At 38.8% G+C, this 112,905-nt stretch overlaps 1 protein-coding gene and 1 non-coding gene across 3 annotated transcripts; one reads left to right on the forward strand and one right to left on the reverse strand.

The window, feature by feature from the left end:
- The first annotated feature begins 16,389 nt into the window (after window positions 1-16,389).
- On the forward strand, window positions 16,390-105,086 carry mmp17a (matrix metallopeptidase 17a). 2 transcript variants are annotated; one of them, XM_058416303.1, is made up of 11 exons: window positions 37,485-38,188; window positions 38,329-38,386; window positions 62,186-62,318; window positions 64,082-64,217; window positions 77,658-77,944; window positions 84,079-84,255; window positions 87,520-87,622; window positions 90,681-90,763; window positions 92,434-92,586; window positions 93,556-93,813; window positions 101,167-105,086. In XM_058416303.1, exons 1-11 carry the CDS (start codon window positions 38,124-38,126, stop codon window positions 101,490-101,492), a joined length of 1,779 nt encoding a protein of 592 aa, XP_058272286.1. In that variant the 5' UTR covers window positions 37,485-38,123; the 3' UTR covers window positions 101,493-105,086. The 2 variants fall into 2 exon arrangements, with proteins under 2 accessions (XP_058272285.1, XP_058272286.1); XM_058416302.1 differs by lacking the exons at window positions 37,485-38,188; window positions 38,329-38,386 and adding an exon at window positions 16,390-16,986.
- On the reverse strand, window positions 68,594-68,709 carry LOC131369647 (U5 spliceosomal RNA). The gene has a single exon (XR_009207293.1). It is a non-coding gene; the product is annotated as a U5 spliceosomal RNA (small nuclear RNA).
- Window positions 105,087-112,905: the final 7,819 nt, after the last annotated feature.

A 112,905-nucleotide genomic window follows, 5' to 3' on the forward strand; every position in this document is an offset into this window, starting at 1 on the left:
ATATTCTAATTCTCTGAGACACAGAATTTTGGGTTTTCCTTATCTGTAAGCCATAATCATCACAATTTCAAGAAATAAAGGCTTGAAATATTTCACTCTGTGTGTAATGAATCTATATAATATATGGGTTTCACTTTCTGAACTGAGCGACAAAAAATATTGACCTTTTTCATTATATTCTAAATTTTGAGATGTACCTGTACACATCTATGTGTATCCACTCATGCACATTTCAATCAAATGGTCTGTAAATGAAGACTGGTCAGAAAAAAAAATCTAACCTGCTTTAAAACCCATCTACACAACTGTAGCTGTACAACCACCCAACAGCAACACTGCTTTAACAAAGAGTTATATATATTTCCACAATTCATTTACACCGTTTTAATATGCATTTACACCATTGTCCAGGCTCCTCCCTCCTGTGTGCAATGCGTTGTGGGCAATATTACCCATTAGAGTGTGCATTGTTCTGCACTTTGAATTTCTAGTGGAAGTAGTAGACCGTCCAGGAATTTTTGGAATACTCTTTTCAGTATACTACGATTTGGGGCATACTAATTCTATTTCTGAATACTATTTAGGACACATAGTATGAGAATTTGGACACAGCATACGTTTTTGCGTGTTAACTAACATCATTACCAATGCGTTGGTGGTGTATAACATACAAAGCATATATTCGTCCATTTTGTCAGCAACTGATCAATTGAGCAATTGAGTTAAAAAAAATATGGAAAACCACTGAACTTTACAACACGTGACGCTACAAGAGTGAAAAAAAATCATCCTCTGATTAATGTAACTACTTTCTACTCAATGACCTTGACAGAAATGTAGTGGAGTAAAAGTAGAGTATTTGTCTTTCAAATGTAGTGAAGTTAAAGTAAAAAGTATCCAGAAAAAAATAATACTCAAGTAAAGTACAGATACTCAAAAAGTGTACTTAAGTACAGTACTCAAGTAAATGTACTTCTTTACTGTCCACCTCTGCCCACCTCACTATTACATCTAATCAGCATTGACTGAGGCAATGAGAAATACTATAGCAAGGGTGAAATGCTTATAAAGGAAAAACTAAATAGACTGAGCCCCCATTATCCAATCAAAGTGCAAAATACACAAAAGATCTGTAACTTTTGTGAGGTTTAAACAAAAGCTTTGGCTAAAAGCAGAAAGCACAATCTTTCTGTTTGCTGTGCTTGTTATTTTGAAGAGACACCTAATGATTATGTACTTGAAACACTTAAGAGAACAATCCCATTCATGAACAAATTGCCTCTCAGTGTGTATGTGTTAGAATTGTACATCTATGATGAGACTCAAGCATAAGCTACTGATAAGTCGATTTTTTTTTTTTGGTTTTTGTAGCCCTCCCATTCAACATTGTTTCCAAATAGCGTTTGTTTGAATGATAGATAGCATGCAATAAAATGCCAGTAGGAAGAGGGAATAATGGTGCAAATTATCCACTATCCAGTCTCACATTTGGTGCCAAAAATCCAGAGTGCTGACATAATTAGGCTTCTTTTTTAAGAATACCTCAGGCCCGGGCGCTGTACAGCTCTTAGGAGGTTATACGCTGGTAATTAGCCGAAAAACTAAAAAGCTATTAACCTCACAAGCTTTTTTAACTTCTTTTCCAATGATGAACCCTAATATTAGCCTGAGTTTAATTGGTGCACCCAATGGCCTCATTCCAAACTTGAGCTGGGATACTAGTAAATCTCTGGTCTTGACAGAATGCATCGTAAATAACAGGCTGTCAATATGAAACACGCTGCTGCGCCATTCGGACTTTATTTACTCCCACAAGCAGACGGCAAGCAGAAATCGGAGGACTAGACGCAACAGGCCACCCTTTGAATATTTGTTATTTTGTTATTTTGTTAGCTTGTCTTTAGATTGATCCACCGTTCCGACTGAGAAAAAAAAGGAAAGTTTGGATGTAGTAACAAAGATTTAACACGTCCGTGTCTTCATATATACATCCGTAAGAGATTGATTCTCCTCTATAAAGCCTTTGTGTGCAAATCGAATGCTCAGCTATAAATTTGTTTGTATTGTCTTTTTTTGCAGGCACCGCTTGTCCTGCAGTGCTTTTAAAGCCTGATAATGATGGTAGGATCCTGCAGGAGGAACTGAGGAAGGGTGGGGGCTTTGCCATTAATTCCCAAGACACATTCGATTCTACCAACCCTTGCAGTGTGGCTGTTTGTTATCTGGAAAGCCACTAACACCATTTTTTTGCTACACATCCCAAATAGCGCAGAACAGCGAACATAAGCAAGCCTACAAATAAAATAAACTCTCCATACATAAAATGGATGGAGACAGCGATGTGTGCATGAATAGACATTATTTCGGCCATGTTCATGAGGAATCACGGCGTCCACACGAGACGATTACATTTTAAGTGATAAATACAGATGGGTGTCACACCAAGCAAGCACAGCATCCTGTCTCTAAGACAGATCCATCGGAAATATCGGACTGGCAAATAGGAAAGGGCATCTTGTAGAACATCTGAATCTGTGTAGCATCACACCACTGTTTTTTAATATCCCAAGGCCACATAACCATCAAATAGATATAATAACAGAGGCAAATCATCAGTGCCATAAAAATTTAATCTGCCTCCACAAAGCACTGATGTTATCTCAGCTCTGTGCTGGCAACCTATCAGATTTCATTATGCAAACCCTTCTCAAAGCATCACGGCGGCCTGCGATTTCATCAGTCAACAAATCGTTTCATAGCCGTTTATAGATAGAAGCGAGGAGCTCATCCGTTACATACCCGTTTTCCTCATGCGATCATGGGAGTCATAGGTTCGAGAATTATTCATGAAACCACATGGCCTACATGTGAAAAAAACACAACATCGAAAAACATCAAATAAATAAATTGTCAACCGTGTGCTTTTCTTGCTGTTCTACCTCACCACTGAGTGTTTAGACTGATGGGATTCCGAGTCAGTGACCAAGTGAACCCCAATCATGATGTATTCATTGATAGAGAATTTTGCTAAGATTAAAGCCAAATGTTATTAATATTTTATAAAATAATAATAATTATTAAAATGACTTAAAAATAAATTAAATTAAACATTTATGCAAGCATGAAAATAAAAATAAATAAATAAATAAAAAAACATGAAACTGTGTGAAAAAATAATGTAAAAAATTAAATTAAGTTGTGAAGTTGTGTCGATTTTCTGTAAGGAGGACTGTCACCATTTTTAATGCAGCAGTGAAAATGTGGGATTTCTTGTAAATCCAGTGTCTGGTCTGGTGTTGACTTAAAGAATATTTTCATCAACCACAAGGAGAAAATTGCTTGTCACATTTTGTTGTCATGGAATTCATCATCCTTAATCTGCACCATGCAACAAATTCGCCTAAAGCCTAATTAGATTAATTACAGTATTAACCAACAGGAAATCAGTGCTAGTTTTTGTTAGCGGTTGAGTCTGTTCACACATTTTTTCTTCACACATTACTTTTCTTTTCCCTGTGCTTTTTTTTTTGAGTGTCACCTGAGGTGTGTTATTATAAAAGACTACTATAAAGCAAATGTGATTTAGTTCTGTACCGCCTTGAATACAACTCATTTTACATCCTGTTTTTGTATAGCACATGCGAGCAAATTGACTATGTGTATGTGCGTACAAGTGTGTGTAATTCCCGTCGTTCACTAAGGGCAGCATTTGAATAAACAGTGCAAGCTCTTGTCTGTGGAAGGAAATGGCTTGTATACTGTCACACTTTGGAGATTAAACTGGTTCAATCTGGCTTAACACTGTATGATTTCTGTCTGGATTTTGTCGCTGTAAATTATTATTTGGACATGAAGAACCCTTAGAACACGTCATTTAATTAAAGTCTTAAAGTTTAACTGCTGCTCTGATAGTCTTCTACTTCAGGATGATTGATTTCATGGCTGAACAACAACAAGAAAAACAAGATACATCCGTCAGTCACATATTCAGTTCTTATTCAGTCATTCTCGCTTGCCTAAAACTTCTACATCATTTAACACATTTATGTAAAAATACCGGGAAATAAATGGTAAAATTCTAGACATTGTACTCAGTCATTGTTTGAAGGGTTAACTCTCAGTGCCGGTCCCAAGCTCGGATTAAATGGGAAGGTTGCATCATGAAGGGCATCCGGCGTAAAACCTGTGCCAGATCAAAACATGTGGCCCAAATGATCCGCTGTGGCGACCCCAAACAGGGAACGGCCGAAAGAATAAGAACAACTACTCAGTCGTTGTTTGATCTTAAACCTTAATGTCTTCAGTCGACAGCAAAAACAAATAAATTGGCCATGCCGTTCCAATACTTTTGACGGGGACTGTATATATCTATTAAACACAGTTTAATATCAAACAACCAAAAAAAAATGCACTTTTTCCCTCCTGTTTTTAGTGCATGAGCCCGGATTATTCAGACTGAAGACATAAATGTAATGTAGTCATTTTCTTTAATCGTACATCTAGAGCAAGCATTATTCAGCCACGAGCTTGTGAAGTGTAACAAGTAATAGTCCTTAAAGACCCTGGCCTTATGCAGACTGAATGTTGTACAAGGGCTTGATATCAATTTAAAATGTCTTAGGTCAGATATTACCTGTGACTTATGTGCCTCGTCTCACAATAAACTCTAATGCTGTTCAGGTATTGATTGTGGAGTCATTCTCACTGGCAGCTCTATTGTGATGAATCCTGGGTGTGAGGCCACTCTGGTTTCATGCCTGCTCCTCTAACACTAGCTGCAGGGTGAATTATCAGAGACAGGCTAAGGGGCGACGTTGATGGAGAATGCAGGAGGTGTATACTGCAGTCATGAATCAGTGTGAGAGCAGACAAATCACCTTTCCAAACCCGGCTCTCCATGGATTCACATCTGATCCAGGCTGCATGTTAATATGTAGAACCTTTTTAATCACTGTTTGCAATATGCACAATTATCAGTTGGGAAGAAAAGGAGGGCTCCATGATTGAGGTAACTCTCTTATAAAATATATATATATATACTTTTAACTTTTTCAATTCATAATTTATGTTCAGTCTATAATTTGTGTGACGGGAATGTATGGTTTATAATAATGTGCCCCTCGTTGTTTCTATAGCAATGGTTACGCAAAGACTTGCATAGCAGACAATCTAGATAATCAAAGGATAAGAATAAACACATTTCAAAGCATGTTATTTAACAAAGAAAAAATGTATAATTCTTTATACCGTGAAGCTTTTTTTTTCGCAACAAGATTTTTGTTTACCGTTTATAGACGAGTCTCAAGTGACAGCGAGACTAGTGCTATGGACATTTTCCTGATTCTTCGTAACATGACAAGCTGTGCTTTTTTCATCTTATTAAAGTAAAGAGAGAGATTAAAAGAAGAAAAGAAAAGCTGTTTATAGTTCTTAAGATGATTCATGGGCATTACACAACATTAACTGAAACTGTAAAACAATTAAAAGCATAATGTTCAATCACCCATCCGTTCATTTTCTGTACTGTTTATACTACACAGAGTTGCAAGGAGCCTGGACCTTATACCAGAGGACACCCTGGACAGGGTCCTAATCCAATGCAGGGCACAATCGCACACACACTCACACACTATGGACAATTTAGATATGCCAATCAGCCTACAATTAAAGTCTGTGGATTGGGAAGGAACCGTGATTACTAGGAGGAAACTCTGAAGCATGGACAGAACTCCATGCAAGACGAGGGCAAAGACGTGGGAATTAAATCCAACCACCAACCCTGGAAGTGCAAGGCGAACTTACTGTCCTCTAAACCACACAATGTGTCGTTTTTGTTAAATAAAAATATAAAATAATTATAGAAAAGTTGCTGTGACACATTTCAGGATCTGTGCAGTTACTGAAAAGTAATAACTTCTGTTATTAAAGCATGGCATGTTGTAGTTTTATTCACAACTAAATAAACTTCTTTCGCTAGATACTATATAGCAGAATGAAATCCTTTCCTTGGTGTTTCCTGGGTTCTAGCAATAACAGCTAAATCTTATGGCTCCACATTTGACCAAAAGGAACTCTCCTGCCGCCTTCATCCTCCTCCTCATCCCTTCATTTGGGAATGGTTTGGGTGAACTAAAAGGAAGCCCGACAGCTTGGTAACAAAAGCCTGCTTTCAATCTGACAAAAAAAAAAACCCACAACAACAAACAAACTAGTGCTCGAGGGCAAGGCACTTTAAGGTAAAGGGTTTTTGTCTCCTGTGACTATGAATGGAGGACAAAAAAAACATACAGACAGAGGTATGCTTTTAAAGCTTATAGCAGCTGCAGCTATTCGTCTGGCCTAGCTTTCCTCTTTTAGCTCCTTTACATTGAAGTGTTTAATATTAGGGAGGCCTGGGTTGCCAGGTGTCAGCAAAACTTCAAGCCCACAGCCATACAAAACAACAGTTCTTTTATTCTTTTATATCCTTTATCTTGAGGAAATACATTTCTGATCTGTGTTATCTGTAATATAGTACTTTATTTACTGTATTTGTTTCTTTGTTTATTAATTGATTGATTCCTTTTGCCTGGTTTGGGCATTATCTAATCTATAATCACATTTTCCCCTAAATTGTAAAAAATTTATCTTACAGCAGAAACGAGTTTTTTTCTCGTCGATTTTTTGTTGTCTGCACTTAAGACTTTTTTCCTTTGTTTGATTAGATTTAATCCTGAACAAGACATCCCAAAGTGTTTCGTTCCTTATTTAATAAAGCAAGTCACTAAGAATTAATGCCCTGCATCTCCAGGGTTGAGGTTCACTTTCCACTTCTGCCCTGTGTGTGGATGTTTACATGGTTTTAATCGTGCTTAAGAGGTTTCCTCTGGGTGCTCTGGTTTCTTCCCCCAGTCCAAAGACATGCTCTGTAGTCGTAGTATGTGAATGGGTGTGTGATTGAACCTTGAGATTAGGGCTTTGTCCCCCACCTTGTGAATCCCCCGGGGATAATATCCAAGCCCATGATTTTGTGTAGGTCAAGCGGTGTAAAAAATGGCTGGATGAGCAACTCAATTCATTTTTTTTAAACCATTTTTAGTTACGTTTAATGTTCTGTAATGTCGCTGAGACTATTTCTTGTTATCACATATTATATTATAGTGCCTATAAGAATCATTCCTTCTCGTTTTGAATCATTTCCTCGCCAGGCTCACCTCACCAAAAAATAAATAAATAAAAACGCAGGTTTCCGGTTGCCAAGAAACTGGGAAAGAGCAAACTGCTCTGTCCTGAAGAATTTCCTCTGGCAGAAAAGTTTTACAAAACGCATACGCTGGGGACTCCATAGGCAGTGATTATGCATTCAATCTGATAAATTCAACTTTAAATGCAAAGTCCATCGCACCGTACCTGTGAAACGGCTTTTTAGTACACTCAGTAAAAATATGAAGTCGGTCAGATTTAAGAGAGCATATTACATAAAGTGTACATGAAAATATTTTCTCATTAGAATGTGATTCCATTGCTTATACTATACTAAATAAGTTTTTAATTACTAGATCGAATTACGTAGAGTGAGTGTAATCGATTCGCGGAAACCGACGCAGAAAACCGCTGACCCGGGTTCGCTCCTCAGTTCGGGTGAGCGCGCAGAGGCTTTGGATCATCCATGATCGAATCATCTTGGATGTATGAAAACAAATTGGTCCGGTGTAATTTAATTCAATCGCTCGGAACCGATGTATACGTTTGTCATGATAACATATTCTAATATGTATGTACATTTGAAATCCAGCCAGTGCTGGTGTTATGGAAAAAAAATGGATCGATACCTTTTGACCAGTCAGATTCTGGTAAGGAAAAACCGCATGATAAACAAAATTCTAGACCTCAGAGACGTTGCATTGAGATATAAAGTGTTTATTTTAAGATTAGAAGTACTATTTCAGATGGAACATAAGCTAGACGGTTTATTTCCAGACACATTTAGTCTCCACTGAGACACCGAGGCAGGTTTGATTTGTTGATTTTCACGTCATTGATTTGCTGTCGTGTAAATATGCGAGCCTCTGTTAGCCTCGGTTTAAATCCAAGCAGATTAGACAGTTTGCCCTTAGCACTTCTGTAATTGGGATTCATTTGTGAGCTTCACGTTTTTAGTTTTTGATCAGAACATTTGTGCTCTGTAATTCATGATCTTAGATAAGCTTGATGCAAGACAGGAGCTTTTGTTTTTTGACCGTTTTTCGGTTCATGCTTTTCGTGGCCTCATGTTGTTTTTAAAAGACAAAAGGACAAAACGGAGAAGAAGATTCACACTGGTGTTATTCCTTAAAACTATATAAAAACAAACTGACAGATTCTGGTCTTCTTGTTGTTTTTCTATGTGGATACTGGCAGTTATTGTAAATTCTGATGTTCTTGTTGATGTTCTTTGTAGATTTCAGTGTTCTTGTTGATGTTCTTTATTGATTGTGATCTTCTTGTTGATGTTCTTCATTAATTGTGATGGATTTGTTGATGTTCTTTATTGATTGTGATGGATTTGTTGATGTTCTTTGTAGATTCCAATGTTCTTGTTGATGTTCTTTGTAGATTTCAGTGTTCTTGTTGATGTTCTTTATTGATTGTGATCTTCTTGTTGATGTTCTTCATTAATTGTGATGGATTTGTTGATGTTCTTTATTGATTGTGATGGATTTGTTGATGTTCTTTATTGATTGTGATGGATTTGTTGATGTTCTTTGTAGATTCCAATGTTCTTGTTGATGTTCTTTATTAATTGTGACATTTTTGTTGATGTTCTTTGTAGAGTCTGATGTTCTTATTGATGTTCTTTCTGGATTGTAGCATCTCGTTGATGTTATTTGTAGAGTCTGACTTTCTTGTTGATGTTCTTTCTGGATTGTAGCATCTCGTTTATGTTATTTGTAGAGTCTGAGGTTCTTGTTGATGTTCTTTCTGGATTGTAGCATCTCGTTGATGTTATTTGTAGAGTCTGAGGTTCTTGTTGATGTTCTTTGTAGATTCCAATGCTCTTGTGAATGTTCTTTAATGATTGTGAAGTTCTTGTTGATGTTCTTTCTGGATTGTGGCGTCTTTGTTCTTTCTGGATTATGATGTCTTGTTGATGTTCTTTGTAGATTCCAATGCTCTTGTTAATGTTCTTTCTGGATTATGATGTCTTGTTGATGTTCTTTCTGCATTATGATGTCTTGTTGATGTTATTTGTAGAGTCTGATGTTCTTGTTGATGTTCTCTGTAGATTCCAATGCTCTTGTTAATGTTCTTTAATGATTGTGATGTTCTTGTTGATGTTCTTTATTAATACTGACATTTTTGTTGATGGTTCTTTGTAGATTCTGATGTTCTTGTTGATGCTCTTTGTTTAATTTTAATGTTCTCGGTCAGGTATCTTGTGGATTCTAATGCCCTTGTTGATGTTCTTTCTGGATTATAATGTCTTGTTGATGTTCTTTCTGGATTATAATGTCTTGTTGATGTTCTTTCTGGACTGTGGTGTCTTTGTTGATGTTCTTTCTGGGCTTTGATGTCTTGTTGATGTTCTTTTTGGATTATGGTGTCCATATTGATGTTCATTCTGGATTATGGTGTCCTTGTTGATGTTCATTCTGGATTATGGTGTCCTTGTTGATGTTCATTCTGGATTATGGTGTCCTTGTTGATGTTCATTCTGGATTATGGTGTCCTTGCTGATGTTCTTTTTGGAGTGTGGTGTCCTTGCTGTTGTTCTTTATCAATGGTGACATTTTTGTTGATGTTCTCTGTAGAGTCTGATGTTCTTGTTGATGTTCTTTGTTTGATTTGAATATTTTTGCTCATGTTACTTGTGGATTCTAATGTTCTTGTTCATGTTCTTTCGGAATTATAGTGTTCATGTTGATGTTCTTTGTGAATCGAGTTGTTTTTTTTTTTGTTCTGATATGCTGATTGATCGTGGATCTAACATTCTTGGTGATGCTCTTTGAAGATTTTTTTTGACATGTTGGTGTTCTATGTGGATTCTGACATTCTTGTTGGTGGTCTTTATAGGGTCTGTTATTCTTGATGTTCTTTGTAGATTCTAATGCCCTTGTTGGTGTTCTTTTTGGATTATGGTGTCCTTGTTAATGTTTCTTCTAGATTCTGATTTTCTTTGTAGATTCTGATACCCTTGTTGATGTTCTTCTGGAAATTCTGATGCTCTTGTTGTTCTTTCTGGATTATGCCATCCTTGTTGATGTTATTTCTGGATAATGATGTTCTTCTTGTTGATCTTTTCTGGATTGTGGCTTCCTTGTTGATGTTCTTTCTGGGTTATGATGTTCTTGTTGATGTTTTTTTTGTAAATTCTGATGCCCTTATTGTTCTTTCTGGACTATGGCATCCTTGTTATTTCTTGGTTATGATGTTCTTGTTGATGTTCTTTATATATTCTGATGTTCTTTGTGGATTCCGATGTTCTCCTTGTTTTTCAAAGATACTTGTATTCTTGTTGAATTTCTTAGTGGATAATGACGTCCCTGTTGATGGGCATTATTGTGATTTGATTGTTGACATTATTTGTACATTGGGATATTTTTGTTAAGAGAACTTTCATCAACTTCTTGGTGGGTCAGCAGAATTTGACCTGAAACCCATCTGGCTTTCAATTTGCTGACTAACATCTCCATAACTCCAGCGAAATCTAATGATCAATTAGTCAACACTACAGCAACACTGTTTATGATAACTACAGCATATTAAAATATGAAAGGGAAAGTTGACACATTGTTTGATGGCAAGTTTGATGTTTGATGTATTTTGGTAACAGATCCTTTCTTTAGAAGAGTATCCAGCTTTGTGATGTCTTTTGAAATGTCACAGTAATGAGCAGCAGAAAATAAACCAGCTCTGTGTATAAGAGGTATGCGAGGTCTTTTTAGTCGAAGGATTTTGCTTCTGGCAATATATGCATATTTAATTATGTGTCAGTTTATTCCCCATGAATGTTCACTTGTACAACCTCTTGGTCTTTTACAGCCAAAAAACACTTCCACTATAGTGTTAAAAGCCAAGCCTTTTAAAATAATTGTGCTGTGGGTTTTTTTTCCTGCCATAGAAATGTTCAAGTTAGATTTAACCTACATTTTCATCTCCATTTTTTATCAAGAGCTGTTGAGCTTGGTGAATGGAGAAACATTGAAGATTCCTGAATCCCTTTCCTGTTTATATATGCGTGTGTGTGTGTGTGTGTGTGTTACTAACAGTTTATATAAACACATTCGTTCTAAAATGTTGTTGTTTCTACAGTAATAGCCATTGAAGGTATCAGTAAATAGTACAACATATAATTATTATAAAGAATTACTGAAAATTAGTCCGAATATAAATGAGTCATATGATCTAAACCTGCTTTACAATTTACTTAAAAAAAATTAGCTTTATACATGTTTTTTTTTTTTTTTTAGTACTATTATAATGTAAGTAAACTGCTGAAGAGAACACCACCTTGATTATCTACAGCACATCAATAATGGGCTAGCTAACTAAGCCAAATCCTGTTGTGTTTTCAGCTGTTTGCTAGGTGTGTTAGCTTTCAATATTCTTGCTGCTATTTATGGTCAATTATATAGTAGCTACACAGCTAGCTCCCAAAGATTGTAGTGAATACACAGCTTTCATACTATTAAATATAAAAATTTATGTCTAGCTAGTCTAACTTTCTCAGCTAGCTTTTGGCTAACATGTATGTGCTTTCACGGCTAATTTGCTAATCATTATGACACTGTTTTATGAAGCATATTAAACTGAAGGTCCCTGATAAATTGGGATGCTGCATTTCTGAGACATTGCTGCAGCTGGCTTAGCATTTGGTATCTAAACTGTAGCGTTTCAGCAGGACACTGCTTTACTTTTATTCGGGTTTTGAAACTGAATTAATTAAAAATGTGCACATATTGTTTTTTAATTGTCTTACAGTCTTTTGTGCTTACATTTATCAAATGTTTTACTGTGTTATGAAAAAGTAAAGAATGTACTACATGTTCTTCAACAAGAGTACATGCATGTAGTTCATTACTTTCCACCAATGGTAACAACATATACATGGATTTCTATGGCAGATGCTCTAAATAAAGAGAAGAAAATGGGTTGTTGATATGGTGTGTTTTTTTTTTGTTGTGAGGATGTGTTTAATATTTTTAGAGCATCTCCAGAGTCAGCACTTTGTAACAGTTAGAGAAAAAGCTGTAACTACTTTTTTCTGGCAATGGAGACATTCCAAGACTGAGGACCTTTTTGGGTTTCTGGCAACAATACAAGCTGAATATTTTTGTCTTATTAACTACTGAAGAGAAGAAGAAAGAAGAAACACTGATTACAGCTGCTGTAGTGTAAATGATAATAGAAACTAATTAATTTTCCGGAATATTCATAGTAACTGTAAACATATCATAATCATATTTTGACATATAAATACTAAAATTGGTCAGGATTTGTACATTTTTGAGGTATAAGAAGAATAATAGAATTCCAGGGTTTGCTGATAGTGGATATTGTTGAGGTCATACAACGTGTGGGATATTTTTAGTCCTGAAAAAAACATACCATTATATTATTTTTTTTTCTATAACAGAAACTTCTACTGAATATATAAGGCTTAACCAGGTTTTTGAGATCATCATGCCTTCCTGTTTAGCATAGAGCAACCCAGGAAATTTGTTTCTTCACATTTTTCCTGTAACCTCATCTTAGCCAGGCAAAAAAAAATATATATATATATATATATCCTGTAATAATTTGACTGATAAGAGTTTTTTTTTAATGTGAGAAGTATATCTTTTCAAAGCTCAGACATATCATGGTAAATAATTGTTACTTTCAGAGCAAGCAACATCAGATATGTCATCTGCTACATTTCCATCACTACAAAGAGACATAAGATGAAAGTTGGCTCGCTCAGACATTGTATGTAAAAATGATGAAATTAATTCCCGTCAGCTAGGGCTTACTCTGCGAAGCCCGTCTCTAAACCATGTTTACTTCACTAGCGTCTGAATAGTATAGCGATACATCAGATCTGAGGTTTCTAATGGCACAGGAAATGGGCATAATCTGTTTGAATTAGAACCCAGAAAAGAAAATAATAGTGATGTGGCTGCACTTTTTTGAAGGATGCTCAATTCCGTCATGAGCGTGCATTGATTAGGCTCCACTTTTCAGAGGCGAAGCAGTGAAGTGTGCGATGCCAGCACTCCTTACTCATACCTCTCTCAAGTCAACTATGGCTGCTTCTTATGCGATCATTAATCTCTTTGCTCCTACATATCTTCAGCACTGTACATCCCGGGATGCCGATCTTCATTAGGACAGTTCGAAGTCATATCGCCTCTCTGTCAGCAGGGCGTAATTTGGCATCCTGTGATGTCAGGCGGTCATTTTTCTTTGTCTGCGGCAACTGTTCTGTTCCAGCTTTCTGTGTCCTCAAAGACAGGCGATAATTCTGTGTGTCTGTCATGGTATTCATTAGATAAACTGTCACTACTGAAAATTAGTGCAAAGTTATTAAATTCTAGCTCATGGAAGCTTATAAAGGATTTAATTAGAAATTAAGTTAATAGCGAATTTCACATGCTGGCTTTAGTATCTTTGGCCCCTGTGACAGCCTCATCATTTTGCTTTGAAAGGATATTTTTTTTCATCATTGTTCATCGCTTGATTGATTTCGCAGGATGAAAATGATGAGGATATTCTACCAAAAGTTTCCCTAAAATCAAGCCTATGACCGTGTAACTTTTGAGATGTAAAATTTAAGCTTATTAACTTTTCACTCACTGAGGAGGGTGAATCGAGGAGGGTTGTGTCACGGTTATATTGTTAACACAATGGGTTGGAGTAAAATGTAGCCTGGTGTTTTATGAGGAGCTAGATGCGTCTCAGTATATTATTATTATTATTATCTCTCCATTAATAATTCTTTATAAGGTTTAAAGATTTAAAGATCCTCCCTGCCATGCCGCCTCATAGCTGTCTGAGCTAGCTAGCTTCAATTCCATTTATTTGTATAGCACTTTTAACAATGGATATTGTCTCAAAGCAGCTTTAAAGAAGTGTAGAAACATAGAAAACAGTTACTGTTTTATCGCAAATGAGATGCCTGAGGTGGCAGTTGCAAGGAAAAACCCCCTGAGATGATATAAGGATGACACCTTGAGAGGAACCAGGCTCAGAAGGGAACCTCATCCTTATTTGGGTTAGCTATGTCTAGGGATAACTTAAGGAATTATCTATCTATCTATCTATCTATCTATCTATCTATCTATCTATCTATCTATCTATCTATCTATCTATCTATCTATCTATCTATCTATCTATCTATCTATCTATCTATCTATCTATCTATCTATCTATCTATCTATCTATCTATCTACACACTCTGTCCCTTCTGTCTGACCTCTCTCATCTGTCTGACCTCTCTCATCAAGTTGTTCCCACCCTCTGAACCCTGCCATCACTGAAGTTTTTTATTTTCATTTGTATATTCCCTGGACATCAACAGTTTCTGCAATACTCATACCAGCTCGTCTGTCACCGCACATTTTTTCCCCCATTCTGATGTCTGATGCTTCATTCTGAAGCTTTTGATCTGTATGATTTTATGCATTGTGCTGCTGTCAAATCATTGGCTGACTGGATATTTGCTTGAATGTGCACAGTTTTTCAGCAGCATTTCACAGAAAAGTCTGTAAGGATCATAGTCAATTTTATCAATGAATTATTTGTTCTATTCTGATGCGAGGCAAGTCATTTTAGCCATCATTCACCTCGGTTATACTGTGCACCGAAGCCAGAAATTTGATCCTAAATATGGTGGCCACAGCAGAAAAATTGGGTTACTAAAACACTAGGATATCTTGCTACTGAATAGGGACCTATTTTGCTTTAAACTGATTATAAGTCTAATTTATTAAAAATCTTCCCTTATGATTTCACCGTCCTGCATGTGTTTTATTGTATTGTCTCTTATTAGTCCCTTTCTGATACTCTACCTATGAGAAAAAATTTTCATGGAAAAGAAATGTCTACAAGCTGACCGTGTGTGTAATAAGTATGCAAATACACTTTTTATCAGTCATGGCAATGGTTCTGCACCTGACACACTTGTACAAGCAAAAACACCGCCTACCAGGTCAGTGTCACTGCTATCTTGAAAATGGTCCAGCACCCAAATAACTTCTTGTCAGCTGTGGTCTTTAACAGTGATAGATTGCATAAAGACACATGCACATAGCAACGAGTCGGCACTGTTAGTAATTGTATACTTTGTGTAGTGCAGACCTCTTGAGTTTCTCCTCCATCTCCAGCCCTGGGTTATAACCTACCCTGCAGTGACCTCAGCAGTTACAGCAATACCCTTGATTAGAGGAGACATCTGATTTTACCTTTCTCAGAGCAAATTTTGGGACACCTCACACACACACACACACTTTGTCTTACTAATCTTGTGAGGACTGCCCAATGACCATTCTTACAATTATGTCCTTACAAGGTGAAAACTGCCAAATATTTATATCCAAATGGGAACATTCCTCACCGACATATACAAACACATCCACACATACATTCTCACTCTCTCTCTCTCTCACACACACACACACACACTCTCTCTCTCTCTCTCTCTCTCTCTCTCTCTCTCTCACACACACACACACACTCTCTCTCTCTCTCTCACACACACACACACACACACTCTCTCTCTCTCTCTCACACACACACACACACACTCTCTCTCTCTCTCTCTCTCTCTCACATACACACACACACACACACACACACTCTCTCTCTCTCTCTCTCTCTCTCACACACACACTCTCTCTCTCTCTCTCTCTCACACACACACACACTCTCTCTCTCTCTCTCTCACACACACACACACACTCTCTCTCTCTCTCTCTCTCACACACACACACACACTCTCTCTCTCTCTCTCACACACACACACACTCTCTCTCTCTCTCTCTCTCTCTCTCTCTTAAGTATAGAATAACATTAATTACCTATAATAATACTAATGTATGTCCTCACAAGGATAATTAGAAAAAGTGTTTAAACGTCGGACACAATGTTTGTGAGGACATTATGAGTGACCTTGTGGGGACATTTGGCCGCTCTCCATGACGAAAATAGTTTTCTGTACATGTAACTGTAGCTTTAAAAAAATATATTAAAAGACACAATGTGTGTTTGTGGGAAGGGGGGGGGGGGGGGTTCGTCACACAAAACAGTAATCCGCGTGAGGACCAGCCAAATGTCCCCACAAGATCAACACTGTCAAATATACCCAGATAATAAACCATGCCCACATATATACGCGCACACACAGACCAGCGCGCGCGCGTACACACACACACACACACACACACACTCGCGCGGTGTATCTGATCCCTCTCAGCGCGCGCCACTCACTCTTTGCCGCGCGCAGGAGAAAGAGCTCGAGCGCAGCTGCGCCTCCGCCTCAGCTCAGTTTTAAACGGGATGCCTGCTGCTGCCTCTTCACTGCCGATTGCTCGCATTTACTAACCGGAAAAGTAGCTCATAAAGAAGAATACCATTGAGAATCCCTCGTGCGTATCCGGAGAGACTTGCAATGCACTCCTAAATGACCAGGACATACACAGAATCAAAAACATTCCCCTCCCTATCGGATATGAATTGTTTTGTGTTCTTTCTCTCTTCAGCTCTGCGTGATATGTGCTTCACGTGTTCACGCGCCACAGTCAGGTAGTTCAGTCCAGTCAGCTCGTGATGCACATTTAATCCGGTGTGTGTGTGTGTAAGCCTGTATGCCACGGCTCTGGATGTGTATGTGAACTGGTCTGGGTGGATATGTATTCTCTCAGTTCATTTTCCAAGTGGAGTGTTTGGATCGTGCATGATCTCGCGATGCTCCTCGTGCCTATCCTCTGGTTGGCGTCGCAAGCTCGCGCTGCTCCATCTCTCACAACCGAACAGATGGATATGGGGGTGGTAAGAGCTTTTATTTTATTATTTTATTTATTTTTTCTTTAGGTTTTTAATTGACTAATTGCTTTCTCAAGCAGGCTGCAGAGAGAAAGACGACTTGTAAAAAATAATAATAATAAAAAAAACCTGTTGGAAAGGTTGCCAGATTCTGTTTTATTTTCCACACCTGAAATGGATTAAAAATCGTGCAGATCAGCTGAGGTGCTTTTTGATGCTTGTTCGGTTTTTAAACGATAAAACAACATTCTTTTTTTTTAGTTACACTTTGTTGCTAGGTTTACGATAAAATTAACCCCCAATCTGGCAACCCGGCCTCCCTTAAACGGCTCAATGTCTTAATTCGATCATTTATTCACTTCCACAATTTCCTGTATCGACCTCGTGCATGCTCCCCGAAGACCACACTAGTTTACAAACACAGCCACATACTGTACACCCCCAAACGCATTTCAATTACTTTTCAGCCTCTAAAATGCATGCTCCCTGGACTATTTTTGTTTTGCATTTCATACTAGTGCTCGAATATACGTCAACCCACAACGCCTTATCTTAAAGGTTGTTTATGTAGTGCTTGTTTAGACAGCATTCGGTTCACAGATCAGATCACAACAACCTGAATAGTGGTGGTAATATTGCGTCCCCAGTCTTTTGTATTTAGCTGAGCAACCTCCGTACATCTCCATGCACGAGTCTTGCATAATATTTATCATTTGTAACACAATCACAATCAGCCTTTTCAATACCAGTATCATTGCACATGTTTGTGCTTTGTACGATTTCCCAGTTTTGTTTGTTTGTTTGTTTGCAAGGAATTTGCCATGGCTTTCAGTGGGTTTTAATGTCTCACCAATCATATCACAATCAACCGATCTCGGTTTGGTCTGTAATGAGGTCTCGATACAAAATCAATTCCTACATACTGGGTTTTTAAGAGCGAGTGAGAGAAAAAAGTTTGACTAAGTGTCTAATTACCATTTCCACCCAGGTAGAAAAAGGCAATTGAATGAAAGCCCCAGAGATGAAGAAGAAAAAAAAAAACCCTTAAGCATTTGTAAAACACTAAATCTAAACCCTTTTTTCTTGTATTTTGAATGCTTGATACATAAGAGTCAAGCTGTTTAATTTCATCTGTCAGCAAACACTGAGAAACTGCTTCCCTAATTAGTTCATTTCATTGTTTAAAAAGACTCTCTAGTGATCACCCCATGATCTACAGTGCAGGAAGATTTATTTATTTCATATCAAAGCAGAAAATCGTTTCAGTTCACGCCATAATAGACCATGCTCGAGTTTTTTTTTAATATACCCTTAACATTGTTCTTTTTCGTTCAGTGCACACCTTCGTTTGTATTGTGTTCAAAGTGTGCATCCAGCAAGATGCCAATGAGTCTCACTTGAATATGAAATCTTAGATTATGTAGTTAGATCTGTTAGTTTAGTCAGATGTAAGCTGCTATATGGGATTGATTGTGGACCATGGTACCTATATGCTATAGGTGCTTCTTCAGTGTAGAACACCTGGACTAATGAGAGCCACCACAAATAGTCTGACCTCTTTAGAGCCCTAAGGTACTTTTAGAAAAGTACAGCTTTGGACTCGTGCCTGCAATGCAGAAATTGTGATTCAAACCGCAGACTCTCTACCAGTTATCATAATCTCATTTACCAGAGACTGTCAAAGCCCTCGCCATTCTCACTCAGCACCCACAGGATCAGCTTGCTTTCCTCAGGAGTCCTTGAGGCAGCAGGACTTTTGACACATTGATTAAGGCCATTAGAAGGATTTTGCATCGTGGCACCTGGTGGTTGCAGGAGCTCATAAGGGCAAGAGGCTATTAATTGAGGGACAGATGGTTTGCTATCTGTTTTCCACACTGATTGGTGTTAAGTAGGGGGAATGGAAGCACATGGTGCACTGATTGGGCTTTTAAATCTGATCACCTGGTCGCAGGTGGGTAAGATAAGCCGTGAATAATGATTATCTCCATCTCATCTCCAGATTATCTCTATCTTGTGGGGTTTTTCAAGAGCAAGAAGGACAAATAGGTCTTTTATGGGTGATTCTTGACTTCATTTATATTCTCCCAATTCAGTTCAATTGTGTGAGCAAATTTGAGAATGTTGACAATAAAAGCAAATGCGTTTTCTTTACGGTGTGCAGCATCATCCTGTTCTCCATGAAAAAAAAACGCTTGGATTAACATCGTTCTATCATCTGATTGACTGTTCGAACCAGTGTAGATTGGATGTGATTAAATTACTGACAAAAGGGCATGTTCAATTTTGTCAACAGCCACCAGATGGAAAATCAACACTGTAATGATTTTAATTTCAACCAGTTGTTTGTAAAGAATTAGCAATGCATTCTACCTCACAGCTTCTCTGTCTCCATCTGTAACTGTCAGTGTGGGTTTTTCGCATGTTCTCATTGTCTTCCTGTGGTTTCCTTCAGGTTCTCAGATTTCCTCGATCCCAGTAAATAATCCTAATACTCTAAATTGCCCTGAGGTGTGAATGTACACCGATCAGTCATAACATTACCCGTGACAGGTGAAGTGAATAAGACTGATGATCTCCTCATCATGGCACCTGTTAGTGGGTGGGATATATTAGGCAGCAAGTGAACATTTTGTCCTCAGAGTTGATGTGTTAGAAACAGGAAAAATGGACAAGCGTAAGGATTTGAGGGAGTTTGACCAAGGGACAAATTGTGATGGCTAGACGACTGGAGCAGAGCATCTCCAAAACTGCAGCTCTTGTGGGGTGTTCCCGGTCTGCAGTGGTCAGTATCTATCAAAAGTGGTCCAAGGAAGGAACAGTGTTGAGCCGGCGACAGGGTCATGGGCGGCCAAGGTTCATTGATGCACGTGGGGAGTGAAGGCTGGCCCGTGTGATCCGATCCAACAGATGAGCTACTGGTGCTCAAATTGCTGAAGAAGTTAATACTGGTTCTGACAGAAAGGTGTCAGTGCATGACGGGTCAGGGCTGTTTTGGCAGCAAAAGGGGGACCAACACAATATTAGGCAGGCAGTCATAATGTTATGCCTGGTTGGTGTATATGTGCATGGTGCATCCGATACTTAAAACCCATTGCTCCTGGGATAGACTCTGTCTCCACTATTCAACTGGATATAAAACAATAAAACGCTTTACTAAAGATCAATGAATATCACCGCACTATATTCCTTCGTAATTTCGAAACCCCTCCAAACCATTTCATTTTGTTCATGCTACACTGGTAAAAATAAATAAATAAAACAAATCAAGTAATACATTTTAACTGCACAAACACATCACCAATGGTATTTTTAAAAACCCTCCTGTTAGTTCCTGTTGAAACCAATCATACACACCACACAACTGCTCATTTTGCCTCTGATGTGAAGGCTAAATAAAAAGAGTCTAGTTTTTTAGAAGTATTTTGGTGCCACAAGTGCATGAGCTGTTGACTGATATGACGTAGATCATGCACTGGATAAAGGACAGTCAGTCATTGCATAGAAATTGGAGAGATAATAATTGTTTAATAAGACAGTCGGACAAGTCAGTGTCCTGGCTGCTTGGAACAAAAGGGACGTAGTTGTCCAGCAGATAAGTTGCTTTAACAGCCAGAGGATGAGAAAAAGTGTTTATTTGATTTGAGTTGATTGTATATCTTTACAAGATGGATTTATTAGTGTGTACAGATAAATTCTCATGCTGTAAGAAAATGAAGACACTAACCGAAATCATGTACAATGCATGGAGAATACGCCACTGCTCAATATTCAAACCACTGGCTGAGTTTTATCAGTGGTGTAAACACAATGTGTTACATTAAGGACTTAGATATTAATGATATTGGTTTATTTTCCTTATGGTCCGTTCACACAGATCGGCGACTTCATAGTACAGAGACTTGCAGCGATAAAATCACTGTGTGCGTGAAAATGTAGCGTTAGTCTGTATTAATGCACCCCTTTGAGATGTGAATGCCGAGTGTGCACCGGGCTTTTCCTACTTCACATCAGTGCCCAACCTCACTAATGCCTTTGTGGCTAAATGGCTACAAATCTACAGCGATTTGTAGAAAAAATCCCCGTAGCCACACTCCAAAATCTAGTGGAAAGTGGGGAAGTAGAACTGGAGATTATTCTAAGTTCAAAGGAGAACTAAATCTAGAAGGGATCTGATGTACAAAAAGCACATACGGGTGTGAGGGTCAGGTCTGCGAACGTTTATAGTGCCTCAAGCTTACTATTGCATATGTGATATTCTAAAAAAAAAAATGAGAAAGCTGCCTTTTTTCCCTTGCAGGTCCGCTTTCTGATTTCTGTGGCTTTATTGGTACAATGCTGCAGCAGCATCTCCAAACATTAATAAATCATATGTAAGTAAGGAAGATGCTGGGGTTTGGGAAGCCATTGCACATTTACCATAATGAATTGAAAAGGTCAGTCAGAATTGTTGAGGTAATGAATAAAAGTCTTCAGTAAGTGTAATTTGTCACGGTCTGAACAGTTGCATGGTCTCCATGATCTTCCGGACTCTTGGCATGGCATAATGATCCCATGCTTCACGTGCCACTTTCAGAATCAAGCTTTACTGTAATTTCTTTAATGAGAGCACCATCTGGTCTCATCAGCAGCAGGGCAGTACAGAGCAAACCTTATCCTCCCAAAGAGGTTCTAACATCTCACAGTCTGCCAGCTACATGCACACACACACACACACACACATTCACACACACTGCAGCATGTTGTGAATATTAGCCTACTGGTCTCCTGTCATCTTCGTGCCAGAGGCTCAAAGATGGCTGTGTTTTTTGATGTGCAACTCTCAATCTCTCCCATGCTGTTCATACGAATGCTTTTCACTTGCCGGATTTCTCTTCTAATTACTCTGAGAGGCTATAGAACGAAGAAAGGGGGAGAGATGATTGATGGCTAGCAGGAAGTAGGTAAGACTTAAACCTTAGTGCTGAGGAAAGTAATCAAAGAAAAAGGAAAAGGGGACCAACGGAAGGTGGAACGAACGCAGAACAGAGGCAAAAGGCTACGCCATTTAGACAAGTAACAAACATGAAATCAATAAACCTCCTTTTCAGCCCAGGATAGACCTGTCTATTAAGGATAATGCAGCAGAAAGAAACACACCATCACATTTGGTCAAAAGAAGAGGTTTTCTTATCCTATTATATGTATCAGAAGAAATATCTCATATTTCTGGATTTTCAGTGAAAGGAAAAAGATATAACAATGTGGCTCGATAGGGTTAATCATCCTCATTTTCTTTGTCCTCCGGTGAATTGCAGACATTGAATCTTGTCCTACTTTGAGGATTTCGGTGACCTCTTGAGCACAGGCAAACATCTTGGGTGTTCAGATCGAGGACAAGTACATTATTTCCGGAACATTGTCTGCGGGGACGTGGCCGTAGAGAGGGAGAGAATAATTTACGCAGAGTTAGAGAGATGTGCAGTAAACAGAACAGAGCAGAACCGCACCTCCTGGAAGATGGAGAGAAGGTGGGTAATGAGCACATCATTCTACCAACTTCCCACGCTTTTCTAACCCTTACGGAGCCAAAGTAGGCCTTATTCATGATGCTCTGTGTGGCAGAAGAGCGCAAAAGCTGTGAGATGGATACAAACTTTTCATAGTGTTACAAAAAGGCTATTTCAGAGTCACAATATGTGGTTGTCAAGGAGAGCAACAGCAAGTTCCACTAATAGGATGTTGTCTCACCTATTAGACATGGATAAAAATGGATACCTTTGAATCAAATGGATTGATCTGGTTTATTTTCTGGTATGGTTTCACTTTGCTTAGATTTACACAAATCAGGAAACAAGCGACATTGAAAATCGGCCTTAAATACCTATGAACTATAACTTCTGAAGTTGCACTCGATCCTGAACCGATCCCAAGAACTCCCAGGACAAGATCACTCAGAATTAGATCCCAGACTATTGCATATATCTTTCATTAATTAAATGATACAAGTTGACTTAACTCTTATTACAAGAAGCCCAAAGTGGAATTTGTGCCTGTTTTTGTGTTTCCATGTTCAGCGTTGAATTTCTTTGTCATGTCATACTCCACAATGCCTCATAAGAAAGTAGACACTCAGGCCTTTTCATAAGTATTTCTATTTTTCCAAAGCCTACTAGGAGGCAATGAATTCATAGAAAAGTTCCAAAAAAAAACAAAAACGGATCTTCAAAGTGATATCAAACCCATTTCTGCTCTCTGAGATGCTTCATAAGCGTCTAAATATTGATAAGGTTATCCCGACTGAGGTTCTGACTCATTTTATATCAAGCTTACGGTGATAAAATAATTAATTTATTTAGTTTATACTGACTGAAAACGTCCGATAAGTCTGTTTATATTCCATCGTTGGAATGGAGCACCAGTGTATTAGTAAAAATGGTTGAATCCTTTCTTAGATGCTTTGCATAACATGGCACCAGGACTTTTGGAGAGAACACTCTAAGACTGGTGTGGACAAATCTGCAGCCCAAGTGCTCGAGATAAGAATATGCTTAAAGTTCTTGGAATTGGATTCCCAGCCATAGACAATATAAATCACAGAAATCAATATTAGCATGTAGGTGTTTTCAAAAACTCTTTCTAAGTTTCTTTTATCTTTTTTATGTCTTTCAGCCAAAATCTCTAGGATACTGTATATGGTACTTCAACTACTACTTTATTCCACCTCTGGCTCTTTTTGCATTTTATATTTCACTCAGAAATGCTGCATAACATCTATAATGCATAGCACGATTGGTTTGTTTACTGGATTTGGCCCAAATCTAGTCTGGCCTGCCCATGCCATACCTCTAGGTTTTGCTAGAGAGTCTGTTACATTTTGTGACTTTTTGTGATGCAACCAAGAACCGGGACGAGACGGTTTGACTGACATCAGCAAACATACTGGATGAGTATAAAGTTTAGTTGCAACTAATTTTCTTTAACCAAACCTTGTAATATTTTTTTAAAGGTTGGGTCTAGTTTTTAAGTCCAGTGACAAAATGCTGTTTCAAAAAGCCCAATGAATTACAGAAGTGAACAGAGCTTGAGCAGAGTTCAAAGCTTGCAGACAATGACACACTCTCTGTTAGCCGTAAGTGGGCATCTGAATCTTTGACTCGGGTCAAATCATACTCTGAGTGCAATTGTTCAGAAAAGCTTGATCATGTTTTCGTCAGCATTCTGTTTGTCACTGCACTGGTTTTATTCAAAAAGACTGAAAGGGGATTGTACCTAAAATGAGCTCCATTCCATAGGATCCCATACGTTTATACGTACTCAAAACAAATGTGAGCGTCTTTCTGCACAGCAAGGCTATAATCTTGAGCTAGTTGTATATATCTCACCACACCAAGGTTGGTATTATCCTAGAAACCCTCGGCCGCCCCAAACTAAGAAGCATTCCTTAATAAGCTAAATATATGAACGGAAGAAATGGCAGAGCATCAGATAACTCACAGCAGTAATGGATCAATTTGTGTGGTCTATAGAACGCATGACCTCTTCCCCACATTGAAGCTGCACGCAATGTGGCTGGTTTAGACTCAGCAGCTTGAGGAGGGTTCGAAAACCACAGCTTTTCCACTTTCCGTTTGCCAAAGAAAAAACCTCAAATCTGGTCCATGTGCAACCCTGCCTTGTCTTAGCCCTTCATCTTTGTTCAGTTTGAGATCCAAGGCACCATGGCACTCCTGTCCAAACATCCATACAGAGTTTGTAATTACTGTGGTTTTGGTGCTGGGCTGGATTGTAGCTCAAAATAACCCATGAGGCAGCTATAAAACGGCATGAAGTCAACCCAGAAAGCGACAACGCTCTGCTTTCAAATTGCTTGCAGAATTGTTTTAAGCAGTCGCAGAAATGTTTCGAGGAGATAGCACGTCTCACGATAGCTGCCATTCTTATCCTGAATGCCTGAGCCAGACGATTCTTTCGAAAAAAACCCCCACCATACTGCATTTCGGCAACCGACGTCGTATTCTCGGTAGCGCTTGTCTACTCCCGAAGTTCGTCTCTCATTTGCATTTGTCAGTTCCTAACAAGATGACCGAAACAAAAGAAAATCGCTTAGCCTGCAAGCGAGTTGTGCCAAGGAATCCATTCTGGCCTCTTAATGTGTAGCGAAGAATTAACTTCAAGCCTTTTGCATAATGCTAAATCGTTGCGGCTGTTTCTCTTTGCGTTCACGGTGACAGGGGAGAGAATGATAGATTGAGCCAATGTTATGTTCTTACGCATGATTATTAGATTCAATCATTCAGTCATGGCATTCATTTTGATTAAAAGCGCTCGGATGCGCATCATCCACATTGCAACAAACTAGCATAATGGGGAAATCTCTTCTTAGGACAAATTTGGCTTCTCACATACAAAGGGTCATGTGAAAATAATATTAGATACATAATATAAAACTATTCACTTTTCCTTGTATTTTTCTTTCTCCCAACATTGTAATTGTAATTACATTGGTAATAAGAGCATGTGTTAAACATTTGGTGGTCACCTTTTTTTAATCCGGAGACTGTTTTCCTTTTTTTTTCCTCTCTCTCTTTTTTAAAAAGGCAATTATCTTCTTCTGTGCCCTTGTTTAGTAGGACACACCTTGGTTAAAATGGATCCAGTAAAAGCGTTTATCTAGGGGAAGTCACCTTGACACGCAGTCGTTAAGAGAATGAACAAAGTATAAAATTCCTACATGTTCGACTTTCCACCTTACATCCTCCCTGGTCATGTTTAATTTTTTTTTTTGAAGTAAAACATCACATAAAGCAGCCTTATAGGCACAGTGTAAATATTATAGGGTTCTGAGGATTCATTTCCCTGAAGGGAGGGCGTATCGTTGGAAAAGCTCAGCTGGTAGAGAGAGTGAGAGAGAGAGAGAGAGAGAGCGATGCCGGTGTTAAACACGACCTTGTGATAAGAGGCAAGGAAAGTTGCTCTAAACTATCATTTTAGAGATAGAGATGTTATATAACTGGATGTTCACAGCTGAGCAATAAGATGATCCTCTCACCTCTTATCTACATTTCATGTTTGGCACCATGCTCTGGGTGATGACGGGTTGTGATGTTAGATGGAAAGGGCTGAAATGTGGTAGTATTGGGAATAGTATTTCGGTTGAGCAATGTTGTATATCATGAGGTCTCATCGTATCATCGATTGCATAATAAGAGTGATGTGAGGCAAACGGTTACACACTGACGAGCAGATAGCAGTTCCAAGAGTTTTTTTTTTTTTTTTTTTGAGGACAAAAATGCTTGATTTTGCTGCAGCTTTTGTCAAAATGTGTGAGTTTTTTGTGCTTTTTTTTTTTTTGCAGAAAGCTACATGATTTGGCAAAATTGCAAGCACAGGATTCTTCTTTTAAACTCCTACCAATGAAGACACATACGTATTTATGATAGCTACACAAGTGTATGACACACAAGAATCAAGGAGGACTCAGTGAATGGGTGTTGTGATGATGCCATATGACACGTCATGGCCCAAATCTGTGGAAAATCTTTGGTAATTTAATAAAAATGGTTCTCTCCATTCAATATTGTGTGATTCAGCATTCATTTCCGCGATCCCAAATTCCTAAAACAGCTGATTTTCTGCTTTCTTATATAGTTCTCAAGTCCCAAAGTGCTCTGTTTGGTAGATCTACCATACTGTAACCATTTCATTCCACCCTAAAAAAAAAGAACACTATGGTTATGATTCGGTCGTCTCTCTTTCTGCCAGAGTGTGCTCAGTTTTTCTGCTTTATTTTTTCCTCCTGCAAAGACATTTGGGGGAAAGAGTGATAAATAATCCACCTCGTTCCCGTTCATTACACCTGCGACTGTGTTTCGCATGCGTATTCTAAATGACGGGCAATGTGAAGCAGGATGAAAAATACAGGAATCTGTAGTCTGCAGTAATTCAATAGAGATTAGAGTAATCCAGTTAGAGGCTAATGGCTTAATCTGGAGTATTTCAAAGAATTTAGTTGGGGTCCACATCTTTTTCTGTAGTAATTCAAAGAATCCACTTAGAGGCTCATGTATTAAATAGCCGAATGTCTTAATCTGGATTCATTCAAAGAATCTACTTAGAGACTAATGTATTAAATAGTCTAATATCTAAATCTGAATTAATTCAAAGAATCCAGTTATAGTGTAATCTCTTAATCAGAAGTAATTCAGAGAATCCAGTTAGAGACTAATGTCTTAAATAGGCTGAAGTCTTAATCTGAATTAATTCAAAGAATCCAGTAAAAGACTAATGTCTTCATCAGAAGTAATTCAAAGAATCCAGTTATAGTCTAATGTCTTAATTTGGAGCAATTAAAAAAATCCAGTTAGAGACTAGTGTTTTAAATAGTCTAATGTCTTAATCTGAATTAATTCAAAGAATCCAGTTATAGTGTAATCTCTTAATCAGAAGTAATTCAGAGAATCCAGTTAGAGACGGATGTCTTAAATAGGCTGAAGTCTTAATCTGAATTAATTCAAAGAATCCAGTTATAGTGTAATCTCTTAATCAGAAGTAATTCAGAGAATCCAGTTAGAGACGAATGTCTTAAATAGGCTGAAGTCTTAATCTGAATTAATTCAAAGAATCCAGTTATAGTGTAATCTCTTAATCAGAAGTAATTCAGAGAATCCAGTTAGAGACGAATGTCTTAAATAGGCTGAAGTCTTAATCTGAATTAATTCAAAGAATCCAGTTATAGTGTAATCTCTTAATTTGGAGCAATTCAAAGAATCTAGTTAGAGACTAATGTATTAAATATTGTAAGGTCTTTACCTGGAGTAATTCAAAGAATCCAGTTAAAGACCAATGTCTTAAATAGGCTAATGTCTTAATCTGAATTAATTCAAAGAATCCAGTTATAGTGTAATCTCTTAATTTGGAGCAATTCAAAGAATCTAGTTAGAGACTAATGTATTAATTATTGTAAGGTCTTTACCTGGAGTAATTCAAAGAATCCAGTTAAAGACCAATGTCTTAAATAGGCTAATGTCTTAATCTGAATTAATTTAAAGAATCCAGTAAAAGACTAATGTCTTAATCAGTATTGATTCAAAGAATCCAGTTAAAGTGTAAAGTCTTAATCTGAATTAATGCAACGAATCCAGTTAGAGATTAATGTCTTAATCTGAATTCATTCAAAGAATCCAGTCATAGTGCAATGCGTTAATCTGAAGTCATTCAAGGAATCCAGTTACAGACTAGTGTTTTAAATAGTCTAATGTCTTCATCAGAAGTAATTCAAAGAATCCAGTTATAGTCTAATGTCTTAATTTGGAGTAATTCCAAGAATCCAGTTATAGACTAGTGTCTTAAATAGTCTAAACCAAGAGTAATTCAAAGAATTCAGTGAAAGACTAATGTCTTAATCAGGAAGATTACAAAGAATCCAGTTATAGTCTCACTTACACATAGCGGTGTCTGTGTATGCCTGTGGTATTTTCGGATAAGAAAAATTGCTTGCCGACATTCCCAAACTAGCTATATTAATGTCTTATTTCCTTCGAATGACGCAGGATCTTAGGCACACCAGCCAATTTAACTATTTCCATATGCCTCCATGCGTTCTGACTTTGTGCCGCTTGAGCTGCATTTACAGTCTTTCAGAAACGGCGCTTAGCTGACCAGAGGCCTTCCACTTAATAATGTCACAAATCAATGGGACCTTAATGGTTGATCATTAATTTAGCTACCGCATCATCGGTCACTACTGCTTTTGCTCATTATTATTTCAGTAGTTTGGCCTTTATGTGATGGCTGGTTATTGGCATGGCTGGGTCTCTCTGAAATGACCCATTCACTGATGAAGTGTGTGTTTTTAAAGCAAGGCTGTAAGAGTACACTCTTCTTTATTAACTTAAAATGCTTGCTTTATTAAGCTCATTGATCTGATTATGATGAGGTACCCTAGTTAATTATGTGTTTGGTGTATGGTTGTGTGTGTGTGTGTGGCAGAAAGAGGGGAAAAGAAAAACACTGAGAGAATCTGTACTCGGAGTACGAGCAGCAGGATGGGGTCAATAAATTTGATGAAGTGGCTGTTGTTAAGGCTGTGAGGCCGCATTCACATTTCTTAACTAGAAATATTTGCTTCATTAGTTTTATTGAGGAGATTACGGTCATATTCTGCGCGAGAGAAAGAGAAACAGCGAGGTCTACACGTGTCTTAGGAACGCTTAGACAGCTCTGAGTGACATGCTATCAGGATGTTTTATAGAAGCGGCGTTAGAACCGGTGAGTGAAACAGCAAGCTGATTCGTGATACGTGCCTTGTACTAGGTGTCAAGACTTTATCACGATTATCCACACGGTGAATCTGGATTGTATTTTTATTCTGGTTTAAGATTATAAGCACGCGTTTTTATTCGTGTGGGCGGCTGTACAATCACTTTCTGTGATGTTCTTCACACCCGGTTTCACGTCCCAATCAATACATGTCCTTAAAGGTGCCAGCGTGAATAATTCAAATTCATATATAGAATTTGCTAATTTGAATATTAATGTGTAGCCTGAGCGCTTAGACAGGTTTTAATTTTGTTGTTTAGCATCTGATCCAGCAGGGGGCGCTCTGAAAGTTTTGAATGCCCTCATGATCTATCAGCAAATTAAGCCAATGATACGAAAATGGAAGAGGCAGCAGAACTGCCTTGAGCGGGCAAAAATCATACACCATAGATGGCAAAGTTACGGCCAAAGATAAGGCTGTTTGTCGTAGACCTCCACAACAACAAATCTTAAGGCTCACGTATAGACTTACCATCGCAACAAGGCAGAAGAAAGTCTGGCAGAGGCAAAGACGAACGAAAAACCTCGCCAAGCATGCAACCTCGCATGACTGCATATTATTCGGTCGTACAGGGTGTTAATAAAATACTGAAAAGGATCTTTTGTGTTGCCGTAGCCTTTTTTTTGCATGGGTGGGAGGGGCTAATATAATTGAACGAATTGTATGACATTTGAAACTTGAGTTTTTCAGAAAAGTGACAGCTCTAACTTGGACCTCGTGCATGATATATGACATAATGAGGGCGTTTGTTTGGTGATTGTGGCTTGGGAAAACGATACACATGTATCTGGTCAAAATGATCCTTCTGTGTCTGGTTGTTTTATGCGCCTCGATCAGTGAGACATTATCTGGATTATAGATATCTATAAAAACAATCCATATCATGTAAGCGTAAATGGATTTATGTCTCTCCAAGGGAACAAAAAAAACATGATATCACAGAAAGCGGGTGGCTGAACGCAAAGAGCTGATTTACACATGATGATATGATTCCTCAAGTGGATTAGCATCAGGCACACTGGAGATGCAATCCAGATACGAGATTTAAGGATTTCGCAATAATGCGAGCACGGAAATGAACACAAAATTACACAAACTCTAGATTTAATGCAGGGCCAAGACATCATCACAACCCCAACCCTTTATGACTCTCGTGTGTCAAACCTGATTTCAGCTCTCATACGTTTGTGTCTTCACTGGTAGGAGTTTAAAAGAAGAGTCCTGTGCTTGAAATTTCAGAAATGAAGTAAAGTAAAGCACAAAATTTTGCTAATTTTGCAAATCCCCACTGAAAAATCAAGCATTTTTGGCTGCAACAATCATAAAAAACCCCTCTAAAGATCCTGGAGGGAGTGTGTATTGCTTTCTCTAAGCCAGTCTCTAAGGTGGCCCATGAGTTTCAGACTATACTCATGGACAAAACATAAGGAATACATCATGACAAGGGAGTTTGGTTATAATAAAAAAAAAAAAAAACAATAATCAAAGCTTGAGTTACTGTTTCCTATTCCAAACTTGATATTGTTTCATACACCGGTACTTCCTGAAGTGTTTTGTTGTGAAGACAATCTGAAGGAAACAAATAGTTTATTATCAAACTGAACAGCTTTTTTGACTTGCAAATCCTGAAGTGGCGAACATCTTTTCAGGGAAGTTGCATGTGAAGACTTACAGTACAAGCTCGTACCGCGATCTTGTTATTCAGCCACCAGAATAGTGGCAGTGGTGGAGCTACAAATCTTCTTATCTTGCCCCTGTGGAAAGCAGAAACGTTCCACTTGGTGGGGTGTCACGATGGCGTGCGAGTGTCTCTACTGGGCTTAATCCCAATTCTCTGTGTAATATTAAAATAATAGAGTGGAGAAACACGGTGCAGTTGCTGTGTTATTATCAACTTTCCATGACCAGCTGCCTTCTCCATTTCCCAGGCTTAATATGCTTCCTCACCCTATAATATATTAATGAGACACTGCATCACTCTGGGAATTAAATGGTTCTGTTTCACTAAGTGCCAATATGCAATAATGTGAATACATTAGTTTGAGAGACGAGTCAACTTTCTTAAGGCTTTTTCTGAAAATTAAAAATGCGCACTGAGTTATGAACAGATAGTTGACGCATTATACTAATTTCGTACCGTTTCATAAGCTCGCCGCTTCGTCGTTTATCATCATTTTACGCGTTCGTCTATGCTGATCACGGAAAGTTAATATGAAGCACTGGGAAAGTTACAAAGTTAAAAGGGGGGAAAAGCAGCCTGTGGCGTTCTGCTCATTACAGAGACCACTAATAATGAGCAGTATGTTCATCATTAACTGGACATTAATTAGGAGACATGATCAAAAGTGCGATTCTTTTATTTTTTTTCTAGTAGCCTAGAATTCAGACGTTGTCTCCTGAAATATATATATATATATATATATATACACCGGAAGACGGTTGAGTGTAAATCTAACATGGATATCTATAGTATCATGACTGCTTTGCACCATCCCACCTATTGGATGTTGAAGAAACGGTTTCTCTGGTTTCACTTTAGCCCTTCTCAAATCCTTTTGTGCAGGTTATCTCGGCAATGTAAGTGGACGTGCTATGAAATGTAAGCATTCGTTCTGCAGTCTCTAGCTCTTTCAAGTCCTCTAGCTGTCTTGGTACTTTCACCCTGTGTAAGCTAAACCTCATTTCTCGAGCAAAGGTGACTATGGCAGCAACCTCAACATTCGTGTTTTTAGAAAAAGCACTGCTTGAGCGACTGTTTTTTTCTTCGACTGTTGTCCACTAAAGCGTTCTCATTGCTCTCCTGGCTTCTCATCTCTTTATTTATTTATGTGTCAGTGAATCAGCGTCAGGGTTTAAGATTTGTTAACATGCCCTGAGGCAAGACGGGGCTTTTTTTTCCCCTCACCACTGATATCACATGCACCATTGCTCTGGCCTCAAGAGAAAAGCGAATCAGGGGCTAATTAGCAGTCATTAGAAGTGCGGGCATCCTGAACAGCGGCAAACACAAGTGGTACTGAGACGCCCTCTTTGTAGTGGTCATTGTGGTTATATGACACGTAGCGGCACTGCTGACAGAAAATGGAAATCTAATTTAGCCTAAGTGGAGAGGCGAGCATGAAGGATAGAGGAAGAATCGAGTCAGTAAATACCCAGGGAAGCAAAAATGGGAGTTTTTTATCTTTTAGGAGAGTTTTACTTGGGTTGTACAATTAAAGGCTGACAAACTAGTTATTAGCTGCTAAATAGTTTTTTCCCCAAGCTATATGTTCTCTAATGTAACCTACATAGTAGCACTACATACATTTTGTGCTGTACATAAATGCTTTCCCAGCTTGCTATTGATTTTGCACAGAAGTTTTAACATTTTTAATATTATCAATCAAAATGATAAATAGAGCAGTTTTCTCTGTTTTCCCTATTAACCAATCAGCATAGAAGTCTGAAATGAATGATTTATTTAACTCTCTGATTAACTAAGACTCCCTGGAAGTCCCGCCCCCTTCCTCTCATCCCTCATCTCTTCATCTCACCTTAACAAAAAGGTCAATGAAAAAAAATGTAGGATTCTAATATTAGGCACATATATACAGTAGACAAGATGAGTTAACTATATTTATTATTGACACCACTGAAAATTTCAGCTATTTTTGGCTAAAAGACAAACATTTAAATGATTTTTTCAACACAGCTGCATACATACATTCGGGCAGCAGGTCCACATTGTAAATGTCGAAACATTACACAGTTTCTATGAGGAACCGTAGACAAGACATTTGTAATACCGCTAGAGGTAAGGGGGTTGTTCTGGATTACCCGTCTTTAGAGTTGGCAGGTTTGCTATAATCCGTGTAGTTAAGTTAGAAAGCTTTGGTCTGACTAGCTACAGAACCCACATCAGACTGGTCAAGCTGGCAGACAGTATTCTGCAGATGGTCAGTTATATTCCCTCCTCCTAAGGTGGTGACATTTGATTAAAATGTAAAAGTAGTAGCAGTTTCCCTTTTACCAGATGCTCAACCAGATTATCCAGCTTGTGCCTGTTTTGGCAGCTGAAAATTGGTCAGATTTCTGAGCAAGGTAGTTTCTGATGAGACAGATTTCTAGACACATAATACCAATGTCTAAAGCTAAAGCCCATGCTCAGCGGTAGGAGATCCCTTTGAGAATACCAGGCAGCAGTAAGGCTTTTTTGGACCAAAAAAAAATAGAACTTAGTGAAGCAGTACTTTAAGTCAGGAATTAATGCTTGGCTAAGCATTCTTCCTCGGGTATTAATGAATCAGGTCACATGTGGTCTGCTTGTTCTTGAAGTGCTGTTCAGGTTGTCATTGAGGAAGTTATAAAGCAGCTCTTTAACGCTTGTCCATAGCCAGTGATGCATTGTCGGGTTCGAGGCCAGATGCCAGGGTTCTTCAGCTCTGTTACTGAAGCTATGGTGTAAATTATCTACATGACAATGGATATGTAAGACAGCTCTCTAGCTGGATATGGAAATAGGGTTGAGGTCATAAGTTTATATATAAACCATACAGAATGTTAATCATTAAAAATAAGAAAGAAAGAAAGAAAGAAAGAAAGAAAGTAATAATGTAGCTTCTGAAGGGTAGTACTTAATGAACAAAAAAATCAAATCTTAAATAATTATAATTAAAAATATAAATAAATAAATAAATAATCCATGATAAAATGTTAAATGTTATTATTATTATTTCTATTATTATTATTATTATTATTATTATTATTATTATTACAGATTTTTTTTAGTTAGTGCCACCCTTCAGAAGCCACACAAGATTTATATTTCTATGTCTACAGATTTATAGATGGAAAAAATATTTGACATTTTTTTCTCAATAGCTTATCCCAGAACACCAAATAATAACAATTTACACCCATCATCCTGTCCAAATGTTTACACCTCCTTGCCTCTTAATGTATCAGGTTGCCTTTTCCTGAGCATCAGTAAATGTCTGCACCTTTTGTCAAAGTTTCAGACGAGTCCCCTTAGTTGTCTTCAGTGTGAAAAAATGGATCCTGTTGGAAAGGGGTCAGATATGTAGAAGATGCTGGAAACCTAAAGAATGTGCAGGACCTGGGGGATTTCTCTGAAGAACAGTGAGAAGCGAGAAGTGCTCAGGGGGAAATAAAGAACTATCACAAAACATAAAAACAGTCATTGATCATCCAGGTAACACTGGAATTGTTTTGTCTTGTAGACTAAATGTAAATATCTGGCATCGCTTATTATTATTATTATTATTTAATATTATTTTTAATGATGAACATTTTGCCGATTCTGCAAGGCGTATATGTGGCTCTGTAACTGTGGTTAGAATATTTTGTAGACTACGTTTCATTGTTTATTTTAAGCTGACTGGAAACACAAGTTAGAATCTGCTCCTTCTTACACTGACCTTGAAACAAAACCTTCCTTTTAAGGATTGTGTAAAATGTACATAAAAGAATTGAATGAGTGTCATTGCCAGGTCATCAAGCGGAAGGTCAGCTGGATTTTTATAACTGTAGCCCGTTTTAGAGCTTTGCTATTTCTAGTAGCGTAGCCATGTCCAGGGAATTTGTCGTCTTGCCACATTTATTTCTCAAGACTGACTCAGGGAAAAACAGAGATAGTTATTGTTGTAGTGGCTGAAGACGAAATCATGGATTATACCCCGATCAGGCATAACATTATGACTACCTGCCTAACATTGTGTTGGTATCCCTTTTGCTGCCCAAACAGCCCTGACCCATCATGCACTGTGTATTCTGACACCTTTCTATCAGAACCAGCATTAACTTCTTTAGCAATTTGAGCAACAGTAGCTCATCTGTTGGATTGGATCACACGGGCCAGCCTTCGCTCCCCACATGCATCAGTGAGCCTTGACCACCCATGACCCTGTCGCCGGTTCACCACTGTTCTTCCTTGGACCACTTTTGATAGATACTGACCACTGCACACCGGGAACACCCCACAAGAGCTGCAGTTTTGGAGATGCTCTGATCCAGTCGTCCAGCCATCACAATTTGGCCCTTCATCAAACTCACTCAAATCCTTCTTCCTGCTTCTAACACATCAACTTTGAGGACAAAATGGTCACTTGCTGCCTAATATATCCCACCCACTAACAGGTGCCATGATGAGGAGATAATCAGTGTTATTCACGTCACCGGTCATAATGTTATGCCTGATCGGTGTAGAATCTGTACAGTTACACTACATTTTCCATGTTGTCCATAATGAAGTATTTTTTCCCTGAAGTGTACTGTAGATTTAATGTTGAATAAATTATAGATTAGCCTTTCCAAGCCCATATACGCATTGGCAGTATGTCTGATTCCATATTTTGAAACTTTTTCAAGAATGAACTCATGGAAACATGCATTTAATTATCTCTTATATAGGATTTTCCCCGACAATGGCTGCATTTTAAGCGTTCATAAGTGCATAAGAGGGTCAAAAGTAACACAGATTGATATTTTCAACATAGAATTGTGCTGATCTTATTTCCATTATCACATTTTCGCTTCATTAAAACCAAAATATCCTTAAAAAATAAAGATAAAAAGCACAAATGACACTTCTTTCCTTCTTTCTGTGATCTTCAGGATATTCAGATGATGCAGCTTCCTGTTGAACATGTGACTTATTTGACTTCACACTACACTTCACAGGGATGAATGCGTTCAGATTATCGAGTTGACAGATATTAAAAGAAAATGAATATTTTTTCATAATCTATAATGGGTGACTCTTGGAAACGGAGGTTTCACGCATGAGATGTTGAACGGATGCGCACGTTAGGCTTTTTGAAGTATTTCACCGACTGTATTTCAAGGTGAAGTGTACGTCATAATAGGCTGAAACATGTAGAAACGCAGACATTTTATCTGCGCTTTAATTTGATTTCTCTGAAACGTGTGCATCGTCGACGTGAAGGACACTTTACTTATGTTTATAATGTCTTTCCTCTTTTTCTTTTACATACATCATTTGCAAATGTAATATCAGTAGGACACAAATGGCCCCCCTACGGAAAATGAATCGCCTACACAGTTGCACTTATTTTATAGTTTCCTGTAGTTTCACTATATTGCACTATTCTGGAGCTTTTGTTAAAGAGCAGATTTGGACAGAGGGAGGTATGGAACTGCTGTGTATCTCATTCTCTCTGCATGAACTGTGTGGCATGTGTAATAAATATCACTGTGGGGGCACTTTTCTAGACTTGCTCACTTTCTTTATTTGAGGGCTCTGGCTCTTTGCCCTTTGAAATCCGGTGCCAATAAGGCCCAAGATCAAATGATCGCTGAGGTTTTTTGGCTCGCTCTGGGAGTTATATTTAACCGTTGTAAAACAACATCTGAGAAATTGCTCTTGACCTGAAGGGTCTGTATATTTTAACCCTTTTTTACCAGCACACCGGTGTTCAGTACGAACAAATGACTTATTTTTCTGATATAAAAGAGTCTGTTGGCTTTTAGCGTGAGACGTGTGTTTTTCCTTTTGTTGGTAACCTTACACAGAATTTTAGTGGTTGCAGATAACACCTTCACATTTTAGATGCTTATGAGCAAGCACTTGGGGCATCTCTGAGGGCAGAAACGGGTTCAATATCAGCTTTAACTTTGAAGTTAGAAACATTTGTGAGGAAAAATTACTTTCTGTGTAATTTCTATGAATACATTGACCTTAGTAAGCTAGAAATAAACAGAAATATTTGAAAAACTACAAATTCTTAAAGTTTTGAGTGTCTGCTTTCATAGTAAGCACCACAATGGAGTGGGACGTGACATTTAATGCTGAACATGATAATAATAACGAATTCCAGTTTTTTGGCCTGTGGTGAAGAAAAGAAAAAGATTTTTAAACAGAGTGGCTGGAAACCCTGAAAACACTCATATGCACATATTAAAAGTTACTGCGAATGCCTCTGATGTGGTGCTCTTATTTTTCCTGTTTATCACAAAATATTTGGTTGCAGGACTATTTCGAAGCACCATATGTCAGAGCTCGGCAAGCTCTGTTGAGCAGAATGAGCCGGATGTTGTTCGCAATCTCTTGGTGATTAAGCAAGGAAAAAAGGAAGAAGAGAAGGAAAGTGCAACGTCGAGCGACTATAATAGAAATGAAAGCGATGCAGCACAACACAAAAGTGACTATTCACAGTGACTCCTTCACGCACTCGCGTTTCAATTGATTTTTATTCTTTTTTGTAAAGCAGTTGCTCAGAACCCAATTTCTTTGCTTGAGAAAGCATACAGAATGGACGGTAACGTAGGGATCCGCGACCGGGTCACGTTTCAGGCTGCAGAAAGCCGGTCGCTGTTAACACACCCAGCTTTGGTGAGCCAGCAGCAGGGAGAGCATTAACACTCCCTGCTACATTTTTATTGACTTTTGTATATTGATCATTTCATTCAGGTTGGATGCTGCTATTATTTCGTCATTTTCTCAAATCGAACTCGGACAGGATGTTGAAACACAACACAAACAGAACTGGTTTTTATTTCCAATCCTCAAACATGAGAGAAATCTTTAGAAGTGTTCTAAACACGTTATACACTACATGTGGATAATACAACAGATTATATGACTGTTGCATGAAAGCCTCATAATGATCATTCGGACTATTAGATGATTATAAGAAGATTATGAAGAGTTTATTATGATTATACATATTGCTTAAACTAAATGATTACTGGTAATATTTTTATTACTCGGCATACGAATGCCCTCCCTTTTCATCTTAAGAATTGAAGTTTTGCAAGAAATTTGCATCGGCATATGAAGGATTTTCGGCATACGAACGAACCCAACGCCGGCTAAGTTGCACATATGTCCTGGAGCCGTTCGAAACCTGTTTGCGTCAGTGGAAAGCCAAGCGAAGCCAACTGGAACAGGTTTACAAATTTTATGAATTTTTCAGTGTTTCGAAAGAATCAACCCACGATACCAACGTTGCATTCAAATGCTAGGTGATTTTTCGGGTGTTTTTTTTGGTTAACAGATTGGTGATGTAGATGGTCTGTTCTATTTTTAGCCCAAGCTTGATGGCACGACTTCCTGTGAGGAGCCTTGACATGGACTGCTTGGCCTGGGTCAGTAATATTGGTAATATTTTGGGTGGCTGAAACGCATTTACATTATTTCTTATGGGGAAGTCTGTTTCGCCTTAAGAACTTACATCCAGAGCTAATTAAATTTGTATGCCAAGGTTCCACTGTATTTAAATAACAATAAGTAACTTTTTAGGAAAGATTTAAGTAGCTGTTTCATTTAAAGACATTTATACCTTTTCGGAGTAACTTTGCAGAGTTATTATTCAAATTAGTTAATAATCAAAGGTTTACTTTTAAAAGAAACAAAATGTGGCTGTCAGCTTTGGACTAATTTAGTCAAGAGTCTCATTTCTGATCTTTTTTCCATGTTTTCTCCACCTGATTTAACACAGCAGTTGAATCAAGCAGTTCTTCAAGCAGTTGAAGAAAGACACTGTTGTGAAATTATATTCCAATTCAAGTCACCAGAAAATAGAACAGCTTTCTTTTCCCCCTCCAAATGACAAATCTCCAGTACTTTGACGTCCCATAATCCTGGCACGCTACATATGGATGATGATACAACAGATCAGCGTTTGAAAAATAACATCCGTTGTGTCAGTCAAAGTAGAACAAAGACAGTTTCAGGACAGTAGATCAGCTTTCAGAACATTTCCACGTGGCCATTATCAGTAATTATTGCTTAATCACTGTAACTTGCATGTAGATGAGGCTTTGATTTATCAGGGGAAACCCGACGAAAGTGGTCATAATTCCGAGCAGGGAAGATTTTAATAACAAGCAGATATTTACAGTGAAGAAGACGGGAATACAGGGGGTATATAACGTCAGATTAAGCTAGGGATGAACTCGGAAGAGGCGCACACGTTAGGCAACAGACCAATGATGAGATAGGGGTGGAGACAGGACCAAAACACAGAAGCATGGCAATGTAAACGAAACATTGCGCTGGGAAACATGAGGCATGCTGAGAGAAGGAATAAGCTAAGTAGCCTTTATTTGTCATGTACACATTACTGCACATGGAAATTCTTCCTACACATATCCCATCTATGGGTGGTTGGGGTCAGAGCTCAGGGGCAGGCATGATGCAGCGCCCCTGGAGCAGAGAGGGTTGGGGGCCTTGCTCAAGGGCCCTACGGTGGAAGCTTGATGGGGCAATAGTCCAATCAACAACCCACTTGATCTACTACTGACCCTACAGTAACTATAGTATAGAATTTGTATAGAATACATGACATGGTAAAAATCTATATATTAAATATGTGTTCAATAAATATTCTTCATTACTTTGGCTTTGCAATCCAACATTTCCCTTCTGTTTTTCTTGTTCATTCATTCATCTTCAGTAGCAGCTTTATCTTGGTCTGGGTTTGGTGAATCCGGATCCCAGGATCGCTGTGCATGAAGAGGGAATAAACACTGGAGTGGACACTAGTCCATGCACACACACTTACTCACACCTAGAGAAAATATAATACAGTCAGTCCACCTACTTGTATGTTTTTGGAAAGCAGGAGGAAACCAGAGAACATGAAAGAAACCTTCTCAGACATTGGAGGAACAGGTGAAGTTCCACATAGACTGTAATCCCAGTTCAAGATTGAGGGTGTTTGTTAGAATCCTGTCACGAAATTCATGCAAATGTATCTACTAAGGTCAGACTTGCTGATTATTTTGCAATAATTCCTGTTTCTCTAATGCACCCATGTTGTGTTAGATCTTTTGAACAGAAACATATTGTTCTTCATTGTTTTTCTCTGACCTTGACTGAACCCTTTTTTACAAGTACACCAGCTTTCCGTTCCACCGGCAAAATGTAAATCACGAATGTGTATTAGTATAAACAACTGAATTATTTAGCCACAAATCTGATATAAAATGAGGCAGGCTTTCTGTTCTGTTGGCTTTCAGTATGAGACGTGTTTTTCCCTCTGTTGGGATAACCTTACACAGAATTTTAGTGGTTGAAGATCAAATTTTAGGTGCGTATGAAGAAGCATTTGGTTCATCTCAGTGAGCAGAAATGGGTTTTACTGTGAAAATGGAAAGAGATATTTATGTAAAGAAAACCCGTTTTTGTTGTTTTTTTCTGAATTTTTCTATGAATACATTACTCCTAATAGTCTAGGTAAAAACAGAGATACTTATGAATGAATGTCTGCTTATATATGAGACATTAAACACCACTGTGGGGTGTGACATGACATTCAATGCTGAAAATGGACACAACAACACCGGGAGAAATTCCATTTTTCAGCCTCTGGTAAAATGAGTTAAACCTCATCTAACACAACATGGTGAAACAGTATTCCTTCACCTGTAACTGGCAGAAGATTAACCTGGGCCCACATTCAAGAAGCGCCTGTTTAAAGGATCTGCCACATCGATCCCCTGATGGATTTAATGAAGCTCATTGCACGTGCCCATCATGGGTCAGCAATCACATTTAATGGACTGTGATGCCCATTAGCCCCTGGTTACTAATGGTTTTGATGAACTATGATTTTGTCTCCGAAGCTTTCTGCTCTCTCTCTCTCTCTCTCTCTTTTGCCCTCTTCTGCTTGCAGGTCAAATGTGTATTTGCGAGCATCATTCTCGGCATGAGAATCGCTTTACCGCTGTTGGCAGCGTCTCAGTAGAAGCTTAGGTAGTTTGCAGGCTTTGTGTTGCCTCAGCAGGCCTTACTCTTCAGTTAGGCACATTTACGCTTCTTCACGAGCATCCAGCACAGGGGATTAAAAGTAGAACTTTGGTGGTCTAACTTTAAATTCTTTGCGTGTGCGCGTGTGTCAGGGAGAGAGAGAGACAGAGAGAGAGAAAGAGAGAGAGAGAGAAGTTATGAGAAATGGATAAGGGGTAAAAGAGTGAAAAATCTTGCCTTGCACTTTAAAACCAATATCAAATTTCTCTACCATTTCTCCAGTCTGTCTCTGATACACATCAAAAATGCCTGAGAAGGCATAAAAGAGGCCAATTTGCCATTTGTGGAGAAAATACAGCAGGAAACTGGTCACACACGGCTCAGCCGTGTGATACATGTGCTCAGTATGTTGAGACACGTTTCACAGAAACAGGGTGACCACACATGCTCAATTGATCACTCACATACACACGCACACATCCTCCCATGTGGTGTGTATATGTGTGTGTGTGTGTTCATGTGTAGCCCCCTCAGGGAGCACCGTGCCTCATGTCAGACTGTCAGTGTTACACTCAGATTAGGTGTTTGATTCCCTGCTCATCCTGTTCTCCCTTGAGGTAGCGCCTAAGTAAGCTAACTTTATCTGATCTTGTAAAACCAGCTGTGATTTTCTTCACTCCTGCAGGCGGGAGTTCGGTGTCACTCAGATGTCAGTCTGAAGATGAATCCTGCTCCCGGTGCTCTTGTCTGCTGTAGAGTCTGTTTCAGTCCATCCTTAAACACACGGAACATGTTGAGGATGAAATTTGTGTGATGTGTTTTTAGTGAGTCTGGTGTTAATTAGCTGGTTGGTAATGGGCTTGTGTGATATTGATTTTTATCACAGCTTTTTTTTTTAGGTCCTAAACTGTCTAAAATAAGATAGAACAATCAAGGATTTTTACCATTTCAGGTTTAAGAGCAGAACTGGAGAGCGTAATAAATATAATCCTAGCTGTGTGCTCAGGAACTGCTTGCTGGCAGTGGCAAATTTTTTACAAATCAGTTGACTAATGTCCACATGGTTAACATTTCATCTGTTGTTAATCTGATGCTGTTTGTTCATGTCTGTGTACTGAATAGCAAAGGAGAGCACTTCTCATGCTCTTCAACAAGTAGTATATTTAGATGTTAGATTAGATGGACGGACGGACGGACGGACAGATAGATAGATAGATAGATAGATAGATAGATAGATAGATAGATAGATAGATAGATAGATATGACACTTTGCTGCAAGCTTAATTAATATTTTTTAGGTTCAAAAAGGGATATTTTTAACCATTTATGGATTTAATTTGTCAGCAGCATCTATAAATAAGATAAGATAAGATAAGATAAGATAAGATAAGATAAGATAAGATAAGATAAGATAAGATAAGAAAAATAAATGAAATTAAATATTCTATATATACAAAATGTATCCAAAGTACAAAACAGGTGCTTGGGAACTAGAACATATTGCACATAATAAGATATTGCACATGATGTGATATTGCACATGGTAAATATACTTATATATACTATATGTCTTCAAGAACATGCTGTAGGCTGATATTTAATTTCATATATTTATAAGTTCAAAACATTCCTCATTTCTCTTAATACAAAGTAATGGCACCTAGAAGTCTAGATGAGAGCATGTGGCATTAGGGGAGGAAGCGCTGCATTAACATCACAGGAGGACTTTTATAAGGAGAACAGATACAATGACGTTTCAGTCAGCAAGCTTAAATGTTTCACTGCCCCTAATAAAAAAAAAGCACAAGACCTTCTTTTGTCACTTGCTATTTTACTACAGACTTTTATGGCCATATTACTGAGAAATCTAGGATAGAAATTGTGGAGACTCCTAACAGTGAACTATGGACATTGCTGTAAAGCAGCTTTACAGAAATATTTAAATTCAGGATGTAAATTTAAATGTATGATAAGCAAGCCAGAGTTGACTGTAGTAGGAAAAACTCCCTGAGATGAAGAAATAGAACTGAGGGCATGAAGCCTCTATAATCACCACATATACATAACAGCAAAGTGGAATTCTTCACATATCCTAGCTGAGAAAGTTGGGGTCAGGAGAGGGTTAAGGGCCTTGCTCAATTGCCCAACAGTGGAGCTTGAACCCTGATCCTTCAATCAACAACCCAGAGCTTTAACCACTTGAGCCACCACTGCCCCAGGAAGATCCAGTTGAAAAACTGGAACCCATCCTCATCTAGGTGACACCAGATAGTGTGATTATAAAACATTTTCCATCTGTGTTTTTTTTTTTTTATTATTCTTATATGGTCAAAAATTACTTAACCAGAAAATTAATTCTAGTTATAACATGAAATCTATCTTCTTGTAGTTATCAGATGTTCAGTTGATGGAGACTTGAGTGCAAATCTGTTCAATCCAAATCCTTCTCCATGGTTTGGGATCATCCACAGTAATCTCATGTACCTTAGCGGCCTAAAAGTGATCGGAATTCCAATCAGCAGTAGGATGCATTAGTTTACAATGACATGCTGAGAAACACAGTTGTGTTGAATCAGTATCTGAAGCCACTTGCACCACTGATACAGTATTATGGAGTCTTTGAATCTAATCTACTGCCATCCATTGTGAATCTTACGTAGCTCAATCTTACATAGCGTTGTCTATTTTAACATCTCCCCACCAAGATCTGAAAGTATGATTAAACCAGGTCTAGAATTGTTACATATCTCCATATCTTTTGTTTTCATGGTTGATTCATGGCAGCCTTGGAGTGTGCGGTACAATGATGTTTCTCCTTGAAATTGTTTGCACTTACATAGCTCGCCATTTAAATCTGCAATTGTCTGTCTTAGTTACAAGTACATTCTAGCACTAGAATGCACTCTAGCACTCTAGAAGGAACAGCTTCTCTGAGTACTTGTGTCATTGCAGGTTCAGCTGTTTTGCAAGATGCTCCAGATAAGAGTTTCTGCCAAATGCTGAAATGCAAGTGGATTGTGCAGACTCAGATCTGTGATAAACATGCTGAAGACATTCTTAAATCAATAAAGGTCATACTTTCCTATACTGGTGTGGGACTAGAGCTTAAGGAAGATCTATCCTATCCCTGGATTTCCTGGAACATGTGTAGCATAATGCATTCATGCTATGTATGTTTTATCCATCCATCCATCTTCTGTAGTGCTTAGCCGACAGAGGGTCACAAGGGACTCGGAGCACAGGGTAAGGGTGCTCACCCATCACAGGGCACAATCACACATATTTACAGACTACAGACAATTTAGAGATGTTAATCAGCCTACAATGCATGTATTTGGACTAGAGGAGGAGGAGGACCTGAGAAAACCCCAGAGAACCTTTATACTTACAGGTCCAGAGCAACTTACAGGATCTCTGTTGATGATCATATCGATACTGGTTCACTAGGTCATACCAGCAGTCTAAACCTCTGTTGGGAGAAATACAGCACACAGACAACCCGTTTAAGTGCTAATTTCAGGACGAGGTAAGCTATTGTTTGAAGACAGCCTGTGACTCAGCTGTTCGTATATATCAAGATGAAGTTTATTTCACCGCCTAGGTCCCAGAAGAGAAGTGTCTTGATGCAGGTGTTCATTTTAAGATGGAGGTTTTAGGCTGACCATGCAAAGGGCAGAGGTGGGAAATGAACGCTGGAGGTGCGAGGCAAATATATGCTAACTACTTTGCCCTCCTTCCTAGTGATGTTCAATTCAACAGGCATTAGAGCAGAGAAGCTTTACAGGAATACACAGTAGCCTGAGACCTCCATCCGGCATTCTCCGTCTCTTTATCCTCCAGACGCTCACCTTAAAATATTAACATACCTGTTTCCTGTTTATCTTTAATTCACTCAGTACATTTATGCAACTCAATTTGTTCTGCTCTTTGCCAGGTTTCCTGTAGCAGCTCTGAACAGTATTTCTCAGTTGCTTTTCTGATTCCGACCTTTTTCTCTCTATTGCTCTGTTTGCCTGATTGTTTGACCTTTGCTTGTTTTGTTTTTTGGCCTGCCAATTTGGACGTTTAATAAAGATTACGTCGGCGCTAACATCCATCTGTCTCCAATTTAGGACACAAAATACACCCTTTTTGAAACTTTGAAAGTTTTTTCTTTTTCTGGAGATTCTAAATGATAAAAACAATATATAGCAGTCTAAAGTGGTATCAGTAAAGGCAGACAGTACAAAGTGATTCTATATACCTAGATTTTGAGTTTCCACTGGTATCACTGGGACTGAAATCACTTGAAGACTGTAATAAATGAGTTCATGTCTCATCAGGTGGTGTCTGGTGTACCCCAAGGTGTACCTTTAACACTACACCACCTCACTGGGATCCACTCTCGCAATTTGTTGTATCACTGTTTTGCCCATAGCGACTATAACTGCAGAACTCCTGCACACACTTAATACAGTCATTTTTTCCCCAGGCATTCCTCACTGAGACTCTGCCATTCCTCTTCTCGGTCCCAAAGGATTTGTAGTGCTAGTTGGATGCTCCACCATTCTCTCTTTTGTCCTCTTCTCTCTCTCTCTCTCTCTCTCTCCCTGCCTCCCTCTTTTTAATCCAACACCTCCCAGGAGTAGCTAGATTAAGTTAAGGATGGGTGACTGGTCAGGGCATTCAATTACAGACTTGTCTGCTTTGTCTCTAAGTAACACTTACACAGCTGTGTGCTGGATCGCTACAAGATTGGACATTACATGAAAAACATGTCCAAGATGTACCCACATTAGTGTGGTTTAAAAAAGAAAGAAAGAAAGAAAGAAAGAAAGAAAGAAAGAAAGAAAGAAAGAAAGAAAGAAAGAAAGAAAGAAACATAGTGCTGGCTGAAAGCCCAGTGGAATTAGTACCAAAATTAAAAAATAACAGAGAACATTATACTGTACAAAAATGTCACACTGGGCACCTAAATAAACAGCACATGTGGAAATTATGCACTACAATTTGATCTAACAGATATGTGAATAAAGATGCAGTTCGGCATTCAACTTGAACCGTGGCTTGGCTCTTGTGTGTGTGAGAGAGAGATACAGATCAGCTGCTAGGTCACCTTGATGACAGGAAAGTGCTAGTTTGTTTAAACGTACCTGTTGAACCCCACTTTATGTTACTGTTTAATGAATGAAGCACAGTGCATGAGCCTCTGCGCTGTGGATGGTGATGAAACCCAAACGGCTTTGACTGTGTCGTAAAGCAGTCCTGAGTTAAATGCTTTATTGTATCGATCGAGCCCGCCTGCCATTTGTGCTACATCTGCCTGTTGAATATGGATGTCCAGGGAACAAGAGACAGTTCCACTTTACCTCTTTTCACTACCCCCCTCCCCCACACTCCCATTCCCACATCTCTCTCTCCCTCTCCCTGGCTTGTTCACTCTTTCCTTTCAAATCACATCCAACTAATGCTCCAAACTCTCACTCAATTTGCCTCTGGCATTTTTATTTCTTCTGTGTATTCTATCTGCTTTTCAAGTGCCTTAAAGACCGGCGCTCACAGTTTTTTAAATGCACCTGGGTTCTCTCAGCCTCCCCATTACCCTTCACCTCAGTGTCCTCTTTTCTCGTTTGTATTCTCCCGCTTTCTTTACAGTCTTAACAAACCGTTGTGTACGCAATACAAATACAGGTTTCAGAATGAACAGATAGCGTTCAGATTCAAATACAGATATGAACAGAAGGCGCACTATTCATTTGTTTTTTTGGGGTTTTTTTTTTTTTGAAATCTTGCTCGTAGGTCATCTGGTCAAGACGAGACGTGCGTGTCGGTACTGGGATCCTATGCGACATGACGATAAAGGAGATTTTTGTCTTTCATGCAGATGTGAGCTGAAGCTTGTGGGACACAGAAAGATCACATTTGATAAGCATTAGTAGTTGTTACTGTAGTTTTTAATAACTAGATTGTTATGCATTTTAAGCATAAGAACCAAGCACAACTCTTAGACAGGTTGATACAAGCAAAAAACACTGAAGTTCAGTAGTAAGTGTCAAAGCTAATATGTTGGTTACACAACTTCACTGGTCTATATATGGTTGTAGAAGGGACTTTATGTAATCAGACTCTTTACTGTCACTCCAGTGATGACTGGTTTCCTATTACGTCTGGTTCCTATCAAGGTTTCTTCCTCATATCATCTCAGGGAGTCTTAACTTTCCACCCTTGCCTCTGGCTTGCTCATGAAATCTAAATAAATATTTTAAACTTTCTGATTTTTATTCTAAATATTCTAAATAACTTCAGTTAACATTTGAAGACTTAGTGTTAAGTCTTGGAATTAGTGTTAAGTCTATAATGAACTCGCTGACCTGTTAGTTCCTTAGGAGCTCTTGGTTGCAATTGACTATAAACTGTTGAGGAAAGGACATTATCAAGATTTACATTATTTACTGTCCAGTGTCACCCAAATGAGGATGAGGTTCCCTTCTGAGTCTGGTTCCTCTCAAGGTTTCTTCCTCATATCATCACAGGGAGTTTTCCCTCGCCACTGTTACCTCAGGCTTCTCATTAGGGATAAATTCCATTTTATTGTCTGTACCGCTTATACGATCGATCATCGGGTCACGGGGCGTCATCGGGGATAAAGACAGGATACACCCTGGACAGAGTGCCAACCCATCACAGGGCACACACACAATTTAGAGACTCCAATCAGCCTAGAAGCATGTCTTTGGACTGTGGGAGGAAACCCACCAAGCACAGGGAGAACATGCAAAAAGTAATCAGGAACAAGACTTTTTTTATGTGTATCTTTTATGGTTTAAATCTGGATTGCTATCTGACTTCCCATCCTGGTGTTTGGACGCTCACCACCGTCCTCGGCAACCTTTTAACAAATGAGACACTGCGTTCTAAAAAGGCCACATCCGCTATAAGTCCCCAGACTAAGATGTCATAATGACCGTCTGAACACGAACTCGAACAGCTGTTTATTAAGCTATTTTCCACTCTCTTACCGGGAACACACATCTGATTCACTGGGTGAGGACAGCAAATAGACACACAAAAAAATCCTGCATCAAATCTTCCTCTCCTCCTTTTCCAGATGGTGGCATGCGGATGCGAGTCTCAAGAGAGTTGCGTATGTGAAAGCACTTTGATCTAGAAACTTTTGATTAATTATGGCACAGGATAGGAAGATTTAGAGCACTCGTCCTGAGTCCGAGAGTTTGATTTAGGAAGTGAACGGCGGGGTAACACGGACACTTTCGTCACATCACACAGCTGGACGGAAATCTCAAGAGGGACAAAATGAAAACAGCTGTAATGCTGTTTAACTCTAAATTCAACTCTTAATACACAAGTTGACTCTAAATATATGCGTCTTCTCATAAACAATCAGCATCTTTGTATTTTCTTTAAAATGACAGCCTTAGAAAAAAAAAACATTCATTTCTCATTATACAGCAATAAATATTAATATTAAAAAAATAAATATCTTTATTTAAAATATTTATTTAATATTTTTCATATTTTAAAAACTATTATAAATATATTTTACGTTATTTTATTATAAATATATTTTGAACATTGCTATGTAGCTGGAGGTTTTTTTCCCTACAGTTTTTGTAGGTTTTTCATGTGATTATAGACCGAAAAATATTTAGTCAGAAAGATTTCAGAAAAAAATATTCATTGCTTGTGCTAGATTTGTAAATTATTAGAATGTTTGAATGAATGTGATCGATGTAGTATTAACATAAACCAATTACATTTAAACTGTAACTATTGTATTTAATTTAGGAGCTCAGACTCTTCATGGTACATTAGAGCAGTGGGATTGATGGGTTTGATGCTTTATTTTATTAAGGGCTTTTGAAAATACACACTCGATGTTAAAAAACCCAATAATATTAACTTTACATGATTCGATTATTTGGATCCGATGTACAGTTTCTTTATTTCTTTTTTTGTTTTGATTCACATTGAGTACAATTGCACATAAACTCAGTTAAATCCTTGTAAATAAAATGTGATCGCACGTGAAGTGATTAAAAATCTATAAAGTCTATAATTCACATGTGAATTCCACGTGACTTTTTGTTAGAGGGATGCACCTGCATCCAAGCATGTGTGTAGCGTCATCTGTGTCTCTCTCTCTCTCTCTCTCACACACACACTCTCTTGCTCTCGCTGACATTTTGTGGTGTTTAAACACTGTTTAATTCACTCCAGCCACAAGGAGCAATGAGGGGGAAAAAAAATCCAGACAAGGCTTTAGGTTGCCCAGGAAACCCTGGACTAACATCTCACTTCCTCTCAGAGCGGCATATGAAGGATCTCTGTCAGGGCCGTCGCTCAGTCTAACAGATCCGCAGTTTGGAAGTATTTAATCCGACAGAGACAATCACACTCTTCACAGTGAGAAGGCTGCAGATGCCTGACCGTGGTGACTTTTACTTGATGAGAGAAGGCCTAGAGGAAATGGAAATGTCCTGCCTTTTGACTTTTACAGTGACCTTTTAGGAGCCAAAGTGAAAGCGCTGTCTCTCTCTCTCTTTCTCTCTCTTTCTTTGTCTTTTTTTTTTTTGAGCCAAACTCAATTTCATGTCACTTTCATGGCTGTTTTAGAAAATCTGTCGAGGGAAGGACATTTAGTCAAAGACTATTTAGTCTCTTTCAAGGACAATATGCTAAAATAAAGCCCAATTTTTGGCACATTTTTTTACCTTTATCATACAGTAGTAACAAATGACTTGAATCATTTTTTTTACTTTTCTGGAATCAAGAAAAACAACAGCAATGTTCATAAGTAATAATACACAGAATTGTGTACGGTCGAGGCTGGGGCTGACTTCATTCTAGCCCAGACTGTAGATTAACACATGTTATTATTGATAATTGTCTGTTGACCACTAGATTTTTTTCCGTGGATGGCAAATTTATTTAAGCCAATTGTATCTCTGATACATCTATAATGCATCATCAGTGTTGATTTTGAGTCTAAAAATAAACAGGAACGACTTGGATTAATTCTCGATCATTGATTTCTCATAGTGCCTTTGGTGAAGAAATGTGATGTAAATCGACTAAGCGAGCATTGTCCAATCAAATTACAAACGACAAATGACAAAATGATGTGTTTTTTTTTATAGCTTGAATGTAAGAGCTGGTTAAGTTTTTTGTTTAACAGACTTAATATTCAGAAGAGACACAGTTTGATCCCATCCATCCATTTTCTGAACCATTTATTGTATGCAGGGTTGTAGGGAGCTTGGATTCCTTCCCAGGGACACCCTAAACAGGTGCCAACTCCTTGTATGAGGCCTGACAGCTTCCAATGCATGGTTTTAGACTTAAGGAGAAAACCGGAGCACCTAACCCCGGAGGAAAATGCGCTAACCACTAAGCCACCTAAAGTGTAATTATGGTGTTGCCTCTACATCTTTCTGAGTATAAACCGGTGGCATAATAGTTTCACAAAAGAAATGCAGAGTTTATGGATAGATAGAATAATTTTTTTAGCCTCTTATTAATATCGTGTCCAGTCATCCTTACCATAAAATAAAGCTCTACCAATGACCTGGTTCTGAAAATAGCCAGGAGAAGAACTGATCATGAAGGTTTGCACACTGTCGTGTTGCCTTGCATGTTTTCTGGCAGTTTGGATTACAACAGCTGGAAGCAGGATTAAAACAGGGCTGAGGAAGTTTATCCCCCAATCAGAATGATAAGATGTGGAGCATTTGCAGCTTTTGGAGGCCCTCGGGGCAGCTGGATCAGATGATGCCAGAGTGAGCCAGAAAAGATGAGGGAGATCCGGATTACGGCTTGAGGACTCTCAACATGTGCTGGCTGTTTTCTCGAGGATGGGAGTCCTTTGTGTGTGGCGCCATATTAAGGGCTAGAGGCCAACTATGGCAACAAAAACCCGAGTAAGTTTAGGAGTTGAGTGTTCTTTAATCCTCCCAGTGGTAGGCTGCTATTTGACATCAGGTATGTGAATTGGCAGGATTTTCCCATTTACTCAGAAGTTCGGCTCTTCCACTTTCGTCTCATGTGCTCAACGTGGGCAGATAGCAGAACAGGCCTGTCACTTTGTTTAATGGGTGTCTCCTGCGTACACCGCTCCATCTTACTCCCCCATGGATTGTAGAATGCACGCACGAAACCGGCCAAAACAAACACACAGCCCTGAGGCGCACATGAAGAAGCATGTTTGTGTAAATATATGAAGGGATTTGAGTGGAAAAACAGAAGAACCGGTCTTTTTTAATCTCCGTTACCCTGTGGGTGTTCTCCTGCTCCATGAAACCTGGGCACTGCAGATGGATCGGATAGATGGATGGTGGTTGGAGCTCCAGGAGGGACTGAATCAGCTTGGCAAAAAGGAAAAAAAAAGTAGTTAAAGAGAAAGGTCATCTTCAGAATACTTCTCAGCTTTTATTCCATGCCTGATTCATCGCCTTGCATCTCCGGAGACATGAAACGGAAAACGATTTTCCTTCCACTTCCATTTTTAAAACTCCTTCGAATCTGATATTTTTGTTTGGTGAACAAGTCCATTTGAGGTGTGCACTACTCCAACCATTCTCACCTTCTACACCACACTTCCTGAAGGATCCCTTTTATTGCTACCTCCGGATCAGTGTCTCTGACTCTCAGCCTCGCTGTGTGCGTTAACCTGTGAAACTTCTCTCTGTCATCTGTAACAGCAGCCAGAGATCCATTTAACTGTAAAATAAACTCCATGGTTCCACTTCACTTTCTTTTATGCACATATACAGCAAATAAAGCTGCAAACAATTGTATTAATTCTTCAATTCTTCTACAGTCCACAGAGTACTGTGCTTTGCGACCTGCTTTCCAGGCACATGCTGGGGGATGATATTGCCATGCAGAGATTTTGAAAATTTAATCGAGTCACTTCGATTACAGTATCTAAATGAATAATTTAAACATATCTCGTACTTAATAGAAGTAAGGAAGAAGAAGAAATATGGGAATACTGTTCCTGAAGGCTGCCTATTTTGGGGTTTCATAACACATTCATATGTATAATTTTGGGTATTTGATTTTAGAGCAGATGGCAGAGGATTTATTCAAGATTTGTGTCAAAACCTATGAGCTGGATCTAGAGGTTTTATACAGTACTGTATATGACCTTATATGAGCAGGAGTATATGAGAAAAATGCTTTCTACCCATTTTTACCTTTTCAGATAAAGCAACAGCCATTTACATTTCTGGCATTTGGCAGACACTCTTATCTTATCTGACACTTTATCTCATTTTATACAACTGAGCAGTTGAGGGTTAAGGGCCTTGCTCAGGGGCCCAGCAGTGGCAGCTTGGTGGGCTTGGGATTCGGCTAACACCTTAACCACTAAGCTACCACAGTCCCAGTCAGAGCAAATAAAAATTGAAAAAAACTATTCACCGAAGGGGAAAGGACGGGTAACGTGAAAAACCCAGTTGCTGCTGGATGAAATTTCTTTTACTGTATGCCAACTTTACCTTGGTCAACTTTGACGTGTGAAGTGAAGACATGGGAAGTCTTACGAACCAAGAGAAAACAAGAAGTCAAGAGGAAATGCTAATTTTTAACTCATCGGTTACATTGGGCCTTTGCATTGCTTTTATTGCTTGAAAAATTCATTTCGTTAACATGATTAATTTCATTAGGGGTACTATTTGAGAAATATCTAGGTCGTATAGGAGCGTGGAGTTTATTTCTAAGTGCTGATCCGTTTGCATCGAAAGCTAAAGCCTCACTCTAGCATGCAGCGAGTGAAAACAAGATCCAAATGCAGGTGATTGGTGTGATATTTATTTAGGGTAATTCATAAATCATCGTCAGAATACATAGCAGGTTCCAACACACAGGCAGACAGCAGCAAACTAGGATTATCCATAATCATAACCAAAGAGAACTTGAGAGACAAGGCACTTGGGAAACATGATTTGGAAAGAAAGAAAGAAAATGAGGGCTAAGACGAACAGACTTAAACATGATAAAGCCTTGCGATGAGACAAATAAAGAGCAGGGTATAAATAGACAGCGAACATAGACCAGATGCACACAGTTAGGGAACAAACCAATGACAGGATAGAGGTGGAGACAGGATTAGAACCAAAACACAAATTTACAGACAAAACAAAACATTAGCAAAGGTGCATGTAAGACAATACAGAATATTGTCAGGCTCAAACAGAGTGAATGATGAAAATGCAGGGTTTTGTTGAACGAAGCTGACAAATCTGAAAGGGCAAACCGAATAAAGTATCAGGAGATCAGATGTAACTAGAGTAGACAGAACTCAATAAATAAAGCAGACAGGGTCAACACTGGGAAGGCATCTACGCAAACAATAGACTGAGTAATATTGCTAGAGGAATGCTAGGAGCAAGACTTAAGCGTAGATTCGCCCAACGTCTAGGCTATTTATGGGAACTGTGCTAATTGGGAACAGGTGGCGGTGACTAAAAGACTGGGGAACTAGAACGAGGTAGCGGATCATGTGACTCCTAGTTCATTGTATGTGGAGCATGGAGTAGAGGTGACATATATAGCGTCTAGTTGCTTATCTAACCAACATCTAACATTTTAAAAACATTAGTGTAGTCCTTCTCCAATATATTTAGCCCATTATATCAGATAACAGTAAAAAAGTCACAAAAAGCTTCATGAATACAATGTTAGAAGAGACTAATTAGGGGTCATGGGGTAAAATGTCTCATTCTTTATCATTTACTCATAATTATAGGTTCTTCTCTCTTACATATAAAGGATGCACAGACTGCGTCAAATCTCATTTGATGTTTTTTTAAATAAGCCTCTCATTAATCCTGCATGGCTTCATAAAAGATTCACGCACTGTTTACGAGTGCATTACGAAGACGAAGTGTAAAAGGTTACCATCTAACAGGAGAAAAAAAAAATCAGAATCATATTATTCAAATATTTATGAGCGATATTCATTTCCTCCGAATTTTATTTGGATTATTTTGATATAGGTATGCATAAGGATTTAGATCTGATTGTCAGACTAATCATAAACAGAGCTTTTGAGTGTTATGTAGCAGACACACAGCTAGGATGCAGATGCAGGGCTTTTAATAACAGAAAACTATCCAAAAGTATTGGAACAGCCACGATGTCAGGAAAACAAAACCAGAAAATCACATGAGTCTGTAAACAGGCTTAGTCAAGTCACAGATCTAAGGAACAGAGCATATACCTCATAACGAGGAACCTAAACCACAGGGTACAATACAAATATATATAAGACTGGTGACTGGGGGTGGTGGTGGTCGCTGGGATTTGGAGTCCATTTCAGTTATGCTTGTTGGCTGCTAGAGTTTGTGACATTATGCGACGTGACGATGAGATCCTAGAAATTTTCACATCTCTACTAGTGACAATTGTTGACTTTTTTTATAGGTTATTTAGACAAGTTAGTCCGTTTCATTGTTTAATAATGCAGCTATTAACAGTCATTCCCTTAGCAATCTGTCTTATTTACTCGATCTAAAAAAATAAGGCAAAGAAAGCGGCTGATTTAATTAACAGGCTGACATTTCGTTTGGATTATTTTGACTTAGGTGTACATAAAGGTTTATTAGGGTTTTATATTAATTGAACTATTAGTCTGATTTCTAATTCATCATCATCAGCCTTGTGAACCCGGTTGAGAATGTCACATTTCTACCAGTGATGTTTTCTGTATTTTGCTGAAATGAATCATTTTAAACAAGTTCATTTTGCAAATGTTGCGAAACATCCTGTGATCATAATGTAGTTACACAATAACCATGATTACACCATTTCTGTCAGCACTTTCACATGTTCCTGCTGACCCGTCAGAAATAAATTAGGCTTCACGTTTGAGAAGTACATGCTAACACAGCAGCTGAAAGGCTTTTAACGATATGAGATCATACCGGATGCTTGTGTCATCCTGTGGAGTCATTTATTCTTAGTAATTCTTAGTCTGGACTTGAGCATGAACAAAAAAAGAATATTATTTATTTATTTATTTATTATATTAGGTTGTATTATGTTAAAATATTATAATAATGAATAAAGTCCTACACAACTTTTTACAATTTTTATTTTATTTCATTTTATTAAATTTATGTAATTTCATTACTGGTTTGTATAAAATACATAATTTTTATTTTAATTTTCGTCCATCGTATACTCAGTTAAACACAGCATATCATTACTTTCCAGAAATGAGAACATTACTACAATTTTACTGTATATTGGTGTTTCCAGTATGTTTTCCAAAGTGTTTTATTCCTCTTATACCACAACTATTTGCAACAACTATTTCTAAACAGAATATAATAAATAAATGAATAGATAATGTATAGAATACTTTTTGTCCATTTATGTGGAACATGGCAGAAACAACTTGGTTTATGTTATCTGAAGGTAATTAGAAAAAATTGTTTAGAAAAAAACAAAACACACACACACACACACGTACACGCACACACTCACACACACACACACACACACACACACAGCATAGGTATCTGAGACCTAACGCACTAGGCACCACGTGTTTTTAATTATTTCAGTTTAGATCTGTTGTACAGCTTGTTAGAAGAGTCCATCACTCACTCACTCAGACAAGGTGAAGGTCTGATCTGGTCTTGTCTTAGCTTGGGGGGTTTCATAAAAATGCAAGAGTTCATAGAAAGTTAAGGCCAGCATTCTCATCAGTAGGGAAAATCTTGTTTGGATTGAGATAGATGCCAAGCTTCAGTATTTCTGACAGAGAGAGAGAGAGAGAGAGAGAGAGAGACAGAGACAAAAAGAGAGAGAGAGAGAGAGAGAGTGTGTGTGTGTGTGTGTGTGAGAGTTGGGGGGGGGACAAGGAGAGTGTGTGTATGAAAAAAAGAGAGAGAGTGCATGAGAGAGAGACAGAGACAAAAAGAGAGAGAGAGAGAGAGAGAGAGAGTGTGTGTGTGTGTGAGTTATTGGGGGGCAGAGAAATAGTGTCCTTGGACAAAGCCAGCACCTTGGTAGAGAAAATATTTTATTAAATATTGTCTCAGGGACACCCTGACAATCTCTGACACTTGGCACCAGAATGATTTTAGCTTTTCCCATAACCGGATAATACAATAAGAATACTAGCTTTGCCAAAATAAAAAATAAAATAAAGTACAGTAGCAGTCTGACTTTTCTTGGAATTCTTCACATTAGAAAAGAAACCAGATGATGCCACGCTGAGACATCACATTATTATAATGCCATGCTAATGAAGCTCCTCGTGATATTACCACCACATCACTATAAATAATGCTGAAATTCAAGTTCAACTGAGTAAAAGATCTGTCATGAAAACCTTTTCATTGAGGAAACTCGGCACATTTGCTTTTACCCAATAATCCAAATGATTAAATTCATGCATGTTCTTAAAGCCAGGCTTTTCGGGGAAATTAATGACCCTAGTGCGTTACGTGAGGGTTTGTGTGAACTGTGTGATTGTGTTTGAGATAAAGCGAGAGACAAAGCATGAGGTGAGCGCTGTTAGTTGTCATGTATTGATTTTTCCAGACAGCGGGAAGAAAGCTCACCCAAACACACTAAGCCCTTTCTCTACATTCTGCCACAGCTGGCTAGTTTGTCAACACACAAATTGTGTTAGCTAGAAGCTAGAGCTCCAAATCCCACAGTGAACACAGCAGAGGGTCACGGTACACCAGCAGACAGCTTTTTTGTAGATGTTTACTTCGTCTATTAGTTGGAGTGTATTAAAGAAAAGGCCAGCGTTCTTTTTTTTTTCTTTTTTTAAGTGACAGCCCTTGTGGTGAGAGACAGGCAATAAGGAGCTTTTGCAATGACAGGCAGAAATACCTCTCTTCTCTCCATGGTGTGCACTGTGTCATGGAGTCAAACACTGTGCTTTGTCGTGCCCGTATTACTGTCATTATCACAGCAGCCTCACCAAGTTCAGTAATGTCTGCGAGTTTCTGACCAGCTCAAGGTTTCCAGAAATTGACTCCTGTCAAAAGACTTAAGTTAGATGCATAGCAGAGGTGAGAAGGATAGAACGATCTCAAAGTACCATTATTGTGAAGAATGAGTCAAGTAAAGGTCATCATCCAAATAGGTACTCGAGTAAAACGGAGAATCCATCTCGTGAAGGAGTCATTAAACAGGATTTCAGAGTAAGAGCAGTATGTTAGGAATAAAAAAACGTCCAGGCTCGCCATTACAGGAGAATAATCAACATGGAAGACAATTATTTTCCTATAACAGCTTGCCCAGAAGAGGTTTTTTTTTCTTATCCCACAGTAATTTCTGTCTCATATTCTGTTTGTTGTCACGTATCGGACTCACGGCAGTAGGATTAAAGTGCAGGGCGAGAGTTTATTAACAAGAAAAGTCACAGAGAAGACAAAAACCCAACAGTAACAAAAGTTAAGCACAGGCAAAAATGCTGAGGAAATCACAATAAAACAATGGAGTGCAATAAGAAGAAAAGCAGTCAGAGAATTAGGAATACTCAGAAGTATTGGAACAGACAAAAGTAAAGGACATAGCAGGAAAAAGGGTCAAAGAGCGAAACAGTAATATCAAAATCAAGAACCAAAGCGAACAGAATGTATACCTAATGAAGAAGGAATGAAAAAGGGCTTTAAAAAACGTGAAAACCAAACACACGAAACAAGAAACAGTGATGAAAATGAAAAGTCTGGTGATTACAAATGTGGCAGAGCTGGCGCTCGCTGGAAGTAGGAGTCCGTGGCGGCCGAGTTTGTTTGGATGCAGTAAAACAGGGTTCGTCATGTTACACCATGTGACAGTTAAAGTATTTTAGCATTATATTTAATAATGTGGAAGGTCCATGAAACAAATTAGTTCCTGATATCACGTACGTTATAGCAGCTATAAATGGTCATTCCCTCACCAGCCTCTATTTGATCTATTTAAGACAAAAATGACAACTTGTTACTGAAAAATGCAACAAACATCCTCTTATCCGGAAGACTTTCCCATGATGGAAAACTGTTACGAAGTGCTAATAATGGCGACTCCTTCCATAAACGTTAAAAATAAACTTTTCCTTACAGACAACCTTGTCATATCAGTGTTTATGTTAATGTTTAAAAAGTTTTAGCTGTAGGTTAAGTGGTGAAGTATGTCCACCTTACAAGTTCCTGTGAATGAATAGTATTTTAGAAATAATTTAATTTTAGAATAAGAGCATGAAAATATGATTTGTCGTTCAGTCATGACAACTGTTAATCAAAACATCCCAACCAATCAGAATCGAGAACTCACAATCTTTTCCAAAGAGAAAGATCTTTTCCTCAGTGGTTCACTGGATGGTTCTAGGTTTTGAAAGATGTCTTTCTTGAACCCTGTCCTTTAAAGGAAACACTGTTTCCTTTAAAGGCTTTACATTCAGTTTTTAAGGATTTCCCCAAAGAGGCAAACCAAAGAATTCCTTAGTGTGTCAGCAGGTGGTTGTGGGTTTGTCCAGAAGAAGTTAGGCAGACTCTGTTTGAACAAATTATAGGGTTCATGTCAGGCGGTTCCAGGTTGATTATATGTCTTCGGTGAAAACTGATCATTTTAACAGTAGATAAGCCTTAAAATAGCTATTCAAAGTAAATATAAGCAGCGACGCTGTAGGCTAAAGCACAATGGAAAAGACAGGTCCAAAATGGTGAACCAAATAAAATAAGGATAAAAATAAAGGACAAAAAATCCCCAAACACAAACAGATTACATTATCTTAGATTACAAGTTGTCTATACTATGTGTTCTCTTACTATTTTTATGTTTAGTCAGCGGCCGTGGACTCATTTGTCTCATCTGCAGGGCAGGTGCGGTTCAAAAACATGTAGCCATTATTTTTGACAGTCTGTAGGGGAAAATACTTTTTCACCACTCATCCAGCAGCTCTCCACCTCCACTTAATCACTGGTTTTCTCCGTAGATATATCCGTCTCATCCAAATTAAAATGACTGGCAAAGTTTCATTGGTGGAGTCATGTAAGATGGAGAGCATAAAACAAAGATAATAGAGCTAAAAAATTGCTGTTTGTTTGAGGAAGCAGAAATGAGCACGACTATTTGTACAAGTATAGTTGAAAAGTCAATGCAGCGTTTTATTTACCGTCACTGCTTTCAAATTTTACCTAAAGCCTTTGTCGTTTACTTATTTTCTACATTTTCTACTTTCTACCCATTATCTTCTCAAACAGTGTGTGACTATATTTCTCTATGTTCATATATTTGTAAAGCAAAACTGTGACTTTTTGATCAGAGCGCTCCTTACAAAATTTACAAAGTATTAGCTTTGTAAATTTTCCATTGGCAAAATATCTATCTATCTATCTATCTATCTATCTATCTATCTATCTATCTATCTATCTATCTATCTATCTATCGGGATTTTTAATCATGCTAGCTAGAATTTTGGAGATTAGAAGCAAATCTGATGCTAGTTGGCCTTAGCCTACGTTTTCTCATATTCCTAGCTGACACAATACTATTCATGAAGGATTTTCTTTTATTTGTGATAGCCAGCTGCTGTAATAGAATTGAGCTAGCTTTTTAATCATGCTAACTAGGAATGAAGGTGTTGGTTACCAGAATTAAACAAATTAGTATTTATTTAAATGATAAATAAACTACACTTTCCTTGAGTATTTAATATGCTATGTTATAGATGCTATGCTTTTAAGCTATGTATTCCGCTGATTTCTGTGGGGAAAGTATTGTTGTTTTCTGTGAGGATTGTATATAACTTATTAACTATATAACAAATAGTTTTCAGCTCATAAGTGACCTTTGCAACAAAAAAACAAAAGCACTTTATAAATCACTTATGTTTCTCTGGTGCTTGAGATCATTTATCTTCCTGAGGTCAACCGCCACCTCAGCTTCCTAATCGCTCATGTTGATGAGTATGATTAGTGTCATCACTGAACACTGACATTTTTCGACAATTATCATGGCTAGATTAACCTACGTAAGGTTTTCTCTAAAGACCATTTTAATTAGCTGAGTTAGTCTGGAGCAGGGTTTCAACATGACCTTACAATATAAATGAGTCAAGGTCATGCTGAATAAACCTGTTTATGTTCATAATGGAGTTGGAGACTGGTTCAAAAACTTCATTTTTTGGTCCAAAAAAGTAACCATACGAAGTAGAGTATAAAATGGCAGCAAGATGGAATAATAATGGTAACATCTCAAACCTTAAAACTGATTCATTTTAGAAGTATGAAACATGAGACTGTTTAGAAGGTAACGCAATGTCCGGGCTACCTAAGACATTTCCTAACCCATCCACCAGAGGGCAGCACTGATGTGTTTCCCCATATCCCCTGTTTATCATTAGTCACCAATCTCATCAATCTCCTATATTTAACCATGTCTTTGTCTAGCTTCTGTTGAATCATGATGTGTTTGTAGTCTTTTCTGTTGTCTGTTTTTTTCCTTTATTATGTTTTGCTACTCACGGCGGCTTAGTGGTTTCCACGTTCTCCTCACACCTCCAGTGTCCTGGGTTTGAGTCTCGCTCCCGCTCACTGTGTGTGTGGATGTTCTCCCCGTGCTTGGTGGGTTTCCTCCTACAGTCCAAAGACATGCTTCTAGGCTGATTGGAGTCTCAGAATTGCCTGTAGTGTGTGACTGGGTGTGAGTGAATAAGTGTGTGTGTGTGCCCTGTGATGGGTTGGCACTCCGTCCAAGGTGTATCCTGCCTTGATGCCCAATGACGCCTGATAGGCACAGGCTCCCCGTGACCCGAGGATATATCGGATAAGCGGTACAGACAATGAAATGAAAAAAATGTTTTGCCACTTCATTTTTTCCCCGGTCTATATCATAATAATCTGCTATAAGCCTTCCTTACGTGACACCCAACACCAAACCTAATCTTTATGTGAATTTAAAAAAAAAATTGAGTGTTTGGTACATCTCACGTTTTTTTGCTTTTCTAGCGTAGAAGGCATAGACTTTACATGTTTGTATAAAACAAAACAATCCATGTAAAATCATATTAATCTGCCAGGATCTGTGTTAAATTTCAGTTCCCAGAATGCATCATGGTCTGCAAATATGGCCCTCGCAGACTATATGTCCCAAGCCACACACCATCCATCCATCATGCTCCAACTCACCTGTTATATAATATCCTGTGTTCCACGTACCAAGTCTTGTTTTGTTTTCTGGTTTTTGATCTTGCTTGTTTTCTGGTTCCTCTGCCTGTCTTTTTAATAAAGCATTAACTGCAAGTGCAGTCGTCTCCTTCCTGCTTCCTGACACATGCTTCAGTGGAACGAAACAAACCCAAGGAAAATCTCACCTTTCCGTAAAAAGGCATTAACGTGGTTCATTGTCACAATTCTGCCTACAAATTTGAAGTTCTTTGTTTTAAAAGAAAAAACTTTCTAAAACTTTGGAATAAAAGTAATTGAGATAAAATTTAGGACCACTCTGTAATTTATACACAAGTTCTCTTGTGTCTTTGACAGACACATTCATTTTATGGACTGCGAACAGCTAGTGAAAGCATAAAAAATGTATTTCTTATTTGAGAAAGCACATTAATAGTGAAATTTAGTCCGTACTAATGCTTGCTATGACTAGCAGACATCCCAAATATTTTGAAGCGTAGGTAGAGATTTGACTTCCTTAGCCTTTCATTCTTTGCCGAGATTGCTGTGTAAACACAAAGCAATTTTAATAATGGAATTTGTCGAGGCGGTGTCAGCGAAGATGGCCTGTGTTATTGATCTGAGTAATTCAGCATTTATACATACCTGTCAAAACAACATTGAAATTCAAGACACTCTGAGTTTTAATTCACAGAAGCCACTGAGGAAAGATGCCCTGGAGGCATAGTGTATGGAACCGAAATCAATTATTAGTTAACGTTTATCCAGAAGTTGAAATTGTTGTTATTGCTATAAAGTACATTTTTGCCGTGTATTTGAGTGTGTTTGAGCAGTGAAGGGAAATGGAGCAGATGGTTGTCACTTGAAGAGACAATGAGGCTGAGGCACGTGCATATGCTGCTGTGAAAGACGAGGACAGCAGATGATAAGCAGAAGCGCGTAATAACGATACTAAGCATTTAATATGCTTTTCATGCTGAGTGTGCTATATACATGCTTAAAAAGTGATGCGGTGAAGCAACACGCTTAAAAATCCTCTTTTATCTGTCTATACAGGATTGGCTGAGTAAGTTCGGATACCTCCCACCGGCTGACCCCGTGACCGGCCAACTGCAGACCAAGGAGGCACTAACCCAGGCGATTAAAGCCATGCAGAGATTCGGTGGCCTGGAGGAAACCGGAGTGTTTGGTAGGTATCTACTTCCAACATCACACACTTTCACAGTTTATTAAAGATTTTGATGCATCCTTCTGGTTCATGTCACACCTCTGAATTAAAATAGCGGGACAATTACTTCTCACAGGGTATAGAAAACAATCCCAAAACTAATTTATGAATTCTTCAGGCTTGTAAATGCGGTGTAGAAATTGCGTTGTGTTATCCGTCTCACCAAGAACATTTTTTTTTTGTACTGTTGTGCGTGGTGATTCATTACGCAACCTTGTTTTTCTATAAATCATTATCTCTCAGAAGTGTGCTTCATACTGATTTTATGATAGCTAGTTTGAAATACTTAACAGAATGCATATCTAAGCACAGATTTGTAATAAAGTGGGAATGTTAATTACCATGCTAATAAGCAGGTTAGTCATTATTGGTGTATTAATTATTTAATGTCTTATAGTAAATGCTGAAAAGGGTCTGAGGTGGTTTGATGCTTCATTGCAGTTATACAAAATCATTTTGATGATTTTCTGAGTGATGAAACGACTGGTTTTTAGGCCAAATTAAATTAATTAAAAACAAGCTTTATAAATGATTATTTTTTCAATATCGACTGGAATATTGTTCATTTTTTTTAGCATACAGTTAGCCAATACATAAACTGTGTAAGTATCCATTTGGCATCCTCTAGCTTATGGCAAAAGGACATTAAAATCCAAAGATTTTTGTCATTTTAAAAATTTTTATATATAATTGTGACCTCATCCCTTAATATCGTCATGAGAACATGGATTTCTTATTCCTAGGAAATTCAGATGATGTAACATCCTGTTGAAAATATGACTTGTTGAAATAGTCCTTTAAGGTGAATGTGTTCGGGTGAATTTTTCATAACATCTTGTGGACAATTCATACAAAGGGATGTTTTCACACTTACATTTTAGGATAACGAAGTTATAGTGATTCATGTCGAGCAAAAAAGAATGCTGTAGATGATTCGGATAATTAATGCATTAACAGTTAACATTTTAATAAAAGTTCATGTACACAGAGTGTTGTGAAGAACATTTAAAAATGTCCTTAGCTTTGCTTTAGACATATCTGTACATGTAATACTAACGGGACACAAGTGGCGTCTTCTAAATGAATAATGGACATTTCTTTTGAGAAAGAATTTTTTAAGAAGGTTATGGAGAATTTGGAAAAGAATAGAAGGCACTCTTTCTAAACCATGACAAGTTGTTTAAGTGGTTCAAGTTGTGAGAACACAACTGCGAAGCAACTCTGACATGCTAACATTGAGCATAGCTAGCTAATATCTAAGGCTACTGATTTAGCTGGCTTGCTAAGCTAGCAAGTCTTTCATACGTTATTGTGGTTTTTACTGGCGAATCGTCTTCTAAAAATAGTGTAGGAGTGTTTTTTTTAAAGGAGATGCTAAAGGAAAATGCTAAAGCGGCCTTTAATCTCTTTGTATCACTTATGTATATCACTAGGAAAATAAACACAGAAACTGTCCATTTCAGGAGAAAAAAAATAATGAATATTTTTACTGTCACTTGACTGGTCTTCCAAACTGGAAGGTTTTTTGTTTGTTTTTTACATTTTCCAAAACATGTATTAAATAGAGTCTGGAGACGCTTGACCTGCGTAACCCGTTGCCATGACAACCTCCAGCAGTAAAACGATTGAAAATTAATAAACTGAATGTTTTACTAAAAATAGCCCTGAATTAGCATAAATAAATTAGCTTAACTTGTGTGTGTATGTGTATGTTTTTCCCTCAGACCAGGCCACCCTAGGTTTAATGAAGACGCCACGTTGTTCGCTGCCAGACATGTCTGAGACGGAGACAACGGCTGGCAGGAGAAGACGAGCGCTGGTACCTCCGAAAAAGTGGCCTAAGAGACACCTGTCCTGGAGGTACAGTAACAGCACTGGAGCTATACGCTGTCATGCTAACCTTTAGTGAATAGCTGTGGGTGTAGCACGTACTGTGCATATTGTAGCCTTGTGGTTTAAACAGGGGGAGAGAGACAGAAGGGAGAGAGAACGAGAGACAGAAATGAGAGACGGGACACGAGTCGTCTGTCTTGATGCTGTCATTAAAGGGAAATTTATTAAAAAGCACTGAGGAACATATGGATTTTGGTATTTCATTAACACAGATGGGTGCTGATGGAGACTGATTTAGAGAATTTGCGCTCTCTGTGTGTGTGTGTGTGTGTGTGTGAGTGTGTACAGGTCTGTGCATGCCTGCAAGCTCACATGTCTTTTATTGATGGCAGAGGTTTTTGGACAGGTGTGTTTTTTTGTTTCAGTGTCGTTCATTTCTTCCCTCTTTCTCATTACCAGATCCCGCTGATATCTCACACACTCATGTGTACTACAATCCTACAGCTCTGGTCCTGCCTCTACCATTATTCTCCATCCCTGCCTTTAGTGTGAAACAGATTTGGGTCACAGTTTGATTCCACATACATACAAGTCTGTTGGTTGCTGAACTTTTTGCTTTTCCTTATTTCACAGCTCACTGATTCGGAGTTAATTTGTTCTCAGTTCTTGTCCGTGAGGATAAATGTGTGAAGGCCAAAAAAAACCTGATTATGGAATTATCAGGATCAGTGGATGTGCTTATTGCAAGGGCATTTTATTTATTATTCTTGTTCATGTTGTAATTAAGTGGCAGTAAGTGCATTGGGTTAAATTAGGGATCTAACATTTATGAGATGAACTACAAAATCTTCAGGATGAATTGTTTACTCCAACTCCCAGCCATGCTTGTGTACATGAAGCCCCGCCTCCCTGTAGCTGTGGAGGTTGGCAAAGTTCATCCACATTAGTTTCTTAGTCAGCAAGTTAGCTGTAACATATGGGGTGCTGATTCAGACTGAATATCCAAGTGCAAAAGATTTAATTCAGATTTGGGCAAAATATAAAAGTAATTCAGAGTCAAAGTTGTAACGCAGGTAAAGATAACATTTACATTTCTAGCATTTGGCAGATGCTCTTATCCAGAGCGACTTACAATTTATCTTAATTGTATACAACTAAGCAACTGAGGGTTAAGGGCCTTGCTAAGAGACCCAGCAGTGGCAACTTAGTGGTCCTTGGATTGGAACTTACAACCCCAATGGATAATGAGAGAAAGATTAATCTAAAGACAATGCAATGCAACATACAAGACAACCAGCAATAACAAACGCTCTGTATTTATAGACTTTAAGACTTTGCAATACATTTACAAACATGAGCAGCTTAAAAGCAGTCCAAAAAATTTAATTTCCCCCTGTTTTGTTGTTTCCATGTTCAGCATTGACTTTCTTTGTCATGTCAGACTCCACAGTGGTGGTTAATGGCTCATATGAAAGTAGACACTCAGAGCTTCTATTTTCTTGCCTACTAGGGGAAATATACAGTATTCATAGAAAAGTTCCAAAAAACAGAAACAGATGAATATTTTTTATACCTTCTGAGTAAACGGTGATATGAAACCCAATTCTGTTCTCTGAGATGCACCAAGAGTTTGTTCATAAGCATTTAAGTATCAGATTTATCTTCAACCACTAAAATTCTGTGTAAGAGTATCTCGAAAGTGGTAAATACGTCTGCCAACAGTGTCCTGAATCATTTGCTATCAGATTTCTGCCGGCAAAATAATAATTCCTGTATACTGATTGAAACTATCCAATAAGACTAGAAGACTATGTGTCTAGAAGACTAGATACAAGAATTTGTTCAGCCATTGTAACATGTCCGCAATTATAGCTACTATAGTAACACAGTCACTCCTTCCTCCTTTTATACAGCGGCATTTCTCTTGTCCTAATTGAATAGTGTCAGGATACGAGCACTGGCGTAAGTGCAGGTACTTAATGCTTTTACTAAAACTTGGCAAACAAAACCAAGAAGTGATCCAAAAATGTAGTTGATAAACAGACCCAGGTCAGGTGATTTACAAACAGTGTAAACAAGGGCAGGCAAGATCAAGAAGCTATAAAGAGATTAAAGTCACAACCGGGATATCATACACGAAACAAAGTCTTGATAAAGAGTGTATGACTGAACTGAATGTGCTTTCTTTTAGACTCTGAGTGTGCTGGGATTTGTTAAGTCCAGATGTGTGATTAGTAATCAGGTGTGTGTACACAAATCAGGCAAACATTATGAGCAGTGACAGGTAAAGTGAATTAGACTGATTATCTCCTCATCATGGCACCTGTTAGTGGGTGGGATATATTAGGCAGCAAGTGAACATTTTGTCCTCAAAGTTGATGTGTTAGAAGCAGGAAAAATGGACGAGCGTAAGGATTTGAGCGAGTTTGATGAAGGGCCAAATTGTGATGGCTAGACCACTGGATCAGAGCATCTCCAAAACTGCAGCTCTTGTGGGGTGTTCCCGGTCTGCAGTGGTCAGTATCTATCAAAAGTGGTCCAAGGAAGGAACAGTGGTGAACCGGTGACAGGGTCATGGGCGGCCAAGGCTCATTGATGCACGTAGGGAGCGAAGGCTGGCCCGTGTGATCTGATCCAACAGACGAGTTGCTCAAATTCCTGAAGAAGTTAATGCTGGTTCTCATAGAAAGGTGTCAGAATACACAGTGGTCATGATGTTATGCCTGATCGGTGTAAATGTCAGAGACTTTGGCTGTTTTTGGATGCCGTTTCTGGCACTGTCATGACAAAAAAAAATTGACTTCTGTTGATTTCTGTCTTGGAAGTCATTAATATGAACCTACACGAGTTTCACAAAACTTCATCCAAATATTTAAAACTATTTAAACCTGACAGAATAATCCATTTAGAAATGTGTACTAACTGAAGCCAATTATACGAATTAAAGCTGATCAATCACAGTTCACATTATTGAGTCTCCTTATGTAAATTTATACAAGCTCAGTGGCTGGGCTCAGTAAAACTGGACTTTCCTAAGTAGCACATTTCTGGTTTAAATGCTCCTGCAAACTATTTCTAAATGAAATCCATTCAGATTAATAAATGAGGCCACTGTTTCAACATTTATGTTTCAAAGTGTTACTCAGATATATCAGTAAGGGAAAAAACAAAACAAATTTATGGATTTTAGCCATTTTATTTGAAGAAAAAAAAAAAAAACAGTACGGATATGCGGTGTAGCAAGAGCTAAACAGCTGAGCCTTATCCCCTGGTGCACCTGTGTGTGTGTGTGTGTGTGTGTGTGTGTGCAAGAAGCAGCAGAGGAGTGCACATGAGCCAGGTGAAAGGCCAGGCACGGTAATAACCCAAGTAATGGTCTGTTTTAGGAGGAATGATAAAAAGCCTTATTTGATGCTAGAGTAATGGAGCAGGCATGTGGAGAGAGAATGACAGTGAGAGAGAGAGAGGGAGAGAGAGAGAGACTGGAGGCTGCCAAGCACTGTGAATTGTAGTTCTACAGATCGCCCCAAAAGAGATATATTTTATAACAGACCCAGGAGGAGCGTTGGATCAATATTGCAGGGTAGAAATATAGGCAGCTTGGACCGGCTGCAGTTAACGGTCTTTTGGTGATGTGTTGGTTATACATACTGCTAAACTTACTTCTGCCCTCTTTAACCCTCTGTATCATGAAAAGCAAACTAGCTAGGCTTTATAATTTCTCTATTTATTTTGGCTTTGGTGGTGTTTTTTCGGGGGGTTGGGGGGACAAAAACATAAAGCAGTAGTTTGAAAATTGGCTGGAAAGAATCAATGAACCAGAATGGTGAGTCAGAATTGTGAGTGTGAATAGTGAATCAAAATAATGAGTCAGAATAGTGCATGAGAATAGTGAATCAAAATAGTGAGTCAGAATTGTGAATGAGAATAGTGAGTCAGAATAGTGAATCAAAATAATGAGTCAGAATAGTGAGTCAGAATTGTGAATAAGAATAGTGAATCAAAATAATGAGTCAGAATAGTGAGTCAGAATTGTGAATAAGAATAGTGAATCAAAATAGTGAGTCAGAATTGTGAATAAGAATAGTGAATCAAAATAATGAGTCAGAATAGTGCATGAGAATAGTGAGTCAGAATTGTGAATAAGAATAGTGAATCAAAATAATGAGTCAGAATAGTGAGTCAAAATAAAGAGTCAGAATAGTAAATGGCAATAGTGAATCAAAATAATGAGTCAGAATAGTGAGTCGGAATTGGGAATAAGAATAGTGAATAGTGAGTCAGAATAATGATTCAAAATAATGAGCCAGAAAAGTGAGTCAAAATTGCGAATCAGAATTCAGAGTAGTGAATCAGAATAGTGGTCCTTATTATTGAATCTCTGTATATGTACATTTGTACAAACTCAGGAGCTTTCATGGGATCCAAACATTAGGGATCTGAACTCAACGTTTCTCTCCACGGAAATCTTTAGCAAAAGGCTAAAAATTTATGCGTGACTGAAGAGAAACCTGAGCTATACAGAAGTGCCAGCAGGCCTGGGAAACCCAGACTATCAGAATAGTGAATCAAAATAATTATAATGAGTCTGAACTGGAATAGTGAGTCTGAACTGGATTTTCATGAGTACCACAGTTCTTGTGTAAACGCACCAGTGAATGATTTCATTTTGTTGATGTTCATTTTGTCTGCCGTTGTTTTTTTTTTTTCACAAAGGATGAGTGGAGACTGATGCAAATTCATTTCAACACTTTTAATAAGGGCAAAGGCAGAGAAATCCATAACATCAGGCACAATCAAAGTCAAAACACAGGAGTGGGTCAGACGATGCACAAGCACCATAGACCAGGCAAAACTTGAATCAAGAAGTAATACAAAAACTAGAGCAACAATAATCAATGACAAAGTCAGACACAGGAACACTGAGTGCATACTACACCAGGTGAGTGTAAAATAAGAGTCAGTGAAGTAATCAGTGAGATGGTGAACTTGGTTCTCTGTTGGTTCTGATTGTTGTCGTTTGTCTAGCAGCCATGTTTGTAGTCTTGTAGTACTCTGGGTAGTGTCTTGAAGGGTGACAATACTTTTGGACTCGACCGTATAGAGAGTACATCTAGTCTGGCTATAATACTTGCAGTGCAGTCTTGGATGTAGGGTGTTATTGCAAAAAGTGCAAGAGATCATTCTGAAGCCTGTGCTTGGCAGTCTCTGACAAAAATGATGCATAGTATCTGATATAGCACCCTGTAAAGTGTGTAAATATGCAAGGTGTGCAAACATACAAGTGAAAAATGTACTCTGCAGAATGTCAGAAAGCGAATTGGATCAGAAAAATGGTTCTGCCGAAGGTGTGTGAGTGAGTAAGTGAGCGAGTGAGTGTGTATGGTTATGTGTGGAGACCCTAATGGAGCTCAGGCACTCAGTGGGTATTCAGGAAGCGGTGATTGATTGTCCAGTGAAAACCTACGTCCAAGACTCAGCTGTGTGTACAACAGTCGTGGGCATGTGGTACATCGGGTAGTGCCACTTAGAGACAGACCCTCACTATGGGCTCATCACTTCACATTAGTGCACTACCACACGGGAGACCAGCCTCCCACTTGTTAACACTCACTATAATTACCCAAATAGATTAGGAGTGATTACGTAGGAGCAAGTCTGTTTTTTCCCCTGCAGTCCCATTGTGTTCTTGATTTCCCTTGATGATTACTGGGGAACGGAATGAACATGAGATAAGATATGTGCCTCAGTCCTTCATTACTCTCTATCGCATTTCAATCTATCAGATTCCTTTAACCCTTCACTTACTTCAGTAAAAAACAAAAAGCCACAAACACAAAGTGCCCTATCACTATATACAGTAAGATGTAAAAATAAAGAAATCAATAAATCAATATTTAAAAAAAAACTATTTTAAAGCAAAAAATATTTTTATTTATTTATTTATTTATTTATTTATTTATTTATTTATTTATTTATTTATTTATTTATAACTTATTGGTTGAGACTAGTTCTGGATCTTGCTAAATACAGGACGTATAAGCTCATATATGATGCTTGTAGGACAAACCGTGACCATAACAATGTCCTTAAACTAAACATGATACATTTACATATTTTAAATAAATTTATTTTAATCATTTATTTTTATTTTTATACGTTTATTCATCCTAGCTGCCTTGTCAGGCATATTTATATTTTTGGAAATAGAACTAAATACATAAGAAAACTTTGCAAGCAGGCACAAACATAAATAATAATTATAAATTTAAGCAGGATTAAAACCTGTCTCTCATTATGAGTTCACAGACCATGCTAATAGTGCTGGCTTTTAGAATTATGGCCTTTTTTAATTACAAAAAAAAACAAAAGTTTACACTACACCTAATTTGATCATGAATACAGATATAGCTGGTTTAACAGACACAGTCACAGTTGTGGTTTACTAAATTCTACAAAATAAAACATCCTCTTAAAAGTAAAAAAGATTTTTTTTTTTCACTGCCCTGACCAGAGTGCAAAAAAAAAGTTAGAATAAATACATACATTTAGATCATGGATAAGACGCTAAAATTTAATGATATAACAAAGGCCATTAAACATAAAATGCCAGAAATCTGTGCACCGTCTCATTCTCATTCTCTGTAAATAATAAACACATCCATTCTGTTTCTCTTCCACAGCTTTTTTCTTTAGCGCATCATTTCATTCTCTGTTATCTGCTGGTTCCAGTCACTGAGCTTCAAGAATAAAACAAAGCATAATGATTTGTGCCAGAGTAACATTTATGCCATAGGCCATTAACTTTCCTTTGTATATTCTGTACTAGAGAAGTGACAAATGCTTGTATATTTAGTTTTACACTATTTACAGACAAAGGTTTATGGTCACCTTACCATCAGACCAATATGTTTTCCTTTACTGACGCTCAAGAGCCCTAACCTGTTCCATGAGAGTGCTCCTGTGCACAAAGCAAGCTCCATGAAGCTCCATGATTTGCCAATCTTGAAGTAGATGACCAGGAGTTTTCCTGCCTAGAGGACTGCCCTCAACCCCACTAAACACTTGGGACTAAATCTGAACCGGGATGTTCACCAAGCACATATGGGTGCGATAGTCAGGTGTCCACAAACTTATGCCCATATAGTGTATGTGTGATTTGGTATAATTTCACTAAGGTTGATTAAAACACTAAATAATCATAATAATAATAATAGCCAAATATTCAGACTAATCAGACAATAATAATAATAGTAATAATAATAATAATAATAATAATAATAATAATAAGGCGGTAGCTCAAGTGGTTAAGGCTCTGGGTTGTTGATTGGGGTTCAAGCCCCAGCACCGTTGACCCTGTCCTCTGACCACAACCCTTCAAGGATGGGATATGTGAAGAAAGAATTTCACTGTGCAATAATGTATGTGACAAATAAAGGCTACATAATTAGTTTGTTTTTCATCATTTTGCAAATCATGCTAAAAAAAAGGTTTTTTTTATGTTAAAGAAGTAACATCCCCCCTAGATCAGACTATTTACAGCCAGGTTTGCCGCTCCATGAGACCAAATTTAGGAGATATCAGTGTTCAAAATTTGCATGCATTTATAACAGCATGTCACCTGTTTTGTATGCTCTAAGCAGCTTTTGGCTCCTCTCAGTCATAAAATTCATCCTGCTTATTCATACTGATGTATCGGTTCAAACTCAGATAGCTGGACATGTCTAAATTTTATTCTTTGAGACGCATACACTTCCTTTTTTATACACTATATTGCCAAAAGTTTTGGGACATCTGCCTTTAATATGAGGCTGGCCCACTCCAGCTATAACAGCTTCAACTCTTCTGGGAAGTCTTTCCACAAGGTTTAGGAGTGTGTTAATGGGAATTTTTGACCGTTCCTCTAGAAGCGCATTTGTGAGGTCAGACACTGATGTTGGATGAGAAGGCCTGGCTTGCAGTCTCCGCTCTAATTCATCCCAAAGGTGTTCTATCGGGTTGAGGTGCAGGCCAGTCAAGTTCCTCCACACCGAACTCGCTCATCCATGTCTTTATGGACCTTGCTTTGTGCACTGGTGTACAGTCGTGTTGAAACATTAAGGGGTCATCCCCAAACTGTTCCCACAAAGTTGGGAGCATGAAATTGTCCAAAATGTCTTGGTATGCTGAAGCATTAAGAGTTCCTTTCACTGGAACTAAGGGGCCGAGCCCAACCCCTGAAAAACAACACCTGAATTCAGTGATTTCCGAGGGTGTCCCAAAACATTTGGAAATATAGTGTATTTTTATTATTCTGTTGTCTTGTTGTATTGTTAAAATATACCCCCCCACACATATTTTTCTTTTTGAAAAAATATATATTTATTTATTAATATTTTTTGCAAATAGTGGGTACAAGTAAATTTATTTTCAATTTAAAAACCGTAGGGGACGCAGACTTTTACCCGCAACTATAAGCCCATGTAATGGGTGGAAAATCTGTCATGATGTTAACAATACAGAGCTCCAGGAAGTTTTCTGCTCAATACAATCCCAAACAATTCACTTGCGGGACACTTAAGTGGGCGGTGTGTTTGGCTGATGCTGACAGATGATGGCATTCTCCAGGTCGTTGATCATTCTGCTGTCGTCTATCTGGATTATCCCATCAGGTTTGTTAGTGCTTTGAGACAGGGTTTTTTTCTAAGTGATCAAAGCCGGATAACTTGAGTCACTACAGGAATTAATAGAACAATACTTCTTTTTTTGCCTGCATGTGGATAGGTTAGCTTGTTCAGGATGATTAGAACACCATACAGTACATTCCCCAACCACATGCCCTCCTGTCTGCTTAATCTGCAGTGGCACACAGTGGCAAAGGACAGGGCCGTGACTGGAAATTAAAAGGGAGCATCTTAGAATCAGTGCACCTCGTTAATCAAGCTGGATTCAAACGAATGTATTCGTAAATCGTTCACAGATTTGATTACATGAGAAAACTGGAATATGTGAAAATCTGTTCAGTTAGGAAAAACATCCTTATCAGAAAAGCTCTGGAGTTTGTGAAAATATGTACGCACTAATGTATGTCTGAATTTATTGATTTTAAATCATGCACTTGGCCTATGCTACTACAATTTTATAATCAGATTATACTAAGTGGTGTAATTAGCTTATTCATTAAAATAAATAAATAAAAAAAATAAAAATAATATAAAAATTTAAAAAAACAACTAATCCATAAATAAATCCATAAATTAAGAGAAAAATCAATTTAATTTGAAAAAAAAAGAAAAAGAAAAGCACATTGTATCAAAAAAATAATAAATAAATAAATAAAAGGTACATGGTATGGTAGCCGACATGCTGCAATGGCTAAGCTGCATTATTGGAATGCTTAGCACATGCAGTGATTATGAGTCATTACAGTTCCGGTCTTTACCTTTATTGATGTACAAATCAGATGAGAATTATTAGTTTGGTTTGGCATACAAAGTCATTGACACACAACATGAGTAAAAGATTGATAAATGTGTGACCAATGGTATGGAATGCCTTCGGAGAAAGTGTATAAGGGAAAATGGATGAAATAAATTGAGCTTGGAATACAATTTCTAACCTTTCACCCCTGGTTTCACAGCCGGCCTTGAGTTGCGGAGATTCCAGTACTTCTTTAAAAAGAAGTCCTTAGCATTTGACAGCAAGATATATAGTAGCTGTAAACAAGATATCAAAAGGGTAAGGAGAATAAGTAACTATAAAAGGACTTCCTGCTGCTGGTCAGTAGGGTTAGGAAAAAAGAAATGCAATAAATTGCCCATATTGCTGATCGTATTTTCTTGAAGCACTGGATTTGACATTATCATTAAATTAGAGCTGGGAGAATTTATGAGTTGGAGAACATGTAGCACATTACATATTATCCAAAATTCATCACCATAAGCTCATAAACTGTGAGCAAAAACTCTGTTAGTTACTAAGAGGATATTTTTGGTAGTATATTTGGCCAATACTTTATGATGTTATTAGTATTTTATAGAAAATCAAAGAATTTGTAGCTTGTAGTTGCTAGTATATTTTCGAAGAATAGATTTGATCATAGTCTTATATAGAGGTCAGTAACCCAGTAATTCCACTTCTCTGCTTTTCTCATGATTATATAATCTAAAGTACTGCCCACACACAGAAATATACTTAATATACATATTCCTTATTAACATTCTGTCTTGTGGACACTACTTTTTTCAATACAAACTATATAATTACGGGTAGGACTGGATACTTGCGCTGGGATTTTCCATTGAACTCATGAACCCTGGCAAGATAATAAAGCTAAAGCAAAATACTGCTTGGCATGAGACATGCTATATGCTTGAATGCTCCTTTAGCTTTAATTAATAAAGATCTTACTTTTCTTGACAATAAAGGAACACCAGTTACATATAATATTATCACTGGGTGTTTGTAGTGGAAAGATATAAAGTTAAACACATATTGTAAAAATGTCTGACCAAAAATGTGGGCATGGGATAAAAAGAAATGGCAGATAAGAATAAGATGTTTCCTGTCACTTTTTTTAAAGCAAAGCATTTCCAGCGTTACATCAAGCATAATATTGTATCATGGCGCTTGCTGTAATGTGATATGACTGGAATATTTAGATGTATAGTGCATTCACAAAGTATTCAGACCCCTTCATTCTTTTCACATGCAGTAATGTTGCAGTGTTATGCTAAAATGCTACACTCATTACCCCATAATGACTAAGCAAAACCCCGATATTACACTGACATAAGTATATAGAGCCTTTGCTAAAACAAGCCATAATGAACTGGCTGCAGCTTAGAGACAGGGTAGTGTCAACTCACATATTTGGGGGAAAAAATAATTCTAAGAGCACTGTGGCCTCCATAATTCTTAAATGTAAGAAGTTGAGAACAACCAGGACTCTTCCTAGAGCAGGGGTCACTCTAGCGCTCAAGAGATGTGGAAATGAGAGAAAATTGCAGAAGGTCAACCATCACTGCAACCCTCCACTGATCTGAGAAGCCTCTCCTCAGTGCAAGACACATGACTGCCTGCTTGGAATTTGCAAAGAAGCACCTAAAGGACTCTCAGTCTGTAAGAAACGAGATTTGCTGGCCTCAATTTCAAGTCTGGAGGATACCAGGAACTGGTTCTCATCTGTATAATACCTTCCAACTGTGCAATGGTGAAGAATGCTGGTGCATGGTGCATGCTGTGGGGGTGTTTTTCAGTGGCAGGGTACTGCAACGGTGAAGGATGGTGAAGGTAGCGTCATGCTGTGGGGTGTTTTACATTGGTAGGGATTGGGGCACTGTAACAATGAAGCATGATGGTAGTAGCATCATGCTTCGGGGTGTTTTTCAACGGCAGGGATTGGGGCACTGCAACAGTGGAGCATGATGGTGGTAGCATCCATGCTGTGGGGGTGTTTTTCAGTGGCAGGGACTGGGGCACTGCAACGGAGAGGGATGGTGAAGGTAGCATCATTCTGTCGGGTGTTTTTCTGTGGCATGGACTGGGGCACTGCAACAGTGAAGCATGGTGGTGGTAGCATCGTGCTGTGGAGTTGCTTACACTGAACACAGAAAAATAGAGTGATGTGCTCTATAAAAACCTGTTCCAAAGTGCTCGGGACCTCAGGCTGGTTCTGAAGGTTCACCTTCCAACAGGACAATGACCCTAAGCACACAGGCAAAACAATGCAATAGTGGCTTAGGGAGAACTCTGTGAATGTCCTTGAATGGTCCAGCCAGAGCCCAATCCAGCATCACTGAAAATGACTGTTTATCAACTGTCCTCATCCAACCTACCAGGATCTGCAGAGAAGAAGGGCAGATATCCAGGTGCGCACCAACTATAGAAGCTGCAATCCCTTCCAAAGGTGCTTCAAGGTACCTCCAAGTATAAAGTTAGGGGTCTTTGCAAAGTTATCACAAATCTGTTTTTGAATGATGTGAATAGATAATAATAATTTAAAGCATTTTAGCATAAGCCTTCATCACAACAAAATTTTAAAAACATGAAGGGTCTGAATACTTTGTGAATGCAAGGTTATAAGACACTGTCAATCGTAATCACAGGAGAATTCATGCAGAAAAGTGGAAAGGTGATACGGGTAATAGCTTTGTAGCTGATCCAACAGTGTTAACACTGTAAACATGGAACGCTTACTCAGCTCATCTCTAATGCAGTATAGTCTACTGGTGACCTTGTCTCACCGGTTTAAGCATCATCTCCAACAGACCTTCCTTCTCTTCGAATCACCGGCTGAGTACATTTACCTATTGTAGCAGCATCCAAATATACAGTTCATATCTGACTCAAACTCAGTGCAATCCATTAACCTGGCATGTATATTTATTTCACTTCAAGGGTATGGTTTCTCCTTGCTACTTGTTGAGCCGGCACCTGAAAATTAATTTTCCATTGATTCTTTCTCTGTCAGGTCACAGGCTTCAAATTGCCCTTGGTAGAAGAGATTACGATTTTTCTAAGTGGCAATTGGCCTCTAAAAGGGGGCTGTCTTGTGTTTAAACAAACCAGAATCCTGTCGTCTAGGAGAGGAAGAGAGCGAAAAATAACCCCTTAAATCCTATTATCGCCTAATCCACAATTGGGTTGGCACAATTGAGACCGTTTCCAAAGACGGTCTTATGAGTTTACCATGCTTTTGTGTGTTTCTCGAGTATCACTACTTCTCTCTAAATGCCTAGACTAAAACCAATTAATTTATTTTGATAGTAATGTTTACTTATCCATGAAATGCAAAATGAAAATAAGACCAGACATTTATTCATGAAATCATGTTCAGTTACCTCTTTATCCTGAATAGTGGGCAGTGGATCCTCGGAACACTGGACGCAAGGCTGGATATGCAACCAGTCCATTGTCTAATGTTAATGAGACATTTTATTTCATATGCAAGTACAAACAAGATATGAGATTGGGGGCAAAGGGTGAAGGATGTGGAAGCTCAGTGGTTGAGATGTTGGCCTTACAATCAGAAAGTAGTTCAAATCCCAAGCCCACCATGATGCCTCTGCTGGGTCCTTCAGCAAAGCCCTTAACCCTCACCTGCTCATGTGTATGAGATAAATGTAAGGGAATCTTGATAAGGGTTTTTGACAAATGCCATAAATGTAAATGTTTCCAGGTGCTGAGATGTTCAAAATACCTGCTTTCAGATTAATCTCATTTGGCTCATCCACCATTTAATTGGTAAGGAAAACCTCACAAATTTGAGTGATAAATTGCTGAGCTCCTATGTAAAATGTGTACAAACTGTAGCCAATACCAGTATGGTACTAGTAAACTGAAGAAACCCAGAGAAACCCCCAAAAGACATAGGAAATACCCCCCAAGCAACCCAAGATCAGATATAAGGCTGCAGTTCTACTCTCTGCACAACAGTACTGCTCTAAGTTTGCACCAGTGGCCTTATGGACTTTACTTTCTTCACAGGGTGCGGACATTTCCCAAGGAATCGGCTGTACTAGGGAGGGAAACGGTTCGAGCCTTGATGTACTATGCTCTGAAGGTGTGGAGTGACATCACGCCACTCAACTTCCACGAGGTTGCGGGCAACAAGGCGGACATCCAGATCGACTTCACCAAAGCAGACCACAATGACGGCTATCCTTTCGATGGGCCTGGTGGTACTGTAGCCCACGCCTTCTTCCCAGGAGAACGCTTCACTGCAGGAGATACCCACTTTGATGATGATGAGGCTTGGACTTTCAGGTCTCCAGGTAAAGTCATGTAAGAGTGCTTGTAGGACATGGGTTTGATGAGGGATAATGTTTTCAGTTGGATCTTAGGGACACAGTTTTAGACTATTTAATCTGATTTTTTCTTTGATCCAAGTAGGAAAACCCATATCATATTTCTGATGGACAAAAATGAGCATAAAAATAGCTCTAGCTCCATGCTGCAATTAATCTGTGTAGATTACCATTCATTTGTTAAAACCTGCAAATCTTTAGACTTTAGCACTCATTTACAAATTGCTCCCCTTTCCTCTTTGATTCACATCCATTATTAACCATGTAAGCATTGAAATTGAAGAACAATAATGAATTACATAGCACCGACCTGTGAAAAGTCTTTTGTTTAAACGCTTACATTTAGTAAATTGCAATCCGTTGAATTTTTAGCTTTTACATTTGCCGACATTTTGACCTGTCTGAAAGATTCTGTATTATTTATTTTTAGATTGGTGTGTTTGCCTCAGGAGGAATTCTAATCGATGAACTGAGAAAATCAAGTCTTTGTTATTACTATAACAAGCAAGCTGTATAACTATTAGTGTCCAAACAACTCCAAATCAAATTGGAATTCTATCAAAATTCAGAGCCAATTATAAAGTACAAAAACAAATAATTATCCTGTAAGCTCAAGCTGTTTGGGTTTATAGGCGTCTTATTAAGCAACAATTAAGATTAAAATAAATAATATGTTAAGAAAGAGATTTAATAATTTATTGTTTATGTGATTGATTTGAACAATAATAATATCAATTTGTAACCATATATTGCTTTTTTTTCCTGAGAGTATTATATGATATGTCAAAAATTTTTATTAAGCACATTAAGCATACTGTATCTAATTTTCTTTATTATCCATCCTGCCATATTAAGACCGCAAATAAACATAGATATTGATTGGCCCTGACTGTCTATGTTGCATATTTATCATGGATGATAAATGGCTGCCTGATAGAACCACAGAGTCTGTAAGATTGGTGATAAAACCTTTTTTTCTCGCTACATGTTGCGCCAAAAGGTAGCAAAATAATAATAGTAATAATAATAGCACCACAGGAGGAGAAGAAGTGGTGACGATATGTACGTGGTTAAATCATTTTGGACCATAATGCCTACAGTACTGAGGTCATGACTTGTAATTTGAAATGCAGACACTTTGCCTTAAAAAAAATAAGAATGAAGAAATAAATCCAATTTCTCTTACTGCATGGAATAAAACCTTAAACCTTTTTGACATCTGAAAGGTTTGCATTGAGCTTCAGGTTTTCAGACCAAAAAAAAAAAGTGAAAAGTTTGAGTCGAAGCTGGGTTTGTGACCTCATTTTGCTCCGACTAAACCATTTAAAGCAGTATTATGGTGTGTTTTATGTTGTCAACAAGGCCTGGCTTTTTGGGTCTCCAGGTAGAGGTGTGAGACTCAGACTGTGTGAGAGGTTTTAGTCTGTCTATGTTGACTTTCTAACCTCATTTTGCTCATGGCAAAGCCATTTCAGTGCAGACCCCTGGAGGCAGCACTAGAGCAGCAGATGCACTTCTCCATCATCTGAGTACTTTATCCCTGTAGCTTGTACCTCTCTGAACCAACTGTCGCATGGCTCTGTGGGAAGGAAGGAGCTTGTTTTTGTATAGTCGCTGAATTTCCTGTGGGTTCTAGGGAACGGAGTCGCTACCCTCTTTGCATTTTTTTTTTTGTTGTTGGCCAGCCCGAGGCCATATGCTCCTAGACAGATGTGGGGTCTGTACTAATAATTCCCTAGATCAAGAAAGCATATGTTTGCATGGGGCGCCTGGCAAGTGTATGTCTGTAGTGGTGGGGGAAAAAAGATGCACTTAGAGTTTACAAAAGCCTTATTCATTCCAAGTCAAATTGTTTTAACTATAACTTAATTTTAGCACTACAGAATTCTGTCATGCTTCCTGTCTCCCCACTGATGTCAAGCCTCATTTGAGGCTCTCCACATCCACTCTTCCAAGTACATTCTCCAGATACCCGAAATTTGTACTTTTCAGAAAACAAATTACAAATGCAGCCTCTTTGTTAATGTAGTAAATGCAGTTTAATGGCCCCGTAATAGCTTCTCTAGCCTCTAACTCACGTCTCTAAGGACTCAAGTGTGCGTGAGGGTGTTTGCTGCGTCATCTTGTGCAGACGATGTACGTCAAATGGGTTAAATAAACAAGTTAGGTTATTCAGAGCTACTTTGGCCCATTGTTGGAACAACCTGTATCCTACCATGGTGCTTAGATCAGCCTTGAAGTTAATTGACTAAGTTTATTGGAATTAATGTTTGTACTGTATGTAAGAGCAATTCAGATAAACACTCAGATCTTCAGAAATGAGGAATGAGAATAAAGCAGAAGCTACAATGGCAAGGAGATTTCATAAGGAAGAAACCTTGAGAAAAAATTAATCCGATCTTCTTCTTCCCCAGATAGTGGGTTTATAAAAATGATTCCTTTACAACACTAAACTATAAAGTAGAGTTGTAATGCAATGCTGCTATCTCTAGCTGTACTCAGATTTAAACCTGAAGTGAAGGCTTAAACTGAACAATCCTGAAATGGTTTCATTTCTGTTTGTCTTTCTTTTATGTGTTTTCCTTCCTTCCTTCCTTCCTTCCTCCCTCCCTCCCTCCCCTTCTTCCATCCATCCCTCTATCCATCCATCCATGAAACCCTACGTAAGTTTCTCTGACATTCCCTCAGCAACAGCTGCATTCATGTTCCAAACTGGTCCATAGTGATGTACAAGACTGCATCTTTAAATTCGGCTTGTGCGTTTATTTCTACCTGATTGCAATATTTTCTAGCAAATTAAGGTAGTTCTATATCCTAAAGTATGAACAAACCAGGAGCATATTTTAAACCACCTTGACCAGGCAGTTTCTGTAACATCTCATATTACATTCCAACTATAATTTCAAGCTTGTGAATAAGAGTCCTTGGAAAAGTCTTTGTGATCACAGCAGCAGGTCTTTCATACAAATCTATAGCAAGAGTGAGCTATAGATAAGCTATCTATAGCAAGACTGCTATAGCACTATAGCAAGACTGAGACTGTGGGTATAACCTGTATTTGCGAAGTGCAAATGATTCATTGATTCGTCTGGATGACACACTTTTACTTTTCAACACCCTTTTTAAAACCCAAGCTAACAGAGAACATTACTAGAATAGTCAATAAGTATTTGACAGATTCTTAAAAGGTTAGAGAATACATTTCCTGAAATAGATTTCCTTCCTTAGTTATTCTAAAAACATTTGTTTTATTTATGAACTGTTTTAGAATTTAATTGCAAAGTTGTGGACACAACGTTCTCGCTTATAGAACAATCAAAAAGTTTTCTTTTGCTTGACCATTGGAGGAAACCTTCAAAGTTTATGGAGGTCCCTACATAAGCTATTGAGCATATTCACCTCTCAGAATACAAAGTCACCCCCATGCTGCAAATGATGGAACCAATGGCCGTGAATACACTTTAGATGTGATGTTTGTCCATTAAAAGACACAGTGTGTGCAAATCTATGGGGTAATTTAGAGTCGTTCACCTACTAACATGTTTCTGGAGCCCAAGGAAGGACCTGAGAGGAAACCCTTGCAGTTATGGCTTGAACACGTACAACTCAGGATCAAACGCTACCTGCCATGTTGAAACAACACCTTACTATTATCTCTGTAAGCATTCCTCAGCCTCCTCCACTATTCATAAAACATCTTTGAGGCTTATTGTTCTTGGCAGGATGTAGGAACTTTTCCCCCATTGAGGACCATCTGCTAATGTGCATAATTACTTCTGAAGTGAAACGGAGCTCAAGCAGAAGTGCCTAATGTTAAACGCTCCATTTATGCTGGTAGGTGGCTCCTCATTGATTGAGTGGCAGCTGGAGTGCCCTATGGTGCGGGATTGACGCGCTCCTGTGGGTCAGTTAAGCAGAGTAGCAGGATTGCTGTGCTGTTTTTGACAGCATGCAAATAGCTTTTATTAATTATCTCTCTGGTTGCCCGCTAATGTGGACTGATGATTGCGGCCCAAAGAAAAGCCTCATTAAGCAGGTGTGTTTTTGATGACTTTTGCAATTTGGCACCAGTCTTTCATTTGTGTGTGTGGGTGTGAGTGTGTGTGAGGCACACTGAGCCAGAGAGTGGGTAGAAGAAATTACACTCATCCGTTATCAGTCATATTACGTAGCTGTCAGTCCCTAGTGCTGGGGTCTTGGCTACTTTTCTGACTACCTTTAAAACGGATGGGAGTTACAATGCTTGCATGTGATCCCGTTGGCAGTTGAAGTGGAAAAAGCTAAATTCATCAAACTACTACAAGAGAAAGAAAGGGGAAAGAAACACTGGAGAGAAACTGGGAGAAGAGCTGAAGAAATGACAAGGTGGTAATTGTTTAATAAACTGTGAATTATTATATTGATGTGATATTTCTCAAGATCTGTTTCATAACCATGAAGTACTTAACTCATAGAAAATATTCGTTTTTTAAACGAGTGAGACAGCATTGAAAATCAACGGAATTAGACCATTATGAGGCTAATCCTGCTCTCAACAGGCATTTTCTATGTAATGCCACAACAGTAGCAGTTACTACATGCCCACAAACGACAGAAAACCAGCAACTCAAGCAACCTGTTGCTTGCTAACATGGGCATGAATACGCACTTGTATTTTGAAAAATATTCACCATGTCACCTCAGAGGCTCCGTCGGAAACCGTACGCTCCATGACTGTGCAGCGAATCGCACCGTTCTTTCCTAATCATCATCTGTTATACACGACACTATCTGTACCAGCAGAGACACCTTCATCTGGCATGTTGTGTGTCTCCTTCCTCAGAGATTCATCCCAAAGAATGTGCTGCCAAGTGATCATTGAGAAGCTCCTTGGGCCTGTGACACGCACAAATAGATGCCGAAGTGTCTCGATAGGAGCGTCATTATATCACGACTTCAGAGTCAGAGCACTTCTTCAGTCGCATATCTGCCTTTTGGAGAGTGTGTCTGCCTGTAGATTAGAGCATGCATTGTGCCCGTAAGTCATCCAGGTGACTTCGGTAAATTTAGTCTTTTGTGCCTAGGAACCATTGAAGTGCCTGAAGCTCATACAAAATGCAAACTACAGGGGTTTCTGAAGATGTCTCTGATGTGCACATTTACATTGAGGTCCTTTTCAGCAAATCACAGCATTTATTCTAGCGCGCATATCTGTAAACCTGAAGTATGGCTTTAAATATTCATATCTGTGTCAGTATTTTGGATTGAAACCAGATGTGGGCATGGTCTAAATCATGGTGTTTTTTTCTTTTCTGAATGCAGTATGAACCGTGATGATATGATTGTGTGTGGGGGGGGTGGGGGTGGTGAGGGGAACAGAGACTGACAACATAATCTGTGAATTCTGGCTCTCAAAGTCAGCTACATCATTCCAGTTCATAATTATCGTTTTTTTTATCTTGCATAGTCACTATTTTCTAAAAAATCTAGTTAACAAACTAGTAGCTTAGTTTTAATCGCCCTGATCCTGACCAGGTAGTTACTAACGATGAAGGAATCCACGTTGTGCTACACGCTTCATATCTGACGAAACATCCTACTCGTGTCATTTTTTGCAGCATTCCAGGAAGAAAGAAATTCTCTGTGAATTTATATTATATATATATTATATATTATATTTATATTATATATATATATTGCACCTTGTACATGTATCTATTTGTATCTGTTCGTTACAAAGAACATATTTATATTACACATACAATGATTATAATATAATATAATATAACTATTTCTTATCCTGTCTGTCCTCACATTTGATTGACAGTTTCCTGGTTCTATGATAGTTATGTTACAACTACTGCTATTTAATGGAAAGCATTTATGTCTGAACCTTTCATAACCTTTTTGAATATAGAGATTAATCTGAGTATAAAGAACTTTTAGAACTGAAGAAGAAAGCATGAGAGTGGCCTCCCTATCAGATTGAAGCACCCTCCAATTCAGCTCTTATGCAGCTCGGAGCCCTGAATCATTATCCTCTATATGTCGGGGAGGTTATTTTAAAGTGTAGCTGAGTGTAACGTCTTAATCCTGAAACAGTGTGAATTTTGTATCTGTAGATTCTCATGGCATGGACCTGTTCGCCGTGGCAGTGCACGAGTTCGGCCACGCCATCGGACTCGCACATACGTCTGCCATGGAGTCCATCATGCGTCCGTATTACCAGGGGCCGGTGGGAGACCCACTCAAGTACGATCTCCCATATGAAGACAAAGTCAGAGTCTGGCAGCTTTATGGTAAGAATAGTCACTATTTGAACTGTGCAGCTCTCAGCTTTCCTTCTCTCTTTCTGACTCATACAGCAGATTGTTCACATCTTCTAAATTTTAACTCGCTTGCTCCTACGCCCTCTTCTTTGCTCCTTTTCCTTCGTGTGCACTAGAACTTTTGACACCAGAAAAATATTTTACATTCTCCAAAAGTCCTAGGTTCTAATTAAAAGTCTTGGAACACTTTCTATATGAATAAAACTTTATATATGTGCATAGGGTTGTAGAATGTATATTATTCTTTGTAAGCATTTTCTCTAAAATGCCTAATAATAGCTTGTCATAATAATTATGCATTTTAATGCCATGTGCTGTGCAGTGCAACCTTTATAGCTTGTAATAACCTGTGAATAATTATAAAGTAACTATAACATTTATTACCATTAAAAAAAGAACATTTAATCCCTCAGCGCTTCTTAAAATAAGCAATTTCTTGTTTTGGTCCATTCTTATTGTTCTCTCTCCTGACCCTTTATATTTCCTCTTTTTCCCCTATGTAGTTTAAACCAAAGATAGAATGTCCTTTCTCGAAATTGTGCAATGAACCACATGAGACTGGATCCCACCTTGAGATTCCAGCACTGATGAAAAAACGAAAGAGTTATTACAGAAGAAGGGGAAGGGACGCTATCGTAGCTGACTGACAAATAAATCTTATAATACATTTCTGATAGACATGGAATGTCACTGTGCAATATGCCTTTCCCCTTTTTGTCCTCGGTAAGTACTTGCAGTAATCAGTGGGTATTGTAGGTGACGCTGCCTCTCAGCAGGCAATTCTGATAGCATTTAACACCTGCACCTGTGCTGGTGACAGAGGTGGAGTGTAAAATTGTTCAGGGTCAGAATGAATCTGAAGCTTATTCCAGTGACATGTTTGGCTTTTTTTTTTTTTTTTTTGACTCGGCAACACATCTGATGGCATGTTTTTGGGAAATGGGTGAAATACCGAGATTCTTAAAAGGAAAAGACGTGCACACAAAATCCATAAGCAAACAGTTGGCAAAAGTCATAAAGAACTGATCTAAAGTGTAATTCTGAGACCAATCCAAAATGCATGGCATGAGTAGTTAATAAGGTCAACCTAAACAAGCCTCATAAACAATCCATGAATTACTTGGAAATCAGGATAGGACCACGAAGTATATATTAGAGATTGAGTTAGTATTCTGTTAAGCACAACCTCTCCTGACAAGGAGGGAAAATGTCCTGAATCCATTTTACAGCAACTCAAATTGCCTATATAATCACCATTAAAAAAAAAAAAAAGACTTCAGGGTGGAATGAGGAAGCAACCGATTGTCAGTAGACCAATTTACTGGCAGCAGATTCTATAGTAACTACAGTACCTACTGTCATTCCCAAACTTTCCTCAGAAGAAACAGCTGAAAGCCCTAAAGGGATAATTCTGTCATGTCAAATTCTGTATTGTGGATAATATTTTTATATTTTAGGATACCGTGTGTAAATCATATATACGTCTAACCACAGGAAAAACACCGTACGTAATAAACTTCCCACATCTCAGTACATAACAGTTAAACTACCGTAAACATGGACCAGTTCCTCTGAACAACACCCGGATCATGTCTATAATAAGATGGGATTTATAAACACTTGGACCAGAAACATGAGGCTGAGAATAGCGATGCAGACCTAAACAGATTTCTTTATATTAGACGATTATTGTTATAATTACATGGCAGTGCTGTGACAGATGGAGAACTCTGGGATTTAATGGGCCGTCTCAGAGGCTCGGACCAGACCTATGACAATTGAGCGTGCCACTGTGCATCCAGAGATGGAGGGAGGGCGTGAGAGAGAGAGAGAGAGAGAGAGAGAGAGAACATTAAGACTGGATGGACTGATGATGTTCTGTGAGATCCCGAGACCTCTGGTGAACTCAGGTTAAGCCGTGAACCCCTACCGTGGTTAATTCTGTATTTGTTCGAATAATCTGATGTGACAGATAAAGTTCGCGTTCGAACAAAAGTTTGTACGCATTATTCACACTGATTAAGGAAACGCCTCGCCGAAAAAAAAACGCTGATATGGTCGGCAATTAATGAGATCTAGTGGTGATCAGTTAGCCTGATATCATTTACATAATGCCACCCAGTCCCTCCTGATATTCATTTGTTATTAGAAAAATTCATCATTTCGGTGCAGCATAATTACACGCTCCTAAAGCATGAAGAATGGCTAAATCAAATGTTGCTGCCCTGCCTCCATGTATTTTTCCACTTCTGTTCTAAACGAGGAGCCGCAGTTGTGTTTTTAAGGCTGCTCAAATTCCGTGTGAAGGAAGACTGACATGTTTATTCTGAGAAATCCAATAACCGTATAAAAAAAGTCCATCGCTCGGGTCAGTATGGTGCCAGACGAAAACAGAGTGGGGTCTGTTTTTTTGGGGGGGGGGGGGGGATTGGACTGATCGACTGATCAACACCAGAGGAAGTTACACTTTAACAGACTAATCAGAGCTGCATTGTTATTTACGAGGGTAAAATAAAATAGTTTTTCAGTGTTCAGTCTGTCTGTATTCAGTCTGTGCACTTGCTTAAGTTTTCCTGAGGCAACGTTTAGATTATGCAACTCATGCCTCCAAGGTTGCCAGATTTTTCACTTGTTTCACTAGCATCTAGACCACTTACTTTAACCCCAACGACGCATTACTTTTTAAACCTGAAAACATAGGAAAATGTGTATTAAATGCCTTTTGTTTTCTTTGCAATCGAATATAATACGGTGTAACATCAAAGCAAGAATTTGAAAAAGGAAGAAATTCCAGGGTGTATAAATGATTTATAATGTATATAAATGAGAAAATGGCAAGTCTAGTATATTGTCAGTATATTGCTGCATGCGTAGTCCTAATTATCACATAAATAACTGTAATTATGGCTTCCATCTTCATTAATCGGCACCACATTGATTTTTCTATTTAGCTCGAGACACGCCTCTGTTTTACTTAGAGTCCACTTTTGCATGCGTGACAAGTTGTGTAACTTCTGCTCCATTGCAGAGTCACATTACCTCTGTTACATGTGCGTAACTGAAATCCGAACACAGCCCACTAAAGAAGGACTAATTACCTGTCAGGGCAACAGGAAGCTTCAACCATATTAGGAAAGCGAAGAGAGAAACAAGACAGACAGCGAGCAGAGTGTGGAAAACGATGAGGGACATCAGTTTCGTTGTTATCCTCTGACATGGGACTTTTTCCCTCAGGTGTACGGGACTCAGTCTCACACACGGCTCGTCCAGATGGCGTGTCTCATACCGACGATCCACCTGTTCTAATGGACCTGCCAGAAAACAAATCCACAGTGGCGTGAGTACATCTCCACATTTACACATACACACAGATGTAGACTTTCACGTTCACACATGGCTCGAAGCTAAAGGAGAAATCCACTCTGAGCAACCTGTTCACCTTAATATATGTTATTTACAAGATTTACTTCGTAAGTAAACGAGTAAGGAGACAGGAAGAAAGGTGCTGGGTGTGTCATAATGAAGGAGGAAAGAAGATGAGGAGACTTGGTGGTGGAATGAAGAAGTTCAGGATAGTATTGAAAGGAAGAGGTTAGCCAAGAAGAAGTGGGACATGGACAGGACTGAAGAGAATAGACAGGAATACAAGGAGTTACAGCACAGAGTGAAGAGGGAGGTGTCTAAGGCCAAGCAGAAGGCATATGATGAGTTGTACACTAGGTTAGACACTAGAGAAGGAGAGAAGGACTTGTACAGGTTAGCTAGGCAGAGGATTCGAGATGGGGAGGATGTGCGGCAAGTTAGAGTTATTAAGGATAGAGATGGAAAGGTGCTCACAAGTGAGGAGAGTGTACGGAGGAGATGGAAGGAGTACTTTGAAGAGCTGATGAATGAGGAAAATGAGAGGGAACAAAGAGTAGAAGGGGTGAACTCTGTGGAACAGGAAGTAGATAAGATTAGAAAGGATGAAGTCAGGAAGGCTTTGAAGAGGATGAAAAGTGGAAAAGCCGTTGGTCCTGACGACATCCCGGTGGAGGTCTGGAAGTGTCTAGGAGAGGCGACAGTGGAATTTTTAACTAGTCTGTTTAACAGGGTTTTAGAGAGTGAGAAAATGCCTGAGGAATGTAGTGTATTAGTGCCGATCTTTAAGAATAAGGGTGACATGCAGAGTTGCAGCAGCTATAGGGGGATAAAGTTGATGAGCCATACAATGAAGCTATGGGAAAGAGTAGTGGAAGCTAGGTGAAGGAAGGTAGTGGAAATTTGTGAGCAGCAGTATGGCTTCATGCCCAGAAAGAGCACAACAGATGCAATTTTTGCTCTGAGAATGTTGATGGAGAAGTATAGGGATGGTCAGAGAGAGTTGCACTGTGTGTTTGTAGACTTGGAGAAAGCGTATGACAGGGTGCCAAGAGAAGAGCTTTGGTACTGTATGAGGAAGTCAGGAGTAGCAGAAAAGTATGTCAGAGTGGTGCAGGACATGTATGAGAGGAGCAGGACAGTGGTGAGGTGTGCTGTAGGTCAGACAGAGGAGTTCAGAGTGGAGGTGGGACTGCATCAGGGATCGGCTCTGAGCCCCTTCCTGTTTGCTATGGTGATGGACCAGTTGTCAGAGGAGGTCAGACAGGAGTCTCCTTGGACAATGATGTTTGCAGATGACATTGTGATCTGTAGTGAGAGCAGGGAGCAGGTGGAGGAAAGCCTGGAGAGGTGGAGGTTTGTGCTGGAGAGAAGAGGAATGAATGTCAGTCATAGTAAGACTGAGTACATGTGTGTGAATGACAGGGAGGGAAGTGGAACAGTAAGATTACAGGGTGAAGAGGTGAAGAAGGTACAGGAGTTTATGTCCTTGGGGTCAACAGTCCAGAGTAATGGAGAGTGTGGGAAAGAGGTAAAGAAGCAAGTGGAGGTAGGTTGGAATGGGTGGAGAAAGGTGTCGGGAGTTTTGTGTGATAGGAAAATTTCAGCGAGAATCAAGGGTGTACAGGACAGTGGTGAGACCGGCCATGCTGTATGGTTTAGAGACAGTATCACTGAGACAGAGACAGGAGTCAGAGCTGGAGGTAGCAGAGCTGAAGATGTTGAGGTTCTCTTTGGGAGTGACACGATTGGACAGGATCAGGAACGAGTACATCAGAGGGACAGCTCATGTTGGACGTTTGGGGGACAAAGTTAGAGAGGCCAGATTAAGATGGTTTGGACATGTTCAGAGGAGGGAGAGTGAGTATATCGGTAGGAGAATGTTGGACATGGAGCTGCCAGGCAGGAGGAAAAGAGGAAGGCCAAAGAGGAGGTATATGGATGTAATAAATGAGGATATGAAGCTAGTGGGTGTAAGTGTTGAGGATGCAGAAGACAAGATTTACTTCATGATGAAATTTGAAGATGAGTTGTCAGTCTGTTTCCATTTTTTTCATTACCCACATGCCATTGTTGATCATAGCCTAAAGATGTTGCAGCGCACTTTAGTCTTTTAATCTGTCCTGCTCTATCACACTGTGTACAGCGTAGGTTCCAGTTCGAACTTTAACATCCATGCCAATACCTTTGTAAGCACCATCGTCATGGCTTGCTAAATAGCTGACCCTCTGCCTTATTTTACAATTGAATCGTATAGCTGCATTGGATTCTGGACCTTTGACTTTTGTCTCAGATGTTTCTGTGTTGGATTCATATCCATATTCATGTTGCTGGAACACAGATAGCAAGAGCAGAGGCTCTTGTTCTTTTGAGGTTGTTCTTCTAAAAAATAGCACCTGAACCTAGTTAAAACCTATTTCAGCACTTTCAGGGTGAACTTTTCCTTTAAAAAAAACATGAGCAGCTGTCAGAATGAAGCAAATAAAAGGTTTAATCCTTGTCTCGCTGTCAGTGGACACTCGGCCCGTCGAGACTAGCTTGTATATCTTCCTTTTTCTTTCCTTCCATCTTCACAGATGGTGGGTGAATAAAGTTGGATTTATCCTAACTAAGGTCTTTAATATTTTTTTATCCCTGAGAGCTTTCTTAATAAGCTGTGAATGAGATCTTTGTTAATAAGGTGCACAGTGAGTGCTGTCTCGCAAAAAGAAAAGCCATAATCCTGGTGTCATTAGCAAAGCAAACACGGCGAGTCATAAGCCGAAGGATAACGCATGCAAAGACCATTTTTTGCAAATTTTGATCAATCATGCTGCTTGGGCAAATATAGCAAGCTTGAAATGAATGCACACTTGACTGCACAGTTGCACACACTTACACACCCAGAGTCTGTTTATAGCACAAGAGATCAATAGGGAAAAAAACCCTGTATATTCTTCACTGTCATCTGATAGCGAGCAACGCCTTTGGTGTTTGTTTTTTTTTCTTCCTCATTTGTTCTTTCTCTTTTTCTGCTTTTTCTCGCCGTCTCTCAGGCCAGCACGTGATGCCCCTGACAGATGTACCAGTCACTTTGATGCAGTGGCTCAAATCCGAGGGGAGGCCTTCTTTTTCAAAGGTAAAGACTGAGACTGGAGGACCGACGCACAATCGATACGAACTCGTAACCGAGTGGCGCGTTCTCGCTTTGTGCACAGTTGCTGTCCAAAGACATCAATTTCCTGATCAGACGCTAAATTAGAAAAAGATTGTTTGGAGGTATGTAAGGAATAAAACATGACAGGGACTGCTGATATACGGATAAAAATCACTGACTGGGTGGTGTGATGCGGCGTGACAGGTTACACTTATCACTTCAAACCTGTCTGATTTTCCTATAACACATCCCATGGCCCAAAACATTTCATTTTTTTATTTTTATTTTTAATTTTATTTAATACAACAGAGTAATGTTCTATTGCTTAATAAATATAATCCTTATTAAAGTAATTAAAAATGCTTTATAGTTACATTTAATCTTGTTTTGATAACATCCTCTTATCACTTAATCACTCTTATCACTTTATAGCAGCTATAAATGTTTCCTCATAAACCCTTTTTTGTCTTTTTTTTTAATGTAATAATATGGAGAAAGCTTTATCTTAAAGACTTTCCAATATTGGAAAAATTAAAATTATTTTTAAGGCTGTAACAAAGCAATGACACTGGAGACTCCTTCCAGAACTGCTAAATAAACACAATACTAGCAATTCTTTTACAACAGAGTAACAATATCCTTTTTTATTAAAGACTAAAAGTTATAAAAGCACTTTATAGAACATTTATATTTACATTTATTGTGTGATAACGTCCTTTTATCACTTACATTATAGCAGCTATTGTAAAATGTTTTCCTTTTTTTTTTGTCTTTTAATTTAATACGATGTCATGTTATGCAGAAAACACAAAGCCCTGTATTCTAAAACATTTCCCATACTGGTTAATATAAAATTACTTTTATAAATCGTACACAATACCAGCAGTAACACTCCTTTAATTTGGAGCATATACCAAGTCCTTGTGTAAGTTGTTGCTGCAGAGAATAAACATAAAGCAAGGTTATAGACATTAACCTTTTTTACAAGTACAATGGTGTTAAACTAATGAATTATTTTATCGCCGCAAGTCTGATATAAAATGAGTCATGACTCTTTTGGCTTTTAGTGTGAGATTTTTGTTTTGAGAATAACCGTACACAGATATGTAGTGGGTGAACTTCAAATTTTAGCTGCTTATGAGCACTTGGGGCATCTCAGAGAGCAGAAACGGGTTTGATATCATCGTTTACTTTAAAGATAGAAATAATTGTGTGGGGAGAAAATGACTTTTTTTAAACCTTTCTATGAATATTTTGCCTCTAGTAGGCTAGGTAAAAACAGAAATACTTGTAAACAAATACAAACTCTTGAAGCGCTTAAGTGTCTGTTTTCCTAAGCACCACTGTGGAGGTTGACATGACAAAGACTTTTAATGATGAACATAAACACAAACCAAAACAGGCGCAAATTCTTTCTTTTTGGCCGTTTGATTGTTTTTGTTTTTTTGCCTTTGGTAATCTTTTTCTCTTTTTTTTTTTGCCTTTGGTGTTTTTTGCCGTCTGACTAATCAGACTCCAGCATCAGACTCCAGCATCGCTGTGGTATAAAAACTATTTTGAGCGGTGATGGCTTTAAAACAGCTCGAGCAAACACAAAAGTTACCTCAGAAATCCACATAATTGTATATCAGGCTAAATTTTGTTATTTTAAGGGAAGTATTTTTGGCGACTGACTCGGGATAAGCACCTGGTGTCGTTGAGACCGACTCAGATCCATCGCTTCTGGAGAGGTCTGCCTGCTAACCTGGATAGCATCGATGCTGTGTATGAGAGACCCGGAGACCATAAGATCGTCTTTTTTAAAGGTCAGGTTTGTGATTTCTTAACAAAAACTGCAACTACATAACCATGAATTTAATACTGCGTCAAACGAAAATGTATTACATAACGTTATTTTACTGTATTTAGTCATGGTTTTTGATTTCGCTTTGTCTTAGGGTTTTTCTTTGACCATTGGGCAATTTTTTGGCAACCCTGAACACACCTAATTACTTTATCTTAGCGCTTTGTTATTTTATACTAGTCATGCGTCTATACTCTTTCCTTTATTTCATGATGGATGCGTTTATGGAACTTTGCAATACTGAACCGAGTAACCAACTTAATAATAATCGATCATGGACGTAACTGAACATTTTATTTAGCTCTGTTTAGTTAAATAGTGGCATAAGCGTTTAGATGTGTTCAGGCGTTTAGGCTACAAAGCTCGGTCTTTATAACGTTAATTTTAAATGAAATGTGTTTGCTAACTAACTTGCTAGTTAGCAATCTGGAATCAAGTAGGGTGTCAGAAGAGTGCATATGGATACGTATGTTTGTTTTTTAATTCCATTGAAATGGACAGAGGAATGGCTAATAGTTGTAGGTTAACAGGTACAACATCCCAGAGGTTTTATGTTGTGAAAACCTAGCTATTTTCTCACCTAGCTAGCACTGGTTAAAGTGTTAGATGCTAGCAAATAATGTTTGTCAGTGTTTTATCAGGTTACTTGTATTCTAAAAAGAGGCTGTAGTTCCTCTTCTTGATATTTCCTTGACCTCTATTCGCAGTCTGTCATTTTGCTCTCGTTACCCATTTGAGTATTTTCTATTATCAGTATCAATCAATGCATCCTAGAGCTAACATACTAGTTCTCTGTACTTCCTTTAGGAGTGAAGTATTGGGTATTCAAGTATAATAAATTGGCTCAGATGGCTAGCAATGTCTGTAGACCTTTTTTCTACCACTGGTTACAGCATTGGTGCAACATTCTAGTTGTCTGTATTTCCTGTAGGAATAAAATACTGGGTATTCAAGGACAACATCGTGGAGGAAGGCTACCCACGGCCCATCAGTGATTTCGGCCTACCCATGGAGGGCGTAGACGCTGTCTTCGTCTGGCTTCATAACGAGAAGACGTACTTCTTTAAGGACAACCATTACTGGCGCTATGATGACCACCTGAGACACATGGACGAGGGCTACCCAAAAGACACATCGTTATGGAAAGGGATTCCATCACAGCTCGATGACGCCATGCACTGGTCTGACGGTGAGCATTGTGGGTTTTTTTGGTATCTTTTTCATAGCCCACTCTCAGACTTTGAAATCCACAGCAGATTTCCCTTTGTTCTCTTGTCTATAGATGTCTGTGGTACAACCACACATAACTTTCCTCACATCTCTTTGTATTACAGAGTGAATACATTCCGAGACGCACGTTATAGACGCTGTCGGTTTTTGATCCGTTTTTCTTAAAAAGGTGCATTAAAACCAGTTTGTTCTATATATTCCTGCGCTTTGCTTTATTGAAAGCATTAAATATTTATGCGGTTAATTTTTTTTTATATACGTCTCACTATGAATAAACATAAAGTAAACGCCTCTAGGACTTAGTGCAGCTCGCTGTGCATTCCAACAATGAGTCTTGATGATGCTAGTGGGAGTAGATTATAAAAATAAATAAATAAATAAATCGGTGCATTATTTTCAAAGCTGAATTGGGTTAGTATCCTAGGAGCTTATTCAGCTTTCTTGGAAATTTAATTATGGATTTAAAATATTTAAGAAAGTAAGAAAATGTCTTTAGTATTCATAGGGAAAGAACTACTGCACACTGCGGCACAGGATCGTGTTTAAATTTCAGAAGCGGTGGTGATGTAAGGAAGGAAACATGACTGGGCGTGCTGTTATAGAAATATAATTGAATTATAGAAAACATAGAATTATCAGAGAGATGAATCATTTTCCTATAACAATTATTTGGTTCATTTATTTTTATTTTATTTTTTTTATTGTCTTGCCAACTCCTTCATAGACTATACATAACAATAAACTAAATTTTAGAAACTAAGCTACAAAAAAAAGAATTAATAGAAATAAGAAGAAGTAAAAGAATATGATGTGATTAAACATGCAGGTGAGTTCAGTGTCAAATTAACAGTATAAGTGCAGTGTGCAGAAAGACAATGGAGTAAATGAATCTTTATAGAAATCTAAAGGATCTGTAAATGGACATGTTCAGGAGTCTGATGGCCTGAGGGAAGAAGCTCCTCTTGAGCTTCTCCATTTTATCCATCAGACTGAGGAAGCACTTTCCTGATGTTGCCTGAACAGGCTGTAATGAATGTAATGCTTTTTTCTTTTTGGTCCGTTTCTGATTACATTTGTCTTTTTCCAGCCCCTTTTGAAGTCAATACGACTAAAAGATGTATAGAGACTCGAAAGTCCTCCAAGAAGTAAACTTTCACCATATAAAAATTACACATTTTCCTTACGTCTCTGTGTTGCCATAGAAACGATAACCTATTAGAACGATTGCGTTAATGATTTGAATTACAGCTAGCACGACTGCCAGAGCCGCCGTTAAAGAAAATGACCTTCTGACCAATCAGATTTGAGAATTTAAGATCACTGTGGGATGAAATATGGTTAAAAAACACAAACCAAAGACGCAACATGCTTCACACTCAGATATATATCAATAAGATTGACATAATTGTTAACGTCGCTTGAGATCGCTAGCTAGCAGACATGACTGATGAATAACGTTGACTCGCATTAGCATTTGGGTGCAGGTTTGCAGTTTTCACAAGTTCGTGTTGTTTATATAGGCAGAAATTTTAGAGGATGTATTAGCTATTACTTTTGACAGACTGAAGGAAAACAACTTCCCCCATAGATTCATGCATCGCAGCTGTTGTCAACATTAAAGGTATAGTCAGCAATTTTGACAGAAATTGGCTGAAACTAGCTGTTTAGGAACACAAAGTCCATGCACCAGCCCTTCCTTACAGTGCATTTTCAAAAGTCATGTCCTAAAAAGGTTTGGAGCGACATGCTGTATACGCATAACGTGATTGACACGCAGTACAGACGACACCTTGCCTTAAATGGCTGGAAGTTGGCGATCCACAGGATTTATTTCTATCGAGCGCACAAACCGTAGCCCACCACAGAGACCTACATTTCTCCTCTAAACAGATGTTTTATTAACAGTGGGGATCGTGAAGGGAACGGTGCCAAAAAACGACATAATGTGTCTAAGTTTCTGCTTCAGAATTGCTGCTGAGAGCAGCTTGAACAAAAGATGTTTTAAATTTTGCAGTGTGCATGATGTTTTAGAACAGCGATAATGTGACTGCTGCAAGACTGGAAACAGGAAGTAGTAGAAGGTGAACGCTCACGGGGTTTTTGTTGTTGTTGTAAAATGGTGGCACTTGAACTGAGACATTTGATCTTTTTCCATCTAAGAACAAAAACTCTTATGGGAAACATTTGAATTAACATTGAAAACCAGTTTATTTTTCACATAATATTGGAGGCGATGATATGATTTAAAGGGTTGGGATGCTGAAAGCAGACGTTAAAAGTGTGCCATGTTTTAATCCAAGCCAAACAAGTTATTTGAACTTATTAGTTGTTGTCCTTGAGGAGAAAAGCAGCCATTATCTAGCATCCAGTCATATTTATATAAATACATATTACCCATGTGTGTACACCAATCAGCCATAAGATTATGACCACTGACAGGTGCCGTGAAAAACATTGATTACCTGCTCATCATGGCACCTGTTAATGGGTGAACATTTTGTCCTCAAAGTTGATGTGTTAGAAACAGGAAAAATGGGCAAGAGTAAGGATTTGTGCGAGTTTGATGAAGGGCCAAATTATGATGTCTAGACCACTGGATCAGAGCATCTCCAGAACTGCAGCTCTTGTGGGGTGTTCCCGGTCTGCAGTGGTCAGTATCTATCAAAAGTGGTCCAGGGAAGGAACAGGGGTGAACCGGCGACATGGTCATGGGCAGCCAAGGCTCATTGATGTACGTGGGGAGCGAAGGCTGGCCCGTGTGACCCGATCCAACAGAGGAGTTACTGTACAGGACAGGACAGGGGTGGAGAAAGGACTAGAAAAGAAAACCAAAACACAAGGTCGCCATGGGAACAGGTAAAAGTAACAGCATTAAACTACTCCTAGAGACAGTTTACTCAAAACAATTAAATGTCATGTCTGCGTCTAAGACTGTTTTTACATCTTGCTCTAAGTACACACACACACACACGTTTTCTAATATTTTTCAGGCTAAAAATAAATTGGTTGTCTGTGTGCTCATGGGCACATCTCCAAATTGAGATAAATCTTCTTCTGCTATTACTGCACCTCTTTGGATATAAGATGTGTTTGTTGGAATATGAGCAGAAGGCTAGTACGATATGGCAGACCTGGTCTCATATCCATCACTCATAAATCATAACAGCAATCTGGATATTAATAGAGAGGCAGAGTGGACCAGACCACTGCAAGGTTTGAGCATCCTAACTGCAACTCTCTCTTTCTGTGTCTCTCTCTCTCTGTCTGTTTCACTCTGCCTGTCTGTCTCTCTCTGTCTCTCTCTCTGCCTGCCTGTCTGTCTGTCTCTCTCTCTGTCTGCCTATCTGCCTGACTATCTCTCTCTCTCTCTCTCTCTCTGCCTCTGCATGTGTGTCTGCTTGACTGTCTGTCACTGTCTCTCTTTGCGTGCCTGTCTGTCTGTCTCTCTCTCTGTCTGCCTATCTGCCTGACTATCTCTCTCTCTCTCTCTCTCTCTCTCTCTCTCTCTCTGCCTCTGCGTGTGTGTCTGCTTGACTGTCTGTCACTGTCTCTCTTTGCATGCCTGTCTGTCTGTCTCTCTCTCTGCCTGCCTGTCTGTCTGTTTGTTTCTCTCTCTCTTTGCTGGCCTGTCTGTCTCTCCTTCTGGCGGCCTGTCTGTCTGTCAGTCTGTCTCTCTCTCTCTCTCACACACGTTTCCACTAACATGCCATTCCTCGTTTTTACATCCTTCTCCGTCGAACTGAAAATCACTTCCGCAGATCACGCATATATACTAAAACATCCCTCACACCCTTTTTTGGTGTCTTCTTTGCTGTCACACCACTCGAAACTCCCTGTATCTCTCTACTTTTTTCTTACAAATACACTCAAACACTCAGCATCCGACTCTATATAAAGCCTCTTTCCAGGCTGCTAGATGTGTGTTTAAGAAGTATGCTTCTTTGAGGTCCTGCCAGCACCAGAGGTTGTTTCTCACAGCCGTTTGAAGTGCATATGTGCGCCAGGTCGAGCTAAAAAGTGCCAGTCCTCTGCTCGACAAACTCCCATGGGGGGACTTCACGGCAAGAGACGGACAGAGGAAAAAGGAAGGAAAGCGAGTAACGGTCTGAGATGGTACCTAGAAAGAGAAAATTCTCTATCAACTTATGGAGAGAAACTGAGAAAGTTAGACCAAATTGAAGGAAAGTTTAGTTTTGTATTTTTCCAGACTCGCCTCAGTGTGCATCTCTCCACCTCGCTCTACCTAATGATTACATCTAATGCTCATAATGGAACTCGTTCGAATTTGTATATCCTGGTCGGATTGTTGCCGTGTCTGAGCGTTTCTATTTTTACCCCTAATTGTGTATAGAATGTATCATTCCTGTGTTTTTCTCATTCTTTGCTTAGCTGCTATCGTTCCTGTTACATCACTTGTTGTTTGGAGATTTGGTTCATTATTCTTAAAGGAGAAGTTCACTTCCAGAACAAAAACCTACAGATAATTTACTCACCCCCTATGTCATCCAAGATGTTCATGTCTTTCTTTCTTCAGTTGTACAGAAATTATGTTTTTTGAGGAAAATATTTCAGGATTTTTCTCTCTATATAGTGAACTTCATGAAACTTCCATAATGCAGTTTAAATCCAGCTTCACAGGGCGCTAAACGAGGAAGAAGTGTCTTATCTAGTGAAACGATCTGCCATTTTCTTAGAAAAATTAAAAAATTGCATACTTTTTAACCGTGAAATCTCGTCTAGCACTGGCGGCGTACTACGTAATCACGTCGAAAGGTCGCACGTGAAATAGGGGGGAACTACAGACCCAGGGTTTACAAAGGGAATGTGCAAATAAGTCAAATGCTCTTTGCTAACAAAAAGGTACAACAATAATGTATGGGAGCGTGAAATTGTCCAAAATGTCTTGGTATGCTGAAGCATTAAAGAGTTCCTTTCACTGAAACTAAGGGGCCGGGTCCAACACCTGAAAAACAACACCTGGATTCAATGATTTGAAGGGGTGTCCCAAAACTTTTGGCAGAATACTGTATTGTGAGGAGTGTGTTACACTGAAAATTCCAACAAGGAGACAAGAATACACTTATGTATGAATCCTGTATGATTCAGATATTCGATGGGAGGTGTGGAATATTGGACACTTTGCTTACGTCATGAAAGAGGGGTGGGGCTACAGGCACTGAAGCTGAATGAGAGAATTTTCAAGATGGCTGACGACACCTAGGTGGACAAGACGACTTACAAGATTTATGATTTATTTCAACATTTTAAAAACACCATATCCTGTTAATTCTGACGTCATGGTGCCATCGACTGGGAAACAGCTCATACTTCCATTTCCCTTTGAGACGGTACTACGCTTTCAAAATTCATACACTATCATATAGTAGAGCACATAATGTTAGTGCGTAGTGCGTCATTTTGGAAGCAGCTTGTGTTTGTGTCCAACCAATTGATTTTCATGGCCACTGACCACTTCAAATCATCGCATAACCAAGGACACCAGACACAAGAAAACAACATAAAAAATAAAAGAATAAAACAACAAGAAGAACATAAAAAAAAGCAGGTCAGGAAAGGACAGTGCCTGGAAGTGAAGCAGCACAGAGATGATTTATTATTTATTTATTTTTGTTTGTCTTGAAGTTTTGTCACTGTGGTCTTCACAGAATACATTCAGGAGCAGGAGTGAGCATTAAAACAGACGCAGTGAAAAGAAATTTCATCAAAGTAAGAACAATAAACCAGTGAGCGGATTATTTTCCTGTGACATCACTTCCTGTTTTATTCCTCTTGTGATGAGAGATCTCTCTCTATCTATCTCTCTCCCTCTCTCTCTCTCTCTCTCTCTCTCTCTCCCTCTCTCTCTCTCTTGCTCTTGCCCCCCTATCTCTCTCTATATCAATCTCTCTCATGCTCCTGCTCTCCCCCCCTCTCCCTCTCTCTCTCTCTTGCTCTCGCCCCCCCATGTCTCTCTATATCAATCTCTCTCATGCTCCTGCTCTCCCCCTCCCTCTCTCTCTCTCTCTCTCTCTCTCTCTCTCTCCCTCTCTCTTGCTCTCGCCCCCCCATCTCTCTCTATATCAATCTCTCTCATGCTCCTGCTCTCCCCCTCCCTCTCTCACTCTCTCTCTTTCTCTCTCTCTCTCTCTTGCTCTCACCCCCCCATCTCTCTCTATATCTATCTCTCTCATGCTCCCCCCTCTCTCTCACTCTCTCTCCCTCTCTCTCTCTCTTGCTCTCGCCCCCCCATCTCTCTATACATCTATCTCTCTCATGCTCCCCCCTCTCTCTCACTCTCTCTCCCTCTCTCTCTCTCTTGCTCTCGCCCCCCCATCTCTCTATACATCTATCTCTCTCATGCTCCCCCCTCTCTCTCACTCTCTCTATCTCTCTCCCGCTAGCTCTCTCTGCCCCCCCACTCTCTTTCTCTCTCTCTCTCTCGCTCTCTCTCTATCTCTCTCCCTCCTCTCCTGACCCTGGAGAATCCTTCCTTTAATGTTAAACACTTCATAAAATCACAGTTGTACATTCCCCCCCCCAAAAAATGAATAAAACTGCATGATTTGATAACACATTAGAACGAGCGTTTTGATGCCAATCCTTTCAGTGTGTGTTTTTTGTTTTGTTTTGTTTTGTATTTTTGTGGCCAGAAATTTGAGAAATGTTATTATATGAGGAACATCTCTTCTGAATATCGTGGAGTTTGCTCGATCTTTCTTAAAATTCGGGAGTCGCTAAATGGTGAAACTGTGGATAGATCGTAATATAAACCTGTGATTCCGGCCGGGATTGCTTGCAGAGCTGCTTGTATAGAAAGTTAATCATCAGATTTGTGACTTCAGCACAAATCAGTACAGAGTATAAAACTTTAGCAACCAAACATGGCCAGGCAAACAAATCTGCAAAACTGTCCAAATACAACAAATTTAGCTGCTGATTTTCCAGTGTCTTGAATTTGTGTTTAATAATTGAATAAATTAATTTGCACTGTTTGCACACATGCACTATAAGTATTACTGTTTAACATGTGGAATGTGGTAGCTTAGTGGTTAAGGTGTTGGACTACTGATCTGAAGGTTCCCAGGTTCACCAAGCTGTCACTGCTGGACCCCTGAGCAAGGCCCTTAACCCTCGATTACTCAGTTGTATAAAAATGAGATCGCTCTGGATAAGGGCGTCTGTTGTTTTATGTGGCACTATGATCCTTGTTTTTCTGCACTAATTAAAGCTTCTTAACTTGACTAAGATTTACAGTTACGTTTGCACATGAGAATTGTACTTTAATTGTATCTCTTTGTGGTTGTCCTTGTAGGTGCCTCGTACTTTTTCAAGGGTAAAGAGTACTGGCGAGTGCTGGGCAGCGATATGGAGGTGGAGGCGGGGTATCCGCGCCCCATCGGCACAGACTGGCTGGTCTGCAAGGACATGCAGTCGGACGCTCCAGAGACGAGGAATAACGAGACGGGCTCACAGCTGACCGGAAAGCACCACACGGACCACGCTGAGAACGGCTACGAGGTGTGTTCCTGTACCTCAGACTCGGGCTCGTCCGCTGGCCCACGCCTGCAGCTCGCACCTGTTTGTCCGCTGGTAGCCTTCTTAATACTGACACACACCTTCCTGTGTGGCACGCTCTGATGACGGGGACGCCACAGGCCTGCGCCGGCATGGACACGGACACTGAGAGTGCGTATGCAGCGGCTTGTGGGAAGGACAGCAGAGGGCAAACTTACACTCCAATCAGTGATCATTGCTTACTTTCTTTTTTTGTTTTAAATCCAAACTGGAAATGTGTAATTATTATTATTATTATTATTATTATTATTATTATTATTATTATTATTATTATTATTATTATTATTATAACTGCATTGAAATAATATTTTGTGCCTCAAAACTAGGTTCATTTTAAGCACTTTGTGGAGTCCATGTCATTCATTATCTGCTTATTTTTTCCTCCTGCAATGATGAGAATATTCAACATTTAAAGAAGGGAAAAAAACAAAGGAATTTAATCTGTATTTTCCAGACTAAAAGTCATGCCAGTTTTATAGCATTCACCATCCAGGATAATCCCTGCTTAAAAAGAAATTCATGTATATGTTGTGTTAATTTTTTATTTTTTTTTTATTTTTTACTTTTATTTTATGAAATGCTTATTAAAGTTTTTTTTTTTTTCTCAAGAGTTGCGTTAAACATTAAGTCGCTAAATCAAATAATGTCATTTTATTTCGGTCCATACGTGTGGCAGCCTGGGAAACCGCTCTGAATTTTGTTGTTAATTTTATATGTAGTTTATAAAAAGACAGATATATACACGTCTCTACAAGTTACTCTGTTTTTAAAATGTCATTAGTGGAAAAGGAAAAGAAATATGTTTGATAGATTTCTTTCCCAGATGCTGAGAAGGCGCTTCTGCGATGTTAGGGATTACATACTGTTATGATTACTAATTCTAACAGCAGGAATGAAATACTGATCCACTGAACTCAGCCGCCGTAGCCCTCAGTTCTACTACAAAATCACTGCATGACCTAATATTGTGTTGGTCCCCTTTCTGCCCTCAAAACAGCCCTGACCCATCGAGGCATGGGCTTCACTAGATCCCTGAAGGTGTGCTCTGGCACCAAGATGTTAGCAGCAAGTCCTGTAAGTTGCGAGTTGGGGCCTACCTAGATCGGACTTGTTTGCATCAATGGGCCTTGACGGCCCATGACCACTGTTCCTTCCTTGGACCACTTTTGATAGATACTGACCACTGCAGACCGGGAACACCCCACAAGAGCTGCAGTTTTGGAGATGCTCTGATCCAGTCGTCTAGCCATCACAATTTGGCCCTCCGTCAAACTCGCTCAAATCCTTACGCTTGCCCATTTTTCCTGCTTCTAACACATCAACGTTGAGGATAAAATGTTCACTTGCTGCCTAATATATCCCACCCACTAACAGGTGCCATGATGAGGAGATAATCAGTCTTATTCACTTCACCTGTCAGTGCTCTTAATAATGTTATGCCTGATCGGTGTATAATCTAGTCCGTTTTAATAAAGAGAGCTTATAACCACATCACAGAGAAAACACAATCACAAGCAGAAACTTTTAATATCATAATGAATTTCTGACGTATTAAAAACACATCCCTAAAGCCTTAAAAGTCCCTATGAGGGCTCCCTAACTGTGGTTTACACTGATGTCTGTTTAGCGTCAGTATGTAATTCTCCAACAAGTGCATGATATTCGCTGCGTGTGGAAATCACTCAGAGCTAGCAAAGTTTTAAGCATCTTTAAGCAGACTTTCTGTTAAAGTGGATCCTTAAGGCTGCTCGCTGTTAACTGCACATGTGACACTGTACAAAAACCATTCCAATTATTACATTTTTCGACACTATTCAGGCCCACAACAGAAAACTTTAAAGAAAAATAGCGCTCGTTAGTGTCTTTAACATCGCTGTGTATCAACTCGTTAAACGTTAAAGCTGTAATTAGAGACATTACTAAACATTTTACACCAGAGAGATGTTTTGACCATATTGTGAGCTTTTGATCCTCTAGATTTGCATAAGATGCACATGCAAGTACACTATATTGCCAAAAGTTTTGGGACGTCTGCCTTTAAATGCACATGAATGTAATATGGAGTTGTCCCACCCTTTGCACCTATAACAGCTTCAACTCTTCTGGGAAAGCTTTCCACAAGGTTTAGGAGCGTGTTTATGGGAATTTTAAACCATTCCTCTAGAAGCAGATTTGTGAGGTCAGGCACTGATGTTGGACGAGAAGATCTGGCTCGCAGTAACGCTCTAATTCATTCCAAAGGTGTTCTATTGGGTTAAGGTCAGGACTCTGTGCAGGTCATTCAGGTTCCTCCACACCAAACTCGCTCATCCATGTCTTTATGGACCTTGCTTTGTGTACTGGTGCGCAGTCGTGTTGGAACAGGAAGGGGTCATCCTCAAACTGTTCCCACAAAGTTGGGAACAGGAAATTGTCCAAAGTGTCTTGGTATGAAGCTGAAGCATTAAGAGTTCCTTTCACTGGAACTAAGGGGCCGAGTCCAACCCCTGAAAAACAACACCTGAATTCAATTATTTGGAGGGGTGTCCCAAAACTTTTGGCAATATTGTGTATGTGAACAACGGTACTTCATAACACTTCTAGGCAAGATTTAAAAAACCTCCATGCCTCCATGACCTCTGACAGGTTTCCCAGACCACCATGCCTTATAAGGCTCCCACCTTGCACCTTCTTGAAGTAGACTCCCGGGACAACAGCATCTCACATCCATGCTAATATATATATACATATATATATATATATATATATATATATATATATATATATATACATATATATATATATATATATATATATATATATATATGATTTGGACACATCTGTTCATTCCTGTTGTTTATTTACAAATATTTTAATTACTAATGCATGTGATTTCACCTCCGTTCTAAAGTTTTTATTATAAAAAATAATAAGGCATTATTTGGGTATTTAAAAATTATGGTCACATGTCACACACAGCAGCTGTTGCAGCAGGATGCAAAAAAATAAATAAATACATCTTATGGTCTGGAAAATAATGATAACGTTAGTTATAATAAATAGTATCATTGTACAAGGGGATTGTACAGGAAATCTGTTAATGGGGCTCCCTGATTCTCCACACACTTAACCCTCAAGTGCTTTAACCGACCATGCACACTGATCCAGGCCTGTTCTCTCTGACCTTTATTTATTTTCTTTTTCTTTTTTTCATCTACCTATATCCCCCCCCCCCATCCCCAACTGAGAGTTTACACAGCCTCCAAACGATCTGTGATGGTTTCCAACGACTATTAATTTATTAACGGTTTGTGTATTTTTGTAAGGAACAATATTTTGGAGTATGCATCGCAGGCATGAATTGTTCAGCTTTGTGAAATGATTCAGCGTTTTTTTCTAGCTCGAGTTTTAACCCAGGAAGGAGGGATTTTTAAAGAACGACGGGGAGAATCTTTGAGTCGTGCCTGCAGTGGAGGACACTCGCAGCTCCTCTGACGCGTCATGATTGCTGAGAGTATTTACTTATATACAGTAGGCTTATATATGTACAGATATATTTAAGGTGAAAGGTTGTATGGCTATTGCAAAAAAAAGAAAAAGAAAGAAGAATCAATTCCAAGCTGTCTTTTTTTAAGGGGAAGTATTTTTGTAGAAAAAAAATAATAAAGATTGATGAAATATGTGTATATCGTCTGATGATTTGTGCTGTTGACGTTTGCAGATGCTTTAGCTACTGCTACGGTTTCTCTTCTAGCAATGCGTGAAAAGCCGCACTGCAAGCAATCAAGGTTGCTTACTCCGTCGCTTTTGGGTTTGTCTTTGTTGTCATACAGCTTGTACTTGAGTGAACCTTTTTCTTTTTGCAAGCACTTTGTTTGTGCGCAGAGCGCTTCAGTCGGTGATGAAACGCCACGCTGGCATGGCGGTAGTACACACCGCATACATATCTGACAAAAGGTATGTGAACTATCTGTCGCCTTGGTAACAGGCTTCTATTTTACCTCCTACAAGGTCTGCACATGAAAACACGCTGTGAGTGAGTGATGTTTATGGGTGTGAGTGGTACTGTATTCCTTTCCGGTATAATTATTCCCATTTACAGCAAGAACTAGTAACACATCTTGAGTTATTGAACGATATTCATCTTGGGCTCTAACCTGGTATGTGGTAGCTTAGTGGTTAAGGTGTTGGATGAATGATCGTAAGGTTGTGAGTTTGAATCCCAGGACCACCAAGCTGCCATGGCTATTCCCTTGAGCAGGGCCTCAATTGTATTAAAAAAAATGAGATGAATGTAAGTCTAAGCATATCTACCAAATGCCGTAAATGAATACTGGATAATTACTAATGGTGGAAGGAGTAGAAAACTCCCGTTCAAATATTTCACAAGCCGTCGTTGTCTTTTACACAAGAGCGACACTTCAGTCCGAAGCGAAGGGTTGAAGGATAGCTCTAGAGACAGGAGCTTCACAGTTAGATGAATTTAAATTGTAAAAGTTCTTCATACTGAGAAATACAGAAATGTAGTCAGAGTTCTGTTTCAACTTCCTGTCTAAATAAATGTGTGAAATTGGCTACGCCATACCTTTAGGCCATTTATGCTTATTTAATAAAGCTTAGCTCATTATGTGATAAAAGTACAGATTACATTCACAAATAATACAGATCTGCATAAGAAAAAGCAAAGGAAAATCAAACAGTGCTGCACCGCCATCGAGATCGTTACCCGACCGTTAAGAGCTAATAAATCATCTGGTGCAAATTTACATGAGTAATTATTTTAGAAATGTTTTTTATTTTTCACTCTGAAAACGTTCTATATCCAAGGAATGCAATATTTTAATATTTTATGTTATGTGAGTCATGCTGAAGAGAACATCACCACCATTATCAGCAACAGCTAGCCTAGATCTTCAGATGTTTTATAGCCTAAAACACACTTGTTTTTAACATTTGTTAGCAATTGGATGTTGTGCTAATTATAGATAAAAGTTCTGCTATGTCATTTAGGTAAAATGCGTAAGATACATCGTTACAAGATAGCTAACTACGTACTTAGAAATATGTATGAATTAAGATACATATGTACCTACTGTACAAACCTAGTAAACAATCCTATTTGGCTAAGCTAACCAGCTAGCCAAAGGTAGCTAGCTATAGTCTGACTAACTGATATCGATCGTTGGTTGTTTAATAAAGATAACTTACACAGTTTTACCTATAGGCTGTAGCTTTAATAATAAGCAAATATCAAAGTTGCATCTTAAGAATTCCACAAAACTTTTATACTGTAAAACTTTAAAAGATCTGTCTGCACCTAGCTCAGTCAGCTAGCTAATGCTACGTGTACATGTTTCCGCATTTTGGACGTTGATAGCTGTTTCATTTGAAGCATTTAATTCTGCAACGATAGATAAACAGTTAAACTGGTCCAGCTATGCTTTTCTCTTTCAATGTCTCAGACATTGCTACTGCTGACTAAGCATTTATAGCCTGAAGCCTGAAAACTTATTTTCTTATTTAACTTATTTAGAATTTATGCACATACTGTCTTGTTAATTGGCTTGCACTCTATTTTTACTCAAATTAATCTAGCGAAGTTGAATAAAAAGAACTCAAGTAAAAGTATTGTGAATTATTTATACTGGAAAAAAAAAAGTTACAGGGAATTAAATGCTCAGTTACTGTAACAAAAGTACATGTAGTTTAACTCAGTAGTTCATTATGAACTAATAATAATAATAATAATAATAATAATAATAATAATAATAATAATAATAATAATAATAATACATCCTTCTTTTCGGGGTTCTACAGCAGAACATCCGATCCACGTTTGACACAAGTTTTAGCGTATGCCCTTTCTGATGCAACCCTTCATCTGGGCCAGCAACCGGCACTGAGAATTAAACCCTCAGGGGCTGGATTTGTTCCCAGCCGGGAAATCGAAGCCGGGCCGCACCGGTGAATGCACAAGATCATGACTCTGGACCACCAGATAATAATAATAATAATAATACCCCTTCCTGGTTCTTTCCAACATGCTTACCCATACAATATTTAACAACATTAAAGTGTTACCCAAACCTTCACTACGAGTTTATCGGTTTTATTTTATTTTGTTTTGTGCCAGCGTCTTCTGCTCAGCGTGGAAATCCATGATGTGCTCCAGTACATAACAGGAAATATTGCTGCTCTAAGCAGAAAATCCAGCCAGAGTCCAGGCTTCTGTTTGCTCTTGGGAAGGTTCGCTGAAATAGCCATCGCACCCAGAGTCCAACTTCCACCAAAAATAAGTGAATCAAGTGCATCAAACCAGTATGATAAATGATTAGAGTCAAGTAACCTGCTTCTGAACTGTTATCACATATCTAAGACTTTGCCAAAAAAATGCTGAGCAAGTTTCTCCCAAGCGTCATAAAGTTCTCTCTTCTGAGAAAGATTTTTTTTCAAGGTTATGCCAAAGTAATTCTTCTATAGTAACTTTGGTGTGTGAATTTTCTCCTAGGCTGCGGTGTCCAGTGAGAGCTCAGCTGACAAATTAACCTCCTCAGGATGTCCTTTAAATAGTCTAAAAGTGTATGATATTGTGATATTATTACAAAGCTCAAAGGATGCCACAACCTACCAAATCCATTTAAGGAAATTCTCAAGATCAGTTTAACCCTTGCAGTTTCAGTCTGGCGGTGGATGTTTTTAATCAGTATAAACCAATGACTTATTTTATTACCACAAATCTGACATCAAATGATGCAGGACTCTGTTGGCTTTCAGAATGGGATGTGTGTATTTCCCTCTGTTGGATAACCTTACAGAGAATTTTAGTTGTTGGGGACAACACCTTCAAATTTTAGATGCTAATGAACAGGCACTTGGAGCATCTCAGAGAGCAGAGATGGGCTTGATATCAACATTTACTTTAACTTTTTTGGAACTTGTGTATGCAAATAATGCTCCTAATAGGCTAAGTTAAAACAGAAATACTTAAGAAAAACTCTTTTTAAAGCTCTGAGTTTCTACTTTTCTATAAGTCATTAACCACCACTGTGGGGTAGGACATGGCAGAGACATTCAATGCTGAACATGGACGCAACAAAACAGGCACAAATTCCATTTTTGGCGTCTGCTAAAGCATTGTCCTCATCAATCCGTGTCTCAATGTATGAGGTAAAAGTCACTTGTGGCGTTTGCAACAAACGCATCACCTTTTCATTTAACTGGTCTCTGTTCATGTTGAATTCGATAGGGAATTTTTTTCAGATCCATTCAGTCAGTTTTGTACTCCTCACTAAATGTCTTGTAAGCACTCCTGTCTGTTTTAAAAGATGTGGTAGTCCAGGAGCATCACAGACATTTTGAGAATTGGAATCTGATCACAAACTACATTGATTAGCTTGTATGGGCTGGATGTCTATGTTGGTGGTAAAGTGCAATAGGTATAGTAGTCGAGCTCATTTCTCCACCCTGGTGCTTCAAAGCATAAAGATACAACAGGAGATGCTCCAGATGGCAGTCGGATCTCTCCAGGCCATCAACATTCTGCTCTCCTTCCTGTGCCACATGCACACGCAGAGCACAGTTTGATGGATAATGGCGGCAGGCAGCTGATGGGTCTTTAGCTGGCAACCAGCAGTGCCTGCAGACTCCCTGGCAGTTCCAGATAACCTATGAACCCAGATGGAGTTGAGAAGCCGCCCAGCTCTGAGACAGTGTTCGATAAACAGACAGTTCATTTCCCCCTGCTAGTTCCAGGACGAGCACTAACGCTCAACCAGTGTCATCCTCAAGACTGACGTTGATTGGTGTTTCCCATCAACCCCAGCGACTCCCGTGTGACCACGGCCCCCTCTTTGTCAGCCTTGTCAGCTGGTGATGTTGCAGCACTATTCAGCTCCCTTGGAATCATAAAAGAAAAACTCAAAGAGACCCCTGAGGAACTGATGAATGACATCTGCAGAGTGCTAGCTTGAGAATTGCCACAGAAAAGCATTTTCCAGCAGATGTTGTGCTGCTCTGGTTCATATTATTGCTACTTGTTGTCAAAGTTGGTAACTGCATACAAATGCTAACAGAGGCCCATTGGAGAAGGAATCATGCTGCCCAGTGCCCATACAGTGCAAATGATAGCAAGCGGTTAAGACATTGCTCAGTTGTTGGACTGCTGATTGGCAGGTTGTGAGTTTAAATCCCAGGATCCCACCAAGCTGCTATGCTGAGCCCTTGAACAAAGCCCTTAACCCTTGACTGCTCAGTGAGATAAATATAAGTTACTCTCGATAAGGGTGTCTGTTTTAAGGCTACCTTAAAAATATTCCCTGGCCATCAAGATCTTGTGTAATAACCAGTAACTGGAATCGAATCTAATTGGTTTTCACAAACAAAGGTAAAGTGTAAGGGCAGATAAGTGAGCGTGTCTATGATGTACAGAACTAAGGCAAAGATTGGGAGAGGGAAAGGTAGTATTAGGAGGTGCACATCAGAAATGCATCTCAGCACCACAGTGAACATGTTTTCTTTAGAAATGTCTGAAAAAAGAAATCCATGTCTCCCTTTCCCACTTCCAAATCATTTGGGCTTTTTTGAGATTTTTAAGGTAGCTGAACTCTAAAGAAGCTTCCAGACTCTATCCTGAATGACTGTATGTTGTCAATGCTTAAATTTTGTACTACAGAGTTTCTCTAAAGAAATCTCCAGACAGTAGCCTATTGTTTAAGACCCCATTAAATCCACGGCCACTGCTGCGTGTGAGAGTTCACTTTAGATCAGAACTACCACTGGGAAAACAAGCAACTAAGCAAAACAGGACAGAAAGGTGTGGGAAGAGTGAGACACTGGTGAGGCTTGATTTCGAGTGTGAGTGAATTGCCAGTGTGGTTTGCACAGCTTCTCAATCCACACCGTTCTATCTGGTGGCCTTCTTTTCTGTAGATCCCACCATGCAGTGCAGGAAGCTGACTTGACTCTGGCAGCACAATAATTCATTCACTTTTCTTGCAGTGGCAACAGGCTGTGAAGGTCAGTCCAGACTTGTCGATCCCTTCAGATGAATTCCAGCTGCTCCTGAAGGAACTACAGATATTCCCAACCTCATTTCCACCTGTCCTTGCAACCTTATTCTTTCTGTGACTCAACACACCTTCTGTAGATTGCTGAGCATATATGGACATAAGCTGACCATCATGCCACCAACTGACCATCTGCTTCACCACCATAGTCTGTTACCTACCACTATAAGTAGCTTATAAGACATATTTCTAATCATTTTCACCATAACTCCTCCTAAAGCTTAATCTTTTCTTCTGATTTCAGTACCCAAACACACAAACACACACACACAAACTAATTACATCTCTCTTGCCAAGACTCAAGTCTTTTGCAGACCTGCAGCACCTCCCTGTGGAGATTAAAAGCTGACCAATTTGACCCAAAATCTCCAACGATCTTATTTTTAAGCCACTGATCTCTGGTCTGTGAGAATAGAACCTCACTAAAGTTGCATCTTGCCTATCTACATGACATTTCAATCACGAATTGATGACACGTTACAACCCTCTCCGAATTTTAAGCATTGTACTCAATTGAATTCTCTTTATTTATCTGCTAGAGTAAAAATACAATGCATCAAACGGCACACTGGAGAAAGTCAGCATTCTGTGAGGCTTTTGTCGAGTATACATAATTCCCTACTGTTCTGTTTGTTTATAATGGACAACTAAATTGGATTTTTGTTTTTCTTTTTTTTTTCTAGAATAACGCAAGAATAAATAGGGAAAGAAAATAGCTTGCACTTTTCACACAGTCAGAAATGAACCCGAAGGATATCAGACCTGAGCTTTCATGTTAATGCTATGCTAATCACATGGTATTCGTTCTTGAACTAATGGTTTTGGTACACCCTTCTGTACAAAAAAAAAACAAAACAAACCATTTACAGATTTTAGAACATATGACTGATCATTCCCATGGTTTTCTGATTACATTTCATCTATGCCTGAGGCAAGAAACCCTGGACTTGTGCCAGCCGTCTAATCGCTCCATTTAATGAGCTCATAAATAAACATACACCCTATATATGTAAAGCTACACCAGATTATTATGTATGGAACATTTAAGGGTGTGGAATACTTCTAGGAAAATAATCAGCAACACCAAACCCTGAATGAAACCCAGTTACCACCCTGAAGTTGATTGTTTTCGAATAACAGCATTCTGAAATGTTTGTTTCCTTTCAAACTAGGGCAATTTGCCAAAGGTTACAAGAGAACAACATGTCATAGTTTTCGACATCACATTTCAGAGGGACTTTCAATGTTGTGGAATAGGTTAGTTCATCTTTATCGCTTCAGTTAGAGTAGCTATTATGTTATTTCCATACTAGCATAGAGATTTTTCTCTGTATTGAAGATACAGGCGAAGGCAAATGAAGAAATGCAGCTTATGAATGTTACCCAGAAATATCAAAGGCATCTGTATGATGGTAACAACGACAGGCTCAAAAACAATATGTGCAGTATACCTTCAAATAATATATTCACAGATACAGTTATTTGTAGCGACAAAACCACAGGAGATCGTTGGTATTCAATGAGAGCTGATGACTTCTGGCGACATGAGTGACAGTGACCTTTGGTGACTAGATGTGGGCGTGTCCAGTGACAAAACAAATCTGAGAAAAGTTGAACTTTATGCAAATATGGATCAACTTGGATGCAGCGTCTATGAGAGTGAAGTCAGTAGAATGCACAAAATTTTGAATTAGAACATTGAATGTTATCTAAAACATATGTAATCTTGCCTTCTTCCCATGCACAGGGGTCAGCATGAGCACCCTGACTGGTCTGCAGCTATGCATCCAGATACACAACAAACTGTGATGCACTGTGTATTCTGACACCTTTCTATCAGAACTAGCATTAACTTCTTCAGCAATTTGAGCAACAGTAGCTCGTCTGTTGGATCGGATCACACAGGCCAGCCTTGTTACAGGCCACACAGGCTCCCCACATGCATCAATAAGCCTTGGCTGCCCACTGTTCCTTCCTTGGACCACTTTTGATAGATACTGACCACTGCAGACCGGGAACACCCCACAAGAGCTGCAGTTTTGGAGATGCTCTGATCCAGTGGTCTAGCCATCACAATTTGGCCCTTCATCAAACTCGCTCAAATCCTTACGCTTGTCCATTTTTCCTGCTTCTAACACATCAACGTTGAGGACAAAATGTTCACTTCCTGCCTAATATATCCCACCCACTAACAGGGAGGAGGTAATCAGTGTTATTTACTTCACCTGTCCGTGTTGTTATGCCTGATCGGTGTATACTACCTCTCTATTTTTAATTCATTTACGCAATTTTTCACCATATTTTCCCTATATGCCCTATGTTTTCTATTTCTACTTTACTATATCTTATGTGTCTTATTTTTATTCATTTACATTATTTTTATTCTTTTTACCTTGTACCTAGTGTTATTTATCTCAATTTTTATATCAAGG

This window comes from Hemibagrus wyckioides, linkage group LG18, assembly GCF_019097595.1.
Source record: "Hemibagrus wyckioides isolate EC202008001 linkage group LG18, SWU_Hwy_1.0, whole genome shotgun sequence".
Classification (NCBI taxonomy): domain Eukaryota; kingdom Metazoa; phylum Chordata; class Actinopteri; order Siluriformes; family Bagridae; genus Hemibagrus; species Hemibagrus wyckioides.

Excerpts from the sequence above, each read along its gene's own strand:
- mmp17a (XM_058416302.1), top strand. The coding sequence starts at position 16,846 with ATGTATTCTCTCAGTTCATTTTCCAAGTGGAGTGTTTGGATCGTGCAT. Across the intron at positions 77,945-84,078 it reads TTGGACTTTCAGGTCTCCAG|ATTCTCATGGCATGGACCTG; the intron begins GTAAAGTCATGT and ends TTGTATCTGTAG. Across the intron at positions 93,814-101,166 it reads CGCCATGCACTGGTCTGACG|GTGCCTCGTACTTTTTCAAG; the intron begins GTGAGCATTGTG and ends TTGTCCTTGTAG.